General features: G+C 46.4%; 5 protein-coding genes and 1 long non-coding RNA gene across 6 annotated transcripts in view; all 6 read right to left on the bottom strand.

Moving 5' to 3' along the window:
- Positions 1 to 10153: 10153 nt before the first annotated feature.
- On the bottom strand, positions 10154 to 40540 carry LOC144134505 (uncharacterized). Its single transcript, XM_077667413.1, has 14 exons — positions 40456 to 40540; positions 37788 to 37940; positions 32566 to 32807; positions 29305 to 29445; positions 28130 to 28309; positions 24278 to 24437; positions 22533 to 22631; positions 21865 to 22007; positions 19548 to 19560; positions 18794 to 19102; positions 16427 to 16624; positions 14059 to 14288; positions 12668 to 12811; positions 10154 to 10507 (listed from the first exon to the last, which is right to left on the bottom strand). Exons 1-14 carry the CDS (start codon positions 40538 to 40540, stop codon positions 10154 to 10156), a joined length of 2451 nt encoding a protein of 816 aa, XP_077523539.1.
- A 9420-nt stretch (positions 40541 to 49960) lies between these two features.
- On the bottom strand, positions 49961 to 70369 carry LOC144135481 (uncharacterized). Its single transcript, XM_077668136.1, has 8 exons — positions 69274 to 70369; positions 63714 to 63927; positions 62320 to 62461; positions 61434 to 61555; positions 57703 to 57820; positions 54758 to 54931; positions 53196 to 53354; positions 49961 to 50133 (listed from the first exon to the last, which is right to left on the bottom strand). The coding sequence occupies exons 1-8, from the start codon at positions 70355 to 70357 to the stop codon at positions 49978 to 49980; spliced, it is 2169 nt and encodes a 722-aa protein (XP_077524262.1). The 5' UTR covers positions 70358 to 70369; the 3' UTR covers positions 49961 to 49977.
- Positions 70370 to 70951: 582 nt separating this feature from the next.
- Positions 70952 to 78327, bottom strand: LOC144134506 (uncharacterized). The gene is made up of 7 exons (XR_013315142.1): positions 78244 to 78327; positions 77053 to 77123; positions 75512 to 75592; positions 74342 to 74365; positions 73501 to 73513; positions 71979 to 72082; positions 70952 to 70977 (listed from the first exon to the last, which is right to left on the bottom strand). It is a non-coding gene; the product is annotated as an uncharacterized LOC144134506 (long non-coding RNA).
- Positions 78328 to 82304: 3977 nt separating this feature from the next.
- On the bottom strand, positions 82305 to 100558 carry LOC144134507 (neprilysin-1-like). The gene is made up of 10 exons (XM_077667415.1): positions 99978 to 100558; positions 99015 to 99155; positions 97872 to 98051; positions 94728 to 94890; positions 92737 to 92835; positions 91218 to 91529; positions 87763 to 87960; positions 86968 to 87200; positions 85571 to 85717; positions 82305 to 82658 (listed from the first exon to the last, which is right to left on the bottom strand). Exons 2-10 carry the CDS (start codon positions 99060 to 99062, stop codon positions 82305 to 82307), a joined length of 1734 nt encoding a protein of 577 aa, XP_077523541.1. The 5' UTR covers positions 99063 to 99155; positions 99978 to 100558.
- A 17545-nt stretch (positions 100559 to 118103) lies between these two features.
- Positions 118104 to 119973, bottom strand: LOC144135478 (neprilysin-3-like). Its single transcript, XM_077668133.1, has 2 exons — positions 119841 to 119973; positions 118104 to 118485 (listed from the first exon to the last, which is right to left on the bottom strand). Exons 1-2 carry the CDS (start codon positions 119964 to 119966, stop codon positions 118141 to 118143), a joined length of 471 nt encoding a protein of 156 aa, XP_077524259.1. The 5' UTR covers positions 119967 to 119973; the 3' UTR covers positions 118104 to 118140.
- Positions 119974 to 120005: 32 nt separating this feature from the next.
- Positions 120006 to 144179, bottom strand: part of LOC144134508 (neprilysin-1-like) — a 29713-nt gene continuing 5539 nt past the window's right edge. Inside the window, exons 6-11 of the mRNA XM_077667416.1 lie at positions 137792 to 137951; positions 136069 to 136167; positions 133566 to 133877; positions 130523 to 130720; positions 122804 to 123033; positions 120006 to 120035 (exon numbers count right to left, since the gene is read on the bottom strand). Of these exons, the coding sequence (XP_077523542.1) occupies positions 120006 to 120035; positions 122804 to 123033; positions 130523 to 130720; positions 133566 to 133877; positions 136069 to 136167; positions 137792 to 137951 (1029 nt within the window). The remainder of the gene's footprint in view (positions 120036 to 122803; positions 123034 to 130522; positions 130721 to 133565; positions 133878 to 136068; positions 136168 to 137791; positions 137952 to 144179) is intronic.

Genomic DNA, 144179 nt, shown 5'->3' on the forward strand with positions numbered 1-144179 from the left:
ACTTTAAGGCACACTTTCATACATCACAACTCGGAACAGAATGGCGCACTCGTAAACGTGTACATACTATATCGGAAGGTGTTTTGGCAAGAAAGTTGTAGCGGCCAGCAGTATGATTCTTGGTGAGATTATGGGCCGGCTTTTAAAGACTGGCAAACATTATTTCGATGGGAGACAAACACTATGTGCGCTGAAATGACCTTTTCCTAAACTTTTCAGGCTTATGTTAGCTACAATAGCAGTAGGTAAATTTGGAGCAGCAATTCGATCGTTTTGTGCGCAAAAGGAGAATTTGTTATTGGTGTGTCCTAGTAGAGAATTATGATATTCAATGGAACTTCAGAAGTTTCTAGTAGCACACTAACCAAGGCGTCAATTATACAGATATCCTTCATAGGTACGAACACCTCAGTGAATTAGAGCTCTTTGAAATAAATTTTTATGAAGTTGGTTCTAATACACGTAATTCACCAGCCTGCGCAAGATTTTTACCAGGGCTATTTAATACTTGCGGATTCTGCTGTGAATGCGACCTTTACTTGCGGGAAATAAGACCGCGAGTGAACGCTACAGGGCGTCAGTTGTCTGCGGAACATAACCTGGTAAAACCCGTTGTGGTGCTTTAAAAAAAACATGCTATAGCATGCTACAGCACGCAGGAGCATATCATTCTACCCTTTCGCCGATTCTTCGGCTTGCGCGCTTATTCTGGCTGGGGACGCTTAGAGCTGTCCTTGCAAATAGCGCTGAAACTAATCCAGCAGAGATGATACCAAGTCTATAGAATAATCCATGCGGGTTCCCTGACACGACTGGAAAAGCAGCGGATGCTTTTCTGTGGTTGGGAAACAAATGCAATGTATAGTATTGCATCACTCCTTGCAATTACGACGCTGATGTTTGCAGTGATGAGTCATTATTCAGCTGTTCCGCCGAATGGACGTCAAGTGGTTTAGAGCTCTTCCGAACGGTCACGTGACTCCCCTCCTGAGCACTCACATGCAACCGACTCGAGTTTCCCCGGAGTTCCAGCCGCGCGCTTTGGAGCAACGGATTAGCCGTGTGTGAAGTTGCTCTGTGCCCCTCGATTGACTATGCACACTAGGTTGCGGTAGGGGTGCATTTTATAGCAACTTTTGCATGGCGGGTGCGGGGCCGTCTGGACAGCCGCCCGCAGACGGGCTCGTTACGGAGCGCGAAAGTCATTAGCTACACGACTGTGCAGTACGGGAACGCGAGGATGAACCCGAGAGGCTTCGTGGTCGAACAGGGTACCGAAGTCAGCTGCTCGATGAATTGATGCAGATTGCTGGTCACTGGCCAAAGTCAAAAGATGAAAAGACGTTTCGGGAGCACTACCGCTCCTTTGTTCACTACGCAGATTGCTGGTCATTGCCAAAGTCAAAAGATGAAAGGACGTTTCGGGAGCACTACCGCTCCTTTGTTCACTACGCAGATTGCTGGTCACTGGCCAAAGTCAAAAGATGAAAAGACGTTTCGGGAGCACTACGGCTCCCTTGTTCACTATAGAACAAGGGAGCCGTTCTATAGTGAACAAGGGAGCCGTAGCACTACCGGTCCTTTGTTCACTACGCAGATTGCTGGTCACTGGCCAAAGTCAAAAGATGAAAAGACGTTTCGGGAGCACTACGGCTCCCTTGTTCACTATAGAACAAGGGAGCCGTTCTATAGTGAACAAGGGAGCCGTAGTGCCCCCGAAACGTCTTTTCATCTTTTGACTTTGGCCAGTGACCAGCAATCTGCGTAGTGAACAAAGGAGCGGTAGTGCTCCCGAAACGTCTTTTCATCTTTTGACTTTGGCCAGTGACCAGCAATCTGCATCACCATGATTCCTGACCAGACGGTATGCCGTCAAACCCTCGACTGCTCGATGAATTATTCGTTTGAAGCAAGGAGGTTAACCATCACTATTTTTGCTGGTTAACTCAGTCATGCCAATATACGGATGCCTGAGGCGGGACTTACTCATCTTTCAGGGCTGAAATTCAAAAGCTGAGTGTGAGGTTCGGGTGCGTCGCTAAAAAAAAAAAAAGGCACTGTAAGTTCGAAGAGATAACGTCGATTTGGAATCGTATATATCAGGGTTCATAAGCGTCTTATTGGGCCATAAGCGTTTATTGGAACTGTGCAAAATTAGCACTAGTCTTAATGAGGCGCTGTTTTAAGGCGAATGCCTTATATCGCACATCAGCAGCGAAACTTGGCGTTGCCGTCGTTGACTGCACTCAGCGACGACAACGCCGCTTTTGCATACAGTTTTGCATGTGACCACTTTTGCATGCAAAAGTGGTCACGAAAATTCAGTGTGGCGTCACCATCGCCACGGAGACCGGAAGTGACGTCAACCAAAGGGAGTGAAACCGGAAGCGACTTCAAGAATCCCAAAGTGAAACGAACTGACGTCATCAGAACAGGAAAAAAAAAAACTGGAAGTGAAAGCCCGAAGTGACGTGTTGGCTTGGTTAAAACGGCTCTTTATATGTACGCGTATGTTATGCGGTATTTGCTAACGTCTTTGACCCTAACGCCTTTCACCTAAAGACCTTTGCTGGAAAGACCTTTGAGACATTACTACTAGTTACTAACTAGTACTAATAAGTAAACAAATATAGTTGACGAGTGTCCCACGATGAAACACAAATGCTTTCGAATTCACAGCACGTAAGTAGTCTTAGGTGCCCTCGCTTAATTTTTTAGTCTTTTGTTATCGGCCACTGATTGCGCAGTAAGCAAACAAACGTGTAGGAGCATTAGGATCAGAAGTAGCTCATATTGCATATAGTTTTATGATGCTGATGTAAAACTTGCATGGAATTCCTGACAAGCGACCGCGTTGAAAGCTTCAAAACAATAGCAAACAATAATTTTCAATTTTTAATTTGTTTAATTGGTTTTTGGGGAAAGGAAATGGCGCAGTATCTGGCTCATATATCGTTGGACATCTCAACCGCGCCGTAAGGGAAGGGATAAAGGAGGGAGTGAAAGAAGAAAGGAAGAAAGGGGTGTCGTAGGGGAGGGCCCCGGAATAATTTTGACCACCTGGGGATCTTTAACGTGCACTGACATCGCACAGCACACGGGCGCCTCGGCGTTTTTCCACCACAAAAACGCAACCGCCGCGGTCGGGTTCGAACCCGGGAACTCCGGATCAGTAGCCGAGCGCCCTAACCTGATCCGGAGTTCCCGTGTTCGAACACGACCGCGGCTGCTGCGATTTTTATGGAGGAAAAACGCCAAGGCGCCCGTGTGCTGTGCGATGTCAGTGCACGTTAAAGATCCCCAGGTAGTCGAAATTATTCCGGAGCCCTCCACAACGGTACCCTTCAATGCGAATAAATTCTTGCACATCGAAGCTCTATATATTTTTCCGGTTTGCAAGAGGACAAATGACTAGAACCTTGAGCAAGTGACAGAGCATCAGCGTTTGCCCGATAGGAACACATCTCGACGTGTCGAATGTCGAAAATGTTGAGTCTCGTATACGTTGTTTATGAAGGTAGTTTACCGTGCACATTTAACATTTGAGACGCACTTTGCGAGCCGGAGCTGAGGAGGTACGCGCTGGATTCGAATGGCGACCCATCATCTGCAAAAAACGGGATTAAAATTTGAACTTTGCTACATTCTGGCACAATATTTTTTTTTTAAAGAGTACTATTTTTTTTTAATGTAGGACTACGAGGAGACGTGAATGAAAGGCAGAAGATTTTGAATTTACAGACCAGCTTAAAAATATACACCACACGCAAGCGGAACTCTTCGATCATTGTATGATATGAGGACATCAGCACGTAGTGTGCAAAAAAGATTTTCAAGTTGTTGCGTTTTACTTCAACCGGTTGTTTTCCGTGCTTACCCGACATTGGAGACATATAGGAAGAGCCGGTGTTGAAGCGCGGGTCAGATTGGAATGGGGACCCCTCTGCAGCAAGAAAGAAATTGGGAATAAATTTGATTAATGGTGGCTCGGGCTAAATTTTAAAGCTCTATATTTGTTAAAATTTTCAAGCAAGGTGAAAGGCTGTCACATAATTTAGGATATTAGAATAAGAAAGTATACTTACGCATGGCTCGGACACTCTAGGCAGCAGTTCTTTGGACAGGGAGTGAAGGCTGATAAGTTGCCTTCAAAGCAGAATAAACCATAGGCCAGAAGTGGCTCGTAAGAGCGTCAGCACCTGCGCTGAAAGAGCCACAAATTATTTGCAAACACAACATCGTATCTTCCATACGAGGATGAAAAAAATGGCTAACAGTTTAGTATTGCTAAGCACGAAATATTCTGCTGAAGCGTGGTTTTCTGTACGTTGACACCACTTCCACGTACCAGGAGAAGCTGACATGGTTCTCCTTTAAGGTGCTCCTGTAATAGGCCGAACCTGAGGAGGTCACATGCGATCCTACTCTAAACTGTTCTAACATGACCTGTTTTTCACAAGAATGCTGCAACTAATGCATGAGCTTACATAGCAGAAGGATTCCTCTATTCTTTTCTGTCATGTTCGTACAGGACAAGGTGGCCGTCACGCAAGTAAACGATTCTTGGTTCGTTTCAGCCGGAAACAGCGTGAAAACCATTAAATCGCTCTAGACTGTATATCGGGCCGGAATAAAACGCAAACGGCAAAGCACGGGGCTTTCGGCCGGACCAGGGCAACACAGCGAGAAATCATAGGTACTAAGGGCAACTTGCGACAGTGACGTTGCTCGGCTGTCACTCAGCCAATCCACTCTTTCACTGAGTGGCACGTACCGTGCCGTTGCTATCTCAGCTTGATCTGCCCGAAAGGCAAGGAGTGTTTTTCACGCCTGCTATTGTTATCGACAGCGATGAGGGCATAACAGACTATTTGCTTGCTTTCCAGCACGCGAACGCTACTGTCAGCGAACAGCGAAAATCACTTCAAGCTGTCGGTACCGGAATGAGAAAGGAAATGAGATGCAGCAAAAAAGCTGATGGCGCCCCTAAATACGCCGTTCCCGTCAACACGTTGTGATACGCTTCGTGCGCACACTGAACTAAAGAAGCGAGCTGAGGCAGCGGCGCCTCTGGTCTACGGCGTGAATTCACTGCGTAGCAGCCAGGCATTCCTGTTGGATGAAAACCCTCGTTGCAGTTCACGTATGAGGCCCGCCGAATCTACGCGTCATTTTACAATGAACTATGCAATCACCGTCCTCATTCACTGTCACTTGACGGTGTATCACGATAACTCGTCATGTCTTGAACAGGGGCAGATAACAGAATGTATAGATACGCGTTAGTGATGTAAAATATTTTGCATACAGGCATGAAGAAAAGCTAAGCCAAAGACTATGGCAGTGTAGGCATCTCCTCGGGAAGGCTGTACGACAGCTAGAAACTAGGCACAAAAGCGGGAGTTGTACTCATCTGGGCAGGAGGCCATGCGGAGAAACTAAGTGTAAGGAACGACCGTGAAAGCACCGTCACCTGGAGGTACGAGGACGTGGGTTCTTCAGCGGCGTCTCGGAACGTCAGGATAAGCAACCGAGGATGGTGGGTCTGAACTGGCGGGGCAGCGGAGCAATGATGATGATGGTGATGACCCGAACAAAAAATCAGGCAGCAGGCCACCTCGCGGGCTTCTTTATCTTCCTCGATGCAGGTATTGTTCTTAGCCCCTTTCCCTTACTCGTGGGAAATACGGACAACTTCCTGACTGGCTTCAAAGATTGATAAGGCCAGAAGCAGAGCACAATTCTTGAGCCATGAAAAAAAAAACGCTCGTTGCCGCATTCTCGGTCTAGGGCCGCAGTTCGGGTATGAGCCATTCATGAACAAAACTTCCCCTTTCTCTTTTTGCTCCTCCTGCGAAGCTAACAAGAGAGCGCACAATTAAAAGGGAAAAAATGGCAGACGATCGGTGGACCGATCCGAAAGAAGTGTGTAGCATTAGACTTTCAATTCCTTTTGCACTATTCGATGCGTCACACTTTCTTTCATCATAATCATCATCATCAGCTGACTATACGCCCACTGCAGGACAAAGGCCTCTCAAATTTCTTCAATTAACTCTGTCCTGTGCCAAGAGAGGCTTGCTTACCCCCGAAAACTAGTTAATCTCATCCGCCTTCCTAACTTCTGCCTCCTTCTGCTACGCTTGCCTTCTCTTGGAATCCACTCCGTTACCCTTAAGGATCAGCGGTTATCTTGCGTTCACATTACATACCCTGCCCACGGCCATTTCTTCTTCTTGATTTTGACGAGGATGCCATTAACCGGTGTTTATTCTCGGACCCAGTCTGCCCTCTTCTTGTCTCCAAACGTTACACCAAACATTTTCCTTTCGGTACCTTGTTGCATTGTCCACAATTTAAGCTGAAACCTTTTCGTTAGCCTCCACGCTTCTGCCCCATAGGAGAATACCTGTGGAATATCTGTTATATACTGTTCTCATTTCTTTACATCCACATTTACTGCACCCTAAGTCTTCTTTGCACTTCTTTACACTTGACTCCCATGCACACTTGGTCTTCTACTCCATGTCAGATCTCCAGCAAACATAGACACTCGGTTCTGGAGGTTGCTTGCACAGAACCATTCCAACGCAAGAGTGGCAACCGTCGTCCACGCGCCACTTTGTTAGCTCCTCTCTTCTCACTCTCCACCTTCTACGGTAGCAACCCGCGTGATTATTCACGGGGCAACCACCCGCAGGTTGCTCATTCCTCCGCCCGCGTCAGAACCTCCTCTCTCCACGGTAGCCACCCTCTGGGTTCTTCTCCTAGGAAGGATTCCTCTCACCTAAATAAGGAGTGGCCACCTGTCAACCATAGCAGCTGGCCGGTAGTCCTCGGACGCTTCAGAGAACATCGGATTCCGGACTGTTTTTTCCAGTCATGGGGGTTCTAATGTTGTCGCATTTAAACAATGTTCTTCGGTACACTGAGCAACATGCAACGCTTGAACGCCCACCAAAACAGTTGGGCCGTATTCAAACAGTCATACCATCTGAAGGGGCATTCCGCATGCTTATATTTAAAGTGAAGGATTTGCTCTCTCCTCGTAGCGTTTCTTATACCCACGAGAAGGCGTCTTGGTGAGGGCTTATCGTGTCAATTCTCAGCAGGATGACCTTCGACCCGTAAGCGTCTTCTTCCATTTCTATGGCGAAAAACACGGAGAGAGACAATAACTTTTGTTTAAGAAAAGCAACCGACGAAGATGGCCTCTGTAGGAGGGTCTCTTCGTCCAGCAGCCCTGTGGGGGCAGCCTCGGACCAATCCCGAAAAACCAGTTCGATCAGGCTCTGGGGTACGTGGCCCGCAGTGAATCCTCCCTTCCAAGTGAATCCGATAGGGGAAGGAATGAGGGGGACTGCTGTTGGTGCTGGTCGTGCTCATACGCACTGATACAGATCGGCTTACGGATCGCGGCAGTGGCTTCATTTTGCTGAGGACGTGGGAGGAAAAATGATGACGAGTCTGGACGAAGTGTAGGAGCTCGTTTAGATTCGTCCCTCGATTGAGCTCTTTCCAGGTGTCAACCGTTTGCGAGGCAGGGCGTACTCCGTCCTGGCTTCTCTATAATATTTAATAGTCGCTGTATCCGACAGCCTTCTCACCTTAACCGTCAGTGGGGTACAGCGAAGATTCCACCGGTGCTCGGTCGATGCACTAGGGGGCGCTAAATTTAGGGCATCGTTCCCGCCGATAATATGATTCCCTGGTCCCCAGACGACAGAAATTTGATGAGAAGGGTTGAGAGTTATTTAAAGGAGGGTCAGTCCCTCCCCTGGTGGTATTCCACGAATCGGAAAGCTGTAGGCGGTCTGTGAGTCAGTGAATATTGTGGCTATGTCCTGAATGCGGCTGAGGCTATGGAGGCTCATCTCGCCTTGCCGGGGTCATATGTGCAGATTACCATTGTTATGGCTTGTTCGGATGCCATGTTCAGCGCAGCGGTCGATGCTATGTCCCGTTCAGGATCAGTGCACATGGTCACATCGGTGTATATTCATTATCACCATCATCGCCAGCCTGACTGCGTTCACAAAGTGAGCGGCAGGGCTTGCGCGTTCTCACACGTAAGCACTTGCTTGTTTTCAGCATAGAGCCCACATTGACATTGACTCTGCCCTAAAGTACCCTACAAGGGACCGATGTGGGCATCATTTGGGGACGCCCGCTGGACACATCCTCAGCCGTGTGATGTACTGCTGGGGATAAAAGTTTCGGGACGCGAGTTCTAGGAAAATAATTTATTGCAGCTCCACCTCCCTATCTGTAGTCGCCTGGTATTGTGAAGAGAGGACGGAGCCTTTAGGTTTTTAATGCCTTCGTACAATATCAGGCAACTGCAGATAGGGAGGTGGAGCTACAATAAATGTTTTTCCTATAACTTGCGTCCCGGGAACTTTTATCCCCCGTAGTACATGCCGGAGACTTTTTAACGCAGCAGCTTTAAGGTTACTGTCTTGCAGAAAATCCGGCATCGTCGTCGGCGGCAATGTGAGCGAAAAATGGGCCGTGGTAGGGTGTACACCATCCAGGGTGGACACCCTGTGGCCAACCTGGAGCACGAGATTCTGCTCGTCCTCGCACAACCCGCCATAGTCGTCGGGAACACTGACTTCACGGATGGTCTGGTGAGCGCGGCCAAGCGCCCAGATAACAGCGCGGCCGGCGTGGCCGTTTACATAAAGCAAGGCATCGAAGCCACCGACATCTTCCCCGTCCAACAAGTGTACGACTACAGAGAGGTGTGTGCAGTGCGATTTGGGGATGCTATAATAGTGCGGACATTGCACTCGCACCATCTGGGACTGCTGCTGTGGACCTCGTGGTTAGGAAGCTGCAGCCACGAATCCAGAAATAGGCGCTGCTTGTTGTCGGGGCTTTAATCAAAACATCAAAGTCAATAAATTTCCTGAGATGCTGCATCAGCGAGCTGGTGTGAAGTTGGCAACGCCGGTGCGTGCCACGTCTACAAACAGTAGTATGTGCATAGACCTGGCGTTTGACAACAAAGATACCGTCGCTACAACAGGTAGTGGACTTGTCACTTGACACCAAAAAGCGATGCCTACGAAGCGTTTTATCAGGTGTAATATTCGACCGACACTTTTACAGTTAGGTTGAATTCCTTATTCTGAGGTGCCTTTTAGCCGCAATCGGCCTTTTAAAAGTCGCGCCATCGGCCGGTACCGGAAGTTGCAGTACTGACTTCCTCATTCATGAATTACTTTGAAAGCATTCTCATTGCTCTCATTCTGCGAGCTTCTGTAGGAATTGAGACACACTCAGCCGCAAAGAGGTTTTCACTACAACGCAGCTTTGTGGTGCTGCAGACCACTTACCTGGACAGCAGTTTCATTCTACCACGAATTCCAAAAAGAAAAAAAAATGGCTGAGGTTCAACCCGGCTGAAGCTAATAGACGAGTGAAAGCAAAGCCGGCGGTATTTAGAGCGAAGAATGGTGTGACGTCATTGTTACGCCATCGCAATCACATCAGGTGATGAGAATCTTAGCTCTAAAGGCCAAGGTCAAAGGTCAGAGGTCAAGTGGCTACTGTTCATCGGTCACGTGGTTGCAGGTCATTAGCTATGCCCATACCATACAGGCATATTAAAGCTATGCGCAGCAAGTCATACATTGTTAGCCTTGGAGGTGTGTGTTTGGTTTGACTTTGGCCGCGCTTCAAGGTCAAATGAGGAAAGCCAGGCGAAATTCTGCTTTTGCTGCGTTTTTATGGAGGAAAAACGCTAAGGCGCCCGTGTGCTGTGCGATGTCGGTGCACGTTAAAGATCCTCAGGTGGTCGAAATTATTCCGGAGCCCTCCACTACGGCACCTCCTTCTTCCTCTCTTCTTACACTCCCTCCTTTATCCCTGCCCTTACGGCGCGGTTCAGGTGTCCAACGATATACGAGGCAGATAGTGCGGCATTTCCTTTCCCCCATAAACCAATTATCATTATCATCTCTAAAAAACTCAGGGTATGGCATTCTGCTCAACCAATCAGTGTCTTGCATAGCAACCGGGCAAGTGTAGACCTTTTATGGCCCTTGACTGCCCTAAAGGTTAGTTAGAGACTTTACTGTACAGTTTGTTGGTAGTCTTAGACCAAGCATACCACAACGCTCCGCAACTTTATTTCCTCGCCAATACCCTACCAGAAGGGGCACCTTTCCTCAGCGTTCATGACGTCACCTGGCTTGCAGTCAAACGTTTCTGCGAATTCGGGCATATTTTGTAAGGGAACGACACAGCGAGAGCGCCTTGGCCAGTACAGGTCTGCACGCAGTCGAAAATAGCGCGACTGGGGTGGCGCACACCATTTTCGGCAGTGCGCAACGTAGAAAAGTTGCTGGGCGCTGAGCCCGACGCCCGGCAGCGCCTCATCGCGGTCTTTGGCGGGTAGCTTCTGGAATGCGGCGTGGGCCAGCAACAGGCCCACGTAGTCGACGAGCCCTTCCGAGTCAAGCTTGTGGTCCAGTGTTCTGGCGCGTGAGGCACCTTCTTGCTGCAAGCGGAAATTAGAACAGGAAGCATGTAGATCTGGTAGCCTTGAAAGGGCATTGAAATTGGAGTGCTCTCTGCTTGTTGCTGCTGTAAGGTTGTAGTTAGAATATTACACCTGATGGACTACACGTAGCAGAAATGCTGAACTGCTTTCTTATTGAGTAAGAACGCAGCAGTAGTGGTTATTGTAAGTACGCTATCGTAAAACACATCTTCTCTGCCACAAAACGCGCGGCACACAGTAACGCTTCCTGCTCTCTTGAGTTGCCCTTAAAAGCCGCCAACTACGGGTTTTTTTTTTCAACGTTTTGAGTTGATAGTGACATCACATTCCTTAGAGTTCCCTCGCTTCCTTACAGAAAATCGTTTTTCAAAATACCAAGTGAGAAAAAGATCGAAACCGAGGAAACCGAGACCGGTTTCGACCAAACGATGACATGACGAAAGATCGTCCTATTATGCCACGGATATTGTTACAGAACCTATCGTGTGGGCTTCGATGGGTTAAAGTGGCGGCTGTAAGTGAGAACTTGGGTCAATATTTCCATGAAATGTTCAAAAGCCGGCTCGAAATTTTTTCTTACAGCAAACATAGGACGAACGTCGACGACCGTGCGTCTAATAACGTCACACGCGCAACGCTGGCCGTAGAAATATCCCTAACTGAGAGCACGAAATGAAAAATTTTAACTAGTTTTAATTAGTTTGCACCGCAACGAAACAGGGCCTCGCTGAGAAACTCAGTACGAAGGAAAAAGAAAACTGCGCAGAACGTATCGTGAGCGTTTCAGCAAAATCAGCTGAGGTAGAAACAACGCCGGGGTTGCCCTTTATGATACAGTCGCGAGTAAAACAGATTAGCACTAGTGACGTGCCACAGGAGCGGTAGATAGTAGCGCTCAGTGCTTCGGTTACGAACACGCCGATAACAAAAGTTCCAGGTGTGTTCTCAAAGCACGGCGCCGCGCCAAGCACGCGGTGGGATTTTAACCAATCCGGTGACGTCACTGTGCTGATCTTTTCTTTTTTACTTGCGACTGTACCTTTTCAAGAAACAGGTGCTGGGTATCGCCATCTGCCATATTCGCTACCAGTGTAAGCGTCGCGGATCTTAATGTCGGCGAAGGCCTAGTTGTTACTGTCAACGGTTTCTGGAGGCGGAGTCTCTGTGGGTCTGTGCTCGTTGATATGCAAGTCCCGGTAAAAAGCAGGAGAATTGGACACGCGGGAAACAGTGAACACCCAACACATGCTTCCAGAGTTTTCACTCTTGTAAGGCTCCAACCGACGGCACCTTTTATTAGCCCCATGCAGGATGCGAAAACGCGCGCTCGCAATACCTACTTATCGCATGCGATCACTGGTCACGCTCAGTCTGCATTGGATGTGACCCGAAGGCTTATTCGACAACATTATACTTGGCCGCCGTACGTCTGGCGTTCCAACGAGATCTGTGAAGCTCGTCAGCCTTCCTTTACCCAGAACGTAGTTTAGAAATTCGTCCCTGTGCACGGCTGAAGCCGTACAAAGAAATCCGGGAACGCACCCGCCGCGGTGGCTCAGTGGTTAGGGCGCTCGACTACTGATCCGGAGTTCCCGGGTTCGAACCCGACCGCGGCGGCTGCGTTTTTATGGAGGCAAAACGCTAAGGCGTCCATGTGCTGTGCGATGTTAGTGCACGTTAAAGATCCCCAGGTGGTCGAAATTATTCCGGAGGTCTCCACTACAGCACCTCTTTCTTCCTTTCTTCATTCACCACCTCATTTATCCCTTGCCTTACGGCGCGGTTCAGGCGTCCAACGATATATGAGACAGATACTGCGCCACTTCCTTTCCCCAAAAAACGATTATTAAATCCCGGAACGCGGCCCCGGCCTCGTCGTCATATCCATGACCAAGCAAAGGGCGATGGCTAAGGTATTGGAGGGGTGACGCTCAGTCAGTCATCATGAAGCGGGGACGAGGTCGGCCGAGTACTTTTGTCAAATTACCCTAACGTAGCGTGGCCTGCGCAATGCAATGATTGCGCTTATTTGGATTCTAGTGGACGTAATGTCTGACTTGTGCCTAGTATGGAACGCTAACCTGATAACTCTGACAAAGCCCACAGAACCCAGGTTGCATGAGGATCCCTTGTTGGACGAATGGCGTGATCCCTTACCTTTATGTATGAATTACGAAGGCAGAGCACCTTCTCCTCGTACAATTTCATGGTCTGCGTCTCCGAGAAGTTGATCGGCTTCATTAACTCGTCACGTGCCATATTCCGAACGTCGTAAGCGTGCATCATTTCATGGCCAACGACCTGGGAACGCGGTTGGAAGGCAGTATTGTGCGTCATTTTGGAACCGCCAAAATTCGACATAGACTTAGGTAGACAGACACGGAAAAGAGCTCGTACATGTCTGCCTTTATAAAATGTTCTATATACTTTCTGTAGACTTCTTAGAGAGTGTATTCACTTCACAAAGATATTACGTTTTGTCTATTCATAGTCTATAGACAGAAGTCCACTAAACGTGTAAACTGTAGATTGACTAACTGCCTATAGGATTTGCATTGTATAGGATTTATCTAAAGAAAGTCTGTATACTTTATTGCGAATAGTTTATATTCCTATAGCAAGTCTATATCAATATAATATTACAGTATATACCATAGTATAGTACACTAATGTAGTATATAGCGTATAGTATAGAAAATCTATAATAGTAGCTACGTTGGCTAAAATGGTAAGCATCTAAACGACCACCTCCGGGAAAATTGTAATTAAGTGTCTAGAAAACAAGCTGGGTTTCTTGACGCACAATGCAGAAAATGTAAGCCTCTTAATAACAGAGTTGATGAAGATGCTATCGCGTAGTTAAAATTGCAGCAACCAGAACGAGATGTGGTGTTCTCTGGGCCCAAAACTCTTACACTAATAAACTACACCAAAACGTCAATGTGATTCTGAGTTGGCTGATGGCGACATGCTTGATGCGGCTGCAGCCGAGCGCTGAATGGCACTGCAACGCATGCTGTGCCGGCAAATCGCAGGGAAGATGGCCCTAGCCGCCACCTCGTCTGAAACAGAGCTCTTATAGATGTCACCCGTTGCGAAACTTCCCCTACGATACGAGCATCAAAAAACGGCGGTACGAGGCGGCCAAAATTCGTGTATTTACGGATTGCCGCGCACCTCGCGGCCAGTAATGTAAACTGTGTTGAAACGACGTACTTCGAGATTGTCGATAAACACACAAACGCCTTGCAACAGAATCAGTGAAACAATGAAGAAAATTCATAGACGCGAAGAGATGAATTAAGAGGTAAAATAAGGAAAAAATAGACGCTTTTCAGAAGACAATGGCGACGTAAGGCAAAAGCTTTCATTTGCCGATTCCCGGTGGCACCACCATTCATGAGCTCCCGCGAGGTGGATGCTGGGTGTAGTCACTTTTTGAAGCGGGTTTTCCGAACTGGTATGAACTAAGAACTCTGGACCCAAAACATTTGCCAGCAGAATCCACCACTCATCACATCGGCTGCAACTGGCAAACGATGGCCTACCTGTCCCAGACCCCCGTAGTTGAGGGCAGCCGGTGCATCCAGGATGTACACTGGAGGCTGCAGAACACCGGCGCACACTCTGACGGAGTTCTCCTCCATGTTGTACCAGGCGTTCGCTTCGGCCGCCTTGAAGCGCGCCTCCACGTGCCCCCTGAAGGTGCGAATCGTCAGTTCCCGGAGCGAGGCGATGTACGATGGGATGAAATACGCGCCGACATCCGGAAAGCGAGCTGAACGGACAGGCAAGGAAGGAACAAAGGAATTAAACTTTAGTTCTCATTGCCTAAAATATGAAAATCAATCAATCAATCAATCAATCAATCAATCAATCAATCAATACATAAATCAATCAATCAATACACCAAACAATACACCAGTCAATCAATCAATCAACCAACCAACCAACCAATCAATCAATCAATCAACCAACCAACCAACCAATCAATCAATCAATCAAACAAACGATCAATCAATCAACCAATCAATAAACCAACCAACCAACTAACCAACCAAACCAACCAATCAATAAACCAACCAACCAACAAATCAATCAATCAATCAATCAATCAATCAATCAATCAATCGATCAATCAACTAATCAATCAATTTATTTTCGAAGAAAACCACTACGAAGAATGTTGACTTAAGAAAAAGCCGCTTTGTTGCAGCTTGAGTGAGCTCCAGTCAGCCATCAGCAGTGACGAACGATTCATTTACACGCAAAATATGCAGGGAAAAATGGAAACGCATCGTCAGAAAATATTGGTAATAGAAAAACAAACACGGCACGTTACATCAGCACAGGTTGTAATAGTGGCATTATACGATCTTTATAGAACAGTACGGTAATATGTACGTTTATAGTTGTTCAATATCAATTTGTGATGCATCCCATTATTGATTTAGTGTTGTTGGTCCCCATTTTTTATAATTTTTGTGGATGAATGAGCAGTTTTGCTTGTGCCAATCTTATTCTGGTCGATTTCTAATTCCGTAGTGGAGATTATCAAGAGACTAAAGTCACCGTAACCCTAAACAGTGCTACTGGCGTAACTTTCTCCGCCGCCGAGGCATTACGGTAAACGCAAAATGGGCTGTTTTTTTTTTACTATCAGGGGATGTCCGTCTGCCTTTCTGCTCCTCAAATTCCCTGAAATAAAGCACTCAGTCATTAAGCTCAATCCATCTTCCCACTTTAGAGACAATTAGACAATTATCCTGATTCCAACCCTTTGTCTCAATTGTGTTCAATATTACCTTGTAAAAGAACAATTTATGGTGCATTGTATTGATTGTTTCCAAGTATATAAGTATAATTAAAACCACATTCTTCACGTGTTTGTCTCCTGCTGTACTACGTGCTCTTTATTTTTGGGTTTTAAGAATTTCTGTACTAATCCCCGTTCCCCACAGTAATTGTTTATCCTGACAGTACCAATGAAATAAAAGAAATAAATAAAGCCATATATTCGCACTGATAACAGACCGCAAGTAGGGGTGGTGTTCCACGATTGTCAGCTGCAAATTTTTTTAAAAGTTTAGGAAAAGTTGTTGACGGGCTTGTAAATACCAATCGTTGTTATAAGGCAGCAGATAATAGAATTCGTTCGCTCCAAAGAAAGTACATGAAATATTTAAACAAAAATTTCACATGTGTTGTCATGCCTACATCTTTGTGATAAAAATGCAATGCCGTTGTATGTGGGCTGCGCACACTCGGAAAAACGCACTTCTTGCATCAACCGGACGACTATTCAAAAAGAAGAAAAAAAAAAACTGCGCGTTTTTAGAATTTACTTATCCTACCTACGCTGTATATATGCCCGCCGTTCCTAAGAAATTCTTCAGCTTTTACACAAGCCCTGCGTTGTGCTGTATCTCTCGCTTCAGTTTTTCTTGCCCTCGTGTTTAGTTATCTCACCGGAGAGTTCCTAACCATTACAAAAATTTCTTTAGACAGTATATAGACTGTCCACAGACTTCTGTCTATAAAGTCTATACACTATCTATACACAAACCCTGGAGGACAGTCTATAGGCAATACAAATCCTACAGACAGTCTATAGACAATCTAGAGATTTATGGACACACACTTTTAGCACACTTTTGTCTATAGAGAGTCTGCAGACTATGAATAGACAAAATGAAATACCTATAGGAAGACAACAGAGTCCATAAGTAGTCTATAGACTATCGATAGACCATTTTGGTAAGTGAAGACGGCCACTGCCATTCGAGATGTCAATGCTCAATACGCCACTGAAACCAGGGATCACTTCATCGATTGAAAGGACAACTCAATGCACCACCAGTGAATGGGTACAAGCAATGAGAAGGTCACTCAGTCAGCCAATCTATCGGTGCTCACCATAGAAGCCTTCCACCAGGGCGTCGTTGGCATAGTCATCCGGGTAGGCCATGTCAATCCACAGATCCGTGACCCTCTTCAATACCATGTCCCGCACAGGGTTCTGTATCCAGGGCGTGTTGTTGAGCTTCTCCGCCAGAGTCTCCTTTAGGTCATTGACGACGTGACGGGCTGAGTTAACCACACGCGGTGGGACGACTTGAAGGCACATCCGTTGGAGAACAGCCGTGGAACATGCGCCATGGTGCAATAAGGAAATGGTTACCGCAAAGCTGCTTTAGGTATGTGGCGCAGAACGCATGATGCATGTACACCCATTCAGTTCAGGGGTGTTACATCTAAGTTTTGCCAATACTTCAAAAAGGTTTCATGGTTGCTATGCGTGTCGAATAAGCGCTGTTTTCCTCAGAGTGCCATTAAGCCGGTGGCAATTTTTTTACAACGCGTTCAGCTAAGTACCAAAATTTAATAAGAAACCGCTTTACATATAACTTGTCAAATATTGCTATAAACATCTTTAGCCCGTGGCGAAAAAAAATCATGCTGCATCACTTCCATGAATGTGGATTTCAACTGATTCAATTTTTTATCACAGTCATTATCACCAGCCTAACTATAATCACGGCACGACAAAGGCCTCTCCTGTATCCCTCCAGCTGGCCCTGTCCTGTGTAAGCTGTACACACGCTGTCCCGGCTAACTATGTAATCATTTCTTGCTGCCGCCAAAAAAGATTCAAAAGCGGCTGTGTAAAACTTTTATAGAAAAATTGACTGGGCCTCTTAGACATCTGGCTTGGCCGGCAGGTGCCCAGGTGTGACTTCCCTAGACAAATTTTACGGGGTCTCCCTGAGGACCATGTCTAAAACGAAGAAATTAGCATAGACGAGATCATGAACACAAAATCCATGGAAGCGTGCTCCTCTATCTCTTACAGCATGTTTTTAACTGCAACAGAAAATGTGCTGACGTGCTGTTAGTTTTGCATAGCAGCTGATATATAGAGCTCTTAGGGCAATGTTGATATCAGTGAAGTGTTAATGAAAGTGCTTCGACTCTAAGGCCTTCAAGGTTTCTTTCTAAAACCTAAGTGCCCCATGTTTTGCGTGCTCCCTGATAAACTTTTCAACTATTTGATTGATATTCATTGAAAAAAAAACAAACATGAGAACCGAAACAGCATGAGATAAATTCTCGATTACAGATTAGCGCTCTTCGCCAAATACTACGTGGTGAAACATGGTTAGTAATGTCTTCCACATCACTGCAAAAATAAGAAAACATGCTACTAAAATTGGGCGTCAATACTTGTTTAATAACTTTTGAAAGAGCATGCTATGGCAATTGATTCGTATCTATCACTATTACCGAAAACTTATTCATTCGCTAAGAGTACGGGAAAGGGCATCCATGTTCATTCAAAGCGTGTTCGAGGACATAAAATGGTGGCGGAGTATCTTGCAATCCCGAGATTTGTTCCTTTTTTAGTGTTGAGCGCTGCAATAAAACCTCCGTAAATTTAGAAGAGCATACATGAACGGGACATGATACAAAACTGCTTATCCCGGACTGTAGCTTTTTTTAAATGCTCACACAATGTAATAAGTAGACTGCTAACTAAATAAAAATGACTAATTACCCAACTATACACATCGCATAATATATCAGGACCTGCTCTTGCGTTACGCTTTGAACGTCATGCTGCTCTGATTCTAAAACTATAGCGCGAATGAGTGTGTTCGTCTTGTCGCAAGTTAGCTGAATCACACCCTGTATATTTATGAAGCCGCTTCGGGTTCAATGGTAATAATTTCGCGTTCATGCGCTGGCATATATGCCTATAAGCAGCAATTAATCCCTGACACGAGTGTCGATGGTCGTTTATTAGGTTATCGCTGCAGGATCAATGAATTTGCATTTATTCACCAGCTACATTTCACCAACGTTTCCATTTTGCACGCGTTCAGTACATTTACACAAGGTTACCTATAGCTGCCTTCTAAGCCTACAATGTCACCTCTGGAATAATAATAATTGGTTTTTGAAAATATTAAACGGCGCAGAATCTGTCTCATATATCGTTGGACACCTGAACCGCGCCGTAAGGGAAGGGATAAAGGAGGGGGTGAAGGAAGAAAGGAAGAAGAGGTGCCGTAGTGGAGGGCTCCGGAATAATTTCGACCACCTGGGGATCTTTAACGTGCACTGACATCGCACAGCACACGGGCGCCTTAGCGTTTTCCCTCCATAAAAACGCAGCCGCCGCGGTCGGGTTCGAACCCGGGAACTCCGGATCAGTAGCCGAGCGCCCTAACCACTGAACCACCGCGGCGGGTTTTACCACTGGAACAAGTGAAGAATACGCACAGGTCTTCATGTAGTGGTGCGTTACAGCCATCGACATTATGCCGGAGATGGTCTCGAAGCAGTGGTCTTCCATGCTCAAGCCGACACGCTGGTCGGCCGCAACGTGCTTCCTCATCCACTCGCCGTGGGCTAGTGGAAGGAGCCGGCGGAACAGGCCCCAGGCCAACAGCACCCGGGCGTCGTAGCGCGCCAGGCGGGCGCTGTTCATCATCAGCCCGACGAGAGCCGGAGCCTTGTCGAATAGCATCACGTTGTCCTGAGCTGTGAACGCCCGCCTCGTGAAGTGCTGGATCGCCCACACCCACTGATCTGGAAGAGGAGAGCGGTATATAAGGAGACTCTAGTTATGCAATGCGATAGTGCAAGCATCACCGGCGAATACTCTCATTTAGATGTGAACGGCTCTTCGGGGAAAGCTACCAAGAAACATGAACCCTTAAGAATCTGAGGCTTTCCATCGTTCCTTGGAAAAACAGCGCGCCTTTATACACGGACAGAGGCAGATATACCGACAGCGCTGTGTCATTTTATCTGCCTCTGTCCGTGTCTAAATGTGCGCTGTTTTTCCAAATATGAGCTACCAACTAGCCCGTTTGACCACCCTCATTATCGTTCCTGTACTTAAGTATGACTGTATAAGCTGTAATATATTTCCCCTGCATTATTTCTTCTACACGTTTGTATTATTTTCTTCTTGAAGAGGCAACAAGTGCACATCTCATGGTCATTGTTTACTAATTCAACTTATCATTACCTAGACGTGGAACCTGTTTGTGAAAGTGTCACAGTGTACATATTATGCCATGCTTTTCCGAGCTGCAACATGTAAAGGGTGTCGAGGGCCTCTCAAGCTGCGCACTATCTGCTTTTCTCTCGGCCTACACCCTTATTTGTAATGGAAATCAATAAAAAAAAGGAAAGAAAGGAAGAAAGAAATAAAGAGAAAGAAAGAAAAAGAGAGAAAGAAAGACGAAAGAAGAAAGAAAGGAAAAAGGAAAGAGAAGAAAAGGAACGAAGGAAAGAGAAAGAAAAAGAAGGAAAGAAAGAAGGAAGAAGAAAATAAAGAAGGAACGAAAGAAAGAAGGAAAGAAAGAGAAATAAGAAAGGAAGAAAGGAGGAAAGTAAGAAAGAAAAGAAAGAAAGGAATAAAGAAAGAAAGGAAGAAAGAAAGAAGGAAAGAAAGAAGGAAGAAAGAAGAAAATAAAGAAGGAACGAAAGAAAGAAGGAAAGAAAGAGAAATAAGAAAGGAAGAAAGGAGGAAAGTAAGAAAGAAAAGAAAGAAAGGAATAAAGAAAGAAAGGAAGAAAGAAAGAAGGAAATAAAGAAGGAACGAATGAAAGAAAGGAACAAAAAAAGAAAGAAAGAAAGAAGGAAGGAACGTTTCAGCAGGTGTCACCAAGCCAGTTACAACAAAGCTCGAATGCGTCGGCTGTCTGAATTCCTTGGCCTTCCCTGCTGAACGTCTAAGACGCGGTGCATTTGGTTGTCTTCGCTGCAGTAAAATCAGACAGGACAGGCAGCCTCCTTGAGAAACCGTTGACTGGTTACGCTATTTGAAATGATGGAGCACTGGGATCTCCTTTCGATGGACTATACTGTTGTCCCATATTCCACTCCCTTTTCCAGAATGGCTGCACTCTGGCAAAGCGCGCGCCCTCTGCAGGAGCAGATACACTCCTTCTATTACGAAGTTTCTCGGCACAAACAACTGAGCAGCGGAGCGAGGAATCGAACCATTGAATTCACCATCGCTAGCCAGGCGCGCTCTTGACTAGCGCTAAAATGAGCGTCGATGCTATTTACTTCATTTTGAGTCTTGCGTACATTTCGAGAGCTTCTGCAGTCTCTCTCCACAGATCGCTGACGCGATAAGAGTTGGCACAGATCAGTAAACGACAAAGCTGTCCAGGCAAAAGCTGCACACCGCCGAAAATGTTCGCTCGGAAGCAATTTCACGGTGCACGGTATGTTGAAGATTCGCCCTTCGCAAACTAGATAACTGGCGCATTGTTGTACAATTATTTTCCTTACAAAATATGCGTAGCTTCATCCTTCGCTCTTGTCAAGCATTCACACTGTAGTAGTAGTAGTCTTGAAATATGAAGTGTTTAGACTGTTATTTAGCGGAAAATCGCGAAAGTTTACGCGGATCTGACAGAAGTGTTATCTTGCCTTTGCATTATACGCCCTGCCCAATCCCATTGTTTCTTGATTGCGTCCGTAGACGTTGTTAACCCGCGTTTTCTCCCTGGCCCCCTCTGCCCTATTGCTGTATCTTAGCGTTACACCTATTATTTTCCTTTGTATAGCTCGATGTGTTGTACTTAGTTTAAGTTGAACACTTTTTGTTAGCCTCTACGTTTCTGCCCCATAGTTGAGTACCAGTAAGAAGCAGCTGTTATATGCTCACCTACCATTTCCAGCACTTCTCTAGCAATCGCAAACTTCTGTTCCCTTCCGCAGCTGTTGAACAGCAGTTCGGTTTTACTAATATTAATTTTTAGATCCACCGTTCTGCTTTCTCTATCTGAGCTATTCATATATTTGCAATTGATCTCCTGAGTGACTTAGCAAAAAAATGTAATCAGTGAATCGCTGATTACTAAGGTATTCGAATTACTCTTCTCTTCAACTGTTCCAAATCAAAGCCTCTGAATACACCCTGTAAAGAGGCATTGAATAGCATTGGATATATTGCGTCTCCTTTCCTGGCCTTCCTTGTCGCAATTTTAGTCTTTATGGAGGAGTATGGTAGTTGTGCAGCCGTGATAGATATGTTAGAGCATTTTTACATATGACTCTTCTACACCACGATTTTGTAATGCCAGCCTGACTGCTGAGATCTAGACTGAGTCAAATGCTTTCACGCAAATCTATGAAGGCTATATACAAGGCTTGTTTTTATGTTGCCCATTTTTCTATCACCTGATCAATATTGTGGGTATGCTCTATTTTCGAGTAGCCTTTAGGAAAGCCTGCGTGATGATTACTTGTTGTATTTTACTGGGCTTCACACCTGCGACTGAATTTTTCTGGATGGTGACGGCGGTTGGGTGGGCGCCACCTCAGACAGGTGGGTTGTGTGGGTTGAAGAGCTGGCTGGTGCTTGTGGACAGCAGCGCTTTCTCGTTCGTCTGCTGCGTGGTCTTATAGTGGGAGGAGACGTTGTGGATGTTGGTGGTGGATGGTGGAGTTGATGGTGGATATGCCACGTCTGGGGAGCAGAGTTGGTTGGTAGATGGTGTTTATAGAGAGTGAAGGTTGGTCAGGGTGAGGTTGGGCGGTGGATCCAAGGTGCTTGGGCAGCTCATAGTTGTCTGATGAAGGGTGGATGCTCCTCGCTTTGGTCTGTAGGCTTCAACAGGCACCAGACAGATTTCGTGAAGTGTTTGTGCGTGAGAGGGGGAGAAGGTAATACAGTAGCACTGATTTCGTAGTAAAATCTAACACTGCTTTCGTGTCAAATTTCGTTATGAGACCGAGATTAATGCAGCTAACTTAGAGACTCCGATACTGTGGTTCCTACGTAGAGAAAACGGCATTCTAGTCAGCTCTCCCCGTACACCCTAAACACGAAAACACCCAAATGGGAGTAAAAAGGGAGTACGCTCTCGTCTAGTGCACATTCTTTTATGAAAGGGAGAGCGCTAGAGGGCAGTTTACTCCCATTTTATTCCTTTCTGTTCAGAGTGTATTCTCATCTTCAAAGGAAGCGTGGCGTAATGGGAAACAAGCGTACCTTTGGAGATGATCTTTTGCGTATAGTTTCCAAGTTCCTCTACAGTTGTCATAGTCTCCGGAAACTTTTCCTCCTTAAGGTCGTCCATCAAATCCAGCACTGCAGGGAAGTAAGACGATCACAGCTCGAGATTACTTGCTTTTCTTTCAAGACCGCATGCAGATTTCGCGCAATTTAAATTTTTTACAGTGCCTCTGTTTATGGTTGGCAATATGGCACAAAGAAGGAGATTGCGTTTATATTTACTTTTTTATTTAATCATACTGTCGACGCACGCCAAGACAGGAGTTGCAGTTTTTCACATACACATAACTGCGAAAACATTTGCACGTGAAATACGACAAAAGCAAGGAAAATAAACAAAATGTTAGAATGTCAGCAATTTAGGCACATATGAAAACACTTAATATGACAAACTGTTCTGAGGACAAACCTAAAAGCAAATCTCTGAAAGCGCAAAACTTTGTGCTCCATCGAAACCATGTGATTTGAAAAGAAAGGCGTATAGCCGAAGTAAAAGTTGTACAAGCAATAGTCATAAAAAAACTGGTGCCAATGAGCGGTTTAGAAAGCAAACCAATCAAAGAGGCATCATCATCAGCCTTATTGCGCCTACTGCAGGGAAAGAGCTCTGCAATTTCTCTCCAAATAAACCGGTCCTGACCAGCTGAGGCTACCTTATCTCCACTATCTTTTTAATCTCATGCGCCCACTTAACTTTGCGCCGCCCAAAGAAGCAACACACATATAGAACTGAAAACAGTGACAAGACTAATTCACAAAATATCATATGGACTTAATATCCTAGCAATGCAGCTTCAAAGCTTCTAGCATCATAACTGCTTACATAATTTTGCCGATTGTTTTTCTCGTTCATTATAATATTAAAAAAACAGTCAGTCCTGTAATTAAGTGGTTTACTATATTTGCTGTGCTAGGTTCTTCACTGGCTGAGAATGTCTGCTATAATGTTTCAAACGAAGTTTATACTAGAATAGGCACTAAAACGACCATGCATTTAGACTGCCTTCCAAAGTAAAAGCTACAAAGGCCGGTAGAGTCAGCCCATTCCATTCACTTTTACTTGCAAACTCAAAGCAAGTTCATTCAAATCCTTCCGAGAGCCGTCACTGTGCTCCCTGAGCTTCATCTGGAATATCAACCGAGTCGCTTCAGCGCAGTCACTGAGATCCGAGTTCTACTGCAAAAGTTCAGGAGACCGTCACCTGTGACCATTTTCAGTAAGGCTTAAAATAATATGGGCGTGCTTCACATCTTTATGCATTTTCAGCCGCTTGAAATAACAAATGCGAGTTTATAATTTCCAACTGAATGCTGTACACATGGTTTACAAGCGTCGTCATAAATTATCACATCACTCCTCTTTCTTACCCGTAGACCGTCATGAAGTTTTCGTTATGTTTGACTCCCTTTAGTTATTTCTGTTTTGTTTATTCGAAGTCTGCAGACTCTTCGTAGAAAAAAAATCAAGCTAGGAACTACCAGACAGAAGATTATACACCAATGTCTACGAAAACTAAGGTCATATAAGTCAATGTTTTCCAAATACACCCTAAGGATTTGTTCACAGACATTATATTTGACTGAGGTCTAATGACAGTCTATGTAATCCAGCATTTTCGAAGTGAGAGGTCAGTTATTTTTCCGTACTCTTCAGAAAAAGACTGCCCAGTGAAAGAAAATTGTCGCGTTGCTTCTAAATCGCTCACAACGAGTCCACTCACCAGCGGTTTCGCCGATAACGATCCGTGCTACGATCCGCGCCCAGTCAAGGCTTGTGTCGTACACGCGCAATATTCCTTGGTACAACTCCGCCCTGAATGTGTCGTTCACGAAGTGGTGCTTATCCCGCATCCAGTCCTGGTCCTCTTTGGTTATGCGCATCTGCAGCAGAGAGACGGTAGATCTCATTACTCACCTGGTCATGTGGGAATGGCTACGAAGCAGCAGTGGCCTTTCGTCCTAATCATGTATAACATTACAACTGACAGCGCTGTCAGCGGTAAACGTCCAAACAGTTGTCGAACTGACTGACGGAAGCCCTGTCTAATTAATTGGTGTCGCATCGGAATAGTAACAGGTAAGAGACACAAAGAGACATCTAGTGCTCCTGCGCATGGGCAAACAACAAAGAGGGAATTACCATCTCGTTCTTACAGGTAATCTAAATTGATACGTGCTATCTCCTGTAGGGGCACTACTCTGTGCTGGCGTTAAAAACTCGCAGCTTAAAGAAACGTCGTTTGCGTAACATCCGCAACGGTCTGCTACCTTAGTTTCTTTCGTGATGGCATTTTCCTGTCAAGTAGGGCGCGGGACAGACTGCGGCGAATTATTAGACTTAAGGTACGGTGTTTGGTTTAGGGTTTATGGGAGTTTAACGTCCCAAAGAGACTCAGTCTATCAGAGACGCCGTAGTGAAAGGATCCGGAGATTTCGACCACCTGGGGTTCTTTAACGTGCAGTGACATCGCACAGCACACGGGCCTCTAGAATTTCGCCTCCATCGAAATTCGGCCACCACGGCCGGTATCGAACCCGCGTCTTTCGTGCCGGCAGCCGAGAGCCATAACCACTCAGCCACCGCGGCGGCTTTTAAGGTACGATGTCACAGTTTTAAGTAATTGGAGTGAATCCTTATATATCAGACTATGGAGAAGGGAATAGTTTGGTTTATGGTTTGGTTTATGGGGTTTAACGTCCCAAAGTGACTCAGGCTGTGAGGGAGCCGTAGTGAAGTGCTCCGGAAATTTCGACCACCTGGGGTTCTTTAACGTGCACTGCCATCGCACAGTACACGGGCCTCTAGAATTTCGCCTCCATCGAAATTCGGCCACCACGGCCGGTATCGAACCCGCGTCTTTCGTGCCGGCAGCCGAGAGCCATAACCACTCAGCCACCGCGGCGGCTTTTAAGGTACGATGTCACAGTTTTAAGTAATTGGAGTGAATCCTTATATATCAGACTATGGAGAAGGGAATAGTTTGGTTTATGGTTTGGTTTATGGGGTTTAACGTCCCAAAGTGACTCAGGCTGTGAGGGAGCCGTAGTGAAGGGCTCCGGAAATTTCGACCACCTGGGGTTCTTTAACGTGCACTGCCATCGCACAGTACACGGGCCTCTAGAATTTCACCTCCGTCGAAATTAGACCGCCGCGGCCGGGATCGAACTCGCGTCTTTCGGGCCAGCAGCCTAGCGCCATAACCACTCAGCCACCGCGGCGGCTTGGAGAAGGGAATAGTCTGCGGTGATGCAGATATACAAGGGGGCCCCAACTAAAGGCAACCATGGTTGTAAAAAAAATACAGGGTCCTAGCCTAGTCAAAAAGAGTGGTGTTGACACTCGCGTGGCCTAGTATGCGATAATTTTTCTCCTTCTACAAGGTTATCCGCAAATATTAATTATATAATCTTTGAAACCTCGGCTGCAGGATGATTCTCAATTTAGAACTTTTATATCATCTTGAAAAACCGCTGCTCAAATCTTTGTCCTAAGGTTCCAACTATTAAGTATTTTTAGTGGCTTTAAAGGAGTTGAAACACTAAAATAATTCGGAGGATGTTTTTGTTATAGTATGATGCGCACGACATTAGTAAACATGAATCACCACGTGAAATTCGACACCGATGCCTAAAATGTTGGCTAATCAGGTTTTTGTTGAATGTAAATGAGTTTCCAGTAGTCAGATTTATTGTTACAACCAAATTTAACATGTTGCTTAATCTGTTTTTACATATAAATACGTTTTCGGAACGAAAAAATTCTGCTGAACAGACCATGCTATTCTCGACAGCCATGAATTTGCTTCACTCGACAAGGAAACAATATTTAAAAAATATTTGTTACTTTTAGCTGGGACGATCTATGCAGTTACTACGCAAGCACATTCGCTTTGATAAGTGGTGGTAGCAGTTTTGGACGACGAGAAAAATACAAGCATAATCGGAACTGGTTGGAATTCATGTGCCAGTAACTAATAATAAGGCTGAACTGTTCAGCAGAAAATGAACAGCCGGTAACGCTAACGTCGAGGGAAGAAAGACTGGATCGAGTACATAAGAGGAGGAAGCCAAGCTAAAAAAATTGTAGTTGAAATGAAAAGGTTGAGACATGCAAACGGAGGGACACAAGGGACAGTAATAATGTGTCTTGAATGTCACCGATGTAGACCACAAATTTTCGGTTGCACTTTTTTTCGGGGTGAATTCCATCTATAAATTTGCTTGGGTCCAGGGAACAATCGTTGCTTTTTAAACCAGCGTTGCTGTTCAATCGCTCTAGCTCGTTTGGCTGCTTATCTCAAGGGTCACAGTTTCGAGCCCAGCAGCGTTCTCCGTATTTCGATGGAAGCCAAATACGAAAAATCCGGTGTGATGTGCGATATCAACGCACGTTAAATAACCCGAGGTAGTCTAAATTAATCCGGAGTCTTCCACTGCAGCGTCTCTCATAGATCGTGTGTCGCTTCGGGAACTCCCCAATGCAACATTCCTCCTACAAAGCTAAATAGTGGCCGCGGCGAAAACTTACGCCTTCAGGTCACAAGAGGCGTAACTTTAATCGGTCAACTACACTGAACCCGAAGTTTATTTTTAGCTTTATTGTTTTTCCGTCATTGAGTGCCGCCATGAGCGCGTAAGCGCAATACCGACACGACACGACATGGAGCGACATGGAGCTACATGGAGTCGCATAGAGTGCGATACCCAAAAAGATATGACGATTTAAAGATAGCGTGAGATGCACACTCATGGCGCCATTGACGTCACTGCCACGACAGTTGCCAGACCCGCAAGCTGCCAAACAAATAAATAAATATTTGCTGCGCCAAATCACCTCATTTTTCAAGAAATTTTAATTTGGCGCATGAGCAATAAGCTGCGATAAGGAATTAACCCTATTACAATTGATTTTTTATTTCCACCGGAAAGAAATATTTCTCGGTCTAAATCGTATATTCAGGCTTTAAGAAAGACAATTTGTTAGTTTTTCAGCGCAAAAAGAAGCGGTTCATTTTTTCAAGGGTGTGTACAATTTAGTACGTCATAATTGGCTAAAGTAGTAACACCGAAATGAAGCGATTATTCAAGTAAACACCCAAAGGATCGTCAAACAAATTTCTATTTCGAGGGTGCTTATTATGGTACAAATGGCGAAAAAAAAACGAGGAAGTTACTGGCGGTGGCAAAATATGTAGGCACAAAAATGACGGACAACGTGCCATACCCCTCCCCCCCCCCCTTTAATGATTCGCAAGATACTTTTTACGGCGTGTCTGGTTCCATGACCGCTTTAATGTTTTTATTGTTAATCATGCACCACCGCAAGCAGCACGGACCATGGCCAATGTCCGATATTATTAGCAAAGACCGGTCCCACAAAGCACCACAATTTGTCAATATATTCCCAATGATGGGCCGATGCCCTGTGCTCCTAGGGACACAATGGTTTTCACACTGCAGCACTTGGAATAGCTGCCTTTAATATGAGTAACCGCAATACCATTTTCCCCTGTAGTGTAGCGAGGGAGGCCGGCATTGTATCTACTCTAGTCACCAAACAGAATCCTACGTACGAATAATGTGTATTTAGCGATTCTCGGGACGTTCCGGAAGAGGCCGAACATCACGAAAGGTTGCAAGCCAAACTCGAAGTTCAGCCTCACAATCCTGTTGAGCATGTCGAAGTTGGGGTCGTTGGAGGTATCGGCGAAGTCGAGGCCCAAGTCTGAGAAGAAACTCTTCAGTAGGTGCACCTGCAACAAGAGCAAGACAGCTGAATAGCGGTGAAAGCAACAAGCGGCATAGAAACTATCGTAGAGGTGAAAAGCTATGCCATTATCGTCACCACCATCAGCTCGACTGCGCCCACTGCAGGGCAAAGGCCTCTCCAATGTCCCTCCAACTGATCCTGTCCTTTGCCAGCTGCGGTCACCGTAGCCCCTCACACTTCTTAATCTCATCCATCCACCTAACCTTCTGCCACCCCTTAGTACGCTTGCCTTCTCTTGGAATCCACTCCGTTACCCTTAAGGATCGGCGGTTATCTTGCCTTCGAATCACACCCCTTGCCCAAGCCCATTTATTCCTCTTGATTTCGACTAAGGTGAGTTCCGTTTGACCTTGCGAGGCGCTGATGGTCATTGTCTCATCGACTTTGAAATCGGAAGTTGTACCCTGATGAGTAGAGCTCTCGCTCTAAAAAACTAAGATCCTGCTTTCCGGAGACGATGCCTGGCAATGGCAGGAGTATAGCAAAGTTTCGACCAGCGAGTGTTCGAGACTGTTAAGGCGAAAGCTTTTCTTCGCTCATGAGTGGCGTGGACAGAAGTTGTGATGAAAGTTTGTGGGCGGAAGTTGTCCATACGAACTGTCAATCATAAGTTTACGGCAATTAAAACAAAAATGTAAAAGTTGATTAAGCAACAGTTCATAAGCAACATATATGTAAGGGAATAAAAACCAGAAATGGAAAAAAGTAATAAAAATGATAAATAAAAATGAAAAATAAAAATAAATAGAAAGAATAAAAGTAATAATAAACACAAACAAAATAAAAGAATAACAATACAATAAAACAAACAAACAAAGATTGAAGAAAATAAAAACATGAAAAATGGAGGGAGAAAAGGCAGGGAAATGCTTTCGCATTCCCGCTTATTAAGCAAACTTAAGAAAAATCCCGTAACTTTTTTTTTAAGAAAAGAAGGTCGCTGCGAATCGTACTGCCTCTAAACAGAAGGTGGCCCACCTCGGAATTAAGAGGGCTGGATCCGAGCTGCACGCATGCACGGTACAAACCGGCAGCTTTTTCCGTGGGTGTCTGACCGGCCAGGGGGACGTGGATGGTCGCCAGCATGCGCCTGGCTGCTTGGTCCGTATGGTTGGTCATCTGACAGCAGCAGCAGTAAGGACAGGCGGCAACAGGCAAGCTCACGTCAGGGACAGCGAAATTACGGCACAACAATTGACAAGGCTATCTAACGTTCTCTCCATTTACACTATACAGACTCTTCATTACAACAATTATTTCCTATGCGTTGTTTTAAAATGGTGGCCGTACTCGGATCACTTTTGGCGTCAGATATTCCGCCGTGGCCATGCAGTATTGTACCTGGAAATTGTGCCTTCCCCTCCTGCCTGCAGAGGCCGTTGTTGTGGTGCGGTCTGTTTTGTTTTGGCTTTATATATGGGTCGCACTCCCGCTCCATGCCGACAGCTGGGGCTGACTCCCACGCGCAACGTATCGCGGAGTTTTAAAAGTAAACTGCCTTTGAAATGAAGTTTCATACTTTCACAATCTGTTCTAGGATGCAGAAGGGTTGAAATGCGGGCCAGTTCGTACATTAAAACTTGAAAGAAAAAAACAGTCCAAAAAGACAAGAGAAGGAGTGTTCCCACCACAACGACTGGTAATTGTGGCGTTATCGAGACTCATTAGTGTTCGCTCTTACGAAGCGCCACTATGCCGTTGGTTGACTGAGCCAATCCTCGCCGTTCTTAAAGAAAAGGATTCATGAAACCGCAAGTGGAAGCCGCCCCCCCCCCTCCCCCCAACACAAAGGTAATGTTTTCTCGCGTCGATGATGAGGGCACGAAAAAAAAAAGCTTATTACACGCGTCTCGTTGAACAGGCTTTCGGCAATTCACATAAGGTCTGGAAAATAATAAATGAAGCCAGTTTGCGCCGTGTTCTCCCGGAGAGAATAGATCGCAATACTATAGAAAGATTTAATTCCTTTTTCACCAATATCGGCCCATCATTGGCTGCTCAACTCCCTGAATCACAACAACAAAATGCTGCATCCAATCCAGTTCTCAATACTTTTGGAATGTTTGAAATGGAACCCGATGAAATTACATCCATTATTCTCGGTTTACCGGGCAATAAATCTGCCAGACTGAACGGAATTTACGCACGCATATTTAAGAAAAACACCGATATCTTGGTATCCATATTATGCAAACTTTTTAATCATTCATTAAAATGTGCATAGTACCCCTCCGCGCTTAAGATTGCCAAAGTTGTCCCGGTATACAAAGATGGAGACCGATCCAACCCGTCAAGCTACAGACCCATTTCTGTCCTAAGTGTTGATAATATTTATGAAAACATTCTAACCAGGAATATTTGCAAATTCTTAGCAAAATATACTTACTCTGTCAACAGCAACGTGGATTTCGAAAACATCATTCAACGGCATCTGATGAAAACAAACTGGCCGCCATTGTATTTGTTGATTTAAAGAAAGCGTTTGATACCGTGGACCACGCTATTATGCTCAACAAATTAAACCATTATGGATTCCGTGGTTAAGCCTACAGCTTACTTTCCACTTACATTGAAAACCGTCCACAAGCTGTTGTTATCATTGACATTATATCAGCACTTCAATATTTGCAGACCGGGGTTCCTCAATGATCCGTTTTAGGGCCCACGTTATTTTCGTTATACTCGAATGATTTGCCGAAGGTCCTAAGTTGTTCTGTTATTTTAATGTATGCAGATGACACTGCGGTCATAGTTAAAGCTGACAACCATGAGGATTGAGAAGCAAAAACAAACGCGTAATTGAAAAAAATTCAAGCTGGTTTTTTGCCAACAAGCTAACGATTAATTCAAGCAAAGACAAAAAAATAGTATTTAGCTCACGAGCAAAAGTCATTGACAGCAACCAAACTAACATTTTCATTAACTACCACTCACTTGAACGAACACACTCTTTTAAGTATCCAGTGAAGATGAACATCTTCACTGGAAAAATCAGATTAGAGCCGTCTGTTCGATGTTATCTTCTGGCTGTCATGACTTATTACCGGCCCGCGATTGTTTTAACACACATATGCTGCGTACCCTTTATTTTGCCCTTATTAACATGCCAGCGAAAGATTGGTGCAGTTTTCCGGAGCCAAGGTTTGGAATGGTTTACCCCCAGAAATAAAACAGTCCCATGAAACAAATAAAACATTAAGAACATACTTTATGAGCCTTATTTGACCTATGTGACAGTCGTTTTCGGTTTGTGATTGTTGTACCGTGTTGTTCATGACAGATCTTTATTCATTCTGCTGTAAGATGCACATTATTTTATTTTGTCCTCATTGTATGCTGTATTTTGGTCCTTCGCCGTGATTTTGTGCTTTTCATTTTACACAAGTGCTGTGTCATTGCCATCATGTATTTTGTTTCTGAACCCCACACTAGCCTCTGGCTATGGGTTCAGTGTTCTGATAATTTGTATGGCTAGAGTAGGAATAAAATGAAATGAATAAAAAAATAAACAAAGAGGATGACGGAGCGCCTGCCACTGACGTGCTATAGGACGTCAGGCTGTGACCACCGGTTATGTTTAGGACGGTCACGACTGTAAAGAAATCAAGTGGACCTTAGGCGGCAATGCACGTAGTTGGCCGTCTCCGTGACTCCAAGCGTGCCCCTGTAGGAAGCAGCAACGCCCATCATGTGATGTCAATGGCGCTGGTGCAGTTTGCAGCGTGGTTTCGGTTCAGTATCTTACTACCTCAGCACGTGCTGAGCTTTGTTTCTGGTGGCAATTCAGTCACACAAATGCTAGCTCCTTCTTACAGCAACACCACAAGGAAAACAAATTGACACGGACACCTAATCACATTATGTATTCGCAGTGCGATAACATCACAAGCTGCTGATGATTTTACCAGAAATGGCGTCATGTCCAGTCTGGCGACAAGTCTCCTCACCCAGTGGGAATTGTCTCTTTGCGTAAAGACAAAATGTGCATTTTTCGCATGGTGCCTGCACGGCACGTATATCTCGTTGGTTAGCATTGCGTGACTTATATTTGCGTGAAACCTGGTGTACTTTTCATTCCGATATTTACTAGGACACCTAGACTACACACAACGAGGCGTGGATAGATGACCTTGGTATGAGAATTTCGCTAACTGCGGTCAGAAAAAGCGTGAATAGGACGCCCTCTTTGCTTAGATTGCACACGTCCTCCCGAAGAGGGTGCGCCAAAAGTGAACCTACCTTGTCCAAGACGTTAGGCGCTCCTTTGAAATTGCTGCACACGAATTTGTAGAAATCATTGCACGGTGCGTGGCTCCAGTTGAGCGAAGATTCGATCATCTCGACGGCAACGCGAACGCCGCCAGGACTGAACGTAGTCGTAGAGGGCACCTCGGGTGGTCGGAAAGTCTTCGTTGTCCTACGGCTATTTCGAGGGCAGGTATTCCATCTCCTGCTAGGCCGTCTGGAGCGAGTTGTTGTTGCTGGTGTAGTAGAAGAAAGTTCAGCGGGTTACCATGCCAAATGATACCGTATTCGTTGGACAAGCTTGAAAAAACGTATAGACTGGGAAAACTATTTTCATCGTGTTGGCAATAAGATAGCATTCGAAGCTGTTGGTGCTTTTGCCGGAAGTGACTGGTGCCGCATGTGACGGGTGTGAGACCCAGGTTGTTTTACACGAGTTTTTCCTGCACAGCACCTGTCATATCTGTCATGGTCGGCAGGTGAAGGCTTCACACAGGCTTCACCGCATTTCAGGTCAAACAGACTTGACCATGGGTGGAAGATTAGAGAAATTAAATGCAAAACTAACACTTATCAAAACGCATTTTTCCCATCTAGCATTCATGACTGGAATCGCCTGCCCCATGAAATTGTTGAGTGCCGTTCCGAGTCTATGTTCCGCGCGTTGCTGTCCGATGTATGAGTGCGCAGTTGGCTTTCTTTTGGCTTTTTTAATCACTCGGTCTTCGTTCTTGTTGGTCCAGCATCATTTGGTCAGTTGGCTTTTTTTCGTCATTTTTTTTTGTTTCATATTTCATTCATTTTGTACTTGCTGTGTCATGCCTTGTTGTTTTGCTTTTTTTTCTTCCTTTTTTTTCTGGCCTATTCTTCTGTTATGTATCCTCATCCCCCCTGCAATAATGCCTTCGGGCGCTGCAGGTATTTCCAATAAATAAACGTGGTCTGGTGATGCCACTTCCCTCCAGCCAATGGGCCTTCTCTGGCCTAGTGACGTTACTACCAGGCTGGTGACGTCACGTCCCTCTAGCCAATGGGATTTCTCCACTCTGGCGACGTCACTGGTGACATCACTGCCCGTCAGCCAATTGGAATTTTTGTGGACGACACTAGACGGTCACCGCTGGAATTTTTCTCCGGAGAGGCTTCAGTGCTATCGCAGAAAAAACATTCCTGTTATGCTCTCGTGACGTTTTGACGCCTTTAAGAGCCGTTTTCTTCAGGAAGCTAAACACATTTTGTGGCCCTTTCAAAATTTGTCAGGAAACACGAGAAGGTTTAGTGTCCTCCACATACGTTCGCTATGGCTGCTTGTTAAGTTCGTGGAAAATTCTCATCGCCAGCGAGCTGGAAAAACCGAAACATCCCGGAGAGCACACTTTGTATGCATCTACGCTACTTTTTCTGTGCTTAGTTTTCTTGATTAATTCTTTGTTTTAGGGACCATTTCAGGTGCACGAAAAAGTTCAGCAGTTACTGCTCCTCTTATTTGCCCATAACGCTAGCATGAACTGTGTTGACTAACTTCTGATGGGATTACTTCTTGCTGGCTTGGTGTGATATGGAATTAATCCCTTAAAAAGATTTCTTTAGACAGTCTATGTACTGTCCATAGACCTCTCTATAAAGTCTATAGACTGGCTATGAACAAATGCTAGAGAGAGAACAGTCTATAGGCAATACAAATCCTATAGACCGCCTACAGACAATCTATGGATTATGGCCATACACTTAGTAGACGTTTGCTTATTGACAGTCTATAGACTATGAATAGACAAAAAGAAATATCTACAAGGCAATAGAGTCTATAAAAAGTCTATGGACCATCTATAGACAATTTTTACACGGGATAGACTATTGAGTGGGGCCCTTGGAACTAACACCAAAGTGCTACGCAACGCTTCCAATGGGTGCGAAAACTCCCTGAGGTGACTCAGTGGCTTCGGCGCTCGGCCCCTGGCGTCGAGGTCGCGGGTTCAATGCAAGACGCGGCAGCCGAATTTTGATGGAGGCAAAAAACAAAAACGCCCGTGGGCTGTGCGATCTCAGCGGACGCTATAGAACTCCAGGTAGTCTAAATGAATTCAGAGCCCTCCACTACCCGCCGCGGTGGCTCAGTGGTTAGGGCGCTCGACTACTGATCCGGAGTTCCCGGGTTCGAACCCGACCGCGGCGGCTGCGTTTTTATGGAGGAAGAACGCTAAGGCGCCCGTGTGCTGTGCGATGTCAGTGCACGTTAAAGATCCCCAGGTGGTCGAAATTATACCGGAGCCCTCCACTGCGGCACCTCATTCTTCCTTTCTTCTTTCACTCCCTCCTTTATTCCTTCCCTTACGGCGCGGTTCAGGTGTCCAGCGATATATGAGACAGATACTGCGCCATTTCCTTTCCACAAAAACCAATTATTATTATTATTAGCCCTCCACTACGGCGTCCTTCGTAGCCCATGTGTCGAATTCGGAACCTTAAAGCCCATAACTTAAAACGTTAAACAGATGCGAAAAGGGACCGTTCACATCTTAGCCATCATCACCATCGTCATTATCAGCAGCAGCAGCAGCCCAACGACACCGACTGCAACAATCCGATCTTGCCCCCCCCCTCCCCCCCCCCCCCGCCCATCCGCGTCCTGAAGCACATCTACGTCTCCTGACCGACGCTTCCGAAAACGGCGTTGGAGCCGTACTTCATCAGCTCGTGGCTGGTGCCTGCAGCCCTCTATCCCTTATTTATCGAAAGTTTAATTCCCCTACTGAAAGCCACTGCCTTACTTTCGGCAGTGAGTTTCTCGCCATGAGGGCTGGTCAAAAGTTGCCAGGCCACAGGGTCTCCTTTTCTCTGGTATAGGTATATCCTAGCACATAAGATGCCGATGAAGCTATCTAAGTAGCCACAGGTTAGGACGGTAGTTCTTCTACCCTGTACAGATATTTCGAGTTTCGCGGGTTCCGTGAGTGCCTGACTATACTGCTCAAAAGCAGACTTTGTGGCCTGGGAACTTTTGACCGACCCTGTACGTGTCCGCCCGGCATTACAAGTACCCTCTCGAAGGTCGGCAGTTCTCCACTGTCATCGACCACAAGCCGCTCGCTTTTTCCATCAAGTCGGGGAGCAGTAAATTCTCACCACGGGAAATCCGTCACCTCTGGTACGTGGCGGAATTGACGACAGACATCAGACATCTGCAAGGCCTTGACAACAGCCTAGCTGATGCACTGTCACGTGTCACTGCTTCTGTCACCTCTTCCGACTCGTTAGCCAACCTCAACGTCGCTGCCCTTGCCACATCACTAGGACGCAGAAATCAAGGGCTTTCGCGATGCACCCAGCTCACCGCTTTTCTGTGAAGTTCTCTTCCCTTCGTGCCCCGTCCCAACTGATAGCGACATTTCGACAGGCACTCCGCGTCCTATGGTCCTCTCGCGTTTCGACCCCTTGTTTTCGACGCCCTCCGCGGTATGTCCCGTCCTGGAATTCGCGCCACGCGGAATCTCCTCACGCAACGTTGCGTCTAGCCTGGCACCAACCAAGACGTTCGCGCCTGAGCCCGCGCCTGCCTGGCTTTCCGTCCGTATAAAACTCAGTGCCACATGACATCTCCTTTCGGCTTCTTCCCTCCGCCATCAGCACGTTTCGACAAGCAACAATTTTTTTCCTGTCGTAAACTGGAAGGCCACAGCCTGATGTTCTACTTGAGGCTCGAGATGCGCGCATGCGCGGCCCCTTGTCAAAATGTTCAGTTTTCAAGAGCAAGATTTGAATGCTCTAACAAGCCGTTGATGACACCAAAGACTGCTTCACTCTTAACTAGTAATAACCATAGCCAGCACAGCCACTGAAGCCATCACCGACTCTTTCACAGCGCACTATTCTTCTTTTTTTTGTTGCTTGTATTTTTCTCTTTAATACTCCTATTTGATGTGTTTTTTTTTGCTTTTGCTCCTTCGCCGCACAGACTGTGTTCCCGTCTATTGATCAAGTAACACGGCACTCTTTGCCGCTTTCAAAAGTAAAAAGATCGCGTTGTAGCTACGAGATTCCCTACTCGCTTTCCAACAGAAATTCCTGGGTTTGGATCCGACCCCTGGGACTTTCTGTCTGGGATTTTTTTTTGTTTGTGTGACTCAGAAGGACCACACAGCATCACTGAAATTACTCACCATAGCTATTAAACGGCAGCTCTACCATTTTTTATGAATTCCGCGATATTCAAAGATTCAAACTTATATTGCCTGTATAGGTGAAGGATGCCAAGAGTTTTTGCGCTTGCATTTAAAATAGTGACTTAATTGATGGTTAGATTTTCGGCTTCTCCTCAATGCACCGGACAAGTGCGAGCTAGTTTGGTGTGACGTCACGGAAGGTAAGATATTAAACTGCTGCTGCCGTCAGCCACACCCTCCTGTGCACTGTTTGATGCTGGCCAACAACTCTCAGCGGGCTTTGCTTTAGTTGGCGTTCCTTTTTTTTTTCTTTCAAGCCAAGCATTTATATACTGCAAATGTACCGGTGGCTTCTATAACGTCATCATGCAACCCCTCTCCCCCACTTGGCTCTGTGTGCTGCAGAGAAGCTTGAAAGCCGTTATGATTATATATAATTTTATGAAATTATGGAAAGCAACCATTTTTATATCAGTGAACCGAAATATTAAACAAGGTTGAGGAACTGTTAGACTTTAGTGCTCCATTGGGTACTTTCAAAAAAGCTTTATCCGCATTGCTACTAGCCGATGTTGTTTCCTTTTCTTGATCAATGTCATTCCGTTCCATTTCTGCTTGTTTGTATGTACATATATTCCGTCACAAAATGAATATATACAGTGCAGTTGTGATACGTGTGCATTGTGGATGTGTAGGGCGTATTACAAGTGTAATATGTTTGTACTTTTGTGAATTCTGTACTTTTGCCTTTGATATGTATTTCCTTCTTTTATCACTGCTGTCGAAACTGTTTGCTGTAGGGGGCTGGGACCTTTCGTCAGGTTATTGGTACATTTAGTCCCAGTCTCCACTCGCTATGACGAGGAGTTCATTCAATCAATTCAATCAATCAATTTTAATCGACGATTACATCACCATTTCAAATGCTAGGCCAAAAAGACTTGGCATGCTTTACCTAGATATTTCTTATATTAGACCCCTTTAAGCTCCTCGCATTCTAATACCTATCCAGTTGGCCTTTAATGCTAGTGCATTAAAAACGAACGGAGAATTCACCCGGGGGTGTTGGTCGGGACGTGTTGTCTCCCCCGTGGGTGACTCGCCTGTCGGGAATGGGAGCCCCGTGACCACTGGTCGCTGCGTCCCGGCCGTCCCTTCGGTTCCTCTCCATCAGGTGCAGTTCGACCTCGCTGTCATCTCTGGCGTCATCTGCGTCCAGTCGGGACATAATGGCGCATTATAAACCACGCTGGCAGCAAGCCTGGTGCATGTTTCTGCGCCTTACGTTCTGGTTATTTAGAGCCAAGAAGACGCTTTCTACCCTGCGCGTCTAGTTAATCGTGAGCCTGGTGCCAACTTTCCTCCTCCTCCTCTTCCTCCTCCTGGTAACATCCATCGGGTTAACCGCCTCACCGGACACCAAAGACATCGTTAGATTCTGCAGCTATAGCTTTCGACATTACAACATCCATTCAAGACTGAAGACGGCGCGAAAAACGGGACAAGATAGAGAGAAGCAACACATGGCACCGAAATTACAACAGAGTGTATTTCATGCGAGAGTGCAATATTATGGTGTTCTTTTAGTTTTTTATGTGTACTTCCTGTATTTATTGCGCTCTCGCATGAAATACACTCAGTTGTAAGTTCGGGGCTGTGTGTGTTTCTTCTCTCTATCTTGTCCCGTTTTTCGCGCCGTTTTCAGTCTTGAATCATGAACCAACTGGCCCAACAATCCTCCCTTTTACAACATCCAAATGACATCATTTTTTCCTGGCTAGTTGCAATTGCCATTGTGCGCGGTTTTATTGTTTTTTTACAAGCCTTGTATGAGACACGCTATGAAATGGCGGAGTTTCTCAATCAAGTACATAACAGCACAGGGCGTTGTATCGACAAGAACGCAGAACTGACTTGTGATCAAATCATCTTTGCGGCATGGACGCATTAATTAAAGACAGTAGCCCCCTTGGCATAAGTGTGCTTTAAGCGCCGACACGATTGTAGCACCCACCCACGTTGAACAAAGCAACAACCGCAGCAGCATTTAAGGGACGAACAGCCGAAAAAACAGAGCCTTAAAAACAGGTGAGGCTTGATCTGCATGCTTATCTACATTGGTAGCTGATCCAATGAACTGTGGAGGTATACATAAAGAGTGTGGCGTATTTTCAGATGAATCATCTGGTGTTATGTACTGACAAGGTACAGGGCGTAGTTTCGCAAACACGACTGCCTCACTGAGTTCTGGCCAGAAAGGCTGTCAGGCCTATTGCTCCACTGTCTTGAAGGAACGGTTCCCACGCGGCCTATAGTTAAACTTCAAGACGAAGTGCAATGCTGCGGTATTCGGCGAAATGTTGAAACCCTCCGGCTGTCCGTCACTCAAGCACTTTGTACTGAGGAGAATGCAACTGTTGCCGAATTATACACGAGGCTTAGGCACCATGTCTTTAGCACAGCCGAGGAAAACAATATTCCGCTTTTCCTGAAGAATACTATTTTTGGCAGTTTGCCGAAAGCGCCTTTACGTTTTTATTTTCGACTATCTATTTGTTTCTATGAGCGATATGTCCCTGAGCCCGCTGTTGAATATAAAGCTTCTCATCGCGAGTTATTTTTAGAAGTTATGCGTCGTCTGTTTTGGTATCCTGCGGCAGTGGCTCAGCGGTTAGGGCGCTCGGCTACTGAGCCAGAGTACCCTGGTTCGAACCCGACCACGGCGGCCGCGTTTCGACGGAGGCTAAATGCAAAGGCGCCCGTGTACTGTGCGATGACAGTGCAGGTTAAAGGACCCCAGGTCGTCGAAATTATTCCGGAGCCCTCCACTACGGCACCCTTTTCTTCTTTCACTCCCTCCTTTATCCCTTCCCTTACGGTGCGGTGCAGGTGTCCGCCGAGATGTGAGACAGATACTACGCAGTTTCCTTTCCTCAACAACCAATTTGCACTTTAATAATAATTGGTTTTTGGGGAAAGGAAATGGCGCAGTATCTGTCTCATATATCGTTCGACACCTGAACCGCGTCGCAAGGGAAGGGATAAAGGAGGGAGTGAAAAAGAAAGGAAGACAGAGGTGCCCGTAGTGGAGGGCTCCGGAATAATTTCGAAATACCATCTGAAATTCTTATTTTTCCTTCAAGTACAGCCCGAACAGAGCAGTAATAATAATAATAATAATAATAATAATAATAATAATAATAATAATAATAATAATAATAATAATAATAATAATAATAATAATAATTGTTTTTTGGGGAAAGGAAATGGCGCAGTATCTGTCTCGTATATCATTGGACACCTGAACCGCGCCGTAAGGGAAGGGATAAAGGAGGGAGTAAAAGAAGAGAGAGGTGCCGTAGTGGAGGGGCTCCGTAATAATTTCGACCACCTGGGGATCTTTAACGTGCACTGACATCGCGCAGCACACGGGCGCCTTAGCGTTTTGCCTCCATAAAAACGCAGCCGCCGCGGATCAGTAGCCGAGCGTCCTAACCACTGAGCCACCGCGGCGGGTCCAATTTTCACTTTCATTTCTGTTTTGGCCGCCGGTTTTGTTACAGCCGATAGCGTTGTCGTTGATGGCGCATAGACTTTCTGTTTACGCTTCATTTGAAACGTACGTGACCACAACCGGATATCGAAACACTGCGCAATACACTACACGCATGCGCAACTACTAGAGTCGCTGCATCCAGAGTATCGATCGTAAAACGGGTCTTACCGCTTCTTAAGGTTGTAACGAGCATGAAAATGGCGAGAACGACAAATGCGACGAAGAGGAGACAGTACAGAACACCCATGACCATCGGCCTCTTGTTGCCGCGCCTGCAAAGTTGACATACAATATCAGTTACAAATACATCTTCGAGCGAAAACTTTGTTGCGAAGGGCGTACTCGGAAAAGCATAATAGACTGAGCGCATGACTCTGACGACCAGAGCGTTCGTACAGCGAGGGTGACATAGCGGTGCTACAACACCGTCTTTAGTGACGCACCCCTGTATCAGCAGCATTAAGGTTCCACCGATAGGCACATACAATGTGTGTTCTCCGCATGCACCACATCTTTGTTCCAGATGGTCGGTTAACAGTTCTCACTGAACAGATTTGTTCAGGCCAGAAGCACGCATCAGATAATTAGGTGCTCGGAGAGTCAAAGTGGTCTGCACATCAGGACAATTTGATATTGCTGGCTCTCCCTCACTCGAATATACAATGGTAATTAACGATTCCCTCGGAACCAGGATAACTGCCAATCGTACTTCCAGCTACTATCGGATTCTTCATAAGCGCTTCATAACTCTTCATAAGTCGGCTCACGCCAGTCTCGCTCCCCGTGCATTCCACGGCCATTCTGGGAAAGTTTGCTGCGTGTCACAAAAGCGGGGTTGTGAAAAAGCCTGAGAAATACTCCACTCCTCTTCATTGAAGGAAATGGATGCTCTACGCACTTTACATCGCGAGAGATGCACTCAGGGAGTAGCGGAATTTTTTACGCAATTCTTGCTGTTCGCGGCCAGTCGCTTTTATTCGATACGTATGCTTGCACACGACTTGCGTCATCTATTGAAAGCGGCTCAGATTGCGCTCATGCAACACAGAGCTCAGGGTTGTCTAAGCCGGTCAGCCGCCCACAGAGAATTCAGGCCATCGTCACAAACCATTGTTGGAATTGTACCAGGGTCTCCTGCTCGCTGCATCAGGTAATATCATGCATTAAAACGACTTTCATTGAACCTGCGGTATTTGTCGTTAATGTCTAAGCAGATTGGTGGAGAGTCCATTTATTTTGTTAGCATCAGTTGTGCCGTACTCTACCAAAAAGAAAATACACACATTTTTCGAGCAGTGCTGAACGTTGTTACACAATAGTCGAACGGTGCTGCTGGGCTTGAGTAATTACGGGTAGCAGAAGCGCGTGCAACAGGGTGTCCCTAGTGGGAGAAAAACGCCCACATTTCAATAATAGCAACGTTCCAGAGTGCATCATTTGCACCTGGGAATTTTGCCGTGCAAACTTCCTGCACCATTTCTCCACGCAAAATTAATACAATGTGCCGGCTTTAAGCGTGCTGTGTGACCCAAGAGTTCAAGCAGGACTTACTCTTCTTGCGAGGCTGGAAGAGTGTAGAAGAGACTCTTACAAAAATTCGTTTAGAATCTATAGACGATTTATAGACTTTTGTCTATAAAGTTTAATGATTTTCTAAAGACAAATCCTATAGACTAGTCTGTAGGTAATACAATTTCTGTAGGCAGTCTATAGACGAGCTATAGATTTATGACCATGCATGTTTAGTAAACTTTTGTCCATAGACTGTCTACAGACTATCAACAGACATAATGAGATATTTATAGGAAGGCAATAGAGTCTATACGAAGTCCGTAGATAGTCTATATACCATTTTTATGCGGTGATTGTCATCCCAGTCGACAAATACAATATAAAATTTTCTGCCATTACAGCAGATTTTCTGTCATGTCTTTGCCCACAAACTTCTAGTAACATCAGATATTTATGGTAGAAACACAAATATGTGTAGTTACTACTGTAAAACACTACAGAAAAAAAAATGATACAGCTCTGCAGAAAAATACTAAGAGCGACAGAGAAATCTGTCGTTGCAGCGTAACATTTTGTCGTGTCTTTGACGTAGTCCTGTCGTTGTTTTCGACTAGGATATTAGAAATAACACAGCACCGATATTACTAGACGAAAATCTCTCATGGGTACGTGGTGGTGTTTGCAACACGGTTCTACGTCCATCGCAGTTGGTACGAAGCATGTCATGCAGTATACCAGTCCGGCCCACTCATGTGGTTTGATCACGGTCATTGCGTGAACATGCACCAATGGTACTTACATGACTCCTCTGTTAATTCGAAACCTGATGAGAGAACGAACCAGAGTCGTTGGGAAAACGGTGTGCGCCTACAGGCTACAAGGTGACATTTACATTGCGATGCAGCGTTTGCCAGCGGTACCTGGATGTGTTCCCAGAATTCTTGCGTCGCGGCTGCCAAGGAACACACGACTATAGTGTTCATGATCGGGACATGCACCGAGGAATGTTCGTAGTGTTGAAATCAATTTCTCGTTTTAATTGCGAGGAAAGCTAACAATCTCCGATGCCGGCGGTGGGGGCGTCAAAGTGAATCCTCCCCTCCCTTAGAAAAATTTATTTTGAAAGTCTTTAGACTGTCCATAGACTTCTGTTTATAAAGTCTGTAGGCTCTCTATAGACATAATCATATTTCCTGCACATACGCATAGGCAATACAAATCCTATAGACAATCTGTAGAGAATCTAGATTTATGGCTATACACTTTTAGTTGACTTTTGTCTGTGCACAGTCTATAGACTATGGATAGACAAAATGAAATATCCACAGGAAGGAAATCTATAAGAAGTATATAGACTGTGTACAGACCACTTTTATAAGGGTAGTCATTAGAAAATTCCCAGATTACCGCCTTCCTTTAGCCTGTGCCGCCGGGTTTGGAAGGAATACGGTTGCCGTGGCTCAATACTCCCAGAACTGCCAGCACAAAAATTCCCCTTAAAGCCCCCTTAAAGGCCCCTTAAAACCTCTGCGTTCTTCTGTAGGACCTGCGTTATCATGGCAGGGGATGATTAGGGGGACTTTCCTTATGCACTTGTCCACTGTCAACCGCTCCCCTCTTCCCCACCCTTTCCATTTTTTTCCTCCCCTTCTCCATTTTCAGCACAGAGGAGGGACAGGCCGCACTAAGAATGACTAAGCAATAATGAGAATGACTAAAAAATGACACAGCAAACACGAATAAAAGAAGTGATTACGAATAGAAATGGAATAAAAATACAATCCGAATTGAAATAGAACCAGATTTGGAATAGAATCAGAATTAGATTACATTGTCGAGCGGAAGACAATAGCGTCATTATTGGAATAGAATTAGATTTTGAATAGAATCGGAATTGTAACCGGATTTAGAATCAAATCGGAATTGAACTAGAATCAGAATAGAAACAGATTAGCAAGACAAAAAAAAAACACTGTCCCATTTCTTCCATACCAACCCGATTATTCGCCCCAAAATTTTGGACACTTACTTTTCATTTGCGATGTGTAGGGCGACGGCTGACCGGTGAATACCATGCTGCTGCCTGCGACCTGGAATCGGAAGCGAACACAGAATGGCAAGTAGGCCATATTCCATGTCTTTTCGCTAAATAATTTATCTAAAAAGAAGGCCTTTATCGTGTGCCACCTTATTAATACAGTGACGCAAAAATGCGCTCCCCAATTTAACAGCGACACTTTTAGCAAGAAAATTTCTTCGCGCTGATTGGCCCGGATAAGGCAGGCTTTCTCGTAGCTTACGGGTACGTGGCGCCATCTGGCGTCCCCAAGATGATCTGCGGTTGCCCATTGACGGCGCACTCTCTCCCGGTACTCTGGTAACGGCAACGGTGATACGGTACGCTAAAGGTGTCAAGTCTATCTTCATTCCTGTTGGGGTTGGACCCCAGATGTATCCAGCGACTGGCTGAATAAAAGAAGTGGCAATAGTTTTCACTGAGGCGAAAACTGCGAACAACTCGGCCATAATCCTCCTTCAGTATTCCCGGAAGCTACCGAACCCTAAGAGGACCGCAGGTGTGACTTGCATGCCACGAGTTCCGGAGAGGAAAGAGTAAATAAAAGAACGCACACAGAACACGAAAAGAAATGAGGGGGGAGGGATACTGAACCTCACGATTACGTACCTTGCACAACATCCGTCCTCTCTCACATGTGCCATGATGTTTGTATATGCTCAATCATTCGCTTTTACGAGCAAGGGCTCCGTTATGGATTATAACTTAAGCTGTACTGGAGGAGCAGGATCAACTACAACCGACTAACGTTCTTATATAGGTGGATGCGCATATCAATACGCGAGAGTGCTGTCAGTTCGCGGTCATCAAATTCGGCAGCTGAGTTTAGATTCAAACCGGTGAGGTACTCTTGAGCCGAATGCGGATACCACTGAGCCACCGCGGATTGCTCTGCCAGTCTGTACTGAACGAACCGCGGGCATTGGTCATCGCACTGCCCAGGTGCAAGTGATAGCGCTCCTCTCCTTCTCATTACGATAACGATTCGTGCGAATACCCGCAATCTGAGGGTAGGCCGCGTCTATGTCTTCCAAAGAAAAGCACACTTCAGAAACACACACAAAAAAAGACTGCCTCAAGACGCGAAGCCTCACGCAGTCCGCACCTCGCTCTTTGAGGTGAATGAGGAGTCCCAGAGTCACAAAGGATGGTTGCAGGCGTTCGCCTCACCTTAGCTGGGAACAAAACCAAGTCACTTCAGGGCCTCGGGGTCAGTGGGCAGAGGTTCTTTACTTTGAGTCCACGCTGCGCAGGAGGTACAAGAGCAAGGCTTAGGGAGGATCGCTGGGGGCGTTCCAGTCGTCGTTGATGATGATGGCCTCTGGCTGAATGTCGTCGTTGTTGTCCTCTGTAGGAGTGATGATGATGTCACCAGGCTTAAATTCTTGTTGTTGTAGTTTGCCTCACAAAATGGTACATACCCACATGGGGCTTGGCCATAATTACGCGGTGATTACTTGTTTTGGAAATTGCATGCGGCAAACATAGCATGAAATCGGCCGCAGGCTGAGCTGACTTGAGCTACTTTTTCTTCACAGACCGTACGGCGGAAACCGAACACTTGCCGAAAGAGGAGATAGGTAGCCTGAAAAAAAAAAAAAAACGAAGGCTAAACATCACGGGAAGCGTGTGGCTTTTTTCTCCTGTAATTTACCGCAGGTATAGATAGTGCGGTACTTATAGAAACTCATAAAATTTTTTTCCTTCTTTCTATAGATAGAATATTCTCTCAGGTAATATTATTATGGAATAAATATACTGAAGCTGACAATGGCGATTGAAGTCCAGGTGCGATGCAGAATGTTGTCTTGGGGTGTCATGTCAAGAAGGCAACAACAACGATGTTCTCACTGCACACCATGCTTACTAAGAAGAAGAAGAAGAAGAAGAAGAAGAAGAAGAAGAACACTCAGAAACATATTACTTGAGGAGAAGAAGAAGAAGAAGAAGAAACGTGTTACAGTCTGTTGCTGGATCACTGTAGGAAAATGCGCTGGGCAGAAACTTATCACTCTGAGGACGTCCGCTTAAAGCTCGGCATAAAAATTGTGTGTGCGTGGGGGGGGGGGGGGGGGAGACATTAGCTCCGCCTGAACGGTATAACGCGATAGCGTACTGGGTTAATTGCCATATATGCCGAATCGGTCATTCTCTGCTTTACATTCATATATCTCTGGGAGCCCTCATACCGCTCCTGGCTCAGTGCTGCAGGGGTTAAGTGATAAGCCACTGCCCTGCGGTGGCAGATGTTCCCAGAGGTGGGCCTTGTGCGCGGCCCAGGTTGTTCATCCAGAGCGACCAATCATTGTCGGTGAATCATGGTCGGGCATTGGTGCCAGCAGAACACGCTTTACACATCGATGTCACCTCGTGTAGTCTGCTGGTATTATATAGATTGCCACTGGGTAGAGCATGCATCGGCGTACTGTATAGAAGGCTACACTATGTAGCCCGCATACATTTGTCCGAATTCCAAATGTTGATACGGTCTAAGGGGGCGCAGTCAGTGTCATAAAATTGAATTCGAATCATCGTGTTGGCATTAACCCTTACAAAATGATCTCTAGACTTCTTATAGACGCTATTGCATTCCTATAGATATTTTTGTCTATTCATAGTCTATAGACAAAAGTACTAAAAGTGTAGGGCCATAAATCTATAGATCATCTACAGACTGCTATGTGATTTGTATTGCGTATAGACTATTCTCTAAAGTTTGTCTATATATCTACAATGGACTCTTGAACTCTACTATTACATGAACGCTCCAACTCTCTTGGTCGTGCTTGCTGAACTAATATATGCTTATATACCATCCGAATGTCAATGAATTACAGTACTTGAAGGCAGGATATATTCAGAAAAAATAAGTGCACGCTTCGCTTAGGAGCTGAGATGAAGGGCAAATCGCATCAAAGATTTAGAAGAAAACAGAACAGACATGCAGTGAAAGTAATGCGCTGACATGTCCGACACTGACTTCTCCCCGTTGAAATATGCATATAAAAACCCAGGGACCAGTATTCCGCACATGATAGCCATACTAAGCACGATACCACATCAATAGCCTTATAAATTCATGACAAGCAAGCGAACTGCAGCTGACACACGAGTGTAATTTCTCGCGCTACTTGTCCGCGTGTGGCTCTGAAATGGCACCAGTGTTTTTATAGCATGCCATGAATGCAGGTTCTGCGTTTCTTGTAAGCTTGGAACGAAAAATGTGTCATATTCACTATACCGGCTAACTTTCTAAACACATATATACAGATGCTTATTTTAAAAACTGTGGGACATACGTCGGTGCGGTCTGCGCATGTAGATTGTACAGCAGGCCACCGCTGTGGCTCAGTGTTTATCTCATTAACGTGCACGTACGATGTCAGTGCACGTTAAAGAACCCCAGGTGGTCGAAATTTCCGGAGCCCTTCACTACGGCGCCGCTCATAGCCTGAGTCACTTTGGGACGTTAAACCCACACAAACCAAACCAACCAACGCGCAGTACAAAGCAGCGCTGAGATACGGGGAGTAAAAGATTTAAGTCGCTTAAGTCGCTTACAGCAAGGTGGACATCATTTACGTGATAGAGCTCAATAATTAGAAAAACAATTACTAATTACAGAAAATATTAATTGCGGCACGTGCTCTGAGTCCTCTTTTTATCTCTGTTTATAAAGTTTACGCCAGTGAACTCCCCCCCCCCCCCCCCCCCTCATCTCTTTACTGTGAATTGAAGAATATTGGCTTTTAGCTTTCTGCCAACATCGAACGCCGCAACCTTATTAACATTTTAACTTTCCCACCCATTAGTGAAGCTACAATCATTGCGGAGCGGTCCCATTCCCTAATGCCAGCATGACACCAATTAAGACCTTGTGATATCTCCAGTGATCTGGGGCAATACTTTGTGATATGGTAGTTGTGAGATGTGGACTCGCATGAGAAGTGCTTTACTGTGAGACATGCGGGTTAAGATCACAAAGGACGCCACAGTAGCAAAGCTAAATTTACACTGGCTTTGGGTATATGATTAATGGCTGCAATATTCACATTTCACTGGGGACTGTTTCAGACAAGAAATTGAGGTGCGCAACTATTTTTGTATTATAATCTTTACTTTTTTGTTACATTTCACTCATTCGCAGGAAGTCTGAAAACAAACTGATTTTCCCAGCTTTGTCGACATAGCGGTGAAGATCTGCTTATCTTAAATACTAGAGGTCTATGCAATAGTTGTTTCTCTACAAAAGTTTTATTCCTTAAAAAGAGTAAATAAGATAACAAGAACTGTACAAGACCAATCCCAATTCAGTGAGAAGAAAACAGCATATAATAAAAGAAATCCTACTTGGCTAATTTTGTAGTGGCTGACAAAATAGGGTGTTAAGCATGGCTTAATCCACAAGAGAAGTCATATGTCCGCCCCGCTGTAGTAACGTACGTCAGCGCTTACATTTAGGTATACAAAAATATATAGTTCCGTGTATCCACAGTGGTACTGTAGAATGAGGTCGCGGTTTCGACTCCCAGCCTCAGTGGTCGGATTTCGAATGAGGCGAAAGGCAAAGTAATCCGTATACTGTGCAATGCCAGTGCATCACAGCACCACCAGTTCATCTAAAATATTCCAGAGCCGTTCACTAACAGCACCTTTTTCTCTGCCTCCGTTCCCCCACTCAATTCTTCCCCTGCAGCGTTACGCAGGAGTTATTAACCATGCGCGCGGCAGTTAACTACAAGTCACACTTGCACCAAGCAGTTTTACTTAGCGTACGTGTCGCTTTAGTTTATCAGAGATTGCTGGTTTCCGTTGCTTGCCATGTATCCTCGGCGCGAGCTTGAAAAGCATATCTAAAATCAGTAAGAACTCTGCTTCATGCTCTGGTTGGCTGGGTGACCAGATCATCCACGGCCTCGAAATTGCATAATCGACGACCTCGCCGTTGACGGTGCCGAAAGAATTGCGCACAGGAATATAGGCGTACCGGTTACCACTTGTAATCGGACTTGCAGCGCACGAGAACCATTGTCGTTTGAGTGTAGAGTTTAGGTGTAGTGTTTTTAGAGCATGTACCACATCTCTGCGAGACCACACTTCCATGCGCATAGCTTAGACTCTCAGCAAACACCTTTGCTCCAATACGGCGGTTAGATTTCATAACAAAACTATGAAAAGTATTAGGTAATGCAACTAGCCTTAGTTCCCACATACAATGTCCGCGATTCTCACATCTTGCGACTAGCAATGAAGAAACATAAGAAAAACCACCAGTGATTGTGTGGCGACCTAACGCGTTGTACGGTTAGCCGCGACCACGGAGGAAGCTATATAGGAGTGGAAACTCCGCTGTCTGCGGCGAGCAGAAAAGGTCACAAGCCCGCGGCGCCACTATCATGCTGGCGGCGCCTGGCGGCCGGGAAAGAAACTACTACTGAAATACGTCACGGCGGGCCCACTGAAGCAAACACCCGTGTCGTCTGCTTGTCGTCTGCTTTGAGCGCGCCAGAGCCGCCTGTCCGGGCGCTGCACATTTTTTTTCGCTGCGGCTTCTACGAGGCGCCGTAAGGCGCCACCACTGCATGCGACCCCGTCGGCGCATACAACTGTGACTTCATCTGGTCGCCTGCGCTCGCTCTCGCTGACGGGAGTTTCACCTCCTATATAGTCTTACTCCGTAGCCGCAACTAATGCCCATGCACCTCTTCCGATTTCTGTCGCCTTGCAGCGCCAGTTGCTGTAAACGATAGCTCACACTGAAGTGTAGAATGCGTGACGCAAAATCATAAAATACACGGAGATACAGGTTGAAAAACTCGTCTAATATTGAATGGGCACAACGCAAAAATGGCACCGATGTCTATTTCAAAACCAGACAAGGCATGTTGTTAGTCCAACCGCAATTTTTACAAGGACGCCATTCTTGCTCAAAACACCTCACTCAGAACGTCTTCAAAACGTCTTGAAAACGCCTGTGGTCACAGAGGTACTGTAAGCAGGAAGAAGTCTCTGCAGGCTTTTTGTTTTTACAGACGACAAATACATTGGTACCAACACAGCCCCACTGCGCCGACTGAGCGGGGCAGTATACCGTTGGCTGCTCAGCAGGAAAAAACGTCGGGGCCGGCGTGCTTGTACGATTCGCACAGTGTCTTCAGCAGGTCAGGGGTGCAGCTGGGGCTGTGCAGGTGCACGTCGAACAGCAGCCACGCGGTGCGACTTCGGAATTGGATTCCATCGGAGGCCAAATCAAAGAGCTGCGCGAGAGCACGAGGTTAGTCGCAGGGCGCTTTTCGTTGAGCTCTGTACTATACTTTGTGCTTGTACTACACTTTGTACTATACTATACTATACTATACTATACTATACTATACTATACTATACTATACTATACTATACTATGCCATACCATACCATACTACACTACACTACACTACACTACACTAAAGATTACCATACTATGCTATACTATACTATACTATACTATACTATACTATACTATACTATACTATACTATACTATACTATACCATACTATACTATACATGGAGCTCCAGGCAACAGGCACTCTCAAGACAATTTCAGCCACCGCAGGAATCACAGTAAACACAGCATGTAACCGAAATGCGCCGCCTCGGCCGTTTGCTTGAAACTTGTGGACTTTGGTTCTCCACTATGCGTGGAAGCTTGCCTTCAGCTCTGAAGGGGAGAGGACTGGAATTCCTACCACATTCGAAAGATGGGGAACCGTGATGGTCATTATCATTCATTATAACCTTAAAGGCCCCGGCCTAGATTACAAGGAGAGGTGAGAGTAGCCCATAAAAATAACACAAAAATAGATGGCCGAAAGGAGAACAATAATGGACAAAAAGAACTCAGTTAGAAAGCTACAGTTAAAATGACCAAGGCGCTGTCACGAAAAGGAAGAGGTAGCAACATTTGTGTTGCGTAAAACGATATGTTAGGTGCTATTTGAATCTATAGAGAAATCACGTTCGATAACATGTTCGGGAAGCTTATTCCACCCTTGTGTCGTTACTTGCTAAAAATATTTGCTAAAGAGGTTCAGAATTCGAATCAGAATCAGTTTATTTTAACTGAGTTTATTTAACTGACAGTTGATCTGTGTAAACGACGGATGCTCATGCAGTTCAGCGAACGGTATGAAGTGCGGACAGGTGGTAAAAGTGACGCGCGCTGATTGGGAAAGTTGTGGAATAGTTTATGGAACAGGCATAGGCGAGAGGTAGGGCGCGTGAGGGCTAGTGGGCTTATAGCGAGAGGTGACTTATAATACTGATGCGGCAATCACGGTGCGTAGGCCAGGAAAAAACGCGCAGGACTGTACACTTTTTTCAAAAATGACGAACAGAGACAAACAGAGCCGTCTTCTAATATGTTCTTCTTTCTTCAAGGCCAACCCTTTGCGGAAAATCTTCACGCGGGACATTTGAGCGGGACATTTTGTATTCATGAGCTGTATTTCTCCTAAGAACTACTACACACTATTACTTCCCACTTTTAATATCTATACAATACTACTGTCTAGAAAACCAGCTTTCGTCTATGAAAGGAATATAAGTAGAGGAAAATTATTATTCGTGCTGGCGAAACATCGCCTTCGAACAACGCCACATTGAGAAAAAACAGTTTTGCCGTTTGTGAAAGGGCCGAAATCGAATAAATCGCATTGTTTTAAACTGGGATCTGATGGCGCATTGCACAGTACAAGAGAATTTGACGCACATGAAAGCTCTCAAGGCAAAAAGGCAAAGAAGCCGCAAAATTATTCACTATCAAATCTAATAGGCTTCATTAAAACTATATTGCCTAATAAATGCTGCCCTATATTGTAGACACAAGGATTTAGCACAAAAAGCGCGAGCTGCAACCATTCCGTGTAAACAATCACCTTAACAAAAGCGCTGTATGCACGGCACCGTATTGCTTCGGTGGACTCACGTACGTCCGCACGCTTGTGGTGAGCGTCCAAATAAATAAATAGTTAAAGAAATATGTTTATTTATTTCTTTATTTACTTTGGGGCGCTGGCGCACTGTCCACTTTTATGCTTCACCTCGTCTTCATACAGTGTATGAATCAGTTACATTAGATTCGTAGCATATCGGGTCATATGCTGGGTGGGATTGGGAGTCCTTACTTTTTCTTCTGCTGATTTATCCGTCCAATTCAGCAAAAGGTGTACATTAGTGCCTTTTTGACCACTTAAAATATTTAGTGCATAACAAGTGAAATACAATGCTATGCCCTTAAATACAGCATGTATATCAAACCTGATGCATGCACTAAACTTGTTGCCACGTCATCGGACCAAGTTCAAGTATGACCTTTCTTCAGGAAAAAAAGAGGCTGAGGAACTGACTGAACTCTACTCGCGGACAACTTCCAATGTCACTGCAGCAGAGGACAGGCAGGAGAAGGAAGGCGACGGGTCGTTGCCCTCCTACCTATGGCTAGGCCTGCGCAAGGGTCCAAGGGGGAAAGTGGAGAGACGAGGCGGGGTAGCAAGGGTTGATGTAGACCCCTGCACACTGTACGGGGACAAAGGCCCATCTTTCCTTTCCTGCCTAGCCTCTGCTGCAGTGCTACAGAAAGTTGTCCGCGAGTATAGGCTACGCTTCAGTTAAAACATTCAGCGAGAGACGTCATTGGTCACACTTGACAACTAGGTAAATTATTAAACGGCTTTACCACAAAGATGTTTTGTAACAAAAATTTTCATGTTTGCAGACATATCTGCGCCCCGTCCTCTGTCTAAAAAACACGTTAGCGCGAGTAGAACTGGGCTAGTCACATTCCCTGTATTCTATTTGGGAAAAAAAAGTGTTTCTCGCGAAAACGATTTTTCAGAATTTCCACAGTTTTATTTTATATTTTTAGAACTGCTTGTTCTAAAATTTCTGTAAAAATTCAAATATAAACATCTATTAAATTTTACAAAAAGAAGAAAACAGTTTAAAAGTTCAACTCGGGTATAAATTTGATTTCGTCATAAATGCAAATATATTTAGCATATTTGCAATTGATGTAGAAGAGCTCGAAATATAATATATAAATATCTAAATTACGGTAATCTGAATTTAAAATTAAGAGAGCGTAAAAATTTTATCCTGTATTTGAATTTCAATTAAATTTCTAAACAGTTAAAATGCCAGTTTCAAATAAATTTACATTTACTAATGCAAGTAGCCGAAGTGCCCCCAGTGTTACGAATATATCTTCGAAGACGTTTGATGCAGGCTCGTATTAACTGCTTTCGCAGTAATAACAATGAACCCGTTTTTCACTGCACTGACCAGAGCGTTGAATCCCAGGCCGTTTTCCGATAAAAATACGTTCTTCCGGTCATTTGGGGTCAGATAGCCGCCGACGGCTTGGGTGCTTTTAACTTTTCCAACAAAAACGTCAATAGTTGGCACCGGCTCCACGGGCTGAGGTGGTCCATGTCGGCAAATCTGGAATGAAATGGCCACGAACGCATGAGCTACGCATGTGCACTCTGTCAAATGTATACAGCCCATGTGGTCTGCCTCTGAGCCCTGCAGCACCTCTCCTCTTGCATACTCAGGCACCCTAATCTAACGAAGGCGGGAGGAAATGGCAGCTCCGATACACATCAACCCATCGGATGTTCTTAAGGTCAAAGGCCATAGGTCAACAGCCCAAGGGGTCTGCCTCTGAGCCCTGCAGCGCCTCTTCTCTTGCATACGCAGGGACACTAATCTAACGAAGGCGGGAGGAAATGGCAGCTCCGCCGCACATCACCCATCTGATGTTCTTAAGGTCAAAGGCCATAGGTCAACAGCCCAAGGGGTCTGCCTCTGAGCCCTGCAGTGCCTCTCCTCTTGCATACTCAGGGACCCTAATCTAACGAAGGCGGGAGGAAATGGCAGCTCCGCCGCACATCACCCATCTGATGTTCTTAAGGTCAAATGCCATAGGTCAACAGCCCAAGGGGTCTGCCTCTGAGCCCTGCAGTGCCTCTCCTCTTGCATACTCAGGGACCCTAACTTAACGAAGGCGGGAGGAAAATATAGCAACGCTACACATCACCGCATCGGATGTTCTTAACGTCAAAGGCCATAGGTCAACAGTCCAAGGGGTCTGCCTCCGAGCCCTCCAGCGCCTCTTCTCTTGCATACGCAGGGACCCTAATCTAACGAAGGCGGCAGGAACTTAAGCCCTGGACCCTCCTTAGCTTAGGACTGTCAAATGTGCTCAAGAACCCCGCTACACGGCTTGGAAGCAAATTCCTTGGGCTGCATATTTTTGACAAACACTGGACGTCCAAAGCAAGTAATCGCTGGCGTCATTCCCGTTCCTAGCTAATCAATTGGCATCTTTCAGTTTATGCCTCATTTTCAGGCATATCTAAGCCGGGCACATGTACAGCTTTTGCCATTCACCTATTCACCTATATGGGAGTAAAAAGAGAGTGAGGTGTCCTCTAGCGCACACCCTTTTATACTCCAACACTCTAAACAATAATACACCTACATGGGAGTAAAACAGGAGTAAGGTGTCCTCTAGCGCACACCCTTTTATACTTCAACACACTAAACAATAATACACCTATATAGGAGTAAAAAGAGAGTGAGGTGTCCTCTAGCGCACATCCTTTTATACTCCAACACTGTAAACAATAATAGACCTATATGGGAGTAAAAAGGAAGTAAGTACTTGTCCTCTAGCGCACACCCTTTGAAAAGGGAGAACACTAAAGTACAGCTTACCCCCATTTTACTCCTTCCTGTTCAAGAGTGTAAGCTTCGAATCAATAACCCGACCACTTTCGTAATCCGGCCAGTCTGTTGAAACAATAAAGGACTGCGGTTTTTTTTTCATGCGTGCACCTTACCACGTCCATGCTGGTGATGTTGCTTTGCACGCATTGGGCGTACGGGATGGACGCCACATCGGGCGCGTCACTGCTGAGCTGGTAGACGATCGCCCCCAGCTGGTAAGAGAGGCCGGCTATGGCGAGCGAGCTGTTGTACGCGGCTCCCGTCCGCGCCACCACCGTCAGGTCTCTCTGCGTTGAATCGCTTCCCCTCAGAACGATTGAGTCACTTCCCCTCAGCACGCTTTCAAGCAACGAACTGCTGCAGTCGTGCAGATTTTTGCGCAAGATTATTTCAGTGAGCTTCGCATCACGGTAAAAAACTGCTCAAAATTGAAATAGTCTCTCTAGCGCAGAAAATACGCAAACATGCAAACCGTTTAGCTGACCGCAAGCTTACAGACTCTATTAGGACCAGTTGTGTTGCCCTGTATTATACATTGCTTCACTCTAATAGAAAAGCCGTAACTTCCACTGTAAACGCAGATTTTGTCTAGACAGATGATGGCTAAAGATTAAATATTTGAAGAGGCAAACTATGGTAAGCTGTGGTGACTCGACAAAACTTTTGTGCGTGGATCTCAGCAGCTAGGTTATACAGCCATTCACTGCAAAACAGAGTTCACGGAGTGCATTCTGTGCATTAAAGTAAAAATTCTCTTCTTTTGATAGTAAGCGCTCCTGCAGCGCGGTCTTCTTTGGCCCCGGGTATTTCAGGCTGTTGATTCCATTAAGAATGGGTACCGGCTTCTCCGCTCTTCTCCTGTTCCCCTACTGCTCCGCGCGTACGCGCTTCTTTTTATTTTGCTGTAAGAACTGCCCAGATGTTACCTTCGCTGTGGGTTAGCGAGTCACATGTCACAAGAGGAAAATCGCATCATTTGGCGGTGTGGTGAACGAACACATAAGAAAGCAAAAAAAAAACTGAGCCGACGCTGAGGCAGCGATCGAATACTGAGCGTTAACAAACCTAACATAAGTCGCCAGCTCGAATCCCTGCCGCGAGCTTAATTGGTATAAGTTTATGCTGCACAACACGCTAAATAGTGCGACACCATCCATAACATCCTGCAGCAAACGGTTGGCCCACAAATTTTACACGAATGTCGGGACTATGTGGCCCGACTTTGACGCCTGCCACACAGGAATATATATGCCGGATTGACATAGTTTTGTTTCGAGTTGTGGCGCTCACGGGCATCACGCTGCCGCATGTTATTATATTCCATTATGTGACTACCTCGGATACCATGACAAGCACTGGGTTTCGACTTGCGTTATAACGCATAACGCTGAGACCCGAAACGCGAGAAATACAGCTTAACGCTCTAATACAATGTCGTTGCTGTGGAGGCCGCCATATTGGATTTTATCCGTGCACTCAGCATAACTCGGAGGCTCGAAACGCGACCAGTCGAGCTAGCGCTCCAAAAGGTGCCTCTTTCCACTATTGCTATCATCTTCTCATTTTCACTCTCGTGTTAAACTGCCCTGTTCTGTCTCTGGTTTGCTCACAAGTTTACTTGGAAGTTATATATGTGGTACTGCCATGCTGGACGACTCTAAAACTGTCTGACCAATGCCCACTTCTAAACGAGTACGTCGCGCGACTCGCAAAGCCGGGGTCTAAATATGTGATAGTCGTTTTTTTCGTTTCTGGATGTAGTGATGTTTACATTTGAGCCCCTTTTTATGTAGTTGCGTTTCTTAAAGTGTTAGCTCAGTGCCGGAAGGCATATGAGGAAGCTCACTTCACGATGCAACCCAAATCATGGGAAAAATATATTCCAACATTCAGCAGTCGAAAGCACGCAGCTACATAACAGCAGCGCAAAAGGGAAAAAGTACGAGCATTGTACCAAGCATGGATTGATCCGTGGAAGCGAAATCTCCTAGACAAAGAGATAAAAGTCAGTAACAGCAGCAACTCCTTCTCTGAACTGCGAAAGCGATCAGTTTTAAGGGCAGTTATGGCACATTCGATGCTGCAGTTAAATGCGTTGGTGTTCAACGTTCTGATCAGGGGCATTCTGGAATATGGCTTCAGTGAAGCTTCGCCCCAGTTCTTTAGAGCTCTGCGCCAGTAGGACTCGAACGAACACGGTCTCTGCCTTCCTCTGGTGGCATTGTTGGCAACTGCTAAGCATTGTTTCGTGGGCCATGAAGGTTAAACTGCAGATTGGGTGGACTCGAAGTGCACTGCACACGCTTGTTCGATGACCTTCCAAGGTTGTCGAACATCGAAGGTACTCGAAGGTCATTGCTTTGCACTAAGTCCTTTAGGGACGTCAGGAAATTGTATAGAAAGGAACTTAAACTGCAGATTGGGTGGACTCATAGTGCACTGAACACGCTTGTTCGATGACCTTCCAAGGTCGTCGAACATCGAAGGTCATCTAAGGTCATTGCTTTGCACTAAGGCCTCTAGGGACGTCAGGATATGGTATAGAGAGGAACTTAATCTGCAGATTGGGTGGACTCGAAGTGCACTGCACACGCTTGTTCGATGACCTGCCAAGGTCGTCGAACATCGAAGGTCATCGAAGGTCATTGCTTTGCACTAAGGCCTCTAGGGACGTCAGGATATTGTATAGAAAGGAACTTAAACTGCAGATTGGGTGGACTCATAGTGCACTGAACACGCTTGTTCGATGACCTTCCAAGGTCGTCAAACATCGAAGGTCATCGAAGGTCATTTCTTTGCACTAAGGCCTCTAGGGACGTTAGGAAACTGTATAGAAAGGAACGAGGACGCGGAGTGGAGGGGAAAAGCCAACAGTGTGCCTCAGCAGTGTTACCGCTTCCGTTTCTGTTGTTTTGAGCTAGAGTATGTTACTGCATGAAGCTATCCAGCCACTGCATATATGCGATCGTTTGAATTTGGGACATTGAACTACACAGTTAGGAAGGAGGCCAAGCGGAAATGTGCTTTCAACGTCGAGAAGGAACGCTGCCAAACGCACCACACTTGGGAACCTGGGGTTCCGCGATTTGAAGGACACGGGAGGCGCTGCGATGCAGTCGGCCCCACTCTGCAGCCTGCCCGAGGAGGAGATCGCGATGACGATGTCCGCCAGTGGCCTGCGGTAAAACAAAAAAGAGAACAAAGTATTCCACAGCGTATCTCCTTGTGTTCAAAGAAAACCCAATGCGCTGAGCGAGAACCTGGGCGAAACTGCTGCACAAATGCATTTCCTTCGAACACACCTTGCAGTCTGCATTCTATAGAGAATGTTCTCCCTAAACCAGAAAAATAGCGAGAACTTTTTTATTTAGGATGTTCACGAATGGGAAATTGGGATAAAGGAGGGAGTGAAAGAAGAAAGGAAGAAGAGGTGCCGTAGTGGAGGGCTCCGGAATAATTTCTACCACCTGGGGATCTTTAACGTGCACTGACACCGCACGTTAAAGATCCCCAGGTGGTCGAAATTATTCCGGAGCCCTCCACTACGGCACCTCTTCTTCCTTTCTTCTTTCACTCCCTCCTTTATCCCTTCCCTTACGGTGCGGTTCAGGTGTCCAACGATATATGAGACAGATACTGCGCCATTTCCTTTCCCCCAAAACCAATTATTATTATTATTATTATTATTATTAATAATAATAATAATATTATTATTATTATTATTATATTCACTTTTTCTCTGAGAGAAAATTGATAAGAAACTAGAAGAAAAGGTAACCATATTCCACCGGTGGTATTTGAAACCACGCCTTCGCATGCTGCACAAGGTACAGCAATGGACGCGACATGCGGTGGTTGTAACATAAGAGTATTCCCGCAAGTTGCCACCCTCATATTGGGATGATGTTACACGTGACACTTCCGGACGTTTCACGCCTGCCGCTATCTCCGAGGGTGGCGCTCGTGAACACTTTTAATAGACGTTTTTAGCATACCGGAGACGTACCACCGGAGACGTATACAGGTTCACCGGATCCCACTTGCGCATGCGCAGAGGCATTGTTGGAGCGCACTGCGCGTGAGCAGCCGGCGTCCAGTAAACCGGTATACGTCTCCGGTAGTACACTCGAAAGTATAAGTACAAGTAAAGGAAGTCAACTGTCACCGAAATCAAGGAGAGGATGTAGGAACGTTTGTATTTTTCAGGCTTGTGGCATTCACCAAAGAGAAATGAATAGAGACACAATTTAGAAACATTTCACTTATTACGTCGTATCGGTGACAGTTAGCTTACTTCACTTGTCTGTCATAACGAAACTCTCATTTCCCTACTGTTTTCTGCTCGAAATAGAAGGTTAGACAGCCGCTTCAGTAGCACAGTTGGGGAAACGCCGTATGAGGGACGCGTAGGTCGTGGGTTCAGATCCCACCGACGTCATGCATTTGTCATTTTATATACTTTCTCGTCAGTTATCTTTAAGAGAAAATGTGATTCACTACGAATATTTCATTAATGAGCATCACAAATTATGAAAGGTTTCCTTATCGTTTTCTTGATTTCAGGGACTATTGGCTTTGCGGAGAGTATACGTATATCATAATAAGCCTTTAATTTCCTTACCCTTGTCGGCCCAATGTATTCTGTCATGGGCATTCACTTAATCGGAAAGCCAGTTTTATCGCCAATCCTTGGTGGGGCCTGCTAAGGCCCATCCTTTGTGCCAAGAGGCGTGATTTTCAGCCTTTAATCGGAGCGAAACCGAATCGGGTCGACACTCGTACAGGAAAAGATAGTCATCAACGTACAGGTATATCCGCGTCATCAGCACGGTGCTCAGCTCTTCCACCAGATTTTTCAGCTTCTCCTGGGTGCACATCTTGCCTTAGAATAAACTCTACACATCTCCAGCCAAATTGTTTAATTTGGAACCCAACGTGTCAGAGCCGGCTCGGCTCCTTCTTCAGGGATGAATGGGGGCAGTAGCTAGCGTCCTCAACCAGACAGGCAAATCTGTAAAAATGTTTAGTTTTCACATATTGCCTTAAAACTTCGCCAACGACAGCCGCAAGCAACATTTTAGGGGTCAAAGAAGGTGTCCATGTCTGCTCCGCTTGCGTTCTGGAAACGCGTTACGCCATACCATTCCATTCCGTCGGTGACAACTTTCAGAATCTCTTCGTGCGCCAGGGAACAGTATAAATCCTTGATGCCCACCTACTCAGAACCCGCTCAGTGATAGAGGTCTTTTGGCCTGAAGGTAATAGGAGATCTCGAAAGTCCTCCTTACTAGGAATGGGTTCTCTCAGGATTGTATATATTGCGCAAGCAAATAAACCATTTTCGTAGGTCGTCGTCACTGCTTGTCTTTGTCAATTTTTCTTTCATTGTGCTGCCGTCGTTTTTGTAGCTATAAACCAACTAGCTCGAATCACCACTCTGCATCAGTTCATGAACATACTATGCGGCTGATATAGCAAGCACCTCAATCATCTCAAGGCGATGATGAAGCTGCTGATAGCATTCATCATGCGCTCGAAGCAGTTCACCGGTCGCTTCTTGTTCGCCGCTTGCTTGTTACAGCGAAGCTGTATACCTCTACCGTCCAAGGAAATTTTAGTGTCGTCGGCGCCTTCAACAAAAAACGCCGGGCTAGAAATTGAATGCTACTCCGAGTGGAAAAGTACCCAACAGCATAGAAATCGTATATCATATAATGTTCGTAAAGCAGTCGTAATGTAAAAAAAATAAATATACGAAAAATAAAAGAAAAATAAAAACAAAAATAAGAATATATACACGACGGGTAAACCTCTATTGAAATCAGGCGTACAGCATATAGCTCAGTACTCGTTTTGATAAAGAAAAACAAAAGCGTCCAAACCACATGATGGATGATAAGCCGCATGTGGGAACACCGTCCGACGCGTTCCGCTTAAGATTAGTCTAAAAAATTGAATGCAAACAGCATATCTCCTTTGAAATCAGGCATACAGCACACAGCTCAAGTGCATTTCACTTGTTTCTGGTTCCACTCTTTGTACAGCCACGTGTGTGAATTTTCAAGAGACGTCGCAATGGGTGATTGGGTGTCGTTTTACAGCTTCGCTGTCCAACCACCTTCACAGCGTAGATTGGATAATAATAATAATAATAATAATAATAATAATAATAATAATAATAATAATAATAATAATAATAATAATAATAATAATAATAATAATAATTAGTTTTTGGGGAAAGGAAATGGCGCAGTATCTGTCTCATATATCGTTGGACACCTGAACCGCGCCGTAAGGGAAGGGATAAAGGAGGGAGTGAAAGAAGAAAGGAAGAGAGGGGTGCCGTAGTGGAGGGCTCCGGAATAATTTCGACCACCTGGGGATCTTTAACGTGCACTGACATCGCACAGCACACGGGCGCCTTAGCGTTTTTACTCCATAAAAACGCAGCCGCCGCGGTCGGGTTCGAACCCGGGAACTCCGGATCAGTAGTCGAGCGCCCTAACCACTGAGCCACCGTGGTGGGTGGATTGGATCCGCAATTTTTGTTTTCGGCGCTTTACATCTAGACGCTCAAACGAGTGGTGCGAGACCTCAAGTCAGCGCTTTAATCGGGTGGGGGGGGGGGGGGGGATTTTCGTTAGCAAAGAATTGGTGAACTGTGACTGAAAGGTCTTAAAATGTTAAACTAGAAGCATAGAACGATGTTTCACAGGCACGGTGAAACCGTTGAGATCGCGAGCTAACTGTAACAGCTGTCGCCCAGCATACCACATGCGTTCGACTTACACGGAAAGTAGAGTGGTGAGAGTCCTAAGAAAGCTCACTCCATTTTGGACGCTGTAATCGTGGAGGCCGACTGCCAGAACTGTCTTTCGGGTTTGATCACCGCCCTGGAGCGTTTTCATTGCCTGAAAGAAGGAAAACAACAACGTGCTTTCGGATACGGTAGCATTGTTTGCAACAGCTTTGCTGGAACATAGTTGTGGCGACCATTGTCCGTCCCAAAGACGACAGCTAATGCTATTTTTAGCATTCCGGCGTCCATCAGTGGCGAGCCAAATCAGGAAAACCTGAGGAATTTCTGTAGCAAAACTAGGCGATTTTCAGGTCCCATGGGTGCTCATTCGCGAGAGAAAAATATTTTTTACTGAGTAATTTAGATTTTGAAGAAAATATATGTTTTACGGTCACTAGAATCAAATTCTTGTCGCGGGTCATGACTTCGCTACATTTAGAGATCTGCAATCGCACACCCACACACACACACAAAAATTGGAGGATTGTTGACGCACCCGTAGAGATCAGCTTCGAAAAAAAGTATTAAAGACATCTCAGTTAGGTTCTGGCAATGGCTGGAGGTAGCCGCATTTCGCGAGTAGGCTGTTTATGTTTAAAGAACAGGAATTATTTCATATGGGCAAACTTCGTGTATTTATAGTTGCAGCTGTTCCAAGGGCGAGGGAGAGAGTCACGCTTTCCTGTAAGTCACCATGAAGGGCAAGAGGTGCAGAACACAATTTACCCATTGTTCAATAAAAGAAAAGAGCCTGTGAACGCATAGCCTCCACATTTAACGCGTTAGGAAAGAGCACGATGCATTCCGGCGACCAGCGCCGATCGAAAGTTTTCGAAAGCACTTCGGAACTGCTGCATGCGCACCAGAGCAACTCACATAAATAGTCTGTAGTAGGTTCGGATACTCTTGCCTCGCGTTTCTGACAAAGGCGTTCAGTATGGCGTAGTGCCTGATGTTGTTCTGTTGCAGCACAGCCAGGCTTCCACTGGCATCTTGTATGCTCTGCACGGAAGTTCGCCTGAAGCAAGATGACAAGAATCATAATGACGACTCTGCCGGCTATGGTACCAGGAGCTCAACTGTTAAGATAAAGCTTTCGTTAACCTTCGAAAGTAGTACTGCCTGCTCTGAAGTCAAAAGACCAGGGTGAGTTTGAGAAAGGCATAAAAGATGTGAAGCGTGTCCTGTATAAAATACATATTGCTAATTGTTACTGCAACGTACAGAAGATGCGAAGAATACTTTGAGGGCACGTAATTACCATTGCAGTGCGATAGCATATTAACTTCGTTGTGAGCTGCCATGCACGACCTAATATACCATAGAAGTGGCAAGAAGGATTTCCCTTCTCCACTTTACCACCTGCCATGGCTGGCTGGCTGGCTGGCTGCCATGGTTGGCAGGTGGCAGGTCACAGCATGCTAGGGAGATGGCTCTACGTGGGAAATTGTGAGAACGGTGGTGGGTGCCGGGACATGGTTCTTAACATTATCCTGCTAACGAACAGGGGAGAAATGCGATGGGTGTCACTCTTCCAGAAGACATTCTCCAGCACTATTTCACTATTTATTATTGCACAGCACGCATAACAGGAATATGCTCACTGAAACGAGTGGCTCAATTCACACAGTCGGCGCTAAAAAGAACTTCCCAAACACTAAATCTAACACTGTGCCACGCTAGTGGTTGGTTTTATCAGCGTTATAGTTGTGACGACCCAAATCATCGTCACTAAGATTCTTTATCCGCGCATTCTTGCCACTCGACATGTTGACGTTAAGATTTTGCCAATGAGAATGGAGTAGTTCGTGACAGTAACACGCAAAGACTCTGTGAAGCTCACTCTGCCGTTTCTGGCCCGATATATCATCATCATCATCATCATCAACCTGACTACACCCACTGCAGGGCAAAGGCCTCTCCCATGCCTCTCCAATTAACCCGGTTCTTTGCCAGCTGCCCGATATATACATTGCCGCAGAGTCGTGCTGTCTGGCTGTTCGCCGCTGGTTCTGAGTATGGCTGGCGCGTCTCGCTCTCAACCTCTTGGCCGCAGCCTCCGTTGTTTCGTCACTCTGCTGCATGCGTCCATTTAACGCGTACTGATGCTCAGTAGGCCGAGTCAGGAAGTGGCCGCTCGTTAGAGGCCGCTCGCGATTGCGGTGGTACGGCAGCTGCCTCTTCCACTTCGATTTCGATCTGCGTTCTCCACCATGCAAGTGCACCTAAAACATCTCGGAGCACACGTCATCGCCAGTCGCCTCACTCACCCGTAGTCGAAGGCAACTCCGGGCTTAACTCTGCTGTAGCTCCTGGCCACTTGTTGAAACATCTGCCAGCTGGCCTCCACTCTGCTGGCCTGCAGAGTCTGGCCCGAGACGACCACCTCGGTGTAGAAGAGGTAGTCGCAGTACCTGTCTGGCGGGTACATGGACTGCGCCACAGCAGAGTGCCCCACGGTGCAGACGAGCTCTTTGACGGGGCCTGCGTCGAGCACGCGGTGGGTGTTGAGATTGCACTTAGCCAATATGTACGCTTCTCCAACCATTTGGTCATTTGTGACTTGCAACCGAAACTCTGGAGGCAAGCAAGTCCGTGCCAACCGCACCTGACACCGCAAATGTGATTGCACGTGAGCCACAGGTGGACATGACTAGGTACTGCAGGCGAAGATCACTAGGTTCCGGGTATATGGATGCCTCAAGGTAAAACACGTGAGGCGCAAAAATATGGAGCTGAATCTCCCCAATAAAACATTTTCCTCATTTATTATGGAGGGGCAGTAAGGACGAGTTCCAGCCGCGGAGGCCACATCTCCGTGAAGGCGAATCGCTAAGAAAAATGCCAATGTGTTGCAAGATTCAGTGCGAACTTAAATAGCTAAGATGATCGAAATTAATCCGGACACCCATCCACGCCGATTTCCCTCATCTCTCTATGTTTTCCCTCTCTGTCTATATTTCGCTCTTCAAGGCGCCGATTGGGTCAACACTCTGCCAACACTCTGTCCAAGAGAAAAAAATAAAGACAATGAAAGACAATGACTGTGTTATATCGAGCAGTTTCTTACGTGGCTACCATTTGGTTTGGTTTATGGGGGTTTGGCATCCCAAAGTGACTCAGGCTATGAGGGAGGCCATTATTATAACATTCTCTGCGTCTGCCAATGAAGACACCTGAAAAAGTGTCTTCAATCATTTCAACTGCAGGACGTATGACGTTTACAAGTTATGACGTGCGTCTTCAGAGCATGTAGGGCAGGCTTTAGATTTTTTTACAATGAGATGTTACGCGTACCGTCCTGGTACACACCTTACAAAAATTTCTTTAGACAGTCTATAGACTGTCAATAGACTACTGTCTGCAAAGTCTATTGACTCTCCATAGACAAATACTAGAAATTAGTCTATAGGCAGTACAAATACTGTAGACAATTATGGCCATAAATCTAGAGATTGTCTATAGAAACTCTATAGGCAATTTATAGATTTATGGCCATACACTTTTCACAGAATTTTGTCTATAGACTATAAATAGACGAAAATAAATGTCCAAAGGAAGACAATAGACCCTATGAGAAGTCTGTAGACTGTTGATAGATCATTTTTGTAAGAGACGTAATCCGCCTTCTACAGCTGCCCAAAACCACTCAGCAGAAATTTGTTTAGTTTATTCTGATCGTGCAAGCTGAGTCTGCGTATCTTCCAAGCCATGCTATAAACCAAAAAAATGTCTTTTTACCTTCGAAAAACGTTGGAGGAGTCCTATGTGTTTCGTGCTTGCAAATTGCCATGGCTTCGGATGTAAAGACCGACAATCTGAACTTAAATAGTACCACCTTAATCATCAACCTAAACAAAGTAAGTTTTTAAAAAATTCTGAGGCTCTGAGAGCGATGCGCAGGTGCCCTTCGAACCTGCCCACAAATCTTCGCTGCTAAAGGCATGCTAAATATTGGGCTGCCAGACACGATAAAACCGGCCGAAAAATATTGCCGATGTTGGGGCAGCGGCAGGTAGCTCTATCCAGAACACAAGTCCAGCTTTCTCGGGAAAAAATTTTGAAAATTGGAAAATTGTAAGAGACTCTAAATACAATATTAAAGGGAATGGCCCAATATTCTATGTAGCAAAACCTTTCTTTTAAATTGTTTCCAGCGATCGCATAGAACAGTTAAGACTGCCATAGAAAACAAATGGGGAACGCTTTTGACAATAGAAAGACGTGAATAGAAAAAATAGAAGACTGCCGTCGGGTGGTCTGCGGATATACCGGTTTTTATAGTGAAATTTTACATTATAAGAAAAACGGTTTCCCCCTCAAAAGTGGTTTTCTCCAGAATTGCTGGGTATGTTCGCTCCAATTTGTTGGTTCTGAAGCATGCTAGGGCGTTGTAAAACAGGGAACGCCGCGACGATTTCGTGAGCGATAACTGTTTGCTTCGATTCGAGAATGCGGGCAGTAACACTAATCAAGAGCAAAGCAATATGTCTTGTGGAGAATGTATAAGCCAGACCAAACTCTTCGAGAATGGCAAACCTCTGGTCCGCGAAAATTGGTGCGCGTTTGTTTCCCGCCGCTCGACCTTGTGAAAACAACTGGACCGCGATACCGCCAAACACACCTAAGTGCTATAAGGTTTTAAGTTGTGACTGCAGCTCTTACAAAAATTGTCTATAGAAAGTCTATAGACTTCTTATACACTCTATTGCCTCCCTATAGATATTTCGTTTTGTCTATTTATAGTGTATAGAAAAAAGTCTAATAAGAGTGTATGGTCATAAATCTATAGATTGTCGATAGACTGTCGATAGAATTTGTATTGTCTGCAGACTGTTCTCTAAGCAAAGCTATTACCGTGGCCAGTTGGTTGATCATTATGCGAAGATGGTTGATAATTATATAAAGTTGGTTGATCATTATATAAAAACTGACGTTGCGTATATAAACGCATCTTCCGTAAGGAATAAACAGTTGTTATTTTGCGCTTGTGTCTTGTGTGTGTGTGCTGTCTTCTCGTGCCGCGTTTAGCGCATTCCTTCGCATGATGTTCTCTAAGGTTTGTCTATAGAGGATCTATAGACTTTTTCGACAGGAATCTATGGACACTCAATAGACTGTCTAAATAAATTTTTGGACGGTTATGCGGTTATGCACACGAAAGCATGTAAGCATAGCGCACTCTCAAGTGCTGCGTAGTCATTGAGTTACTGTTCAGTATCTCTGTGTAGGTTGGAGATAAAGGGAACCAATTTTCAACATCGATCCAGTGCGGAAGCGCCGGAAACTGATAAAAATTGAGGTATCGCAAAATGACCAGTGGGATAAATGAAGGTTTGGTAATTTCTATTGTAAGAAAGTTTTACTTCGTAAAAACGAGCTTTCCAACGCATAGGATTCTATGGCAGCTTCCAAGGGGAATCCCTGCTACGCCGTTACATCCATTATATCTACAGTCACTGTATCGTTATTGCGATGTTCGACTTTAATGCTCGTACTCGAAACATTTCAGGCGAGAGTTCTTGTATATTGCTGTCTTTCAGCTACTCCAACAGCGGTGCTGTAAATTTTTGCCTCCATAGCTGTTCTTGTTGACCCTCTGCGAGGGCATGTCCATCTCTCACGAAAAAAAAAACAAAGCCTTTCTGGTCTGTTTCTACGCGGAAAGTAAGTGAAGTTTTCTGTTGAACTTTTTTTCCATTTCCTGTCTGCGCTCTTCTTTCCTTGGTTTGATCCTCATGGTTCTAGTATAAATCATCATCATCATCAGCCTGACTACTCCCACTGCAGGGCAAAGGCCTCTCCCATGTCTCTCCAATTAACCTTGTCCTTCACCAGTATAAAAAATTGGCTGTGTTTAGCTCTAGTTAAACCTGGAGTGATGCGATAGCTACATCTGGCCAGGTGTAACTTGCTCAGTTGAATTGCAAAGTCAGTCTTTCGCCGCTTCGTTTCGCTGGGCGTTCCTTCATCTTCGTCCCACTTGACACGGCGCATGCGCACAACTGTTACAGCCCGGTTTCGCCGGCGTGCCGCGCCGCCGGCAGCAGCAGCTGCTCCGCACCCCATGGCTGGTCACGGGACCAACCACGTGTTCAGCAACGGCGCCGCGCCGCCGGCAGCAGTAGCTGCTCTGCGCCACATGGCTGGTCACGGGACCAACCACGTGTTCAGCCACGGCGCCGCGCCGCCGGCAGCTGCTCCACACCACGTCACCAACCACGTGACAGCGTGGCGGCGCCGCCACGCTGAAGGCTCGAAATGCTACCGCAATGCAGCTATCGCTACAAGACGTTACAGATCACTGCGGCGACACGCATTGGAAGAATGCGAAAGCATTTATAAGGCCCTCCTCGCCTCTCGTCCTCTCTCTTTCCTTCACTCGTCGCCTCTCTTCACATTTACTTTGATTACACCTTATTCACCTCAATCACACACTTCGGTTTTTCAAATTTGGCGCCATTGCTGCTTTCGCGTCCTTCCACTATGTCCCCATCCCGTCTATTCGATCATCCGACTTTTGATTCTAATTAACTAATTATACGGTCAAACAAACTTTTTGTTCGAATAATTATCACTCATAAAAAGCCTTTCACACTTAATTTCCACTCCTTTGCCTATTTGTCAACTATTTCGGCGACCATGGTTGTTTTCCTTTCCACTCACTATATCGGCGTCCGCGCTATTCCGACGGTTTTTCGACATTTGTGGCTTTAATTAACTAATCATACTATCGATATAGTTTTTTGCACATCATCCTCACATCATCCTCTATCGATTAAAAACATTCGTTTGATCCTAAAGCCTGGACTCCATGTACGCGAAAACTCACGCGAACGCGCCATGTACGCGAAAACTCACACGAACGCGAAGGCGACGGCGGCAAGCGACGAGCGACGCCGTCGCGCGAAGCAAAATGCATGTGTCGCTTGCCGTGTCGCTCAGATCTGCACCCACAGAAAATTTCGCTCGTCGCCCGGAAGTCCCCCACGCGACTGGCCAACCAGAGCCCCCCAAAGCCGTTTCCGGTTTGTCTACGGTTTCTCACGGGCACATCTCACGAAACCAGCCCGTCGTCTTGGTCATCGCCACCGTCGAGAAAATATTTGGTTTTGTAGCTGAGAGGCAGACCCGCATGATTTAAATAATTAAAACAATCTACTTGTTGGGTGCGGAGGGCTAACAGCATTTGGAGCGGGCTACGCGAGCGGGCGTACTGCAGGGAGAGATGCGTGTCGAGCCGCGGGTACCGGCGCTCGATCCACCGTGCCGCTGCGCTCCAACTGTGCAGAAACACTCGCGGCGCGCATTCTCACTGGTAAATTATAGTTCGCTCACTTACAATCAGATTGCGGTGACTGTTTATGGGAGTGTTTTTACTAAGCCGGAGTGCACAGGCACCGAACGAAAGCACACCTCCCCCGTGAACCCGTGATGTGACTTCGTCTCCGCAAGCCCGCCGTTGTTATCTCCACTGCCGCTACACCGCTGCCGTAGAGGAAATATTCCTTTGGCCCTGACTATGAGACACACTCGCAAAATTTTAAGAGAGGGAACAGGTTACGTGCGTGTTTCTAAGCTTGAGTCCGCTGCGCACGTCGCGGGTTCGCGTCGCCTGCCGCCTTCGCTTGCATGGAGGTTGCCCACAAGCGACGGAGCGAACGCCAGCCGTCGCCGCCGCCGTCGCCTTCGCGTTCGCATGAGTTTTCGCGTACATGGAGTCCAGGTGTTACTCTTATGCAACGCGACAACTCCTCCTTACACGTTTTGATGGCACGACCTTGCCAACATAGCCAAATTAATGCTTTCGCATTAATCATTGGGTCTTACCTGTGGATGGTGGTGCGGCTCTTGCAGTAGTAGTACTGGCAGTTGTGGTGCTGGTGGTCGTTGGTCGGGTGGTCGTCGTTGTTGTGGTAGTACTCGTGCTAGTGGTAGTTGTTCTTCGGGTAGTTGTGGTACTGGTGGTCGTCGTCGTTGTGGTAGTACTCGGGCTAGTGGTAGTCGTTCTTCGGGTAGTTGTGGTACTGGTGGTCGTCGTTGTTGTGGTAGTACTCGGGCTAGTGGTAGTCGTTCTTCGGGTAGTTGTGGTACTGGTGGTCGTTGGTCGTGTTGTCGTCGTTGTGGTAGTACTCGTGCTAGTGGTCGTCGTTTTACGGCTAGTTGTGGTACTGGGGGTCGTTGGTCGGGTTGTCGTCGTTGTTGGGGTAGTACTAGTGCTAGCGGTAGTCGTTTTTCGGGTAGTTGTGGTACTGGGGGTCGTTGGCCGGGTTGTCGTCGTTGTTGGGGTAGTACTAGTGCTAGTGGTAGTCGTTTTACGGCTAGTTGTGGTACTGGGGGTCGTTGGTCGGGTTGTCGTCGTTGTTGGGGTAGTACTAGTGCTAGCGGTAGTCGTTTTTCGGGTAGTTGTGGTACTGGAGGTCGTTGGTCGCGTTGTCGTCGTTGTTGTGGTAGTACTAGTGCTAGTGGTAGTCGTTCTTCGGGTAGTTGTGGTACTGGTGGTCGTTGGTCGGGTTGTCGTCGTTGTGGTAGTACTCGGGCTAGTGGTAGTCGTTCTTCGGGTAGTTGTGGTACTGGGGGTCGTTGGTCGGGTTGTCGTCGTTGTTGGGATAGTACTCGTGGTAGCGGTAGTCGTTGTTCGGGTAGTTGTGGTACCGGTGGTCGTTGGCCGGGTTGTCGTCGTTGTTGTGGTAGTACTCGTGCTGGTGGTAGTCGTTCTTCGGGTAGTCGTGCTTGTAGTTGTCATTGTCGTCGTAGTGGTAACTGTGGTGGCGGTGGTTGTCGTCGTCGTCGGGGTAGTTGTCGCTTGAGTACTTGTACTCGGGATGGTAGTGAGGGGGGTCGCCGGCTTCTGGGTGGCTGTTTGGCGGGTCGTCGTTTGTCGAGTTTGCGTCAGGTCTATGACGGGCGTCATCGTTTCTGACGGTGTCTCTGAGGAATTTAACCAGAACAACACAAAAAACCTAGCATAAGAAATCTGCTCCTTTTGATATGTTACAAAATATCAAACTCAATGAAAGTGCAAGGCGCTGCACGTTTGCCTAAAACTACACTACAAGCTTCTTTAAAAAATTTCGTAAGCGAACATCTTTCGACAGTGTTAGTTACGGAGTCAAAACGTTCATTTCTAGTGGTACGCTTCAAGACGCTGAAGTGAAAGTGATTGAGCGTCGTAATGTTATCAGGCAGAAAAATGTTATCCGACATACCACGAACACACAGGTGTATTCGTGGTATGTTGGATAGAGCTTACGATACATACAGACTGTTACTGCTGGAGTTATATCAGAAGGACACGAAAAAAAATCCCTTGTGCAATGGCCAGAAATTTTTACCCAAATTATAGATCTTTCGATGACCTTAAGATCACGTGACGCCACAAGGTCACGCGACCTAGGTGGCGATGTAACGGACGGACGGTCACCGCGTGTATGAGCCATTAAAGGCTATCGAATTAAAAAAATAAAACGCAACCTTGAAGACAGGTGGGCCTTGATTTGCATGCTTATCAACTTGGGTAGCCGCACCAATGAACTGTGGAGGTATACACAAAGAGCTTGGCGTATTTTCAGATGAATCACCTGGTGTTATGTACTGACGAGGTGCAGGGCGTAGTTTCGCAAACACGACTGCCTCCCTGAGTTCAGGCGAGAAACGCTGCCAGACCTATTGCTCCACTGTCTTGAAGGAACGGCTCCCAGCCTATAGTTTGTAATTCCTAGACGAAATGAGTTACCGCAATTCTCGCCAAATGTTGAAAATCTCTGGCTGTCCGTCACTCAAGCACTCTGTACTGAGGAGGATGCAACTGTTGTCGCATTATAGACGAGACTTAGACACCATGTCTTTAGCACAGCCCAGGAAAACAATATTCCGCTTTTCCGGAAGAATACTATTCATGACAGTTTACCGAAAGCTTCTTTACGCTTGTATTTTCGGCTATCTATTTGTTTCTATGAGCGAGACGTCTTTGAGCCTGCTGTCATTGAATATAAGGCTTCTCACCGCTTGTTATTCTTAGAACTTATGCGTCGTCTGTTTTGGTACCCTGCGGCGCGGCTCAGTGGTTTGGGCGCTCGGCTACTGAGCCAGAGTACCCTGGTTCGAACCCGACCACGGCGGCCGCGTTTCGACGGAGGCGAAATGCAAAGGCGCCCGTGTACTGTGCGATGACAGTGCAGGTTAAAGGTCCCCAGGTCGTCGAAATTATTCAGGAGCCCTCCACTACGGCGTTTCTTTGTTCCTTTCTTCTCTCAATGCGTCCTTTAACCCTTGCCTTACGGCGCCGTTCTTGTGTCCGCCGAGATGTGAGACAGATACTGCGCCGTTCCCTTTCCCCCGAAACCAATTTTCACTGTCATTTCTGTTTTGACAGACGATAGCGTTGCGACTGATGACACACACAGACTTTGTTACGCTTGATTTGAAACGTACGTGAGCACAACCGGATATCGAAACACTGCGCAATACACTACACGCATGCGCAACAACTAGAGTCGCTGCATCCAGAGTACCGATCGTAAAACAGGTCTTACCGCTTCTTAAGGTTGCAACGAGCGCGAAAATGGCCAGACCGACAAATAGGGCGAAGAGGAGGCAGTACAGAACACCCATGACCACTTGCCTGGTGTTATCGTTCCTGCAAAGTTGATGTACACTTTCAGTTGCAAATACCTCTGCGAGCTAAAACTTTATTGCGAAGGCCGTACTCGGAAAAGCATAATAGACTGAGCGCATGACTCTGACGATCAGAGCGTTCGTACAGCGAGGGTGACATAGCAGCGCTACTACACCGTCTTTAGTGACGCACCCCTGTATCAGCAGCATTAAGGTTCCGTCGATAGGCACATACAATGTGTGTTCTCCGCATGGACCACATCTTTGTTCCAGATGGTCGATTAACCTTGCCCTCTGAACAGATTTGTTCAGGCCAGAAGCACGCATCAGATAATTAGGTGCTCGGAGAGTCAAAGTGGTCTGCACATCAGGACAAATTGATATTGCTGGCTGTATTTCATTGGAATATACAATGGTAATTAACGGTTCCCTCGGAACCAGGATAACTGCCAATCGTACTTCCCGCTACTATCGGATTCTTCATAAGCGCTTCATAAGTCTTCATAAGTCGGCTCACGCCAATCTCGCTCCCCGTGCATTCCACGGCCATTCTGGGAAAATGTGCTGCGTGTCACAAAAGCGGGGTTGTGAAAAAGCCTGAGAAATACTCCACTTCTCTTCATTGAAGGAAATGGATGCTCTACGCACTTTGCATCGCGAGAGATGCACTCAGGGAGTAGCGGAATGTTTTACGCCATTCTTGCTGTTTGTGGCGAGTCGCTTTTATTCGATACGTATGCTTGCACACGACTTGCGTCATCTGTTGAAAGCGGCTCAGATTGCGCTCATGCAACACAGAGCTCAGGGTTGTCTAAGCCGGTCAGCCGCCCACAGAGAATTCAGGCCATCGTCACAAACCATTGTTAGAATTGTACCACGGTCTCCAGCTCACTGCATCAGGTAATATCATGCATTAAAATGACTTTATTTGAACCTGCGATATTTTCATTAATGTGTAAGCGGATTGGTAGAGAGCCCATTTATTTTGTTAGCATCACTTACGCGGTACTGTACCAAAAAGAAAATAAACGCATCTTTCGAACCGTGCTGAACGTTGTTACACAATAGTCGAACGGTGCTGCTGGGCTTGAGTAATTACGGGTAGCACAAGCGCGTGCAACAAGGTGTCCCTAGTGGGAGAAAAACGCCCACATTTCAATAACAGCAACGTTCCCAAGTGCATCGCTTGCACCTGGGAAATTTGCCGTGCAAACGTCCTGCACCATTTCTCCACGCAGAATGAATGGAATGTGCCGGCACCCTGCCTTCTGTTGGTCACAGAACATTCGCGTCACAAGATGCTACATTCAGTCTGAACTATGCTGTAAACGCCTTGAGACGGCACGTTTTACGAGAGTGTGTGGTAGTAGCCCACTGTATCGTTGCTGAAGGTTTTCTTTTAAGCGTGCTGTGTGACGCAAGAGTTCAAGCAGGACTTACTCTTCCTGCGAGGCTGAAATGCAAGAAAAGGCGGGTGATGCTCCTCGGGCAAGAAGAGAAGTTTCATATTACATTTCTTAAAGATTGTAGAAGAGGCCCTTGCAAAAAATTTATTTAGACAATATATAAACTGTTTATGGACTTTGTATATAAAGTCTAAAGATTTTCTAAAGACATTCTATAGACTAGTCTGTAGGTTATACAAATTCTGTATACAATCCGCAGACGAGCCATAATTTATGGCCATACACTTTCAGTAAACTTTTGTCTTTAGAAAGTCTATAGACTATTAACAGACACAATGCGATTGTCTATAGAAAGTCTATAGACTATCAACAGACATAATACGATATCTATAGGAAGTCTGTAGATAGTCTATATACCATTTTTATGAGGGTATTCTCCTTCCAGTCGACAAACGCAATTGAAAATTTTGTGCCATCACAACACATTTTCTGTTATGTTTTTGGTTATGAACTTTTAGTAAAAACAGATACTTGTAGTAGAAACGGAATTTTTTTCTTGTATTACAGAAAAGCACTAGAGATAAAAACTACAGTGCCACAGAAAAATACTAAGAGCGACAGAGAAATCTGTCGTTGCAGCATAACATTTTGTCGTGTCTTTGACGTAGTCCTGTCGTTGTTTTCGACTAGGATATTAGAAATAACACAGCACCGATATTACTAGACGAAAATCTCTCATGGGTACGTGGTGATGTTTGCAACACGGTTCTACGTCCATCGCAGTTGGTACGAAGCATGTCATGCAGTATACCAGTCCGGCCCACTCATGTGGTTTGATCATGGTCATCGCGTGAACTTGCACCAATGATACTTACATGACTCCTCTGATATTTGAAAACCTGATAAGAGAACGAACCAGAGTCGTTGGGAAAACGGTGTGCGCCTACAGGCTACAAGGCGACATTTACATTGCGATACAGCGTTTGCCAGCGGAACCTGGATGTGTTCCCAGAATTCTTGCGTCGCGGCTGCCGAGGGACACACTAGTGTTCATGGTTGCGACATACACCGAGGAATGTTCGTAGTGTTGAAATCAATTTCTGGTTTTAATTGCGAGGAAGGCGAACACTCTCTCATGTCGGCGGTGGGGACGTCAAAGTGAATCCTCCACTAACCTTAGAAAATTTTATTTAGGCAGTCTATAGACTGTTGATAGACTTCCATATATAAAGTCTGTATACCCTCTATATACAGACCCTAGAGAACGGATACGGGCAATACAAATCCTATAGACAGTCTATAAACAATCTATATATTTATGGCGACAAATTTTTATTTGACGTTTGTCTATACACAGTCTATAGACTATGAATAGACAAAAAATAAATATATATAGGAAGGCAAGAGAATTTATAAGAAGTCTCTAGACTGTCCATAGACCATTTTTATAAGGGTAGTGAATAGAAAAATTCCAGAGTACCGCATTTCCTTACCCCGTGCTACCGGGTTTGGAAGGAATATGGCCGCCATGGCTCAATGTTCCCAGAACCTCAAGCACAAAAATTCGCAGGTAATTGCACAGGCGGCGGCCCCTCAAAGCGTATGCACTCTCCTGTAGTCCGCTGTCAACCGTTCCCCTCTTTCCCACCCTCTCCCTTTTTCCTCCCCCTCTCCAATTGTAGCGAAGAGGAGGGACAGGCCGGACTAAGAATGACTAAACAAAAAAAGAGAATGACTAAAAAATGACACATCAAAAACGAATAAATGAGCGATTACGAATAAAAATGGAATGAAGATAGAATCCGAATTGAAATAGAACCGGATTTGGAATAGAATCAGAATTGGAATACATTGTTGAATGGAAGACAATGGCATCATAATTGTAACAGAATTAGAATTTGAATAGAATGGGAATTAGAATCAGATTTGAAATCAAATCGGAATTGAAATCGAATCGGAATCGGAACGGATTAGCAAGAGAAAAAAATGCTGTCCCATTTCTTTTATACCACCCCGATTATTAGCACCAAATTTTTGACACTTACCTTTCCTTTGAGACATGTATGGTGATGGCTGACCGGTGAATACCATGCTGCTACCTGTTGCTGTTTGTTGCTGCCTGCTACCTGGAATGGGAAGCGAACACCGAACGGCAGCTAGGCCATATTCCATGTCTTTTAGCTTAATAATGTAGCTAAAAAGAATGGCTTTCGCGTGTGCCACCTTATTAATGCAGTGAGGAAAAAATGCGCTCCCCAATTTAACAGCGATACTTTTAGCAAGAAAATTTCTTCCACCTTTATTAGTCGTCATTTGAGAAGGCGCTGCTGTGATAGCAGCAGGGGTAGCATGGCTGGAATATATGTCTCAAGATAAAGCTTTATAGCATTATCCTAGCAGAATCATGCCACCAACTAATCCCAAAAGGGGTGGATCTAGAACCCAAGAAATAAATGGAAGAACAGGTGAGTGGATGAATAATTCAACGAACGAAGTTTTAACTTCATTGTAAATTTCTTACTTTCAAGCGAATGGCACAAACGGCTTGTGAAACTTTAGCGAGCAATGATTGTACAGTCGAATCAGCAGCTAACCTTAACACTCGCTTTAGCTCTGCTTCGCGAAAAAGAACCCGTGTTTTTACGCTAAATGAAGACATAGTCATGAATAACATCGTAAAAGTGTATAATTTTTGTTGCAGTTCAAGAATGTCACTCTTTCGTTTTTGTTTACTTTAGGCTTCATAAACTATTTACAGGCCAAGTGGCGCCTGTGTGCATCTGATGATATCATGTCGGGACATGCACGAAACCATTGTGCAATGTTTTTCTTCTCAGCTGAACGGTGAGGCCAATAAACGAAACAACAATAGCGTCTGTTCTTTCTACGCTTTTGAGGCAATGAATCATCCACATATGTTCTAGTATACTGTTTTGAATCATTCTGAGACTTTCATTGCTTCGCGTAACAAATTCAACCTAAGCACTAGTGCCATCAATAGGAAAGGTAAAAAAGTATAAGGCTAGCTTGAAAAGTGCGAGTGCATGCGTGTGCAGGAATGTATTTTACAATAGCCAGCGTTGCATGCTGTATTCAGAGTTGAACAGAGCAAGGTTAATCAGAAAACTTGGGACGGCTTAACCAAACTCCGATATTCACCATGCGCTAAGCAATAACATCGTGTGCAATATTTTGGGGGGCATAAATCCACGTTGTACGGATTACTCTATCGCACAGACCGAAAAAACATTGTCTCGTCTATAATAGACACCTTTAGGACACCGTGTACTATGTTGCCGTGAAAGCAGTACATGGAGCCCGCCCACGCCAGTGTGCACGCGCTGATTGGTCCGGATAAGGCAGGCTTTCTCGTAGCTTACGGGTACGTGGCGCCGTCTGGCGCCCCCAAGACGATCTGTGGTTGCCCATTGACGGCGCACTCTCTCCCGGCACTCTGGTAACGGCAACGGTGACACGGTACGCTAAAGGTGTCAAATCTATCTTCATTCCTGTTGGGATTGGACCCCAGAAGTATTCAGCGACTGGCTGAATACCCAGATTATTCGCCCCGAAATTTTTTACTTACCTTCCGTTTGTGATGAGTATGGCGACGGCTGACCGGTGAATACCATGTTGCTGCCTGTTGCTGCCTGCGACCTGGAATGGGCAAAAGTTTTCACTGAGGCGAGAACTGCGAACAACTCGGCCTTAATCCTCCTTCAGTATTCCCGGAAACTACCGAACCCTAAGTCGACCGCAGATGTGACTTACACGCCATGAGTTCCGGACAGGAAAGAGTAAGTAAAAGAACAGCTCACACAGAACACGAAAAGAAATGGGGGGGAGGGATACTGAACCTCACGATTACGTACCTTGCACAACATCCGTCCTCGCTCACATGTGCCATGCTGTTTGTGTATGCTCAATCATTCGCTTTTACGAGCAAGGGCTCCGTTCTGGATTATAACGTAAGCTGTACTGGAGGAGCAGGATCAACTACAACCGACTAACGTTCTTATATAGGTGGATGCGCATATCAATACGCGAGTGTACTGTCAGTTCGCGGTCATCCAATTGGGCAGCTGCGTTTAGATTCAAACCGGTGACGTACTCTTGAGCCGAATGCGGGTACCACTGCGTCACCGCGGCTTGCTCTGCCAGTCTGCACTGGACGAACCGCGGGTATTGGTCATCGCATTGCCCAGGTACAAGTGATAGCGCTCCTCTCCTTCTCATTACGATAATGATTCGCGCGAATAGCCGCAATCTGAGGGTAGGCCGCGTCTATGTCTTCCAAAGAAAAGCACACTTCAGAAACACACACTCTCTAAATCATAGTTCTCTAAATCCATAGTTCTCTAAATCAACCACCCTACATTACTCATCCGAACCGCATATCTCCCCGCACTGCCCATCCGTTTCAGATCGCCCGCCCTGTGTCGCGTACTGCAACTTTTTCAGGTTCATTTTTTGTCCGAACTGTTGTGGACTGGAATGGCCTCCCCACCGATATCGCTGCCATCACACACCTGTCTGCATTTTCAGATACGCTAAGCAATTATTTCAAAGCAATGACTTGTACTTGTTGATCAACATATTAACCCACCCCTTATGTAATACCCCCTGAAGGGGGTCTTTAAGGTGAATAAAGTGAAGTGAAGTGAAGTGAAAAAAAGACTGCCTCAAGACGCGAAGCCTCACGCAGTCCGCACCTCGCTCTTTGAGGTGAATGAGGAGTCCCAGAGTCACAAAGGATGGTTGCAGGTGTTCGCCTCACCTTAGCTGGGAACAAAACCAGGTCACTTCAGGGCCTCGGGGTCAGAGGGCAAAGGCTCTTTACTTAGTCCACGCTGCGCAGGAGGTACAAGAGCAAGGCTTAGGGAGGATCGCTGGGGCCGTTCCAGTCGTCGTTGATGATGATGACGATGGTCTGTGGCTGAATGTCGTCGTTGTTGTCCACTGTAAGAGTGATGATGATGATGTCAACTGGCTTAAATTATTGTTGTTGTAGTTTGCCTCACAAAACGGCACATACCCACATGGGGCTTGGCCATAATTACGCGGTGACTATTTGTATTGCAAATTGCATGCGGCAAACATAACATGAAACTTGCCATAGGCTGAGCTGATTTCGGCGACTTCACAGACCACACGGCGGAAACCGGACACCTGCCTGAAGAGGGGATAGGTAGTCTGGTTCTTTTGGTTGTTTTTTTTTGGGGGGGGGAGGAAATGGCGCAGTATCTGTCTCATATATCGTTGGACACCTGAACCGCGCCGCATGGGAAGGGATAAGGGAGGGAGTGAAAGAAGAAAGAAAGAAAGAGGTTCCCGTAGTGGAGGGCTCCGGAATAATTTCGACCACCCGGGGATCTTTAACGTGCACTGACATCGCACAATAGGTAGTCTGGAAAAAAGAAAACGAAGACTAAACATCACGAGAGGCGTGTGGTTTTTTCTCCTCTAATTTTCCGCAAGTAGAGAGAGAGAGAGAAGAAAACGTTTAATGCATAGAATGTTTGGTTGGGCCCTCATTCTAGAAAAAGATTGAAAATTGGTCTTTGGGGGAAGGAAATCGCCCAGTGTCCGTTTTTACATATCGTTGGACACCTGAACCGCGCCGTAAGGGAAGGGATAAAGGAGGGAGTGAAAGAAAGGAAGAGGTGCCGTAGTGGAGGGCTCCAGAATAATTTCAACCACCTGGGGATCTTTCACGTGCACTGACATCGCACAGCACACGGGTGCCTTAGCACTTCGCCTCCATCGAAAGGCAGCCGCCGCGGTCGGGTTCGAACCCGGGGACATCCGATCAGTAGCAGAGCGCCCTAACCGCTGAGCCACCGCGGCGGGTACATTCATTCCAGGAGCTCATTGGCTGTTTTTTTTTTCCAAAGGACATCTTTCTACCGTGATCCAGTAACAAACGGTAATACGTTTCTCAGTGTGCAGTAGAGAACATTGTTACGTTGTTGCTGTTGTTGTTATTCTTTGTTACGCTGTTGTTGTGCTCTGTTGGAGCGTGTACACCAGGACAACATTTTGCATCACACCTGGACTTCAATCGCCTATGTCAATTTTAGTTTATTTATTTCATTATATTATTACCTGAGATATCCTTTCTATAGAGAAAAAGGTAGAAAATTTTATAGAAGTTTCTCTAAGTTTCGCATAGCAGCAAGAGCGGCGGTAAAAGCCAATGGGTAGAGCATGCATCAGCGTACTGTATAGAATGCTACAGTACGTAGGCCGCTTAGATTTGTCCCAATTCCAAATGTAGAGTACGGTCTAAGTGGTCGCAATCAGTGTCATCGAATTGAATTCGAATCATCGTGTTGGCATTCGACACAGAGATGGTATCCGCAACAAATAAGAACCATCGAGTGGTGATTGCTTCTTCGAGTAACTTCCGTAAAGATAAAAACAAAAAGCTGAAACTATCAATCCAAATACTCCTTAACTGTGGCTGGCAAGTGCGAATCCTTAACTAGAATCGCTGGACTAATTCCCTTGACTCAGTCGGCCACTTACAGCATATGCGAGTGATCTGCAAGGTGCCGCGTGTGAGGATACTTTTTTTTAGACGTCGGGGATTCTGGAAGGTGTAGCGGTTGTTAGAACTCAAAATGTACTCCTTGCTGTCGTCATTCTTTGGCGCTTTAAGCGATGTCCTAGTGCGTTTTAGGTGCTCCTTTTACGGTGCTTCAGGCATTGACATAGACATTAATGACACGTTCTTCCACTGTAGCCTGTCCGGAGATGTAGCATTTCTGTGGATACGTGGCCGATGATCGAGGACGAAATCGTGAATACAAGCATTCCAGTTTATACTGCTATCGATGTTATGTTTATGCAAGCTTTCAGAACGGACCGAGGGGCTGTACACAACGAACAGACGGAAACCTGTTTCTTGCCTAGCACCAAGGTAAATGCATAAGCGTAAAATATAACCATGCGAGCACTAAAATCGATATTCACGACCTAAGTCGGTATCATTGTTTCATCATTTTATAAACTGATGGCTTTTATTATAATAAGGCTACCCTTTGGAATAAAAACGACATTACAGTGGCAACTGCCGCAGATCCTGTACAGAACGGGATCATCTGAATAGCGGCCTAGAGTGTCTTTCATGACCGCCATTGACTCGTGGAAACATGTCATGTTTTCTATCTAGGAGTCATCAGATCCCGACGATAACTCTGGTTCTCATTTCCGTCTAATGATAAGCCTCGCCGGCTCAGATGAAAGCTGCTGTTTCGTTTGTGGTAGTCCTTCATGCCTTCCAAAACACTCACCAGCAGATAGATGGAAATGTTAATTTTGCGACCCTGGGAAGGACCTTCGAGTGTGTCGACGGCCAGCTAACTAAACGTTACTCTCCACAGCGAACTGTTTCAAACTGCCTGCCTGCAACCACGATCACACCAATGTGGCTAACCACAGTGAATACCACCAAAACGCACTGGAAGCACTGTAAGGCATACAGATGAAGTTCATTGTTTCATTTGATAGCTGAAGTTAGCCTTCTATTTGATTTCGATACCATTCGAAGCCCCATGAGACCAAAATGCGTCGTTGGTCATAAAATTTGTCCGCTGGGAGGAGCTTAGTGACGTCATCGGACGGGAGCGTTCTCGGGAATCACCGGAAGTCACGTCACTTCCTCCTTACAAAATGATATATAGACAATCTATAGACTTCTTATAGCCTCTAATGCCTTCCCATAGCTATTTATTTTTGTATATTAATAGTATATAGGCTGTCTATAGACTGAAGTCTACTAAAGTGTATTGACATAAATCTACAGATTCTCTATAGACTGCCTATAGGATCTGTATTGCCTATAGACTGTTCTCAGGGGTTTGTCTATGGTATATATTCTTTATAGACAAAAGTCTATAGAAAGTCTATAGACTGTAAAATTTTTGTAAGGGCCGGTGCATCTACAGCTGTTACCGTGATCATGCTTTGAAACCAGCGTTCTTCGGTTTTAACTACATGCGCACAACCTGGAGAACTTTATTGTTACCTTTTGTAAATAGTGTATATATGACCACTCCCTATGTCCTTTCTTGCTGTCTCCTCACCTCTTTCATTTCACTTCTTCATACTGCCTGCTATCCTTTATTTCCGCTGCCCCAGCTCAGGTGCCGCCGCCACAGTGATGGCAGGTTCCGGGGTTAGCAAAAATCCTTTATCTTCCGTTTTTATTATTTTTAAATATATACTTACACTTACTTTTAACTGATTCCGTATGTTATTTACTGACACATTTTTATCGATTTTGGCAAAGGCCGGCAAGCCGTAGTTATATTGGAGAAATGCCGCACGGATATTATAACCTGGTACACATCCAAAAACGATATCATGACCAGTCCTTAGAAGAATTTGAACAGTCTATAAACCGCCCATAACTCTGTCTATAAGGTCTATAGATTGTCTATAGACAAATCAGAGAATAATCTATAGGCAATACAAATCCAATAGACACTCTATAGACAATCTATAGCTTTATCTTTATCTATAGACAATCTATAACTGTGCGGTCTTTCTTGCTGTGTGCTGTCTGATTCGGCGCCAATTTTTTGTTGACATGCACCAACTAACGCCTAATATGTTCTACTATAGATTTAAGGTCACACACTTTTAGTAGACTTTTGTCTACAGACAGTCTGTAGACTGTGAATAGACACAGAGAAATATCTATAGGAAGGCGATGGAGTCAATAAGAAGTCTACAGGCTGTCTGTAGGCCAGTTTTACATCATCTGTCGTCAATGTGTTCATTCCACAGTTGGGCGAAGAATGCTAATACTGTTTATTGAAACACCGCCCCGCTCTACCAGAAGTCGCACCTCTGCGCGGGGTTCATCGCGTCGCCGGCTGCGCAGGAGAACGCGCGGGCGAACTGGGGCATATTTTGGAGGGGCACATTGCATCGGGATCGGCTGTGCCAGTACAGCGCATTCGGCTTCCGCCGCTTGTTGTCTTTGTCTATGTCGCACCACTTCAAGCAGTTGGCCACAAAGAACGTCTGCTCCCAGGTGAGTCCGACGTAAGGCACAGTCTTCGTGCGCTCAGAATCTGGAAGGCGGCGGAATGCGTCGTACGCGAGCAGCGTGCCCGTGAAGTCGGCGAAGCCTTCCGAGTCTATCTCGTCGGAGACTGTCCTCGCCCGCGACTCAGATTCCTCCTGCACGCGCAGATGAAGACTGGCGTAAGACGTGCCACCTTTGTGAGGCGTACTTCCATTACAAAACATTTTTTAGACAGTCTAAAGACTGTCCACACACTTATGTCTATCAAGTCTATCGATAGAGAAGTCTATAGACTCTCTATAGACAAACCCATGAGAACAGTCTATAGGCAATACAAATCCTATACACAGTCTATAGACAATGTATAGATTTATGGCCATACCTTTTTAGTAGAATTTGGTCTAAAAAAGTCTATAAACGATGAATATACAAAACCTATAGGAAGGCAACAGTGTCTATAAGAAGTCTATAGAATGTCCATAGATCATTTTGTTAGGGTTTGATGAATATACAAAACCTATAGGAAGGCAACAGTGTCTATAAGAAGTCTATAGACTGTCCATAGATCATTTTGTGAGGGTTTGGCGTGTACGACATCATAAAAGGATTCCAAGGAAGAAACGTACGTGAAGTGTGTTGATTTATTATCACTTGCGATCAGAAACAGCTTACTGTCGCTGAAAAAAGTTTTTTTTTTTTTCTGAGCCAGAAATGGTCAAAATGAAATATAGGTATTTTCACCTTTTGCCGTTATTGCAAACCCACTTCGGTGACATCAAGGCGTTTTATTTGGGTGCTGGACTCTGAGGATAGGCTACGGTAATACAGCCGAAACCGGAAATATCGAACTCGAAGCAGGTCGCGAAATAGTTTAACATATCGATAATTCGGTGTACAAAAAATGAAAATAGGTGAGTTTACCAGTTGCTAAAAGCAAGAATAGATTGCACCCGTGCTGGTAACGTGTTTCTTACAAAGACCGGCCGTCCGGCTTCTTGCTGGAGGCGCACCTCTCGCTATATAGGCACTTCTAGGTAATCTTAGCATCAAAGCCTCAGCAGAAGGTGCTTTGTACAAGTCGCTGCCTGTGATAATATGGCCAATCCTCTTACCAGCACACTATAAATAGAAAAACCTCACTAAAATTAAGGTGCTGTAGATTTTGCACACGGGCCTACCCTTAAAAAATGGTCTATAGAAAGTCTATAGACTTCTTAGGCTTTATTGCCTTCCTATATGTTGTCTATTCATAGTTTAGAGATTGCCTATAGACAAAAGTCTACTAAAAGTGTATAGCCATAAACCTATTGATTATCTATAGATTGTCGGTAGGATTTGTATTGCCTGTATACTGTTCTCTACATTTTGTCTATAGAGAGTCTATAGGATTTATAGACAGAAGTCTATGGACAGTCTATAGGCTGTCTAAATAAATTTTTGTATGGGTTTGGCAGCGAAGCTGACCTAAGTACGACAGGCGAGAGCGGCCGCTAGGCTTTAGTTAGGTTGGTTGTACCGCAAGACAGAAACGTGGCGTGGCTAAAGAGCGCAAGAGACCGAACATCACTCTCAAGCAGAGCCCTCGTTAATCACATACCGTGGTTTCACAGAGCCATAGCGTTGCTATTGCTAGCAAGAGCCCGAGGACTTGCAGCTCACCGGCCTCCGAGCGCACAAACTGAATGATTAGCGCCGTTACGAGAACCGCCACTTGCAGGGAGTGGCACGCCGTTCGATGTCTGGAATGTTTCTGTCAACTCAAGTTCATATACAAGGCCAATATTGCAATACTTTCCCGACACTTTCAAGGAGATGTTATGACTGCTCGATATAAATACTGCGATATATACGGGTTAGATATAGTCGGGCTCGACTGTACTCATTTTAAATTTCCAAGCGAAGATAAACGACTATTATCGGTCTCCTCCTCACGACTTCGCATCAGGTGGTGCAAAAAAATGTTTCATTAAAGTTGTCCCTAGAAGCGCTTAAAGTGAACTAAATTCATAGGAAAGCTGTTCATTGCTAAGTAGTTGGGAACATAGGCCGCCCTGGCGGAACCTGACACCTTGGGACACTTCCTCACGAAGGAGCCGTTATACGAGCATAGCTAACCATGGTGGTCAATGACGGATATTGGATAAACAACTCGTAGGATTGTCATTTCAGGCGCCCTGAAGGAAGACTAGGCACAGCACCGCTATCATTAACCCATATATGCCCAGCGTCCACACACATCTAGGACACCGCTTTTTTTTTCGCAGTAACTCTAAATTTATTATGTAAGAGCTTTTGCCCTCTAGCATAGGTTCAGGAGGCACTAAGCTTCGTGTGTGCAAGCGTCGCGTTTTGTGCGTTCAGTGTCGTGCACTTTGTGCATTCATAAAGAGCCGCCAATCTCCTCTGGAAGCAGAGAGCTGATTCCACTGCAACGACCACACAGTGTTTCCACGAGGAAGACATAAGATTTGCTCGTTGTCATAAGAAAACTAGCAGGAGTGATGTGAAATGTTCGAAATGAGCTCGACGCAAGGCTCACGTTGTTTCAGTTTTTGGATGTCGGAATCTCTGTATCGATGCGCAGTTAACAAGAACTGACCTTAGCTCCGCTCCAATGCAGTGCTAATTATAGTGTCTTATGTTTCACCCTGTCACTTCTCTCCTGTCCTGTGGCTGAACTGTTAGCAACTAGCCAAGTAGGCACCAGTAAGGGCGACATCAAAGCATTCCTTCAATAAATTTTGCATTCTGTGGAATGTGCGGTCGCTTGAAAATTTCCCTCATTATGTTGGGCTTTGCTTATGCTGTTATTATACGTGATGTCGGCCAGAAGAGTTTGAGGGATCTGCGATGCGTGGCGAAGCCAAGAAAAACTCCATCGCTGCGCCATCTGCTAGCATAGCGTCGAGGCTCACCCACAGTAATACCGCAGCAGGCGTGCCGCGAGCCTCGACACCGCGCTCTGTGACGGCAGATGGCGCAGCATGCAGTTTTCTTCGCTCCGTCACGCATCGCAGATCCCGCAAACTTTTGCGGCAGACTACATTAAGCGTTTGGTTTTACGTACCTTTTGATAGGAGCCACGCAGGCAGAGCACCCTTCGGTCGAATTCCTTCATTACGGCCGAATTGCGGTTTTTGATGACGCGTCGGCCAAGGTTGTTAAATGTAATTCTCGAGATGTCATTTCCGTGCATAATTTCGTGAGCCAAAACCTGCGAATACCATTAGAAAGGTAGAAATCATGTCTGCAGTGGGGAGAAGCGCTGCTTGCGGGAACAAGAACGAATTCGGCACCGGCCTGAAACAAATGTCCGCAAAGGATTATGATGAACGCTGTCATCTTTCTGGTGTTTTCAAATATTCGCTGTCGGAGCTACGGCAAAACGCAATGCAGAACTCAACAAGGTAGCCTGAAGACTAAAGGAGGGTATAAAACAGCTCTTCCGAAAAAAACATCAGGCCTAGCATCATATTGAAATTTCAGATACATACTTTACCCTTCTTGTTAAGATAACCGGATAACAGTACGTTTTGTGCGTGTGTCAGGAAGACAGAAGTTATAAATTCAGAGCACAAACATAGAGCTCCCTTTCTTCTCATGGCCGGCTATGTAGGATGGCCTCATAGGGACTATGGATTCAGGAGCAGGCGCTCTAAATAGGCACTGTTGAAGGAAGTAAGGCTGGTTAACGCAAGAAGGAAATGAAACAACGCGTGAGGCTGAAGTGTCTGGCTTTCGCATCGTTATTTCCTGGCGCGTTACCATAGTCGGATAAAACTAAAGAACGCAGCAGCTTTTCCCCGTCAAAGGATCCCCTTCCAGCCAGTGGCATCGGCCGATTCTCCAGACGCTGGTATAGTAGGATACAACTTTAACCGTGTCCCCGGTGTACTGTGTCACTCCGCTGACTAATCGCAATATTATACGAAATCAGCTTTTTAATGTTTCAGTATATTAAACAAGACGCATAACAAAATACTAGAGCTTACGATTTTTTTTTCTCGTCACTAACTTCTTGTTTGGATACCAAGAAAAGTTTGAACAACGTACTATAATTTCCGTGGAGGAATTCTGTGCGGAGGTCCTGAATGTAGGCGGAGCTTCACTGCAGGTTTGTATTCGACTACAGTTGTGACAAACCAGGAAGTGGTAGGTGAAAGGGGATCGATAATACCTTCCCTCTATGGTCGGGGTTTTACCCCTTTCTCCACTGTAGCGCCGCTCCCTGCATTATCGCTCTAGCAGGGTCATGAGAATCGGGCGACGCCATTACCTGGAAGGGGGTGCTTTGACGGGGGAAAAGCCGCTGCGTTCTTGAGTTGTATCCGACTATAGCTCCTAAAACATTTTCGTAAACGGATCATACAACACTTGCTGTTGGGCTAGTAGTTGCATTGTTGTCATCTTTGCTATGCATCCGTCAAGGTTAGGGGACGCCACGAACACAACTGCCGAGCCTACCACGCCAATTCCTCCGTAGTTCATCGCAGGAGGGGCGTTGAAGAAGAAGAAAGGAGGTTGGAGTATGCCAGAGAAGACCCAGATGCCGTTACTGCGTGGGTGATAGAACGCGTTGGCTTCCACAGTCTTATAGTTCTCGCCGGTGTAGTTCCCTCGAACGCTACGCTTGGTCACGATGCGGTAGGACTCCACATACGGCGTGAAGAAATTGCCATGAGCTTCTGGGAAGTCCGCTGAATGAGCGCGCAAGAAAAACGAAACACTCATGTACATTACTGAGTATTTAAGTAGGAAATACGAAAATAGGCGACCAGGTGAGGTAAGAGGTATTCAGAAAAGAAATTATACTTTTAGATTACATTACTCCTAATTTATCGTCAGAGGAATGCGTTAGCACTGAAGTCATCAAATACCACGAAAAAAAAACTCACAGCACGGTTACTACTGGGTAACATGAGATTCAGCGATAGATGTTTAGGCGTTTACTCTAGTTTAGGCGTTTAGGTGCTTAGTCACGTGACCACTGGTGTAGTCGTCACGTGATACATCCCTGCACTGGCAGGCGGCTTTTCCAAGCAGAGCCACCCGTGGGCTTATGCGACCCAGGTCGCAGGTAGCGGTACCGCCAGGTACCACCACCAGGTAGCGCACCAGATCGCGGGTGCGCTAGCACCCACTGGTTACGCCGACGACGCCGACTACGACGCGAAACCCAGGGACGGGCGCCTAACAGCTATCGCTGTAGAAGCACTCAGTTGTCCCACTGGTCAAACAGAACACTGCAGTGATGCTCACCGAACAAGGCTTCCACGTAGGCGTCGTCGATGAGTTCCTCCGGTAGGCCGACGGTGAGGCTTAAATTAGCGGCCTTTAGCAAGGTCAAGTTCCTCACGGGTTCCTTAAACCAGGCCGTGGTGGTTGCCTTGCGCACAAGAGCTTCAACCAGGTCATTCATCAGTCGTGTGGCTGAGCGTAGCGCCGCAGCCGGGACGTCTAAGAGGCGCCACGTCCGTCGAAGAATGGAATGAGGAAGCGTCATCATGCAAGAGAGAAACACTCAGCTAGTTGAGTCCCGCACCTCTAGAGATGTTTTTCATCGCAATAAGGGACTTCACGTCAGTGCTTTCAAGGCAACTTTGTCAAATAGGTGTAATTTGCAAATACACCCTTTGCTAAATTCCTGCAGCCGCCGCGGAGACTAGTGATCGCTGCTCAGCCATGACATTGTCTACCATATCTCAGGACGTTGGGAGATGCACAGGTTACGCGCTCTTTAGAGCCATTGTACGCTGTAGATACAAGATGAGGCCGTATAAATGACTCGCCGGCCTTTCTGGTGTTTTGAGTCCTAGCTCGGGAATATTTATGATGATTATGAATTTTTATGGCGCAAGGGCATCTACGGCCAAAGAGCTCATGGCACAACGTATTTTCGAGTTATCAAGGTGGGGTCAAACACCCATTTACCAAGCATTTCACCCTAAATAAGCGAAGCGCCCGACCAGGGGAAAGCTTGTGCCCATTGTATCACCGGTGGGTACCCGGCGGCACTGGGGATCGAACCCGTCACCTCCCGCATGCGAGGCGGATGCTCAACCACTTGGCCACCACTGCGGTCTCGTGAGAATTTATGAAGTGACCTGTGCAGGGCGACGACGCCTGAAGATGCACCAGACCTTGGGCAAAGAGAAACTGTGTCACGACAGCTGTGGGCCCTCTGCAACCGACATTCGGGGTTCCGCGCTAGCAAGAGTAGAGGGTCGTAAAGTCCTGCGAATCTTTGGCGGGGGGGGGGGGGTGAAGTAGAATGGGGGAAGAGAGTATTCAACCAAAAAAAAAAGAAATGCCAGGAGATTGGATACACCGGAGCAAATGTTTAGGTTGTGCGAAGCGAAACGGAAGGTTACTGCTCTGGAGAACATATTTTAAGCTAGACGTTACTCCACGAGCATTTAGGTGGACTGGCCACTCATTAAGAACGACAACGATGGGAAAGAAACATAAAAGGGAAAAGACGCACGAGATATAGACGCGGACACAAGGACGAGCGCATGCACTCTGCTCTTGTTGCCTTTCCCGTTCCTCGTACAGAGGTCCACACACCTGTCTATAGAGCGCTCGAACTCCGTGACGTCTTCGCTCCGCAGCGCGCAGAGCGACGTCCAGAGGCAGCGCCTGGTTCTAGATTGCGCATTTTTGAGTGTCGTCTGAGCCGTACAGTTCCTTGCTATTAACTAGAGCGAAAGCTTGCGTCAATGCACCTCCGCAACTATGGACGCTCAAAGCATCATGGGCCGGTGAGCTGCTTGGTGCGGGACAGTTGGATTTTTTCAGGAACGCATAGTGGCGTTACTGAGATGCCCCATTCCATCCATGGCGCGCCCCGCGCGCAGAGGACTTTGGCGCGAACGTAGTGCGCAAAAGCCATGGTATCGAAAACTCAACAGCACACGACGCCAACAAAAGGTTTCTGCCTTTCGAAATGGCCTTAAAACACATCTTAGTGTTTCAGCAACAACATTAAAAAAATATTTCTTTTTAAAAGTGCGCCTGTTAAGCACGAAACATTGGGTTTTGAAGTCTGCAATAGTTGGCCAATAGGAGAGCAAGCCATCTCTTATTTTGGGCAAACTTTACAGTTTACATGCTTTTCTGCTCGTTTGTTGCAGTTTATAGATAGGATATTGAATGTTAGGAGATTCTCGATTATCGAACAACGTTTATTTTTTTGCACTGTTTTTTGCCACAAATGTTGTGGTTCTGTAGTCGGTAGCTCTCCGCCCATGATGCTTAGCGCGCCCATGGTGGCTGAGGTGGTCTCCGAGGAAGCTCTATGCAAACTCCCATAGACTGGGAGCCAGCATTTCCTCTAGTTTATAATAAGAAACCCTATTGTCTGAGTATCAGGCATGAGTTATCTAGAACCAGGCGCTGCCGCTAGACGTCGCTCTGCGCGCTCCGGAGCCCAGACGGCACAGAGTTGGAGCGCTCTAGACAGGTCTATGGACGGCTGTACTCTCGACATTTGCCGATAAAGGCTCAGTTCACAGCAGCGCTCATCAACGTGCTCCAGTCTTGCGTCTTATTACTCAAGCAGTGTCTCGCCGTCACCGTGACACACCAGATAACCCGAATTACCAAGTTAGTGAAAGGACAACTGCTTTTGCTAATATGATGCAGTGCTCTTTTTCGCATCCCAGGGAAAAAGACATGAAGGATACCAATGCAAGCCTGTGGAAGGGCGTCTCCTCAGCGTCAGTTTCTGCATTCCTCCAGCCATCCGCTGTGCCCGTGAACCTCGATTCTGATCCTGTTCACTGAAGCGCCGTTTTTTTAACACTAGTTGTTAAAAGCATTTCTGCTGTTACATGGCTGCCACACCAGAGGGCGGTGAACTATCGCGTTCTATACTGTTCCATGCGTGAAATGCAAATTAATTGAACATTCATGTCATTTATTTAGGGAAAAGAGCAAGGCGTCGGTAGAAAATGCACAATGCTGAGCAGAATCCTCGTTAAGCATCCATATAAGCAGAAAAGACTAAGCTTTTTTTTTCCGGCCTGCTCTGACACAGACATCGCAGCGATGCGAACACACATCGCGTACACAATATTATCTTTACACCACTCAGCCCTACCCTTATAAAAGTAGTGTAAAGACAGTCTATAGACATTTTATAGACTGTGTTGCCTTCCTATAGATATTTCTTTTTTACTATTTATTGTCAATGGACATTCTATAGGCAAAAACCTTTTGAAAGTGCGTGGCCATATATTTATATACATTCTAGAGACTGTGTATAGGATTTGTATTGCCTATATACTATTCATTAAGATTTGTCTGTAGAAAAATCTATAGACTGCTCCACCTTGGGGGATTCCCCTGAACATTTGACCAGCACTGTTCCAACTTCGAGTTATTGATAATTTCGCTCTCGCTCTGCCATAAGTTTGCTTCCTGTCCCGGTTAGCTCAGTTGATATAGCGACTGCTCCGGTGAAGCGGTGGTCCCGGGTTCGAACCCCGGACCAGGACGAATTCTTTCTTTAAGTGCGAAGTTTCTGAGAAAGCCGTGTAGCTTCCCTTTGTAGCCGTATGGCTGCGCTCGGGTGGATGCCAGTGAGTAATTACTCCTTTTTTTGCAGTCTATAGACTTTATACACAAAAGTATATGTACAGTCTGCAGACTGTCTAAAGAATTTTTTGTAAAGACTATAGATCGCGTTGTTGACAAGAAAATATGGTACGCACATTTCCTGAAGTAGCGCTTCGAGACGGCGAGAGCCATGATGTGGATGAGTTGGTCGTAGCACAGTTCAGTGATGGCCTCTGGCCCTCCGCCGAAAACGAGATTGCCCTGCCGGATCATTTCCTTTCCGTGCGCTAAAAACATGAGCCTGTGGACAATGCTCCAGGACATCAGGAGACGCGCGTCGTCCCGCGCCAGGTGGGAGGTGTCCACGAGGACCTTCGCGACCGCCGTCACGTTGTCCACCAGAACCACCAGTGTCGAGGACTTGTACGTGTTGTTGGTGTACAGCTTGATCAACCTGTCCCAGTGCGCTGGAAAAAAAAAACAATTGGCAGTGGCTTAACTTGGCTAACCCTGGAAATCAGCGAAAAGCAAGGACGCTTGCTAAGCGTCTTAGGCTCGTCCATGGCAGCTCCCCTACACGTTCGCGACAGCCGTTCTATATACACCCGCACGACCACGTGGCTACGACGTGGTATCACATGGTATTACGACATACCCATGGGATGTCATCACATGGCTTCACATCACCCCGTCGGATGTTCTGAAGGTCAAACGTCAGCCCGAAGGTCAGAGGTCAACTAAAGTTCATGGGTCAAGGTAAGGGGTCAAGGGTTCGACACATATGGTCACACACGACTACCCTTGGTTGGGCTGAAGGTCGTTCAAGGCCGTTGTGCTGCATACCCGAAGACTTGCTTTACCTAACGTAGTGAAGCTTTTCGCTTAAAAAAAGGGTCGCAAGCGTTACTCTCCCACTGCTAGGCCATGTGAACACAAAGTGAAGGCTGGGGAAAAAAGAAGTCGATAGTATGATACTGTTGGTAACTGCTTAAAACCAGAATTTGGCAATAGCAGAGCATGGCATTGTGAAAACATCTTCCAAAGCGAACATTTTACTTTCAATACCGGACTTTCAATAGTTTCAATAATTTTACTTTCAATACTGTTTGCCCTTGCGGGATGCTATAGTAGTAGGAATGGTATAATCAATCAATACAACACAGTTCCAGCTCTTTGACAAAGGCTTCAAATGAAAAAGTTTCGTCGAATACGCATCGGTCAAGGTTGTTCCATTCTATAATTGCTTTAGGCAGAAACGAAAACTTAAGACATCAGCTCTCGGCATGGATGACGTAACTGCAAAAGGATAGTTAGTACACGATGACAGTCTTCCGGTTGGCCGCAAGCACAAGCTGGAATCCAGACTGAACATACTGTGATAAAGCTTATAAAAAAACTTTAGCCTAGAAATTTTTCTGCGAATAGCCAATGTTGGTAACTGCGCTCGTAAAAGAAGTTCTGATACGGACTGCGTTTTTTTGAGACGAAAATATAAACTTTACTGCCTATCTTTGAACACGTTCAACTTTGTCTACAAGATATTACTGATTCGGGTCGCAAATTATGCTTGCATATTCCAGTGTTGGTCTTACTATTGATTTATACGCTTGTAGCTTGACATCCGATGGTGGATTCTTTATGCGAAATGGCGTACGGCCGGGAAGCCGTACGCACCTGGTGAGATGAAATCCTTCGTGAAATTTCCGAGGGTGCCCACTGTTGTAGCGATCAAATTCCCTCTGTAGATCCGGCTAGCTTCTATGCGTCGTCGCACTGCGGGGAAAACGCGTAAAAAGTTAAGCATGGCTGCGTGCCCTGTTACTAGCAGCGCCACTCTATGAAAACCTTCCCATTGTTTTTGTGAAACACCGCACAAAAATGTACGCTGCCAGCAGTCATGTGACAAACGGATATTAATACTCTACAAGGGCAGACGAGCGGCTAGTTGGTGGCTCATGCTTCTTAAAACAGCGCGAAAGACACGGATGCAGACGGCAGCGCTGTGCTTGTCCCTTCTGTCTGCGTCCACGTCTTTTGCGCTGTTTTTTTAAGAAGCATTAGTAGCGTGTTGGACACTTTGTGCAGAAAGCATTCCAGCTCCAAATTTTTATGCCTTGGCGTCCGTCACGTGTGCAGTCCCTTTGAAGCGGGAGGTGTTACTTGAAAGTGGCGAGCCTGTCGCCTTTTCCGCAAGAAACTGTAGCAAAAATTCAGGGGGCACTTCGTTGGCCTAAAGTGCGGTGAGGCGAACGCCTTCAGCGCGGTGTTGCTGCTAATGTCACTGATTGATGTGTGGTTAAGACGTTAATTAAGTACACAATTCTTTGTGAATCTTAAATGCTGGAGACACTGGAGGGCATTTGGAGGCATTCATCTGATTAGACGCCTTCGGCAAACACTCTTCAGTGTTCTAGACAAGAAGAACTAGATATGCGCTGGCAGGAAGTAGCGTAGTCGTTAGCACGCTCAGCTGCGGTAGTGAAGGATGGTGGTTCGAATCCCATCGTGCAAAAAGATCTTTTTTTTCTTATTGAGTTAAAGAATGTCACGGACGGACGGACACCGCGAGTATGAGCCATTAAAGGCTTTCGCCTTAATACCTGAAGGAGGATCGCTGGCCGGGTTTATTTATAAACCCGCAGCACCGTAGCAAATCAATGGGCGGGCTCGCGTTTACACAGGGATAAAGGAAACGCAAATAGTATATGAGATAAATATTCAAGGTCGCGCAAAGTCGTGCACAAGGCAATCTTCCTGATAAATTAGAGTCGCCAAATAGCAAACGTATCATTTTAACTGTTCAGAGCGCTCTGTTAAAGGAGAAATTTGTGCAATTTAGTGCATCGTTTAAGATTAGAAAATACAGCCCATCCACATAACTACAACAAAAGTGGACGACACAACACGACAATAATTGTCGGTTGGTAGTCGGCGCGTTGCATCGCGCATTTTTTCTAGACCTGCTACAATATGGCTATAAAAGGTCTATGAAAGGTCTTGAGAGACCTTCTGTAGCCAAAGAAATTGCGAAAAAGCGAAATACACGCAGGGACCTCGTTCGCGGATTTTGTAAATGCTCTTTGTCGTGTAACCAGTCCCGACGACTGTGGGCAGGTACCGTCGAAATAGAAGGAAAACAGCGCATATTGCACATATTCATCACACATGGCGAGAAATATTCACTATGCACATCCGGATGAATTATTTGCCTTTCTCGGTACCCTAAATATATACGACCTAGTAATTTATAATACCGCTTGCTGAATTTATCAGATCATTCACAACACACTAAATTTAACAACTCACTACGCACCAACATGTCTACTCCAAGACATCGGCTCCTGCTTCCTACAATACACACCAATTATGGTCGACAAACATTAGAATTTATGGGTCCTCATTTGTGGAATAGTGCGTTTAGTTGTGGGAATTTTCTAAAATGCTTGAGGGAGTAGCTCTCGCGTGCCGTGAAAGGAAGTGTTTGCTCATACCCGGGGCGGGAGGTGGGTTAAGACACTTCCATTCCTGTCACTTCCCTGGTACTCGGAATGACGAGAATCTTCGTAGGTAATATAGCATTTCGTGATTCGGTGAACCAGGGTACCTCAAAAGGAACAGCCGTAAATATTATTCCACGTGAGGCTGAGCAGCACGTGAGTACGTACCCACATCCTCACTTTGGACGATGCGCGTTGCGAGCGCCATAGAGTCGAGGTTCTGGTCGTAGAGTTGGATGAAGTCCTGGTAGAAGCGCGCCAAGTTGACCTCGTTGCGATACTTGTGGTAGTTGGTGTGCATCCAAATTTCGTCCAGTTTGTGGATGGCCATCTGCAGTTTAGTGCAGTGGGCCAGAGTGAGTTGCATGGCGTCACGTTTTAAAGCGACAACTGCATCGAGAATTTCCACCGCAACAAATGGCACCACAATCGTGGTATGTAATAATTAAATATGTTAATCTAGCGCTTATTAAGCGTGTTGGTCAGAAATGTCATTCATTAGGTGCGCTCCGCATATACACCTTCCTCGGTCATGCGATGAAGACAGTCAAGGTGCATGCGGACAATTCAGTGCACGTATAGTTGTGGGGAATGAAGTACGGAACTTTAGCACTTCTACGCACTACAAAAGGACAGAGTCTGGAGGGCGTCCCGGTCTCTCACAATATACTTTTTTAGCATACCGTAGAGGTACTACCGGTATACGTCTCCGGTAGTACGTCTCCTGTACGCTAAAAACGTCTAATGGCTCTAGACATCCAAAGCGTATAGTCAATAGCGTAAACGTGCTTAGTAGCGGACAGCTAGGCTTATTTATTTATTTAAGTGCCATCCCTATTGCAACGCATATACAATGCATGTCTTAAAGAAGCAAGGACGTCAAACTTTTTATTGCGTGTTTTTTTTTTGTTTTTTGGTAGGATATAGTAGCTGAGATTTAGAATTCCTGAGTGGCACATTGGCTATGAGAAACGCGGTTTTGGAGAACTACGGATTAATTTCGAACATCTAGGATTATTTAACGCGAATGAAATCCCACTGCGCATGGAATCCAATGCTACGAAATACATTACTACACATGAATAACCTCGTATAATTCGGCTGCACGCTCCAATAATTATAATGTTGCTTCGCCTTTAACAGCCAAGCGGTGGCTATGACGCCACAGTTGAGTTGGTGCCACATGAGGCCAACAACAATGCGACATAATGCTGCTTTGTTATTGTCGTTGTGCAATAATCCTTATGCCAGCCGAAGAGCCACAATAGCAAAGAGTGCAACTAACTTATCAACACGGACGCATCTAACTTATCATCATCATCTTATACCTGATTACGTGTACTGCAGGACAGCGGCCTCTCCCGTTGGCGTTCCATGACCTTCTAGTCGTCAGCGCCCACATTAACCCCGCAGACTGTCTAATCTCATCCGCGCCCCTGATTCCGCCGCCTCCGACTCAGTTTCCCATGGCCTGAAATGTGCTCTGTTAACCTAAGAGACCATGAAACCTGTAGATTGCAGCTTCCAGATTGTGAAAAAGAATGTTTGATAATTTGGCCTTTCTCGCAGTTCCAAAGCATTTACACGTGGACAATGCCATCGGGTCGTGTTTCTTACAGATTGTACATGCACCTTCATCGCACAGGCTAAGTGAGATTGTGTTCAGGTTTTTACCCTTTTTTTTTAGAGCGAGAGCTCTACTCCTCAATGTACAACTTCCAATTTTGATGTGCATGACACAATGACCTTCAGTGCTTCACAAGGTCAAACCGAACTTAACCGCTTGGTGGTATGGCTCAAGCTACGGCTGTTTGACCACGTTTAGTTCAGTTTAGTTTAGTTTAGTTTACGGGAGTTTAACGTCCCAAAGCGACTCAGGCTATGAGAGACGCCGTAGTGAAGGGCTCCGGAAATTTCGACCACACGGGGGTCTTTAACGTGCACTGACATCGCACAGTACACTGGGCTCTATAATTTCAGCTCCATCGAAATTCGACCGCCGCGTATGACCACGTGATCATACGACTATGACCATTGGATACCTGACCTAGACCTTTGATGCTGACCTTGACATTTGATTTGAGGCAGTGCGCACCACATCGGCAATGACCTTCAATGAGTCAAAGATCCAACCGAACTTAACTGCGTGGTGGTATGGCCCAAGCTATGGTAGTATGACCACGTGATGATATGACTATGACAATTGGGTACCTCACCTTGACTTTGACCCTCGACTTTGATATTTGATTTGAGACAGTGGAGACCACGCTTAACAGAGCTTTCACTCGCAGAGACAGGTTTAAGCTACGTTGAACCCTAGCCATTTTTTTTTTCTGGTGGGGGCAGAAGAGGACAATTCATTTCCGTCTTTTCAATATTTAGCCGCCCAGCGATTTCCGAACTAATGGCATGCACCCCCTACTCTTATTTTATTCACAGGCCAAAGCCGATTTATCCTAACAATCACGAAACAAAATAAATTCGGCGGGTACTTTGGCGATCTAAACTGCGCGAGGCGAAAGCCTTTCTGCGGCCATTTTGGCCGCTTCTGTTGCTGACTGAAATGGCTAACTATGGTGGGTTAATTAATTACTAATTAATGTTTTAGCTATTACTGAAAAGCTTATTACTAATCAATGACTAATGACTACTTATTAATTAATGACTAATTTTTAATCGATTCGTAATTCCTAAGAGTATATGGGTTATAGCATATTATGCCATTAATGACGTCACTCGGATGATTGACAGCTATGGCGTAACAGATTTCGAGGACGGACGGACGGACAACGATGAGCCATTACAGGCTTTCGCCTTGAAATCTCCGCAAAGGCGTCTTGGTGGTTTCCCGACCATGGCGCCCCCTAATAACTGTGCCGTTAGCTATCCGTGGAGGCGGTTCCCCAACTTTGTCCTTGCTTGTCGGAACAAGGACAGTCATCGGAACAGCCGCCCTGCCGTGGCAGTCGGCTGATTCAGCTTTTCCCGACAAATCATAACGCAAGACTTCCGCTTTCGGCATCTACGACCAGTTCAGTGAGTTTTGCAGCGATAGCTACATTACGGTAGCATTTCGAGCCTTCAACGTGGCGGCGCCGTCACGCTGTCACGTGGTTGGTCACGTGGTGCGGAGCAGCTGCCGGCGGCGCGGCGCCGCGGCTGATCACGTGGTTCGTCACGTGGTTGGTCACGTGACCAAGTTCCACTCGGCCAGCTGTAGCTATCGCGTCACTCCAGGTATAGCCAGAGCTAAACCACAGCCAATTTTTGCGCTTAAAGAATTGTGGTAGCATAGTTCACAAGGTTGCTTACGTGTATTATACGGTCGGGCATGTTATAGGGGTCCACGACGACGTTGAACCTGACGAAACTGTGGATGCCGTAGATGAAAGACAGATGCGTTATCCGGTCCGCCACGTCAAAATCCGGGTCGTGGGGCAGATTGGACATGTCGAGGTCGAACTGGCGCAGGAAGGACCTCATGTGTTGCACCTGCAAATGAAATAGCAACACAGGCGCGCACACACACGGGGCAGTTGTAAAGACGTACCTCGCTACTTTGCTCATAAAAGGGAAAAACTGATCAGCGTCAAAGTGAACACATTGGTGCTAATATGCCAGCACCCTTGCTCTGCTCATGAAGCGCTTTATGTCTTAAAACAGGTGCCCCTAAAAACTTTGCGGGACACTCCTATTCAAGCACTCCGAAGAGCGATTGTTTAAAATGCGTATGCTTTCTAAACGGCTCTTGTGTAGTATAGATAAATCAATACGCTCGTGTACACCTGACGCTGGATACCCAACGTAGTACTTCCATAAACGCTGCACCAGTTTACCGAATCGCTCAAGTATTTCAGATATAGATACACTGCGCATCCGTTGCACCCATAGTGGAAGTACTGATAGTTAATTTAGTCAGTTCTTGAGGGAAAAGCTATTTAAAACTCAATTTTATGCGTCTAACGAGCAAGAAGCGAAACGCTGATACAGAATAGAATAAAAGAATCAAATAAGCAACGGAGCTAATGAACCCAAGGAAACGGCTGCCAGGCATACCGGAGATAAAAAAACAACCAGAAATATTACCCAAAAGAGCCAGAGATGAACACTTACGAAGACGCATTCACAAGACACTACACGCCGCTGACAGATATCACTTACCGTGGGCTACACGCCTCTCAATAATCAAAGAGCTGAACTGTAAGAGTTAAATGCGAACTATTCAACTTTAGTTAACAAGCCTGCTAGTTAGCACGTTTTAGTTGTATTCACAAGTACTACACCGCTCACAATGCTATGCCGAAGGAAGCTTTCTTCTAACTCATAAGGCGCATTTAAAAGAAATGGCGTAAATCTTAGGTGAAACACTCTGCGTAATAAAAGTTTACATGTGTGTTAGCGGACAGCTGCCGTGGAAAACCATTGCCAATTCACCAAAGACAAGTAGATACATACCTCCGAGTTGCTGTCACTGGACCCGAGGCGGACGCAGGCTTGGAACATGCCAGCCACCTTCTGCTCAGCGTCCTGACCGTTTGAAGGGACGGGAGTCGCGTACAGCTCTTCTATGATTCCTCGGTGGGTTTGGTTTTGCAGCTGATTGGAATACAAAAGTGAGCACATGAAAGCACAGGCTGGCAACCATAGTACAACTCGCGTCAAGCGTTATTGTTGTTTCGGGGCAGCGAGGACTTACCTCACCCTTTTTTGTTGCAATCTTAGGTACATTAAACGACAAAAATAATGGCTGACTCTTTGTCAGTACCCTAAAGTCTACACAGGGTCCACCTTGTTCATGCAGACAGCGTAGTGATATAATAATAATGTAACAATATGTGCTTAATATTGTTGCTTCACATATAGCAAAAGCTCCCATGCATGACCAAAGTGGAGGCTAGGGCAAATTGGTCCAAACTTGCTGGAACAGCGGAAAGACGCGGACGCAAAAAGAGGTACGCAGACTGAGCCCTGTATGTGCGTCCCTTTTCCATGGCCGCATCTTTCCCCTTTTCCAGTGATCGCCATGTGCGGTATCTGTGACACATCACACTAGAAAAAAGCTCGTGGTTTCACTCTTTAATATTTTGGGGTCAAGTCTTCAGCAATAATAATCTTTACTTTTTCCTTCATACGCGATCATGTGTTTAGCTTCACGTTTTTCTTTACAATGTCCTTGACGATCTGGTATAAATTATGGTTGCTGTACTTCTGGTTCTGTATTGACATAGGCTAGCCTATAAAGTTCTCACTTCGTATTTATGACAGGTAATAAGAAGCTAGTTTGCGAGAGGTTTTTGTTTGCCACGTATGCCTAGTAGACCGCAATTTTGATTAATTTTAGATGATAGAGGCTTGGCTTAGTTCGAATCTCCACTGATCCTTCCTCTACCAAACCAATTTGCCCGAGAAATAGCTCACCTTTTTGAAAGCGTTCTCACCGCCCTCGAATCTGCTGCACACAAATTTGTGGAAGTCGTCGCATGGGTTGTGGCTCCAGTTCAGCGATGCCTTTATCCATTCTGTGGCAAGCCGAGTGCCTTCAGGTGGTTCAGTGATCTGGGTCCCTCCTGTGTAGGGTGCAGTCGTGGTAGTAGTAGTTGTCTTCCGTCTAGTCGTTTTCTGAGTGGTAGTCCGAGGTCGATAAGTCTGATCGGGCCACGTCCAAGTCACAGTCAAGTAAGTTGTCCTGCGTCTAGTCGTCTCTTGAATGGTAGTCCGAGGCCGATAAGTCCGAGGAGGATAAGTCCAAGGTGGATAAGTACGAGGTGGATAAGTACGAGGTGGATAAGTACGAGGCGGATAAGTACGAGGTGGATAAGTCCGAGGTGAATAAGTCCGAGGTGGATAAGTCCGAGGTGGATAAGTCCGAGGTCGATAAGTCCGAGGTGAATAAGTCCGAGGTCGATAAGTCCGAGGTCGATAAGTCCGAGGTCGATAAGTCCGAGGTCGATAAGTCCGAGGTCGATAAGTCCAACTGGTCCACGTCCAATTTAGAGTCGAGTAAGCTGAAAACGCGAAAGCAGCAACACGACATAGTTAGCGACTGCCCATAAGATGACCAGGGGCCTTTTTCTTCGAACAAAACAGCGCAAAAATACTAAGGACTTAGAAAGAACAGACAACACCGTATCTTCAAATGTTTAATTTTTTTTTAGTTACATTCGGTTCTCTGCCACTGTTCGGCGCCTCGGGTGTCCGTTGAGAATAGTGTCAGGCTGGTCGAGTAAGGAAAACGACTGCGCGTTTTACATGTCTGAATTTCATTATCGACGCTAATCCCGTTTCAAGAATGAAATTTCAATGTTGCTTTGCAACGAATATATGGGCATGACCCCAGCTGGATTGAATTAGGCGGCAGCAGCACGGCTGGTGGCGGCACCGCGACCAGAATAGCCGTGTCTCTGATTGGTGCTGTGGTTTCAAACCTCCTTTGGGAAAGCAAAAGCTAAAAAGCAAGCAAGGCAGCAATGTGGGCTAGTTGGTTGTACATTTGGTGTGAATAACGCGCTACACACTAACAAAAACGACAACTGGAACGGGGGACAAAGCACCACCAGGAAAAGTTCGTAGAATGTGCCACCCGTATAGTCTACAAAATTCGCCTGTCATGCGGCTTGAGCTACATAGGTCAATCAGGCAGCTCTCTAAACACCAGGTTGAAAGAGCACGGTAATAACTTAGGAAAAATAACGAATCCTGGAAGCCACGCCCCCCATTGCGCAAATCACAAATGTTCACCTTACTTTGAACGGACTACAATTTTAGCTCGGGCAAAGGAAAATAAAGAAAGGGAAATAAAAGAAGCCTTTGAGATGTGGGAGGCCGGTGAAGACGAGTGCGTAAGCACACCCTCGGTGTTGTTATCAAGTGAGGAGTTACATCTAATCAAGAAACGAAGGAGCATGCGACACAACCGTCGACAATGAATTGATTGTTTCAGCATGTGCATGAAATGTATTTATGTACCCTCGTTCCAGAATAAATCTCAGTTGTTATTTCGCGCTTGTCCTGTGTCCCCCGTTCCAGTTGTCGTTTTGGTTAGTGTGTAGTGCATTATTCACACTAGCAAGCAAGGCCCCTATTCGCTGCTTGGCACCTGACACCAGATAACGAAGTCGCTATTCTAAGCTAAGAACGCTGAAAATTCCTAGATAAGGGCAAAGGAAAACAGCACACACTTAATAACTCTACTGATTTAAATGATTTTTGAAGTGTTGCTTTCTTTGCGGTTTGAATGATTTGTCCGCCCACTCTGCTTGGACTCAGTGTCCGCAGTATTTTGTAAATAAATAAATAAATAAATGAAAACAAACAATCAATCAATCAAACAAACAAACAATCAAAAACAAATTAATAAATGCATTTAGGAAAACATAACTTTAAAACATAAATTCTATTTTTTAAGTACGCTACTCACTTCTAGTTTGGAAGTAGCAGCAGAATGCATAAGAACTAAAATACTCCGCTTATTATCGCTTCTACCAGTGAAATGTGACAAGCGCCCGGGATTTCTCTAGGTAAGCATATTCGTGTTGAACAGCGTGACCAGGTCTTTCGTTGTAATTCTTTTTAAAACACACTTTAGCACCGTTCAAGCTTCAGCCTCTGCAGAAAACCTTACGTGATGTCTGCTCAAAAATGACTCTCCACCTTCAAAAATGACACCTTTAAATATTAACATTTTTCTGTCACTCTTTTTAAGTATTAAAGACGCACCAGCAGGGGTTGTTTCCGAGGTGTGGTCGATTCTGCAGGTTCAGTATAGCCTACTTGGAAATCCCTTCTTACCTCTAACGCCTTCCCAAAAAGCTTTGTATTGGGTCCGTCCCCCTGACTCTATCTTTAATTCTACCCGGGCCCCCCAGTTCAAGTCTTTAGGAGCTGTGTGAACGCCGAAGCGCAAAGTATCGCATGCAACAAGGGAGAAATTTATCTCCAGAACAAGGCGCACTGTGTCCAAGGACGGAGAAACGCATTTCATCTACGAAAAGCCCTCGGTCATTTATCGGAACTGTGTGTAACCACGACAGTTACACTGGCTGCCTTTTTCTGATTTTTTTTCTAATTGCATCAGTATCAGTATATCTCATTTTATAAACATTCACCAAGGAGTCAGGAACTCCTTCACGGTCACTGTTTTCAGCACACCTTTTTTCTCAAGCAGCGAAGCATGAATTCTGCTAAAGCTCAAAGTATCAATGCTCTGAGTAAAGGCTGCATCCTAAGTGTAGTGATCAGTTGGCCAAATAAATGCAAAACTGCTTTTTTCTTACAAAGATTTCAGAAGCACCCTATGACCGCAAACTGTTTTGCAGTAAAATACCTACTCCTCTCGCAGGAGGTTCATTTCTCGACGACTTAACTGTTAACTGCTTTATACTGGTTTAGTTGGGTTCATGGGGGTTTAACGTACCAAGGCGACTCAGGCTATGAGGGACGCCGTAGTGAAGGGCTCCAGAAATTTAGACCCCCTGGGGTTCTTTAACGTACACTGACATCGCACAGTACACGGGCCTCTAGAATTTCGCCTCCATCGAAATTCGACTGCCGCGGCCGGGATCGAACGCGCGTATTTCGGGTCAGCAGCAGAGCACCATAACCGCTGAGCCACCGCGGCGGCTAAACTACTTGGTACTGATTGTAGATAAAATTTATCTGATCTTGGAATTATTCGTACACTGAGACCTCAAGAGAACAATGAAAGTGGACTTCTGCGGGCTGCTCCAGCAGAATGTCCACTGCCCCAGTGTAAAAAAGACTAGGCTGTGAGAACTTACATAAAAAATCCCTGCAAAGACAATACTGTTTTTAGGATTACTAACACCCTTATTAACAGGTAAAGCAAGGCATGAAGTACGTGAACCTTTGAAAGTAATATAGCCGCTTTATTTACACAGGTAGTGACAGCACATTTATACTGTACACTGCTTAGTTATGCAGCCACAAATCACTGATTTCTTTATTTGGTATGTGGAAACTGTAGCCCAAAGGCAGTCACTGAGAGGTAGACACTGAAGCACCATATTGAAAAGATGAGCTCCTTGTTTTGTACCACGCGATGGGACCTTTGCCCTGGCGAGAGCGGTTACTGCTGCTTGCTAATTTAGCATGATTTGATGTGGACATGATAGCTACAGTTCACGGAGAAGCTTATAAACTTGTAACGGCAGTGTTACAAGCGGGATCCAAAGTATTTAAGAGCGCTTTATTCATCAGGCAAGACGCTATAGCAATGAAATCAGGCACCGGGCAGTGCTTGTAAGTGCTCCAGCACTATAGTTGCGGCAGAAATGTGAATGATTTCGGACAAAACGATGGGATGCTAAGTTTTACGCACGCTAATAGAACTTGTAGTGAAGAACACTGCTTCTCAAGCAGTCACATGCTGCTGGAATGATAACTCGAGCTCGATGATCATATCCCGATCCAGTGCAAAGACTACGCGGAGAGCCCAACATGGATTATCTGTGCTGGGTTAGGTAAACTGCCGCTCCCGCCGGCTAATGTTTTGAGGCCAGTAAGCCCAAAGTTCAACGTATTTTATTTTCTACGAGGTTTAACTTATCAGCCGAATATAAGTCGTCAATGTGGCATAAGTAACAGAGCGCCAGTGCCTTCACTCACTATATTTTCGGGGTGTGAAAGGCCTTCGAGAGACTGTCCATATACGGGTTCTCCTTGGATAATCGCCTTGCTCAGGGGTCCGTTCCCGCCCGGTGGACACCGGAACGACACCGTCGCCTTCCCCATCGAAGGCGTCCGCGTCGTTACTGCCGCTGTCACCTGCGAAATAACCAGCAGTCACATGACTCGTTTCGCCGCGGGCACATGACATCGCTATCCAGCACAAAAGCTCAGCGTCTTTGTAAAGCAAACCCAATAAGAAAATAAGAAAGCTAAAAGCCGGTCCTGAGCGAAAAAAAGAAAAGAATTAACATTTTTCTTATGTGAATTTTACTTCTTCCATCTACATATTGTTTTTTACTCGTACCTTCGTTTAAAATGTATTTTGTTACAATGCGTTTTTTTTGCGGATATTTTTATTCGAGAGCTTCGTCTTGTATCCAAGTGCCTATTCATATATTGTCTTGGGCGTTTCGCTTGTTTAAGGCTGCTGTTTTAAGCAAAAACAAATAAGAACATGCAAGCCTAAGCACGCATGTTTTGGTTTTTTTTTCTTTTCTTGTCCTCCTTCAAGCATTGGCATGAGTTTGCGCGCGTGAGAAGTGAATAGTGATGTCACTCTGCTTCTAGATAATCGTAACTAACTTTAGAAACTGGCCCCATTTTAGAAAGGATTAGTAACTGCCTCACTGACTGTAATGAGTTTGTTGAAATTAACAACGCAACGTCTGCGCCAGCTATTGTAACATCAGGTGTACCATAAGGAAGAGTTCAAGCCTCAGTAATGTTATTCATAAGTTTTGTAAACGGCCTTCCTGTTAGTCTTTCCCACAATATTATTGTGTCATTTATTAGAAAATTAACTCAGTCATTGACCATATAGCTTTAAATAACTCCATAATACCAGTGCCCAAGTGATGCGAGGAATAGCAGACGACTATCAACGTTAACAAATCCGATCTTTTATCGGTAACAATGAAGAAATATAGATTGCTTTTGCAGTACAACTTAAAAACGTCCCTATTGCATCTGTCAGTGAATACGAATATGTAGGCATAACACTAACCTCTGACCTCAGATGGGATTCTCATTTTACCAATGTCACGTCAACCGAACTAAAGCAGTTATTTTTCATTTATAGGCGCAAGAAACTAGCACCATCCGAAACAAAGTGACTTGCATGCAATATATCGGCCAGACCAGGACTAACGTACTCAAATACCGTTTGGTTTCTTTTTACTAACAAGCTGATCAAATAACTTGAAAAAGTACTAAGGAAGGCACTCCGATGTATATTTAACAAATACAGGTTAACCGACTCACGGACACAATAACTCAAACACGCAGGGCTCTTGAAAACAGAGCCATACTAGCGCGCCTTAAAATTTAACCATGCACGAATTCATTCACAATCAAATTCAAACTGGATATTTCAAGGTACACATCAAAATCTCAAACAAGGCAAACACGTTGGGACCTCACTCACGCACTAGACGAGTTTCTATTTCTTACTGACATTTTGAAGTATTCATTTTTCCTCAGCCTATACGCAAATTGATCACCTTCAACAAGTACAAAGTACATTTCATGAATAAATGCCTTTATCGCTCTCGATAAAAAGAACTTCTTACAGTCAAGTAATTATTTCTGCTATTTGTCACTGCGAATTCGATACTACTTTTGTTGTGCGTATTTCGGTAGGTATGGTTATTTGTACAGCTCAAATTTTTGTCCCATGCTGCTCATCTAGTTCTCAACTTCTGTATTGTTATGTATAAATTTGAGTAATTGATAACTATCATATTTGTATGTTATTGTACTTGCTTTACTATCTGTTATGCTCCCTAATGAAACTGACAGTATCAAGTTAATAAATAAATGAATAATTATGCGAACTGGGTAGTTGCCGTATGTGCACTGATAAAATAGCTGGAGCTCTCGACCACGTGTTTGCTTTATATCGCCGCTCAGTCCTTACCCATTCGCGCAGCTTTTCGAAATAAACGGCATGCAACCAACTAACCCGTCGCAACATTCAGCCACTGCAGATTCTGGTCACCTATTCGTAGAAATCATTCGTGCTTCTTGTACTTGCTGCTGACGACCGCCATCGACGGTCTCTTCCCATGACTGGCACAAAAAATCCAAGCTTAAACAGCAATCGATTTACTGACTTCAAGGTTCCATCTAGTCAGTCACCATGAGAATGGACTAACCACGGGGGTAGGGGACTCTTTCCCATGCATTTTGCCGCATTTGAGGCGATATCCACCGAGGACCACACGTGCAAGTACTCTTTGCAGAAGAAACCAGGAAATGAGGTTTGCTTCTCAGCTGTATAGCGGCGCCCATAGGGCACCACTAATTAACAAAAGTTTTAGAAAGTTGAGGACAAAGCTTTCCGCAAATTTAGACCTTAAACGGTGCCGCAGGTTCTCCGCTAACTGCTAAGAAACAAGGCTCGTTACTTGTTCACTTTTCGTAAACACAGTATGACCTAAGGTAACGAAAAATGTATTGCTTATTCCCGAACAACTTTCACGGCACAATTAACAGGCTGCTGTAGCCACATTCAACATTTCAGTGCTCTAGGGACCCTTCAACTCCATTAGCGAGCCCGGAATTTAAAATCATTTCAGATGCCAAAAGAACATCCGCGAGAGGGCTAGGCGGCTCGCGTTATTATTATATTATAATTGGTTTTTGGGGAAAGGAAATGGCGCAGTATCTGTCTCATATATCGTTGGACACCTGAACCGCGCCGTAAGGGAAGGGATAAAGGAGGGAGTGAAAGAAGAGAGAGGTGCCGTAGTGGAGGGCTCCGGAATAATTTCGACCACCTGGGGATCTTTAACGTGCACTGACATCGCACGGCACACGGGCGCCTTAGCGTTTTTCCTCCATAAAAACGCAGCCGCCGCGGTCGGGCTCGAACCCGGGAACTCCGGATCAGTAGTCGAGCGCCCTAACCACTGAGCCACCGCGGCGGGGCGCTCGCGTTGTTGCAATTTCTCAAACGCTCGCATAGCAGACCTTACCGCTTCTCGACATTTCAAGAGTCACGAAGGTGGCCACGCCGACAACTCCAACGATGATCAGGCAGAAGATGATGCTCACCACTACTCCTTTTGGTTCGAAGTCCCTGCACGGTTTATTTCGAATTACTTTCTACGCGCACGTCATTGCATAGCACTCAATGGTAAACATTGAGAGGGATTCCAACCGTACGGAGGTGTTATAAGATCTGTTGAGAATGTTGAAGCTCCCTTGGCTACACCATAAACATGAATCAGCGTATGTGGGAGTAAAAAAAGGAGTAAACTGTCCTCTACCACACACTCTTCTATGAGAGGATTTACAGTGTATAAGTCTACAAACTTTTCAGGCGAGTCTGCGGACACTCTAAAAGACAAGAACAAGCAAGCAGCCCAAACAACACGCACAGTGTGCAACTTGAAAAGTATACTTGGGATTACGCTCAGCGGTGCTTAACTGTGCCAAAAGGCGGCTGTAGCTGACAGGCAGTGTGATTGTACATAAGGTACGATAAGAAGCGCCGTGTCTTGTTCGGAATGTGGACAGGCCCGGAGTCGCACAGTGGGGCGCTACCCCCGGTCAATGTGGGCTTTGTGCTCATTGTCCCTTCTAAAGAATATCAAAAGAATGGACAAAAACTTACGCAGATTTGTTGTCTAGAAGGCAAGAAAAGCAATATGAGATATGCGAAATGCAGCGAAAATTAGTTAAAACTTGGCCGACGATTGCGCTTCTCGATAAACGAAACTGAGCGCAGCAGCTGTGGTACTCGAATCGTATAGGCGACTGCATAAGGAACAAACTGCAGGCCGAATGGAGGCGGCTCTCTGTGCTGAATTTAGCAGAGCGCACCGCTTCCGCCGCCGATGAGCCTCGCCTTGGGAGAACGGCCAACAAGCTTACAGCAAGCTCTACTCTGGCGCCATTTCTAGTGAGCGACACATACCTTACTGATGACGTCATCAGCGAACAGGTGACGTCATCAGTAAGGTATGAGTCGCTCACAGCAAATGGTGCCAGAGTAGCTTGTGCGGTGACGCGTATACCTTACTGATGACGTCATGTCGAGCAGATGACGTCATCAGTAACGTACTAGTCGCTCATAGGAAAATGGCGCCAGAGTAGCGCGTGCTGGGACTCATTCTTTATTGATGACGTCATCGCCGAGCAGATGACGACGCGCGCTACTCTGGTGCCGCGCAACCTGTCTTCACGCTCCCACCGTACCTCCTCCTCCGGTTTCTTCCTGGTGCTCTCTTCTCTACTGCCCTCTTTCTCCTCTTCTGCGCTCCGCGCTCGGTTACACCGAGGCACGCCACGCAACCCGGGAACGGGCGCCTAAGAGCTTCGCTCTAAAACAACCGTAATATTCGATTAGTTCCAAATAATGTAGAACACCGGAGATAGAAAATTAGGTTTTCGGCATTAAACAATAAATGAACTTATAGTAACGAGTAATTAGCTCGAGAATCCTGCTTTGCATGCAGTCGTAAAACAGCCTTCACAAATCTAAGAAATAAATAAAATATATTTTTGAACTTTCAAGTTCTTTCTGTTAGCGTTCATCTTTATATTGGTTGCCTGAAGGCGGTTCTGATACCAGACATCTTTGTTGGTTAAATCTGTCGGAGCACACCCATGGTTCGGGATATTCGCCTCAAAATTTACAGTTAAACTAAAGTAATTACACACTTAAGGCAGTGATCACTGGCCTGAAGCTTATTTCTGGTGTCATAGAGAAGTCGTGTGGGGCATTTGTGCTTTCTCTTTGCAAGAGCGGAAGGGGAAGGGTTATCTGCAGCCACGTCTCTTCACCAGTGCTAGAATAAAAGGCCTTACGCAATAGCTCTGTGATATCAGTAGTTTGTCTCGCACTAATGGACTTCAAATCTCCAGCACAATACGCGTAATGGCGCGTGCAAGATTATGTCATTATGCCGGAGCACAAAAGTCACATGTGGACTGTTTAAAAGTTTCTGTTAATTGAATTTTTCTCTCGGTTTCCTATAAAAACACGCCACTAAAAACTTAATAGCAACTCACTTGGTTAAAAGGTTGACCGCGGCAATTATTCCAAAAGCGTGCGTAGGCCTGGCCGCATAATATATGCAAAGAGTTTCCGCATACTGCTCATTATCGCTTTAAATATCCTTGTATCATAATTTTGAACTCGGCGTACCAAGTGTACTAGAAACATTATGATGGCATCGCAGCCATAAGTGCGCAAATAACGTCAGCAGGAGAGAAATGCGCCTTTTGTGTTTCCGCGTAATGAAAATCGACGAAGAGTTTTTCTTTGTCTGGAAAATGCCCCGATCACGAAGTAAAATGGAGCCTTTGGCTGTGAGTCTAACAAGTGTTGCGAAAATTAACGAATAAAATGGCCAACGCAATAACAGAAAACGGCAAGCAAAAAAGACCGAATTGAGAGGCTGCATACATTTGTTGGAGCGCTTGAAATTTTGACACGCGGCTACCAAGCACTCGACCCCTCAGTACAGAATCACGATGTAATTCTGTACAACATGAACTGGTGGGCGAGTTGGTCAGACATGGTTCTTGTAAAACAGCGCAACGACTCGAAGACAGAGAGGGACAAAACACAGCGCTGAACTAACAACAGAATAGCTATGAATAACAGAGCACTCGATATTCGCCTCAAGGGATCAAATGTTAAAAAAGTGATCCGCTTTGTAGATGATTACCTTATTTTACTTGAATGTGAACCGGAAAATCTTCCTGCAGAGGTGACTAAACTTTGTTCTGTCTTTGCAGACGTTCTGTCGCCTCTGGAAATAACTCATGAAGTGCCTGTTAATGACTCCATAAAATTTTTAGACCTGACTCTGTTTTTTAATGATGTTCATGTATGCTGGGCCTTTGAACCTAGAAGCAGGAAGCCTCTACTTCCATACTGCTCTTGACACTCTAAGCTAGTGAAACGAAGCATTGCCACATCTCGTTTCGGCAATGCCATGAAAAAATCTTGTAGGCATAAGACCACGCACAGTTTTTCATGCCAGGTTGAAAGGCTTGTTGCTGCAGGATACCCGCTTCACTTGTTAACTTCGGTAGCGGAGGGAATGCTGAAGAAGTTGAAACTTGGAGCTACTGCCAACCAAGTTAGTCGAGGAAAAAACGCATCCGTAATTCCTTACATTCATGTTTTATCGCACAATTTGAAAAGCATAGGAAAACGAGCTGAAGTAGATGTGTTTTCAGCCCCTGTAAAATTGAGGACCTTATGTGCGCGTGTAAATCGGCCAAACAAAACACGTCGCGATGTTCCTGTGTGCACGAAGAAGCACGAGAAGAAATATGTTCGGTGCCAAGACAACTTGGTATATTCAATTCCTCTGTATTGTGGTCGGTCGTACGTTGGCCAAACTGGTCGGTGTTTAAATGAAAGAATTAAGCAGCACAACAATAATGTGAAGAATGCCGTCCGCCATATCGGGATTCACTGTCGTGATTGCTCATGCCGCCCGATGTTCAAGAGCAGTAAAATTGTAGCAAAAAGCAAAGACCAGCTCACCAGGGAGATAATTGAGGCACCAGAAATCATGAGGATAGGTACGCAATGCATAAGCACCCCTTCTGTTGCTATCTCGGAAAAAGAACACGGATACCTAATGTCATAGATTACGTGCTTCGGCAAAGCTTTCGCACAATCACAATGATAGGCTGTGAAACGATATATTTTTTCTTATTTTGTCTTGTTTTTCTGTTTTTTTTTTTGTTATTCTGTGATACCAGCGCGTATTTAACCACAGCATGGTGCCCTGAATAAATCTATTCTGTTGTTAGTTCAGCGCTGTGTTTTGTCCCTTTCTGTTTGGCTTCGAGCTGTTGCGCTGGTTTACAAGAACGATGTAATTACTTTGCAGATGTAGTGTGTTCATATCAAAATCATTTTTGAGACTTTATGCAGCATTCGCGAACTGGACTTGGAACTTGCACGATGCCATCATCTACCGAAGGCAAGACCTGTGTACATTATAAATTCGGCGCTATTGAATGAATTAGTTCGTCGTAATGTTAGTGATTCAGCAATGATGCTTACCGGATGCAGAGAACAAATCCAGCGTATGGTCACCGATGAGGTATACGTTGGATGCTGATGGAGACTCTCCTCCTACATCGAAAATATTTCAAGGTATGCTATTTGAGTTCGGGTACATTCAGCATCTCTTTCAATGGGATAGCATTACAGGCCACAGCCTGCGAAAAATGACGTTTGACAAAAATTGCTGATTGATCGAGGGAGGTCACGTGACCCTGTGACGTGAAATCTGCCCAGCGCGGCAGGTGGCAGCCGGTCCACCGGAAAAAGATTACTAATGACCTTGTGACATCATTGTAGCCTGACCACCTTGGCACGTAGCAATGGGACCACTGGATTGTAAGCAACCTGCACATTGCGGCCGGTGGGGTTTAAATTGGTAATTGGCCGAGAGAGGTCACGTGACCTTCTGACGTCATCAGAACGCTCTCACCGAGGCACGCGTCAGAAAATGACACAAAAGCAGCCAAGTTGCAACAATGGGCATCTCTAGTGGTATCGCATTTGTCCCCCAGTTTGTTTGTTTTTTTTTTCGCTTATAGAACTGCACATGATCCCGGCAATGCTCGCAAGGGTCGCGGAGGAAAGGCGTGAGGCTTCGACCATTGGTACCAGCCTCGCAGGTGTACTGACCCATTGCGAGGTTTCTCCACTCGTGGGATTAGCGATGGATGTCGGAAACGTTGCCCTTAGAACAGGAGTCAGCGACAGTCGAGAAGCGTCCGTTGTCGCAACGCGGTGAGCGCACGTCGGCTGGAAAGAGAGAGCAACACAAATATTACTCAAAACTTGATCATGCTTCGAAAATGAGGCTGACACAAAACCGCCCCGAGTGAAGTGGAATTTCTCGGGGTAGCCTCCATCCGAAGGTGACCGTGGCTAATAATAATAATAATAATTGGCTTTTGAGGAAAGGAAATGGCGCAGTATCTGTCCCATATATCGTTGGACACCTGAACCGCGCCGTAAGGGATGGGATAAAGGAGGGAGTGAAATAAGAAAGGAAGAAAGAGGTGCCGTAGTGGCGGGCTCCGGAATAATTTCGACCACTTGGGGATCTGTAACGTGCACTGACATCGCACAGCACACGGGCGCCTTAGCGTTTTGCTTCCATAAAAACGCAGCCGCCGCGGTCGGGTTCGAACCCGGGAACTCCGGATCAGTAGTCGAGCGCCCTAACCACTGAACCACCGCGGCTGCTCCATTCACTTCTTGTGAACACAACAGAATACGCGCGAACTGCGGAACCCCGGCTGCAACGAGGCGTCAACACAGGTAATACACGACCTTTGATGTCCTACATAGTGGCGCAGGGAACTTCGCTTCTGCTCTCTATTTCATATAGTATGCTTTGCAGCACCGAGTTACTTTGTCGTTACTAGCGAGCTTCCGGCAGGTTGTACAAAAGCTCCTAAGTTTTTTCGAGGCTAAACTCATTTACAGAATAACATGACAGTAAACGCAATGCTCAGTAAGTGTTCTATACAACCTATTCGAAAACATCACCCATACAATGCATACACCGCGCTTGACTATTGTTCTCTGAAGCCTGTACTGTTCCCACTGGTGCAAATATCCTCCCAAGGCTAAATGGGTTTAGGAGGCTAGTCTACCGAATGCGTGCATTCATGCTATGAATTTATCAATCTTGAGATACCGCCAAGGCGTAAATGAAAAGCTGAGAGAGTCGGGCTAGGGTGCGCTGCGGGCTGGCTTTATGGTAGTACTTTTCGACAAGGAAGTTGCTTGCTCCGCTGTCCAGACTGCCGGTTGTTGAGAATAAAAGTGCGCTTAGCACTGACAAGTAACATCGCGACATTTTCTGCCTGTCAGAACGCTGGCTTGCGTGATGAAACGTCTTTACCAAATCTAACCAGGCAGCATTGTTTGCTTCCATGTCGTACAGTGGAGTACCTAGGTCACCCGCCCTCTCCCGCCGAGCTCTAAGTCTTACTGAATTAAGAAGAACCGTTGTCCTGACCTTTCAAGCTATTTTGTTGTTAAGGTAAGCTGCAAGTGCTGTATAGTATACATGAATGAGAAGCAAATAAAGGTGCTCTGGTTACTTTTGGCAAAGGCGGCAACCGCCATCATGCGGTGCAAGGCTCGTGGGTAAAGCGATGCCTGTTTCCGCGAATACCACGTGATGTGTAAAACGCATTACGTGTGATTTCGGGAAATTAGGCCTTTCATTAGAGGTGGTACCAATGTCTACGTAAAAAAAAATGAATTCTTGCTCTGGAGAATCATGGTTTCAAGAAGAGTTTTCTAAGCACACTAGTGGTCCCCCATTTGTGAGGATAAAAAAAAATAGAAATGAAAGAGAAAATGAAATTCCAGTAATGTCACCTGCGTGATGAAAAGTAGCGCAATCAACAACAGCAGGAAGACAGAACCACGAAGATACGTGGTAAAGCCTGTCTTTAGGGCCCTGTCTCTGCGTGGTCATGCTTCCGTGCTGCTTCTCATCATGACCTATGACCAACTAGGTCAACTTTCTAAAGTGATGAACTGCGTGAAGGCTAAGAGCTGTCTTCGCTTGTGTTCGCCTTTGTTAACTGATTGCTTCGCAAGCAGCGCTCAGACCGTATTGTCGACGTCTTCTTTTCCGACGCGGTACGTGTCAATGTAATTTCTTGCCAATAGTAGATAAAGCCTAAAGTAACAACGAAAGCCAAGCCAGAGAAATGACGCTATTACGGCCTGTGGGGACAAAGTCTGCAACCGTTGGTCTCAGTAAGAATCCGCACCGATAAATTAGGATATGCAAACCTCGCATCGCGATCTTCTTGACATCGGCTCGAGCCTCTTTGACAGCCCTTCAACCAGAAAGGACGAAAACAGGCGTAATGCTCACCTGACGTAGAGGGAACACGGAGACGCTACGGTTAGCGGCAGACCTCAGGACCAGCGCCTGAACGTCGAATGGTAAATGCTCCTCCGTGCCGTCTGGGAACGTGATACAGCGCAAGCGTTGACGAACAATTACAGCGACCGTAAGCGTTGAACAAGACGGCTCGCATCACCAGATTCTTTTTCTTCCTCCACCCTGTTGGCATCATGCTCATGGTCCTCTAATTGCGAGAAATGTAGCTTGCATGCGGTCTTTTGTCCGGACTAATTTTTGAGCCCTCCTTAGCGATGGGGACATAAAAAAGAGAAATTAAAGAAAAACTCTCTGCACGTGCGTTCAAAGACTGAAATGACTACAGAGAGCGGGACACATGTCTTGCAAAGTGAAACAAAATGGGCCAGCCATTACAACACACGGCTTGAACCAACAGCATTTGTGAAAAAGTCATTTTGAAGAATCGATCGCCCGATCTCTTCTCCGCGAGCACTTTCTATTGTTTATAGATAGGATTAGGAGCAAAACTTTATTCGTTCCCACTAAAAAGAAAAACAGAACTTTAATCACACGCCAGGTCACAAAAGACATTGCTACGCGATGACCTCAGTGGCGTGCTCGAGGGCTCGGCGTTGGATAGCCAGGCTCGAGCTGAGCAGCGCAGCCTCCCACTGCTCAAAAGTGCTGAGTCACAGCTCTGGTTTCGGAAGACCAGCGGGGCAAGCCCACAGGATGTGGACTCTATCGGCCCGTTAACCGCATAGGGTGCAGTCGGGTATATAGCTATCGGAAAACATGGCGGCGCACTGGGCCGATGCACAGGTAGAGAAGGCGCTTAAAGCTGTCATCAAAGGACCATATCAGATTTCGCAACCGGTGGGAACCGGGGTCGTTAGAATTGGAGGTAAAAAACACAAAATGTACAGGAAATTTCCGCAGGAACCATCTACAATCTAAATTTTCCATGTTCAACCGAGCGTGACGCTGGAACTGTTAGGTCAGGTGCCTGTTTCCCGCCGCGGTGGCTGAGTGGTTAGAGCGCTCGGCTACTGATCCGGAGTTCCCGGGTCCGAACCCGACCGCGGCGGCTGCGTTTTTATGGAGGAAAAACGCTAAGGCGCCCGTGTGCTGTGCGATGTCAGTGCACGTTAAAGATCCCCAGGTGGCCGAAATCATTCCGGAGCCCTCCACTACGGCACCCCTTTCATCCTTCACTCCCTCCTTTATACCTTCCCTTACGGTGCGGTTCAGGTGTCCAACGATATATGAGACAGATACTGCGCCATTTCCTTTCCCCAAAAAACCAATTATTATTATTATTATCAGGTGCCTGTTAGGTTTCAGTTCCGTGCGCAGACCGCTGGTGTTGGGAGAATATGCGCTGTACTATGCTATGTTGTCTGAAGGTTTGGGATGGCCGAGGTTCTGGTGGTGCAAGAGTATGCGGAAAGCTCCCGACTGATCATTTAATTGACAACTCGCTCAACTTGATGGCAAATAGCCGGCACTAATTAAATTCCGAGTTACTTTCAATTTAGTACGGAGCGTTGGCCACTTAGGCGTTGGAGTGATCGCTGTCGTGCCCATTGAAGCGGAGAAATGTAATCACACGTTGGGACGCAATATACGAACTGAAGGAAACCGCACGCACATCAGGAAGGGCTGCTGTGCGCGTCCCGGAAAGAAGAAGACAAGTATTTTTACTTTCTTTACTCAAACATTATTTTAATTCAAATGTTTACGCCGCCATGGGAAGTCTCACGTGTATCTTTCGACCTGGCTAGCATTAATTTTATAAGTATCATTATCACGATTCCTACTCAACAAAGTAAATTCGACAGCAGAGAACAAGACTAGAAGCAATCCTGATGAGGATGTCTCTGCTGGCGCAACAGTCTCCATGCTACACAAATAAGAACAAATAAGGCGTTGAGGTGAGCGCAACACTGGACCTAATTATTTCTAACGTTTAGATGACGCGGGCATCACTTACTTCTGCTTGAAAATCCGAAAATAAATGCGTGCTTCATAAGAAAATTGTCCAAAATATATTTCCTTGATCAGATGAGCGCTGAAGTGTATTAGCGCACCTCCTCTCTTTGAAGTACGATGATCGGGGCTTTTATCGCTCGCATGCATGGGCCATTCGCTTCACTTCAAGTCTTGTATTTGAAATCCAGTACCTGATAGAGAATTTTCAGGTGTTCTCTTCGCAGCGGCCTCTAGCGTTCAAAGCACTTTTTTTTTCAAGCGATGTTTATTGCCTCAGGGCTTAAAGGTTATGAAAGGAGAGATGAGTAAGATGCTTAAATAAATGAAAAAAGGTGGGATGATCTAATGAAATCAAGTACTGAACGATGATATGGATCCTGTGTCCAGGTAATATAGGAATCCTGATTGTCCAGTGAGAGACCCACCGCCGCGAGGTGCCGAATTCTCGTCGGCTTCTTGCAAACTGGACACCCGGGGCGGGGATATAAATCTTTGAAAGGCGGCCACTTGCGCCAGCTGTGACACACTCAAAACACTTGCTCAGCTCTGTGCAAGGATCGCATTTATAGGAACACACAAACCTAATAGCTGAAATCCTCCTATACTGTTACTTCAGCCATAGTGCCTTTCCCTCCGAGTTTGATTCCTGATCATACGTTCAAATCAAGTCATCAGAGAGCTGCTAAGACCTGGGCTTTTGCAGATCCTGACAATGATGATGATTGTGATGAGCTTTTTCATGATGATGACGATGATAGACCCAGAAGATAAGCTGCACACTAGGCGAGGGGAAAGCTAGCACTTATTGCGTTACCGGCGGTTGCCCGGCTGCACTGGGAATCGATCTAACTGAATGCGACAGTCACTCGATAAAAATGCCTTCCCGATGAGGAATTAGAAAGTCAAGATGAATAGGTACCCTATTTGCCAAAGCAACCGTGAAATGGCTTGTTTCTTAGACGCGTAGAGAAGCACTTAAGGCAGCCCTGAAGCTCTGAACCTGTGTAAAGTATAGGTGAACCGTTGTCCTCACGTTATGACACCTATCGGTCTTTAGGTGTGCCGTAAAGGCTCCGTTGCACACTTGAGAACCAAAAAACCTGTTTGCTTGGTTACTTTGCAAAGGGGGCACCTGCCACAGAGAATAGACCCAAGATGTCGGTGAGGGACTCATTCTATCAGCCCATCCATTCGTTGCTCATAGAAGAACGCTTCCATAAGCAGTAAGATTTGAGGATTGGACTACGTGGGTGTAAAGGTCACGCGAAAGGAACCACCCGTTACAAATATTTCTTTAGACAGTCTGCAGACTGTTCATAGACTTCTGTCAACAAAGTCCATAGACTGCCTAAGGACAATGCTAGATACCAGTCTACAGGCATTACAAATCCTATAGACAGTCTATGGACAATCTATAGATATATGACCATGCACTTTTAATAGACTTTTTTCTATAGGCTGTCCGTGGACTATGAATAGACAAAAATAAATATCTACAGGAAGGCAACAGAGCCTATAAGAAGTCTGTAGACCATTTTATAAGGGATGAACACTCGCGCAGTGTTAGATTAGGGGTTCGTCAACGACCTTCTTAGAATAGTGAGCTCAAATTAAGCCAAACACTTCACTCATAGTACCTTTTAATGGCACTGATAAGTTTCGCGAAGTGCTGTAGTACTTGTTCTGAATTTGTGACTGTAATCAGCAAAGCGTAAAGCAGAGCGTCCAGTCGCTTCGCTGTCGGCGTTCTTCTTTTGCAAATACGATAAATAAGCAGGAATTTCCGCCTATATTTCCGGCAGTACAGACCTGAGAAGTGTCGTAGCAATAAAAGTAAAGGTTTCATGGTATGTAAATCATACCGGACACTTTCCCAAAAATGTGAAAGAGATCAACCCAAAGGTGACATTAAAAACAAATAAAACGAGCAAATCCTTGAAATCGGGTCCACACGTTAGCGTACAATAACTTGCAACCGGAGAGCAGTTGTCCGCTTAACTGGCTCCTGAGCTCCGGCTCTACCAGAATCGGCATCGGTCCCTGGGGTTCATCAGGTCACCTTCTCTGCAGGAGAAAGCCTTCGCAAACTCGGGCATGTTTTGCAGGGGCACGATGCATCGAGAACGGCTGTGCCAGTAACGCTCATGTTCTGAACTTCGTGTTCCTTCAGTTCCAGAGCACCACTTCAGGCAGTGAGAGACGAAGAAGGCCTGCTCGTGCGTGAGGCGCGGCATAAACGCCCTCTGTTGGTCGTCGTACGTTCTCCGGTAGGCGGCGTGCGCCAGCAGTAGGCCCGCGTAGTCGGCGACGCCTTCGGAGTCCGTATTGTCGTCAGTCGTCCTCGCCCGTGACAGTGATTCCGCCTGCAGGCGCAGGATAGACCAGTCGAGAGTGAACACAGAAAATAATGCATAGCCTGTTTTCTAGACTGACTGGCTCGAAAACTTCACCCGCCACGGTGGTTCAGTGGTTAGCGCATTCGGCTACTGAGCCGGAGTTACCGGGTTCGAACCCGACCGCTCCGGCAGCGTTTCGATGGAGGCGAAACGCAAAAGGCGCCCGTGTGCTGTGCGATGTCAGTGCGCGTTAAAGATCCCCAGGTGGCCTAAATTATTCCGGAGACCTCCACTACGGCACTTGTTTCTTCCTTTATCCTTTCACATCCCTCCCTTATCCCTTCCCTAACGGCGCGGTTCAGGTGTCCGCCGATATGCGAGAGATTTACTGAGCCATTTCTTTTCCCCAAAAACCAATTTTCAATTTTTTTTCGAGGTCTCATAGGGGCGAGAGAAGGGTCGACGATTCTGAACGCCGTAAAACAACCGCAGTAACAAAAACTTGTTGGTGTTGATACAGACTAAGGCTCCGAGTGTTATTCCTAATTCTGCAATGCTTGAACAGTCAAGACAAGTCTTTCGCGCGCTTCGGAGAATGCATTATGAAAATGTCGCGTATTTGTGCCGGTCTGCAGAAATGTTTCGCCGTAGTTGAGTCAGACGCCAGGATGGTGTGGAACAGTTAGGCGTATACTTGTGGGTAAAGTTTGTGTGCCGCAGCCATTGAGACACCTTTTTCGCTTTGCCAGGCTTTGGGACATGGCTACGCAATGCGATGTTGATAGATAATTCGCCGGCGACAACGACTTCAGACTGGTAGAAGTTCTAACCAATGCTTCCATTCGCCATGGTTCGGGAGGACGAGATTCACCTTCATGGCCTCCAGATGTAATTCGATACGTCTTACATTCTGGAACGAGGTGTTCAAAATATACTGAGCATAAGCATACCTACAGTACCACCATCAGCATACTTGCGACTTTGCCGCGGACGCTGTGTCGTGGATTATTTGCTATCCAACAAAACTGTAGACTGAAGTTCTTTCCAGTCGAGATCCTAAACAGGACAAACCGGCTCTCAAAATCAAATCAGCCGCTTTGCTGCGTTAACAACGAAGGCCACCAGATGGCACGGCGAGGCGGAAGCAGCGAGACGGTGCATGTTTCTCACTTGATTATATCGATTTGTAGCGCATTTAATACGCTAGTTACGCTTCGAATTAGTCAAAATTCGCATCAGTTAAAACCATTATTCCTATTTCCTCGCTTCAGACCTAACCTACGAAGGGAAAACGTCGCGAAAACAACCGACGTTAACGCAATGTTCCGTCAAAATATTGCATCAAAATGATTGCGCGCAAGGCGCGGTTAACAGACACGAACCTTTTGGTAGGATGAACGAAGGCACAACACTTTGGCTGCGTGCAGCTCCATTGTCGGCGATTTGCCCAAGTCGACCCGACGATTCAGGTAGTCAGTCGACATTGCAGCAACGTCGTAGGCATGCATAATTTCGTGGCCGAGAATCTGCAATTGCCGGTCGCAGGGTCATGCTCGCGTCTCATTTGGAGAGGAACGCTAGGTAAGAGAAATTAAGCGTATTACAGTTTATCAAATTGCGAAAAGTAGACTAAATCGGCAGAGTCGGGCTCTAAGATGCAGAGCAAATTGCAATCCACCTGCATTTATGCCCAGCATATTCGTCATTTTTATTGCAGGCTATGATGCCGCACAGCCATAGACTAATCTATGCGAGGACTTTTCTTGGAAATGAAGCCGACGATACAGAACACGAAAACAGCCGCTTTTCCTAAGGAGGGGAATATACTCCCCTGTTGCAATTAATGGCATTTCAAAAAAAAAAAAATCGGTGTGCAGTTACGAGTGTCGAACGGGAAATGTTTGAGCACTAGCTGTGGTGTAACAGCAAATAATATTTTACGGACTTGTCCTGTTCTTTATTTTGTCGCAAAGTCAGAAAGCCGGAGGTGAAAGCGGACTTTCCCAGGACTGAAGTGATATTTTGCAGCAGGTTTAGGCGGGTTTAGGATTAACTGTACCTACCGCAGCATCGGCGGACGCCCCTTAAAAAAATTTCTCTAGGCAGTCTTTAGGCTGTCCATAGACTTCTGTCTATAAAGTCTATAGACTCTCTGTAGACAAACGGTAGAGAAGTCTATAGGCAATGCAAATCCTATAGACAGTCTAGAGACAATCTATAGAACTATGGCCATACACTTTTAGTGGACTTTTGTCTATAGACAGTCTATAGACTATGAACAGACAAAAAGAAATATCTATAGGAAGGCAATAGAGTCTATAAAAAGGCTATAGACTGTCTATAGACCATTTTTATGAGGGGCCCAAACCATTCGGCCACCCGTCACCTTCCATCCTCTTCCATCTTTCGCTTTCCCTCTTCCTCAAATCACCTAGAAGTGGAGAGGGTAATTTCCCTCTTTCCACTTTGCGACCTTGCAACCGAGGAAGGTGACAGGTGCCGCTGCTGAAGCCGACGCTGACGGGGCGAAATTCAGGAGCTAGCTAAGAAGAGCTGACACTAAAAAAAAAAATGCTATAACTCTAAAAATTATAGCCAACGATATATTTTGACCATAAAAGCGAATTTTTTACCCTAAAGCGCCACGGGAAAGGTAGTTTGTTCGAGCACACCAGGTTCTCTACGCTAACGTCCGTCCGTCGCGGGTTTTTGAAGCACGTGGTGGCGGCAAAGATTGGTTTCTGCTTCGATTAATCAGCAAGAAAATGTTATCAGGAACCGAAACACATGTGTTACTGGGAACCCAAAACTACTGTGAGCTGTCAGGGGAGCCATACGCAGGGACAGCGAGTAACAGGCGTCTGGACAAGCTGATGCTGTTACACTTTGCGTTTCTACGGTTATACATGAGCAAGTTTTCTCAGTAATTACAGCCCTCGCATCAATTTCTGTGAGTGGACCGTCGTGATCTGTTAACCGGATCTGTCAAGTAGACATCGAGATTTGTTGATCTGAAACACTGAACACAAGAAAGCCGACGAAAGTAGGGTTTGAGGTGTCTCGCGTTGAGAGCACTTTCCTTCAATAACTGGGCCGACAATGATCTTCCTCTGATCTTCCTCGGCACTACGTCCCCGGAATGGGAGCTGCGCACGGAGGTCAACTGGCATCTTAATGCTCCAACCGTGGTAATTTTGTTGTATTTAACTTATCAGCGCAGGTGGCAAAAAAGCTCGTATCAGTGCTATTGGAAGCAGGTGCCAAGCCGAAGTAGGACTTAAATCAGACACCTATAGATCCAAAGAGGTGGAGAGACACAGTTACAGACGCGATGTCTCTGCAGCTTTCGCTTCTTTTAAGAAAAAGCTGTCGGCAAGCGAAGTTTATGTCACGATAAGTTCAGTTAGGTCAGTGAAGTTTGGATCCACAGTCAGGTTATAAAATTGTACAGCTACAGCCTCATCGGCTTGTGCCGCAAGCTGTGGCAGGTTGCCAATCGAGCACAGAGGCGTTGCAGTAATAAATGAGGACTTATGCTTTGGTGCTCAACTTGATTAAATCATCGACATTTAAATATTGAGCACGCCAGTCTTGTAATCAGTAGGTAGGCGCCTGTTGGCACGGGTTCACGTTCGGTAATTTTAGTCGAACCGACGTCTCATGCGCGGCAGATAATTGTCGCAAAAACTAAGACTCCAAGAAAATTGGTTGGAAACCATGCTATATTCAGGAACCGGTTCATGGCTACACGCTTTCTGGGGTAGCAACTCCTCTGTAGATATGAATTGGTGGTAGCGACTGTTTGCGGCTCAATGAAAATCTTTGAAAAGCTAGACGCAACATGAACGCCTAAGGTGCCATAAAGGCCATAGAGGGTGCTTTGTCGAATTAATTCGAAAGAAAGGAGGTACAGTCACAAACAACGCGTAAACAACAGTTTGCGTACATCGTGCCAAAATACATGCGCTTTCGGAAAGCATGCAGGCAAGGCAATCTTTCCAGTGCACACAACTAGTACAAAAAAGGCAAATTTTGTCAACCCACAGCACCAAGAGCGATCGAGTTTTATAAATTATAAAAACTAATATGACTGTTACTGACGAGCAGCTAGGAATCTCTAATTCCGACCAGATGCCTAACTCTACTAGTTATAAAGTTAATTGTTAACAATTAATTGAGCAGCTTAGTATTTAAAACGATACACCGGTTTTTTGGTGCGCGCCAACACTGGTAATACTATGCCAAAAAAGCCATATTTTCACCTAAAAAAGCTATTTCTGAGAAAGACGTAGTTTTTCCTGAAACACCTGGTATAAAGACCACGCGTACGCCGGTAAGCGTATACCTGTCCCAGTCCTCCGTAGTTCATTGCAGCAGGACCGTTGTTGATGAAGAAGGGCGGCTGCAGGAGCCCGGCATAGATATCGACACTGTGTTCCACGGGATTGTAGGCCGCGTTGGCCGCCGTAACGTTGAATTTCGCGTTGAGGTTACCCCTGAATTCTCGAGTCGTCAGCAGTCGATGCGACTCCAAGTACGGATCAAAGAAATTTGCGCCGACATTGGGGAAGTCCGCTGCAATGTCGACCAAAAGAAAAAAAAATGTGCATTGTTATGTCACTGATAGCGTAAGTAAACTTATTTGCCAGCAGGTCGCATGTATAAAATTTCAATTTAAATTGATTAAGTAAAATATAACATTGACGGAGCGGCAAGCCGAAGGACATGACAACATGACTGAAGGTTAACGATTGATTTTAATGGTCGCAGGCCACGAGCGATGAATAGTTGAATACGCAAATATCAAAGGCGTTGGTTCAAAAGTACACTGCAATCTTCTTCCTTCAAACTCGCCTGATTTCAACTTCTCGTTTATTGGTGCGAAATCATTATCCCGACTGACAAACACCGAGCGAGGCCTTGCGATGTTTGTGGGTTTATGTCGAAAGAAATAAAGACACAAAAATAAATCACATAAACATCCGTGACTGGGATTCGAACCCGCGGCGGCGCGAGCAGGTCAGCTTCCCAGGCCACAGCGCGAGAGCACTAGCCTTAATTTCACCGGAGCCAAACACGCCTCGTGTTAATTACTGCAACACAATCTCGCGCTGTGCACTGCAGGTCATCTTCAACTAATACTATTATCAAACTAATATTCGCGCTTTGAGCTACGTGTTGGTAGTGACAGAGAAATGTGCGCTGCATGCGTTGCCGTGGACAACATTGTGGCAGAAACATGGCACTACATCATTACGCGTTAGCGTTGACAACATGGCTACAGAAACGTGGTACTGGAGCATGCATAGGCCGCCGGCGTACATTGAGTGAACTGGCACTGACGATGAAAAAGTTGAAGACGCGCATAACTGGCTCCCTGGGTCAATGGACACCTCAATCGCGCTTTCAGGTACGTGGCGCTGGTGTCCACCTGCAAAACACTGAGCTTTCGCGCCATATTTCGTGGTTAGCAATGCTAAACCACGAATCATTTTTCGAATGATTCCTCAGTCCCGTCAAATGCACGTGCAATAGACGTACATGAATAAGATGATGATAAAAACAGTTTGATTGGAACTTATATTGATGGTCGCTAACACTCTTCCGGAAGTCATTGGTACCTTGCAGCCATTCAAGCCCTTTCCACTAGCATCTGCTCAACTCTCGGATGAGAGCTAGCTGGACAGCATATATGCTCCCATCGCTCAATCATCGGTTCTTTTGTCTTTTCTATCACTTTGTTGTTTTTGTAGGCTCATCATCACCATCATTAGCCTGACAGCGCCCACTATAAGTCCGACTGTATGCCACAGTGTGCGCCTTGTGGCTTTACAGTCTTATGGGTAGATTGCGTGAAGTCTTTTCAGACTCGATTGTGTGGCCGCTGCTGGCACATGACATGGTTAATTAGAAGGATTTGGGAGAGGCTTTTGGAGTCTCTCGCTCTGTAACCTTTTATAGTCGCGCAGTGCTTGTCCCGCCATGGGGCACTTTGTTTTTTCGTAGCCTTTTCTTTATTTTACCTTCCCGTCTTTAGGAGACGATGGAGCAAGTCCCTGCCAACCTCCACGGGCAACTTGCCGGCCGTCACCGCCGTGCTGGCAGTGTCGGCTGCACACGCACGCTGCAGCAACTCTTTGCTGAAGCCAGCCGCATCGTTGAGCTGCAAGCAGAGGCACGTCACCTCATCTCTGCTACTCAGCGCCTGCTTTCCCCCCAAAAGCGGCCCTGGCACCCCATTTGCATCTGCTACAAGCCTGCCAAATGCAGCTCCCGAAACTATCGTCACCCCCATACCCGTTGAGGCTGGAGAAAAAAGCTCCATCCTACTGTTGCAACCAGCAACAACGCTTTCCTCCCAAAAGGTTGCATGCACCCCTGCAGCCAAGGGTGCTACCACATCGCATGATGACAGCACCATCCTGTACTGGATGTCCGACCCTGCGCCGATCGATCCAGCAACGCCAAACTTTTCGGACCTATCCCCGATTGCAACCCAATCAACACCAGCGGCTCAGAACCCGCACACCACCACAGAACTGCCGCAAGCGATGCCTGAAACCCTACTGAAACCAGCAACGCAGCGCCATCCCCACAAGAGCGAGGACAGGGAGAAGCACCCAGACAACACCAAAAGCTTCTCCAACGTCCCTTGCTTCAGCTCTAAAGCCCCCGACAGCGTCTAAAGCGAATGCCACAGGCAGCGCGGGAATATCAAATCCCCAAAAGTCTGCCGCAGCGCAGGCAGTCGTTGTCGAGGGCGCTTTCCGGGCCGAGGAGTATGATGCAATGCCGGTGTGGGATGGCCACACCCACCTCTTGCCCGCCACCAACGCGGCCCCACCCAAAGCGGCGGAGAAGCCCTCTTCCTCCGACGCGCCCCAAGGGAAACAGCAGCGGCGCAACCAGCAGGCCCCGCCCACCGGCCTCCCTCGTCGGGCCAATGGCGACGGGCGCTCCCGGGACGCGTCGTCTGCTGGCCAAGCGAACGGCGCCCGCAACCATGCTGGCCATGCCTCCCGCTTCTCAGCCCACCTCTCCTTCCGCCCTCTCCAACCGGACTCGCCTTGGCAACGACGCTGTCATATGCGGCGACTTCAACGCCCACCACACTTATTGGGGTTGCGGCAACATCGACCGCCGAGGACGTGAGCTTTTGTCGGCTGCTCAGACATCCACACTGAGCATCATAAACAGCGGCTCCCCCACCCGTGTTCAACGAGTAGGGCGCCACAACGCCATCGATCGCACACTAGTGTCCGGAATGTGTGCCTACGCTTGGAAGTGCGAGCCGGACATGCAGGGCTCCGACCACCTTCCGATCGTGCTCACCCCCTCCTACTGTGACCGGGCAGCAACGAGAACATATACAGTGTTGTGAAGTGGAGTGTATTCCGCGATCTGTGTGAAGCACTACTGCCCCCTTCAACCAGCTTTCTCGCTCATATCGTTAACTGTGTTCGTCTGGCAACAACCCTGTGCGCTGTTCCAGCCGTGCGGCAAGGCGCATCGCACAGCGCAGAGCCTTGCGAACCGGCAAACCGGAACACTGGACCCTGCACTACAGACTCGACGCGGCGTGCCGTCGTCACGCGGTCCGCCGCCGCAAACAAAGCTGGGCCAGACTGCGCAGCTCTCAGCGATACAAGGCGCCCTGGTCGAGCGTGGAAAATTCTTCACGCCATGCTCAACCCTCGAGTGCCTCGTTGCCCTGCCCTGGCCATTGCAATCAACCGGGGAATAGACACAGGGACCCGCGCAGAAATTCTGGCGGACAGTTTCGCCGCACCTCTTTGCGCGTCCCAGAACATTGCGCCACCCAGCCCTCCTCTTCCGCCGCTGAAGTGTGTAGTGCGATTCTGACCACCCACGACCTGAGCAACGCCCTCGAGCGCCAACAACACTGCAGCCCAAGTGCTCCCGGAGCTGACGGCGTCACCTATCGCATGCTGCTTAACGTGGACAGGCAGCAGCGGACAGACCTCCGCGCCGCGTTCAACGCAGTCTGGGATAGCGGCAACATCCCTGGTGGGTGGCGTTCTGCGATCGTTGTGCCCGTCCACAAGAAGGGCGAACCCCCGGGCGCTCTCTCCTCGTACCGGCCAATTTCCCTGACCTCCGCAGCGGGAAACGCGCTCGAGGACATAGCCCTGCGCAGACTAAACTGGATTGCCGCTGTTCGCAACGCCCTCGCCCCTGAACAAAGCGGATTCCGCTCACGGCGCCGTACCGCAAACTGCATATAACACAAGTTATCTCTATTCTATAGAGGAGGCCAAAACAAAACGCCACGCAGCTTACCTCGTCCTCCTAGACATAAAAAGCGCATTTGATCTCCTGCCGCATGATGTTATATTAGCGTCACTCACCTGGCTCGGAGTCTCAGGAATGCTATTCCGCTACGTCAAAGCTTTCCTGACTGAACGATCCTTCCAAGTTCGTGTGGGAGGCGCTCTCAGCTCTGCGCGCACTGTCACCACAGTTGTTCCACAGGGCAGCGTTCTGAGCCCCTATTTAACCTGGGCTTAGCACGCCTTCCCAAATGTCTGCCACAGTCCCAGCACAAAATCAGAGTGGCCATATATGCGCACGACATAGCCATTGTCGCCTCTGGACCCACCTTATATGGCCCCGAGATTCGCCGTCATCTACTGAGCCGGAGTTCCCGGGTACGAACCCGACCGCGGCGGCTGCGTTTTTATGGAGGAAAAACGCTATGGCGCCCGTGTGCTGTGCGATGTCAGTGCACGTTAAAGATCCCCAGGTGGTCGAAATTAATCCGGAGCCCTCCACTACGGCACCTCTCTCTTCCTTTCTTCTTTCACTCCCTCCTTTACCCTTCCCATACGGCGCGGTTCAGGTGTCCAACGATATATGAGACAGATACTGCGCCATTTCCTTTCCCACAAAAAACCAATTATAATTATAATTATATCTTGAGCTTAACGCCGTTGCCAGCTACTTAAGCGGAATTAGCCTTAACACCTCACCGGGGAAAACTGTGGCAATCAACTTTCACCCGAGGGCTGCCAGTCGCAGGTTGACACGCCCCCTTCCACTTCAAGGCTCCTTGACTGGAAAACCACTGGGAAGTACCTCGGATTAAGCTTAGACCAAGGCCTCATCTACAAATCAGCAGTTGGCGACCATCGCGAAGAAAACAAAAGAGTCGCAGAATACGCAGCCAGGCTTTTAGCCAAGGGACAGGGAACGACTCGCACACTCCACCTACGGCTGTACGAAAGCATCGCCACGGCACGCATATTAGGCAGTTTTAGCTGTGCGTACGCAAGTGCTTGCGTACGCAAAGCGCTACGGCGTTGCGTGCGTTACGTTGTCCGCTCCGAAGCATAGTTTTAGCTGGCCGTGCCGTAGCGTCCCTCAGGCGCACGTGGCGCCATCTAGTGACGAAACGTCAAACCAAATCAACGCTCGGTTGAAGAACATTTCATTCGTGATTACTGATAACTAGTGTGAGTGCATTGTGAGCTTTTTTTGTTCCAAGAAGAAAAACTATGCAAACCGAAGAAAATGTAAGAACTGGCTAAAAGCCAGAAAACTGCTTCGCCAGGTGTCGTTGCTACGAGGAAAACACACTGCATGTAGTTAGGCCTAGGAGTTTGAAAATCACCAAATTATCTGAAAAACAGGGGCTAGTTATCGCTTATACCACTGTGTGTGGGCAAGAGTAGGCGAAATAAAAGCGAACCACTACCATTTGAGCGAGCTATTGCGTCGGAGAATCCGGCGGCGACATGTTTTTATTCCGAAGCGGGTGAGAAGGGCGCCGCCATCTTGTCAAAGTTAGCGTACGCAAGCCACGCAAGCGCCGCAACGCAAAGTCCGCTGGCTAGCGTACGCACGCAAGACGCAGGGCTTGCGCTTGCGTTCTGCGCATGCGCACTACCGTCCCCGCAAACTCCTTTGCGTACGCTAAGCGGTTGCGTACGCACAGCTAAAACTCTATTATATGCCCTCCCCCTGCTACGCCTCCGGCCGACAGTGTGGAAGCGCCTCGACATCGATCAGCGCACAGCCACGCGACGCTTTGCTGGTCTCCCACGCACTTCTCAAGTAGGACCCACGCACACTGAGCTGTAAGTGTGGCCCGTGTCGCGGCGAGTGTATCGTACTGCGCTGAACCGCATTGAACGCCTACATCGTGCGCCCGGCACCACTCAGCTCTTTGCCGATCTATACGCGCTTCGCCGCACTCGCGCATGGCACAAGCCCTGCACGACTTGAACTTTGTCGTCCGAGCTGATCCTGTCGCAGCTCCACCAGTGCCACCGCCCACATCAGGAGCCTTCACTCACCATCAACCTGAGCATCACAGGCGTCCGCTCAAAGTTCCGCACGCCGCAATGCGCGCTACGGCAGGAGCTCCTCGTTCGGGAGAAGTACGCACAAAGAACCCACCTTTACACGGATGGGTCCGTTACACGGGACGGGAACAAGGCAGCCGCCGCGTGCGTAGTCGATCCCCTCCCTTGGCATCGAGAGGCAGTGTCGACTCCGATATTTCTCCTCGTCTACCACCGCCGAAATAGCCGCACTACATCTCGCCGCTGACGTCATCTTGGAACAAGCCAACCTCACCAAAGTCGCTATTTTCAGTGACTCTCGTGCTGATCTCTCGCAACTCCTTCATCCGGATCGCAGTGCAATGTGTGTACAGTGGCTCCACCACAAACTGTGTCCGCTCAGTGCGCGCGGCTGGGATACTTTGTTGCAGTGGGTGTCATCCCACGTGGGAGTGCCAGGAAACGAAGCTGCTGACCGACTCGCCAAGGCAGTCCACTCCAACCCAGCAGCTCCAGTTTGTGAGGCTATCTCGGCCTTTGACGCAGCGCGTCACATACTGCGCCACAAGGTTGCAGTTTGCCACCCAGACCCCCGCGTCGCAGCCGGCAAGCTCCCAAGGCCTGTCCCGTACCTTGCCTTCGGACGCGCGGCATACTCTCTACTCCTGCGCATCAGGATTGGTTGTGTCTTCACGGCAGACCGACGCCACCGCCTCATGGGAGAGGCCGACACAAACTGTATTGACGACGGAGAGACAGAAACAGTTGAGCACCTGCTCTGTGAATGCCCCGCTAATGCTAACGTGCTCTCCATAATGCGCGCCGAATGCAGCAAGCTCGGCCTGCCGTCTGCCACTTCCGGCGACCTAGTCTTCCCTGAGGCATCGCCACACAGAAGGAAAGCTGCACTGTCCGCTCTAGTCTCCTTCATCGATGAGGAAGGCCTTCGCAGGCGAATCTAGTGTCAGCCCAGTGCTTTGTGCTGCGTGCTGTGAACACAAACCTTCTGTGCATTGTGCCCCAGTGTGCTGAATTTTCACCAACGCGCGCTACATTGTGTGTGCCCGCAAACCCCTTTCCAGAGACTCTTTGGCGTCTCCACTTCCCCTCCTCCTGCACTCAGAAACATACTGTGATCAATGAGTGCATGGGCGTCTTCTGACTCACACCAGTGCGCGCTTCGCAATGTGTGGCCGCCCACTGTTTCTCGTGCCTGTGTATCGCGCTTTTCGTGCCGCATTCTGCCGTGCTCTTGCCGCCATTTCCGCCCCCGGACCCGTCCTCGATTCTATCTCTTTAACTCCCCTCCCCCAACCCTGTGCATTGCAGCGAAGGTGTTCTCCAAGAAACAGTTGCACGCCCGGGCTGCACACAATTTTTCACCAACAACCAGAACCACTAACGGGAGAGGCTTGTGTCCTGCATTTGACGTAGTCAGGCTGTTGTTAATTATGATGTGATTGTTTGTATTCCCAGTCTTTGTTCCTATTCCTTTTCCTTGTCCTCAAGATATGACACGCCGGATGAAATAATTGGTGGAATAAGAAGACCAGCTAATCAGCAAACAGCCACCGTGGTTAGGGCAATCGTGTTCAAGATTGGGAGTTGGTGCGATTATTCAGAGAATGTATTATGCTGTATCAGTGAACACTTACATAATTGAATTCTAGTGTGTCACTCTCCACTTGTAGAACAGCATATTAGGAGAGCACTGATATCGGCAGAAACGCAGTGACGCTACTGCTTGGTGGATAGCTCACCGTAGAAGGACTCCACCTGGGACTCTTTGCTGAGGCCTTCCGGGAAGCCGAGGGTGAATTGGAGGTACTTCGCCTTGTCAGACATTACGCACCAAGCGTCTCCCTGGATCCATTCCGTCTCCTTTATCTTGGTCTTCAGAGCTTCTATAACGTCCGTGGTAATCCAGTGGGCTGACCCCAGTGCACTCTGGGGAACAACTGCCAGGGACACGTCGGATGAAAGAAGACAGTGTCGTCAGCATGGTACAGGGAATTACGTTTTTATGTGCCGGGTTTTAAAAAATTGCTGTGCGCTAAATACTGGACTAATCGAGAGCAAACACCACTCACAAGGGAGTGGTTTAAGATCTAAATGAACATCGGTGCTTGCCTCCATTTGGTGGAATTAGGGAGAAACTGTTTTCGGCTACGAGTACAGTTCTTGCAGACGCGAACCAAGCATCCGGTCTCACAGGCTGCGCCATCTGCCGGACGGCCAAATGACCCCCTCTCCCTCCTCCCCCGCTCATCTTCGAAGAGAGCGGGCTTCTCTCTCACCCACTGAGCCGGGACCTCGTTTGCCTAGCTGTCCGGCAGATGGCGCAGCCTGTGAGACCAAATTAGGGTGCCTCGATGCGCGCTCCCCCGCGGGGGCGCGCGCATCGAGGAACCCTAGACCGGATGCTTGGCTCGCGCCTGCAAAAACTGTACTCGTAGCCGAAAAGTTTCTCGCTAATTCCACCAAATACAGCCAAGCGCCGATGTTTATTTAGATCTCTAACAACTTATGCAATAATATTCTACCTTGTGAGTGGTGTTTGCTCTCGATTAAGCCAGCATTTTGCGCATAGAATTTTTTTTAAAAAATCTGGCACATACAAATGCCAGTCCCTGTATATGTTCCATTAAGCATAAAACTACGATAAAACTCCCTTCTTCAGGGCTTGAAGTTTCCAATGCTTTTGAAGCAGCTTCGCACCAAATTCTAAAGTTAAGGGATCGGGATAACTGAAATTAGGTGTGAAGTTGTTGAACGCGGAAGACATGTAAAAAAACTCAGGGTCATTAATTCTATTATCTACTGGCAACTCCACCGCATTCGAAGTTGCTGCTGCCCTGACCGGAAGTGACTACTAGGGCTTGCGAGCTTCAGTTTGCTCTTCCCCAACTCATCCGGTATACCTCCTCCCCCCCACCTGCCACAGACGGCAGGCGCAGGCTTCACACATACGAACCTTGTCTATAGTGACGTCACTTCCATCAAGCCAATGGGATTTACCCGCTCCGGTGACATAACTGATGACGTCACTGCCCGTCAGCCAACAGTCATGTTCTTCTCGTATGAATAGAGAAACCAGAATTAAGTAGCCCTAAACTGCTACTGCACACAATCATTAGCCGCATTAAGAGGCAAAAGCAAATGAACCAATAGTCGTATGATCATATGAGCCAAAAAGCGACAATCGATTGGATGCAATCGTGCAAGCTGCGAGATGAAAACGTGATCGCCATCTTATTAGAATTGCGATGATGGTAAACTGGTTGCATCTCAGGAACGTGGTGCAGCCCTCAAAAGTTTGAAGCATATACGAAAGAATAACTATCCTTTTGAGGTTAACGACCGTTTTGAGGTTACGTTAGTAATCGCCGGGCAGTAATATGTTTTCACACACCCTGATTCTTTAAAGAGAAATAATTTGGTTGATTGGAAATTTTTGTCTCCTCATCAGGAACTTCTGCAAAAGCTGTCCCTTTATTTATTTGCTGCACTAACTAATAAACAGGCGCAAATAAGCATATTTACTTCAACAGCTCGTAAAAGAACACGCATGTAACATTTACTTTTGTGGCTCGGAGACATTTTTTATGAACACTTTTAGGAGGATGCTCTGTTAGTTGCTGAGAAAAGTGAGCTGGCACGTGGTAAAAAATGTTTCGCTTTATCCACAGGGTCGCTCAGTATGACAGGGAACACGGGAGCACGTGGCCATCGCAGTTCGCGAAGCCCTGCCGCTTAGAGTCAGCGAGAATAGACTCCAAAGGCGTACTCGCATTAAACACTGCAGGCTGCTCATCCCGCGCATGCGCCTGGTGCCTCCCATTGTCCGGTTTTCGGCAGCAACGAGCTCCCATGTTCTCTTCCATACTGAGCGACCCTGTATTTGCTGTTTCTAGGGCTAGCAAAGTTATTGTAAAAACTGACTACTTCTGGAGGGCCAGTTCGCCATTATCTGCATAAGAGATAAATGCCGCCTCCCAATCAGTAAGTCCTCGCAGGGTATGCAAATTCCGCAGCGGGGATAATGACAATGAAAACGTCACCTCACATCAACAGACTTCACCTTAGTACAATTCCCGTGTACACTACACTTTTGAGGCTACTACAAGCGCTATTATTAATCACGGCACTTGCATGTGTCGGCCACAAAAGCTTCCGGTCTGTTTATTTATTTACGAGTACCTTACAGGACTCCTGGGAGGCATTGAGTAAGGGGCGTAAATGCAAAAATACATGTAACAGTTCTTAGTAAAACGATACCTAAATCTGTTAGTACAAACTGTCAAGGTCAAACAACTGACTTCACTAATCCCGACGAACAAAGGCATGTAAAAAAACAATCTATCATGAATATCTCATGATGCACTGTATCAGTGTATCATGTATATTTGTTTTGGAATGTTCTGGATCAACGATTATAGTGTAAAGGGTTGCACAGCCCTCACTAACGCCGCCTCAAATGCAAACGAGGCCGCCCGGACGCGGCACTTCAACTATAGCACTAACCCAAATTCAAGGAATTAGCGCACAACAGCAACACGCTCACTGTACACTAAAATTGATTATGCTTTCCGAAGGGATATATTAAGGCTATAGCCTTTGATGGCTGTAACTCGCGGTGACCGTCCGTCCATTACATCGCCACTATAGGTCATGTGACCTTATGATTACCGAAAGATCTATAATTTGTGTAAAAATTGCAAACGGCTTTCGCCTTCCCGTAGGTAAGGGATATATATGTGCCTCCAACGAATTTTTGGCCAAAGTGTAGCGAGTGGTACGCACATTGGCTGAAGTATTGCTGAGAGGCGGCCAGAGCCATGACATCGGAGACTGCGTCGTAGCAGAAATCGGTGACGGCTTTTTGCTGACGCCCATATTTCTCCGTAGCCAGCGAGGTCATCTTCTGCTCGTCAGCGAAAGGTAGAAGCTTGTGCAACAGGGTCCATGCCACCAGCAGCCGAGAGTCATCGCGTCGCAGCCGGGCGTCGTCCATTAGAAGCTCCGCTAGTCCCGTGGCGTTGTCCCGAATGGACACCGTGTCTCTTGCTTTGAACGCGGACCCCGTGTACTGCGTGATGAGGTATTCCCAGTGTTCTAGAGAGGAAGCAATGGTTAGAACAATTATTTTGAAGCGAGAAGCTTCACAACGCTAGGTAACGCAGTCATCGCGTAGGCCGGAGAATGACCTTGAACGACCTTCAGCCCAACCACGTTAGCCGTGTATGACCATGTGTGGTAGTGGTTATGGTGTCGAACCTTTGACCAGTGACCTTGACCCATGATCTTTAGTTTACCTTTGACATTGGATGACCTTTGGGTTGACCTTTGACCTTAAGATCATCCGATGGGGTGATGTGAAGCCACGTGATGACATCCGATAGGGGTGTCATAACGTAAGACCATATGTGATACGACGCCATAGCCACGTGGTCGTGTGGGCATACTATATAGAACGGCTGTCGCGAGCGTGTAGCGGAGCTGCCATGGACGAGCCACAGACGCTTAGCAAGCGTGCTTGCTTTTCGCTGAATTCCAGGTTTAGCCAAGTTAAGGCGCACTGGCAAAAGAGAATGGGAGATGTCATCGCGAAAATCGTTTCGGCCGATTCGTATCGACCGCGTGCTGTGCGATGTCAGTGCATGTTAAAGATGCCAAGGTGGTCGAAATTATTCCGGAGCCCTCCACTACTGCACCTCTCTCTTCCTTTCTTCTTTCACTCTTTTCTTTGTCCTTTTCCTTACGGCGCGGTTCAGGTGTCCAACGATATATGAGAGAAACTGCGCCATTTCCTTTCCCCAAAAAGCCAATTATTATTATTATTATTATTATTATTATTATTATTATTATTATTATTATTATTATTATTCGTATCGATTTCTCCCTGCTTTGCAAGGGTTCAGACACCGTAACGAACCGATTCGCACGAACCCCGTGATTATGAAATGCAGGGCTCAAGGAAGAATACTTAGACCGCTGCCCCTATATTTAGGAAATGTTCAGAAGGGAGGGAAATTCAGCATAGCGCCATGAAATCGTGACCATAATATCAACATTTGTCTTGAGTTTGAAAAAATTTGTCCGCAGCAGAGTGTGCTAGTGAGTATGTCAGTTTAGAAAAACAAATGTTTAAATTTACTCTTAAGTTGTTCACTTTCTTGCCATTGATGACCCGAGGAACGCCCCTCATACAGGATGACTGGAAGAGATTGCTGCTTTACGGCCATCTTAATGCCACACAACTTAAAAGAAATTCGTTGTTTTGCTGTGATGGCTAAATAAGAATCTGGCTTCTTTTAGATAAAGCCTAAGAATTGAGCTCAGTTCAGACAGTAGGAGTGCTCGAATATTCGAAAGGGGGCGAATAGCGAATCGAATATCCTCCTACTTGATTCCCTGAACGAATCAAATAGGGCACGCTCAAAATTATTAGAATTGAATAGAATTTATTGTCAAGATTTCTTTTAGTTGTGGAATAACTGGCTCGAACTTGAATAGGGCACGCCACAGTTTTCTTCGCTGAATAAATCAAAAGCACGCCGCTCTTCCACGCGCCACTGAATTCTACCGTGATTGGTCAGCGCGAAATGAAGAATTAAGTGCCGGGACAGACAACCGTGTGGCGGCATTCATGCTCCAAGGCTGGGCGATGAGGCAGGGCTCGGGCACGTTCAACGAACTAATAAATCATGCCTTTATTATCGATACCGAAATCCATGGCTCATACATATCTCTCGCCTCTCTAATCTACTGATTAGTGGCTCTAGCTAAATCGCCGTCCTCTCAGTTACCCATTAGTGATCTCCTTATATTTTGAGATCGCGCCCTTACAAAAACTTCATTAGACAGTCTATATATACTGTCCACAAACTTCTGTCTATAAAGTCTATAGTCTCTATAGACGAACTCTAGAGAACAGTCCATAGGCAACACAAATCCTATAGACAGCATATAGACAATCTATAGATTTATGATCATACACATTTAGTAGACTTGCCTACAGACAGTCTATAAACTAAGAGAAGACAAAAATAAATATCTATAGGAAGGTAGTAGAGTGTATAAGAAGTCTATAGACTGTCTATAGACCTTTTCTATAGGGGCGGGCACAATTACTTCGTGTTGCGCGTCCCCTGGTGGAGTTCAACGCGACGTACTTTGTGCAGCTGTAGCTACATCTCCAGTATTTAAGGCGCCGTTACGATAGAGCCGTAGAGCTTAGTGTTCCGAATGAGTATGTCAAAACCATGCATTTATAATCCAGTGTTCATAAAAGAGTGCAACGCACCTTCAGAAATGGTACCTATTGTGAAGCGCCCGAGATCTCCAACCGTCGTCCAAATAGGCAATATTGAGGACGTCCGGAGAGCTGGCATGGACTCTTGGACTGGAGCGCAGCAAAAACGAAATAAATAAAACAATTCACACAAAACTAAACACGGCGCAGAAAACAGCAAAAATGTAAACAGAACTTGAACACAAACGACCCTTCTTGAACACGCCAGCAGCCGTGGCATGTAGTCGCTGTAGAGAAAAACGCTTATGAAAAAGCCCTTTTCCGAAAATAAATATCTTACGTTCAACAGGTGAACTATTAGAATCCAGCTAAAACACATTAAAAAAGCGCTCAAATCCTTGATCAGTGGAACTTAGCAGCTATCAGGACGTCAGAAAACCCAAACCGAAGGCCCTTTGTAGTGGGCGCTTTTATGTCGTTCATGATGCCTTGTAGAACTTTAGTATAGTAAAGTTCCCCTTATCTTCATTTATTTGTTGTCATTGCGTCATCATTTCATTCTCATGTATTCCATTTATTTACTGTAATTTATTTTCGATCCCTCCTGTGATTACAGGAAATAAACACCTAAAAATTGGCCAGGTGACGTCAGCAAAATGATGCCCTTATCCTCGCGAATAGCAAAGCGGGCGTGTTGGTAGCTGGCGCGTGATTTGTGGCTTATACTAAATCACCGCACCTTAATTCATTTGTCTCAGCTTGAACCCATCCCCACTAGTTGCTAACAAACTGGGAGTAATAACGAAACTTCAATTCTTCAATTTTTCCTTCCGTTCAGCGTGAAGAAACTATGTGTTTAGTTCGCCCTTCCTTTCTGATCTGCATTACTGGCAGAACGTCTGACATCACAAATCGTTTATTTATTGCATTAGAAAGCAGCGCGCGCTATTACTAATTCTTCACATGATGCAGATATGCAGCCTCTCTCCAGCGCCCTTCCCTTACAACCGGTCCCCACCTCATATCATAGTATTTTACTCCGAGCGTTTCATTACTGCGAAAAAACGGCCGTGATTTTTTTAGCAATTATCTGTACTGACAACGAATTCTAACAGCTACACTCTAAACACGAATACGCCTATATGAGGGAGTAAGAAGGGAGTAAACTAGATGACAGCTTACCCTCATTCCACTCCTTTCTGCTTAGAATGTACGACCCACGTAACACAGAAACATGGTGCGTTCCGAACGCACGCACTAACTACGGTAATCAAATGTCGCGCCACACATAGCCTTTTTTATTAAACTGATTAAAACTTAATAGAAACCTATGTAATTCTTAATGGCCTTATTGTGCATTTTTATATAAAATATTTGTGTTACTGTTACATACACTCAATCCATAGATTGCTTAGCCACTTTTTACTGCTACACTTATAACATATTCATTACGAAAGGTAATATACTTTCATTTGAATTATTTTGTACTATAGATAACCTGTCGATTCATCTCTTCCTGTATTCTATAGCATCTTTTTTTTCTTCACCGGTATGCATTTTTCTATTGCAACGTTTAATAACGGGTTTCACTTCGCCTATCCGTTACTGTAGCTCCTTATTTGTTACATTAAATAAAGTGCCATTTCTGTAGGGTGTACAGGCTTATATTCAAGCCTAATTCTTTTGAAATTTTGTTTGTGCTCCCCTCTTGTGTACATTTATAGATTCAAATCAACTTCAAATTTAAAAAAAATACCACCATAGCGCTACGCACCGATCACTTCAGCGTGGATGATGCGTCTGGCGAGTGCCGTAGAGTCCAGGCTGTTGGCATAGATGTCCAGATCGTTCGAGTAGGATTCCAGCAACTGCTCGTCGCTGTTATACTTGTGCCGCGTCAGTATCCATTCCTCGTCCTCCGTGTTGATGCTCATCTGTGGCAGAGCGGCGGTGCCGGTTAAAGTTTACATTTTTGTATCTCACTCTCTCCTCACGCTACAGTCTTAGGCATAGTCGCAGCGAAAAAAAAAAACATACACAAGAGAAGAATAGACACCGAGAGACACGCACAGACGCTGCACTCACAACTGATTTTATTCCAAGCTATCGAAGTGGAATCTATAGGCTGCGTCGCGCATGCGCGTTAAGAAAGAAAGAAAGAAAGAAGGCGTGCCATTACAACATCCTGATCATACATCTTATCTTGTAGCAAAAAAAAAAAGTGCACGTTCCGAACTATACAGCATAATCGACGTATCACTAATACAATCACTTCCCTGCCCCGCCGCGGTGGCTCAGTGGTTAGGGCGCTCGTCTACTGATCCGGAGTTCCCGGGTTCGAACCCGACCGCGGCGGCTGCGTTTTTATGGAGGAAAAACGCCAAGGCGCCCGTGTGCTGTGCGATGTCAGTGCACGTTAAAGATCCCCAGGTGGTCGAAATTATTCCGGAGCCCTCCACTACGGACCTATTTGTTCCTCTCTTCTTTCACTCCCTCCTTTATCCCTTCCCTTACGGCGCGGTTCAGGTGTCCAACGATATTTGAGACAGATACTGTGCCATTTCCTTTCCACCAAAAACCAATTATTATTATTAACACTTCCCCTTTTCTTTATATGGAAGGCTTCCGAAAGCTCACGTGCGGTCTGGTCTTTACCTCTGAGCTTTTGGAAGCCTTCCTATATATTATTCACTTTGATAGCTTGGAATAAGATCAGTTGTGAGTGCAGCGTCTGTGAGTGTCTCTCGGTGTCTATTCTTCTCTTGTGCGTGTTTTTTTGCGCTGCTATACTATGCCTAAGACAAGTAACCAACTCGCCCGAATTTTCGTGGATCTGGAACGCGGGTGGTTTGTGCTCCGCATGAGCTCCCGCGAACTTGATCGACTACGGAAGATATTGAAGGCGGAGGACTCTGAGACTTCAAGAGCCGTTTGCCGGAGCAACGGAGCTTCGAAGGGATACAAGTTTTTGATGGTAGGCCCGTTTTTATGCTTTCATCGCCATTTCTGTGCGGCCTCGTAGGAGCCGAGCGCTAAGCCTAGCGTTCGACCAACCATCGCACCGTGGTCGGAGACTCCCCGACGCACGCAAGATACCGGAGCTGGCCGAGGTGGCAATTGATGAGAAGGCACGAGAGGAGGATTGCGTCGAGATGACGGCGCCAGAAGATGAAGCGGAAAAGTCAGGTTTTCAAACCGGCTGGTTTAAACGAGAAGGCAAAAGGTATATGCCGGATGAAGATGGCGGCAATAGAAATGCGCAGCAGCAACCTAGCCTAGGAAAATTCAAGCCCAAACTAGGGAAGAAGCTGGCGGAGAAAGCGGTGGAAAAGAAAATAATAGACCTACCAAAAGGCGCTATAAAGCTGCTCCTCAGACCGAGCGGCGGCATAACGGCGACGTGGGGGAACGTGCAAGAATTTGAAGTTGCGAACGCACTAGCGCAAGAAGCAGGGGTGGATCCGAAGGTGCTTATGAAGGAAGACGTGGTCTCGATAAACATGACACAACAAACCATCTTCGTTGCATCAGCATGTGAGGACAGGGCTGTGAAGTACCAAGACGCCAAGAAACTGACAATCAGAGGGAAGACGGTGGAAGTAAACAACCATGCACCGATGCCGGACGGCGCGGGCAAGGGAGTCATACACGGAATTCCTATGAGCATGAGTATGGAGCTAATCAGGGAAACATTGGACTGTGACGCGAACCCGCCGATATTGGGCGTACGGAGACTCGGGGACTCCGGCTCCCTGCTGATTCTCTTCGAGGGAAGCGAGGTGCCTTGGCGGGTGAAGTGTCTTGGATCTTTCAAGAAATGCTGGTTGTACAAGAAGAAGCTAGAAGTGTGCGTGACATGCGGCCTACTGGGACACAGAGCTGATGTATGCCCAGACCCGAAAAAACTGAAGTGCCGAGGCTGCGGCAAGGAGAATCCGGAGCAGGGACACACGTGCATCCCCGTATGCCAGCTGTGCGGGGGAGCCCACATGCTGGGCGACAGCAAGTGTAGGAAGATGTATAGGAAGCCGTTCGTGGCGACGAAAGACGCAACTAGACGAGAAGATGGGAAAGACGGAGCAGCGCAGGCCAAGGACGGGCCCAAGGGAAGGTCCAGATCCGGGACGCCCTCGAGATCCGAGTCCGGGGCGAGACTCACGGACAAGAAGGAGTTCCCGAGCCTGCCGTCCAGGGAGGACCCGAGACTACCCAAGACGGGGCCCGAGAAAGCGGTAAGCTTCGCGAGCAAGGTCACCCAGGCTAACCCAGAACCAGTAGCGCTGAGGAAGGAAAATGCAGAGTTGAAAGCGAAGATAGGGAAACAAGAGGCAGAATTAAAGAGGCAAGGAACGGAAATTGCGGAGCTGAGGAAAATGATAGCAGAATTAGTAAACAATAAGCCGACGTCGGTGGCGCCTCCCACGCAAGCGGCAGCACAAAAATTGCCGGCGGCGAAACCGGAGATAGAAGAAGCAGACGAGAAAATGGATACGGAGGTGGTTAGACCCACTTCCATAAAGCGAAAGGCGGCCGAGACCGACCCCCTTGTGACGCTGGAGAGGAAGCTAACGGGTAAATTTGGAAGCAAAATTGATAGGCTGGAAACGCAGATGCAGGAAGTGAATGTAAGGTTAAACGCTCTAGGGGACATTAAGGGTTCAATGGACAAGATCCTAGCGGCATTAAACGGCCTCACTGAGAGGATGGCGAATATGGAGAGTGTAGTTTTTGCCAACAATGGACAGGAATCAAAGTAAGAAAGAGAACGCCACCATTTGGCAATGGAATTGCCGAGGGTGCCGACGGAAGCGAGCGCTATTACAGCAGCACGTGCAACATGTAGAAGACAAACCAATTGCTATAGCGCTGCAGGAAACTGGGGGAAATCAGGTAAAACTGGCCGGATACCAAAGTTTCTATAGCGATAGGGGTGAAAAATGCAGAGTGGCCACGCTGGTGAAAAGGAATATAGCAACCCTACAGCACGAAGTGAGAACGGGGGACATAGAAGCGGTATTGCTAGAAATGATTACGGGACGCAAGAGAGCAAAAAGCATATTTCTGCTTAACATCTATAGCAACCCGAAGCAGAAGAAAATGAAATTCGGAACGATATTTAGAAAAGCCATCAAACTGGCCGGCCAGAGCCCGTTGGTGATCGTGGGGGACTTTAACGCGGCACACCAGGAATGGGGGTACGCGAGGCAAGATCCGAAGGGCAGACATCTCCTTGAGGAGTCCCAAAATCTCGGACTTACTTTGCATACCGACCCATGTGCGCCCACTAGAGTAGGTAGCAGTGTAAGTAGAGACACCGCGCCGGACCTCACCTTCAGTAAAAATGCAGGCAGGGTAGAATGGGCAAACACTAGAGAAAATCTGGGTAGTGACCACTTCATCGTAGCTACGAAGCTGGGAGAATGAGTCAAGCTACGGAAACTCAAACAGGCGAGAATAGTGGAGTGGGACAAATTCCGGGAGATTCGCAGAAGCCACAAAGCTAAGGAAATTGGAGACATAGGAGACTGGGCAAAACAGCTGAGGGAAGATGCCAGGGACGCGGAAGCAGTAGCCGAAGGGGAGGATGCCCCGGAGATAATGGATAGCAAGCTAATGAGCATGTGGAAGGCGAAGGAAAGGCTCGAGAAGAAACTTAAGTCTCAAAAATGGAACAGAAATCTAAGGCGTTCGTTAGCCAGACACACCAAGGAAATGGAAACGTATGCTATTAAACTAAACGAGCAAAATTGGTACGGCAGGTGCGACGAAATGGAAAGGGGCATGAGCCTAGCAAAGACGTGGATTATATTGAGGCATCTCCTCGACCCGGGAAAATCTAAACAGGCAGCGAGCACTAACCAAGTGAAAGCGAGACACGCTTTCCAGGGGACGGACAAACAGCTGATGGACAGGCTCAGGGACATTTACATAGGGGACGCGACAGAAGTACGACAGGCAGAATATGGAGGAGCGGAAAATGAAGATCTAGACGCGGACATTACGGTAGCGGAGATCAGAGCAGCTATCGCTGAGCTAAAAACTCACTCGGCCCCTGGCCCGGATAAAATATCCAATGTCATGCTCAGGAATCTAGACGGCGACTCGATAGATGCAATTGCGCGGTACATGAACAAAGTATGGACGGAAGGTAAATTGCCAGAGGAATGGAAGCAGGCAGAGGTTGTTCTCATCCCCAAGCCGGGAAAAGAACCAAACTTGGAAACCCTAAGACCGATCTCGCTAACGTCGTGCGTGGGGAAACTCATGGAGCACGTAGTGCAAACGAGGTTAACGAGATACATGGAAGATGGAAACCTATGGCCGCACGAGATGGTGGGCTTTAGACCTAAGCTCAGCACGCAGGATGTAATGCTCAGACTCAAACATGACATTGTAGACAAGAAAGGATTAGATGCCAAGGTGATCCTAGGTCTTGACCTCACGAAGGCCTTCGACAACGTCCGACACGAGGCGGTGCTCAGAGGTCTGGAGGAGGTAAACGTGGGCAAGAGAACATACGAGTACATCAAGGACTTTCTCCAAGGGAGGAAGGCGGTGATTAAATTCCACGACGCAGAGTCGCCCAGCATAAGGCTGGGCAGCAAAGGTACCCCGCAAGGCGCCGTACTGTCCCCCTTCTTATTCAACATAGCGATGAGAGGTCTCCCGGCCATGCGGAACAAGATCCCTGATCTAAAATTCAGCATGTACGCGGACGACATAAACATGTGGATGAATAACGGAAGCGACGCGGAAATTGAGTGGAGTCTGCAAAGGGCAGCAGACGTAGTGGTGAAGTACGCGGCCGAAAGAGGCCTGGCGTGCTCACCGCAGAAGTCGGAGCTCTTCGTGTACAATAGCGACAGCAGGAACAAGAGAGACGTAGAAATTAAAGTGATGGTGGGAGGCCTGGAGGTGCCCAGGGTCGAGGAAATGAAGATCCTATGCATGTTTATCAACAAGAAAGGCAACAACACCAATACCATAAAGAAATTAGCCACATATGCAGACCAAGTGGTAGGCATATTCAGGAGGATAGCGGTAAAAGGGCGAGGACTAAAAGAAAGGAATCTCCTGAGAATGTCACAGGCGTACGTAATAAGTCGGATCTGCTACGCGACGCCGTACCTAAACATGAACAAGGCAGAAATAGAGAAGGTAGACAGAATATTGAGGAAATGCGCCAAGCGAGCTCTGGGACTCCCGACATCTACGTCGACGGCGCGGCTTGAAAAAATGGGGGTACACAACAGATGGGTTGAGCTGGCAGAGGGGGTGAGAATATCCCAATTAGAACGGCTCGGCCAGTCTGAAACGGGCAGGACAATACTCGAATGGGTAGGAATCCGGCCAGAAAGTAGCACGCACAAGATGGTAAACATCCCGGCAGGAATCAGGGCCAAGATATGCGTCCCACCTATGCCGCGGAACATGCACCCCGTGTATAACAAGGAAAGGCGAGAACATAGGGCTAAGGCCTACGAGAGGAAGCTGAAGGAGCGACCGGCAGACCAGGTGGCGTACGTAGACGCGGCGTGCGGACAGCACGGGGCGGCTGTATCCGCTGTGGTCGACGGGGCAGGAGTACCAACGGTAGCGGCTTCGAGCCGCACAAGAGATGCCAGTGCGGCGGAAGAGTTGGCGATAGCGCTCGCTTGCGTCGGTACCAAGGCCACGACGATTTTAAGTGACAGCAAAACTGCAGTAAGAAACTTCGCGAAAGGAAGAATCTCGGAAGAGGCCAAACACGTTCTCGAGGCGAGGCCGATAGAACGTAACATAGAGATAATATGGATCCCAGCGCATGAGTCTATTGCAGGAAATGAGGCTGCACACGAGCTTGCCCGAGCTCTCTATCACCGGGCGGCCGCAGAGCAGCCCTCTCGCATAGACATGAAAGATGGCCTAATTTCATACCACGAGATCACGGAACATTATAAGCTGAGCAGGAGGGTCTATCCGCCGCCCGACCGTTCCCTCGCAACAGAGGAGGCAATTGCGTGGAGAAGATTGCAAGGGGGAATCATATAAGCCCCTTCTGGGTATACATCACAATCTCCAAAGAGGAGAAATACCAATATTGTATAACGTGCGGGGAGAGGGGCACTCTCGACCATGTCATATGGGAATGTGCTGGAAGCCCGGGCGCCGAGCAAAAGATA

The sequence above is a fragment of the Amblyomma americanum genome, chromosome 5 (genome assembly GCF_052857255.1).
Source record: "Amblyomma americanum isolate KBUSLIRL-KWMA chromosome 5, ASM5285725v1, whole genome shotgun sequence".
Classification (NCBI taxonomy): Eukaryota; Metazoa; Arthropoda; class Arachnida; order Ixodida; family Ixodidae; genus Amblyomma; species Amblyomma americanum.

What these genes read in the sequence shown, in the direction of transcription:
- LOC144134505 (XM_077667413.1), bottom strand. Translation starts at nt 40,540, where the DNA reads ATGGTCATGGGTGTTCTGTACTGTCTCCTCTTCGTCGCATTTGTCGTT. An exon ending in GCACCACTACATGAAGACCT is followed by an intron (nt 16,625 to 18,793) that starts GTGCGTATTCTT and finishes TGTGCCTTCAAG; the next exon opens with TCGTCCCACCGCGTGTGGTT. An exon ending in TTCGTAATTCATACATAAAG is followed by an intron (nt 10,508 to 12,667) that starts GTAAGGGATCAC and finishes TTCCGCTTGCAG; the next exon opens with CAAGAAGGTGCCTCACGCGC.
- LOC144135481 (XM_077668136.1), bottom strand. Translation starts at nt 70,357, where the DNA reads ATGACGCCCGTCATAGACCTGACGCAAACTCGACAAACGACGACCCGC. An exon ending in AGCCGCACCACCATCCACAG is followed by an intron (nt 63,928 to 69,273) that starts GTAAGACCCAAT and finishes TGCTCGACGCAG; the next exon opens with GCCCCGTCAAAGAGCTCGTC. An exon ending in ACCCCAGGTTCCCAAGTGTG is followed by an intron (nt 54,932 to 57,702) that starts GTGCGTTTGGCA and finishes GATTCAACGCAG; the next exon opens with AGAGACCTGACGGTGGTGGC.
- LOC144134507 (XM_077667415.1), bottom strand. Translation starts at nt 99,062, where the DNA reads ATGTTCCAAGCCTGCGTCCGCCTCGGGTCCAGTGACAGCAACTCGGAG. An exon ending in TGCCCGACCGTATAATACAC is followed by an intron (nt 94,891 to 97,871) that starts GTAAGCAACCTT and finishes ACTAAACTGCAG; the next exon opens with ATGGCCATCCACAAACTGGA. An exon ending in GAAGCGCTACTTCAGGAAAT is followed by an intron (nt 87,961 to 91,217) that starts GTGCGTACCATA and finishes GGCGCCTCTTAG; the next exon opens with ACGTCCCGGCTGCGGCGCTA.
- LOC144135478 (XM_077668133.1), bottom strand. Translation starts at nt 119,966, where the DNA reads ATGCATGCCTACGACGTTGCTGCAATGTCGACTGACTACCTGAATCGT. An exon ending in TTCGTTCATCCTACCAAAAG is followed by an intron (nt 118,486 to 119,840) that starts GTTCGTGTCTGT and finishes CTGCGCCTGCAG; the next exon opens with GCGGAATCACTGTCACGGGC.